Genomic DNA, 136,168 nt, shown 5'->3' on the forward strand with positions numbered 1-136,168 from the left:
AAAGTATTCCTGTCCTGTTTGCAGTCCTTGAGGACTACCTGCCACCCTACTTTACATTATTAATGAATCAGCGTCCACCACTTCAGTCAAAGATACATCAAGATTCCACCACTTTTACAAAGGTACCAAATGGCGGTGGAGACTGGTACTCTTGTATGTGTACTCTTAATTCATAGAATGTGGAGTTTTTCGGACAGTTCATATGGTCTTAGTGTTGCACATATGGCTTATGGCCCTCAGCATTGGCTGCCTTCAGTCTAGGCCATCCAATGAAATAAGACCCCTCTCATTAACATGGACAACACTATACCATGCTCTGAATACTTAGATATGATATTACTAACTAATTAACACTTGTATATTTGTGTTAGTGCTGCCTCATTGTTACAGCATCCTCACACTTTATTGATTCCTGTTGCTTAGTCTCAGATGTAACAAGCTTTAGTCGGATTTGCATTGTGTGGAAGAGCTTTCCCTTTAGGTAGCGTCAGATAGGGCTTCTGTTATTGCAACCTCACATCAACGGCACATTGTCTTACGGCTGCTACATAGACTCCACAGTATTGTATTGGTTTCCTTTGCAATTTCTGTTGCTTTTGCTTGTATTAAAGGTCATTGGGACTGATGGAGGAGAGTCATTCAGTTTTTCATATCACAATTCAAAAGAAAAAGACTATAAATTATAAAAAAAAAAGATATGATAAAAGCTACTGATTACAGTATACTGAAATTATATGATTATTGAACAAATGCTGTGATGAAAATGTATTTTCTAATTAGCTGGAACGGTTAATCGTGGATCCTTGATTCTGGATTTCATCAAGATCTTGGTTTTCGGAATGAGTAGACCACAAGAAGCAAATGGAAAAAAAGACTGATTAGATTAATAGAAGTTGTGGTTTGTGACATATTTGTCCTGATCTTGTAACCATCACCAATGGCAACATGTGCCATCTTTTTCCAGGCAATAATCATGGATGAGAAAGCTGGAAGTGGGGGTTCTCAGTAGTGTACTAACGTTTTGTGGTTCAGAGAGAATATGTGCTGGATGAGAAGACCAGGATACGCTCGGCTTAGCCAGGGCCATATTTACCCCACACCAGATAGATGCGCAAATAGATTGGCCAAAATGGTCATGGAATGAGACTCCATTCATCAAGAAGCAGATTTGTAGGGAAAGAGCATGGAGGAAAGATAAAGGTAGGTATGGAGTTAGGTAGCGTTGAGTAGGTGGAACACATTTGTGGCCTAAGCTGAGCTAGACTTACCATGCCATGTTTACAATTTTCACAATTTGTATGAGGAGACCAAAATACTCACGAGGAGGAGGTATTTTGGTCGTTTTGGCACGTGGCACACATCTATCCTTAAAAAAAGCAGAGTCAGGCATTGCCACCTTTAGAGTTAGCTGTTTGTTTACTGAGTTGGAAGCTAAGATGAGTTGAGTAAGTATAGATGTTCATGAGCTGAGGTCTCTAAAGGGGTGGCCTTTTTATTATATTATGTGTGTTAATGACTTTCTTCTCAACTCTGATTCTGTAACACAACTCTAGTTTTATCTTATCTTTCTTCATTTTGAGGAACATTTATTATTAAATCATATTTTATAGTCTTTCTCAACATTTTTCCTATTTGAAATGTTTTCCGAAACATTGTATAGATAATGTAACTGTAAAATGGATCAATACATTTTTCTTTACAAACAAGTCCAGAATGATAAACCTAAGGTCTTACTAAATCATGTAACTCCATTCTGGCATACATATGTAACATGTTTTTTGGTCTGTATTGACTGTACTTTGGGGCAATTCAATAGAGCATTCCAGTATGACATTGATTGGGCAATACTCTCTTTTTACACAGAATGGACCCGGCTATGTCTTGTTCCAGTTTTTTTCTTACATCCAATTTCTCAATTTGTACTTTATTTGATTAAAGGGGAGAGGCCACTAACGTTGCTGAAGATGCATTACACTAATAAGAATATTATGGCAAGAAAATATATAACTGAACCAAGCTTATGAATCTAAAAAAAGGCAGTCATTTCTAGATTACACTATATATATATACACTACCATTCCAAAGTTTTGGCTCAAATCCAGCACAGACGGGGTTAATGCTGTAAATGACTATTGTAGCTGGAAACAGATGATTTTTAATGGAATATCTTCAAAGGCGTACAGAGGTCCTTTATCATTCCCATCACTCCTGTGTTCCAATGGCCCTTTATCACTCCCATCACTCCTGTGTTCCAATGGCCCTTTATCACTCCCATCACTCCTGTGTTCCAATGGCCCTTTATCACTCCCATCACCCCTGTATTCCAATGGCCCTTTATCACTCCCATCACTCCTGTGTTCCAATGGCCCTTTATCACTCCCATGTTCCAATGGCCCTTTATCACTCCCATCACTCCTGTGTTCCAATGGCCCTTTATCACTCCCATCACTCCTGTGTTCCAATGGCACGTTGTGTTCGCAGATCCAAGTTTAAGTTTAAATAGCTAATTGGTTGTTAGAAAACCCTTTTGCAAATTGTTACAGCCAGAAATTTTCCTGTTTTCCATGAACAGCTCAGTGACCCCAAACTTTTGAACGGCAGTGCATCGAAGTGCATTATTTAAAAAGAACAGTCAGGTCCTTGGCTACATATTTATTCGCAATTTATCTTGTAGGCATCTCAGACGGGACACTGAATATTTTACGGCTCAATATGCATCCACACAACAATATGTATCTCGTCTAATCTCTTGTATAATAAAACCTTGGCATCTTGGGGAACGTCTTTGCATATTAGTTTGAATGAATCATAGCGCGTCCACAATAATCTCTCTTCAACCTGCGGTTTGAACTAGTGAATTAATAATTTCTTCCAAGTTCGAAAAGCCTAGCCTGGGACCTATGAATAATTAAACCTATGGATAAAAAGATATAAACTACAGATACAGTATGATCATGGAAGTGACGGATATGCGTCTAGAATCTGATACTTTGCTTTTATGGATATTTTCTGCCCTACATACCCTAGGGTAGATGATTTCAAATGTATGAGACCTTTCAACTAAAACAGCCCATTTAAAAAAACCTATTTTGGTTAAACACTGACAGTATCAACATAAACCGCAATAAAATAGTTGAAATAAAAGTTAAAATAAATCTATGTGAACTACAACCAACATATGCAAACCCGAGAAAGTAACCGAAAGGGACACGCCAGCCATCATTTACACTTTAACGCATGTGATAGCTGATTGGCTACGTCAAGCAGCCAATCCTTGGCAAGAACTGTTGGACCAAGAAGGAAGAAGGCAGATGCAGGGCTGCAGCTTCTACCTAAACATAAGTCTTTTTTGTTTTTGAAAAATGGATATCAAAGTACTCACAGAGTGTTAGGGTTATTCACACTTAATAATAAAAATAAAAATAATAATAATAATAATATATATATATTCTTTTTTTGTGGGGTTGTTAGCCTTATAAATATCTGTAGCAGTTTATGTGCAAAAAAAGAAAAGATAGTCCATAAGATAGTCCATTAATGTTTTTTTAATCATTTTTTTGCTCAGTTTTCATGATGATACTTAACTTATTGCTCAGGGGGTAAATTCTGAAACCCACTAGTTTAGTAATTACTGTAAATGAATGCATTTTAGAAAACAAGCATTAAAAATAAGAATACAATACAGCACTCATTAGAAGGCAGCTTAAAAAGTCCAACATTGATAACAATGGAATGTATTATTTTAAAAATAATATTAAAAAAACAGCAGCTCTAAAAAGAATACCGTATTTGCTCGATTATAAGACGACCCTGATTATAAGACGACCCCCCAAAATCTGAATATTAACTTAGGAAAAAAAGAAAAAGCCTGAATATAAGACGACCCTAAAGGAAAAAAGTTTTACCAGTAAATGTTAATTCATGTAAACTATTTTTTTTAATAAAAGCTATGATTGAGAAAAATATTTTTTTTGTTTTTATTTCTTGTATTTTCCAACCTGTCCCCCAGTTACGCACATCTGCCCCCAGGCTTGCCACTCCAATATGGCACTGTGGCCCATGATATGCCTTTTAACCCTCTATATGCCACTGTGCCCCATGGTATGCCTTTTGACCCCCTATGTGCCACTCTGCCTCCAGAAATGCCTTATACCCCTATATGCCACTCTGCCTCCAGAAATGCCTTATACCCCTATATCCCATTCTGGCATTTAGGGGGTTAAAATGCATATTATGGGGCAGAGTGGCATATAGGGAGGTATAAGGCATTTCAGGAGGCAGAGTGGCATTAAGGGAGTTAAAAGGCATTGTATAGAGCACTCTGCCTCCAGAAATGCCTTATACCCCTATATGCCACTCTGGCATTTAGGGGGTTAAAATGCATATTATGGGGCAGAGTGGCATATAGGTGTATAAGGCATTTCAGGAGGCAGAGTGCTCTATTAAATGCCCCCTTAACGCCACTCCAGAAATGCCCTATGCCCCCATTTAACACACACACACACACACACACACACCCTATACCCCCATTTAACTAACACACACACACACACACACTCTCCCCTCCCCTCCCCTCTCAGCCCTCTCTTACCGGTGCTTCCAGCCGGGGCAGCGGGTTGACGTCGCCTTCTGCTGCAGCCGGAAGGAGGTGGAGTTGGCAGCGGGGGTTTGTATCCGTCCGTCGCGTATACTTTCCCCGGCTGTCAGAGATCAGAGTTCCCCGCACCGGTGCGGGGAACTCTGATCTCTGACAGTCGGGGAAGGTTTGCGCGACGGACGCAGACAACCCCCGCTGCTAGCCACACCTCCTTCCGGCTGCAGCGGACGTTGTCTACGCGGATCGCGTAGACGTCAACCCGCTGCCCCGGCAATCAGTGGCGTCTCCAGCTTTCATATTTAGAGGGGGCACATGGGGGGCCAGGGACCAAAGTAGGGGGGCCAATTATAAAACGGTACATATACACTATATATATATATATATATATATATATATATATATATATATATATATATATATACACACACACGTTAGACGTGCATTTTTAACTACATAATATGCACTTATCTCTTTGAAGTTAGCCCCTGCTGCCGATATATAGAAATTAGACTTGGGCACCAGGGGGCTCTTCGTGTTCGTCTTCGTGCTCGTCTTCGGGGAAAAAAAAATCTTCGTATTCCGCGAATATTCGCCCGTTCCTGTCTTCTCTTCGGGCGAATATTCGCGGACATTCTTCGTGCTCGTTTAATCTTCGTTTTCCTCCTGGTTGCCTAGCAGGGGTTAATACGGGGTTAATAACACATCACAGCAGCAGCAGCTGCCGTGAAGGTACGTGTGTGCAGCTCTATTGGTCGTTTCGGCAGGGGGCTGGTCTGGCATCAACGAGTGAATTGCAGAACTGCAGAATGCACTTCATTCGTTGATGGCAGGCGAGCCCCCTGCCGAAACGACCAATAGAGTTGCACACACATACCGAGGTGTACTGTCCATAGATGTTTAATAAAAGAATAGGGAATATTTTACATTTTTAAATTGATTTTGGACCACTTTACATGCCTAACATTTGCTACCTATTTACAATGGCATACTTTGCAACAACCCAACTTACTTATTGGACAGGACTGGAAAATAGCAGGACTGTCCACCAAAATCTTGGGTGTGTTGGCAGGTATGCTGATGGAAAAATGTTGGACAAGAACTAAAAAATAGCTTAGGGTTAATGTACGGTTATGTTTAAGATTAGTAGCAGTGCACTGGTTTGGTTAAAGATGGATTATGTCTAAATAATAATAATTTAATTTTAATGGTTTTTTTTTAAAAAAAATAGGGGTTTATTTAAATGTATTTTAAAGTTAGATTTATTATTTAGTACTTGATTATATTTATTAAATGTTTATAGTAGCGTTACCTACCGAGCTATAACTACCTATGTGTATTTGCATTTTGCATACCTAGTTTAGCTAAATTAGATGGGACAGGACTGGAAAAAAGCAGGACTGTCCCTGAAAAAGTTGGGTCTGTTGGCAGGTATGTGGATGGAAAAATGTTATAGGGTGAAGTGTGAGTTATAGTGTTAATGTAATGCTATTAGTGAGTGAAGGCCAGGGCAAATAACAAGGAAAAGGTCCTTGTGTTTTGTGCATTGTAAGTGTGTGTGTATGTGTGTTATGTGTGATGTCACTGTGTGTTATATGTGTTATATGTGTTATTGTGTGTGTTATGTTTGGTTGGTTGTGTATCAGAAGGAAAATAATGAAATGGAAAAGGAAATGGGAAAGGCAAATGAGTGGGCAATTGGCGACCCGCTCACCTGTTTCACCCCAGGGCAAAGCACCCAAACACTGTCAGTCTTAGACGTTTGGCAGCAGACTTCCAGAGCTCAGACACAAGGCCCTAGCGTAAGCTGGCCACTCCGGCGGAGGTAGCAGGCGTTGCCGCACCGCAAACAGAGGCAGCCAGGGGGGAGAAACTGCCCTTACCATTAGGGACATTTTGGGCATGACTCTAGCCAGGAAGCGAACTGGCAGAGAAGAGATGCTGGCACCACCACCAGCAGCAGCATTGAAAAGGCGAATGAGTGGGCAATTGGCGACCCACTCACCTGTTTCACCCCAGGGCAAAGCACCCAAACACTGTCAGTCTTAGACGTTTGGCAGCAGACTTCCAGAGCTCAGACACAAGGCCCTAGCGTAAGCTGGCCACTCCGGCGGAGGTAGCAGGCGTTGCCACACCGCAGACAGAGGCAGCCAGGGGGGAGAAACTGCCCTTACAATTAGGGACATTTTGGGCATGACTCTAGCCAGGAAGCGAACTGGCAGAGAAGAGATGCTGGCACCACCACCACCACCACCACCACCAGCAGCATTGAAAAATTGGAAAGGCGAATGAGAGGGCAATTGGCGACCCGCTCACCTGTTTCACCCCAGGGCAAAGCACCCAAACACTGTCAGTCTTAGACGTTTGGCAGCAGACTTCCAGAGCTCAGACACAAGGCCCTAGCGTAAGCTGGCCACTCCGGCGGAGGTAGCAGGCGTTGCCACACCGCAGACAGAGGCAGCCAGGGGGGAGAAACTGCCCTTACAATTAGGGACATTTGAGGCATGACACTAGCCAGGAAGCGAACTGGCAGAGAAGAGATGCTGGCACCACCACCAGCAGCAGCATTGAAAAGGCGAATGAGTGGGCAATTGGCGACCCACTCACCTGTTTCACCCCAGGGCAAAGCACCCAAACACTGTCAGTCTTAGACGTTTGGCAGCAGACTTCCAGAGCTCAGACACAAGGCCCTAGCGTAAGCTGGCCACTCCGGCGGAGGTAGCAGGCGTTGCCACACCGCAAACAGAGGCAGCCAGGGGGGAGAAACTGCCCTTACCATTAGGGACATTTTGGGCATGACTCTAGCCAGGAAGCGAACTGGCAGAGAAGAGATGCTGGCACCACCACCACCACCAGCAGCAGCATTGAAAAATGGGAAAGGCGAATGAGTGGGCAATTGGCGACCCACTCACCTGTTTCACCCCAGGGCAAAGCACCCAAACACTGTCAGTCTTAGACGTTTGGCAGCAGACTTCCAGAGCTCAGACACAAGGCCCTAGCGTAAGCTGGCCACTCCGGCGGAGGTAGCAGGCGTTGCCACACCGCAGACAGAGGCAGCCAGGGGGGAGAAACTGCCCTTACCATTAGGGACATTTGATTCATGACACTAGCCAGGAAGCGAACTGGCATCGAAGAGACACTGGCACCACCACCAGCAGCAGCAGCAGCAGAATTGGGAAAGGCGAATGAGTGGGCAATTGGCGACCCACTCACCTGTTTCACCCCAGAGCAAAGCATCCAAACACTGTCAGTCCTTGGCGTTTGGGAGCAGACCTACAGAACTCAGACACAAGGCCCTAGCATAAGCTAGCTACACCGGCGGAGGTAGCAGGCGTTGCCACACCGCAGCAAGTGCAACCAGGGGGGAGAAACTACCCTTTCCATTAGGGACATCTGAGGCATGATTTCAGCCAGGAAGCGAACTGGCAAAAGATACTGGCACCACCACCAGCAGCAGCGTTGGAAACGGAAAAAGGTGAATGAGTGGGCAATTGACGACCCACTCACCTGTTTCACCCCAGGGCAAAGCATCCAAAGACTGTCAGTCCTAGGCGTTTGGGAGCGGACTTACAGAGCTCAGACACTAGGCCCTAGCGTAAATTGGCTACACCAGCGGAGGTAGCAGGCATTGCCACACCGCAGCAAGTGCAACCAGGGGGAGAAACTACCTTAAACATTAGAGAGAAAAAATTTAACTTTCCAAGCTAAGAGCTGGGTAACCCAATTTGGGCAGATTGAATTTAAGAAAGGCAATCTGCTCCATCAGATGAGGTGCCATGCGTGAGCGCTGTGGACTCAGTATGTTTCCAGTCATAGAAAACACGCGCTCACTTTGAACAGTGGTTGGCGGACATGATAGAAGCTGCTGCGCAACCCATGAGAGTGCAGGCCACACACTCTTCTTTTCATCCCAGTAGCTAAGAGGATCAACATTAGGAGCAGAAGGAACTTCACAGAGGTAAAGTTTGACCATTTCAGCAGCACTACTCTCCTTTCTGCTGCTAGCTCTGTCAGATGGTCCAACTATACTGCCAAGTGCCTCTTCCCAAAACGCAGCTGCTCCACTCAGCTGTGTTGTGCTGCTTGTGGCACTGCTGCTGATGCTGCTGCTAGGGGTAGCAGACCACATCATCTCTTCCTCCTCCTGCACCTCACCCTCCTCGGACAGCATTCCCATTTTACGCTGCCAGTCACGCACCTTGTTGACCAATTGCTCCCGGTAGCTACTGAGAACATTGAATTTCAAAGCTAGCTTTCCCTTAATTCTTGGATCACAAAGGCACGCTAGCATCATTTCGGGACTCTCTTCCATTCGCTTGCGAAGGTGTACTTTTAGCAGATCCTTCAGCTTCCTGACTATGGCTGCTACGTCAGGATGTAGAGTGCCACCTTGAACAGCCTCACGGTTTCCAAGGAACACATCCATCTTGCTGCCTAGATGGGAGAACACTGGGATTACCTGGGCCAGACTGGCAGTGTTTGAGCTTAAATTTTCTGTGGCATCCCTGAATGGTTTAAGGACTGCCACTAGCTGGGCGATCACTGTCCAATCCTCCCTATTCAATGGAGAGGTAATCCCAATATTGTGCTCTGAGGCAAGATTATGGATTGCCCTCTGCTGCTCCAAAATCCTCTCTAGCATGTCTAACGTGGAGTTCCACCGTGTACTGACATCCTGACGTAGGCAGTGTACGGGAAGACCTGACCTCTCTTGCTCTTCCCTCAAAAGTTGGCTAGCCTTAACACTATGGTGAAAGTGCCCAGCGATCTTTCTGCAGCGGGACAGAACTACTGCTGCCACATTAGTTCCTTCTGACATTGCTGCCTTCACTACAAGATGGATGATGTGGGCTGCACAGCGCACACCAACAATATGACCATCTCGCAGCGCTTTCACCATATTGGCACCTCCGTCAGTTACCACAAAACCAACTTCAACATTGGTGCCCGCCTCTGCTCCCACCCAAAGGCTAAACATTTTCCTAATCGCATGCAGAATATTTTGGGAAGTGTGCTTTTCATCCATCACTTCTGCATGGAGAAGGAATGATCGGTAGCCTGCTGCAGCAACTTCCTTAGACACACCGGGCTGCCACCAGTGTGCTGTCAAAGAAAGAAAGGCATGCTGGGCGCTAGGTGCACTCCACAAATCTGTAGTGAAATGAACACACTGACCAGCAGCCTTGGAAAGCTCCTCTTTCACTGCTGCAACACAGGACCGATACAGCGAGGGGACAATGTTCCTGCTGAAAGTGGAACGTGACGGAACTGTGTATTGTGGAGCCACAGCCGCCATCAATTGTTTGAAAGGCTCCCCTTCAATCATGGAGAAGGATGCCCCTCCAACAGCAATGAACTGACCAATAAGTCGCGTTACTTTATTGGCCTGCTGTTTGGGCATCGTTCTCTTGGAGTGGAATGCCCCAAATTCTTCCAGGGTGGGCTGGGCATGCAGTGCTCCAACCTGCCTTGGTCTCTGGCTGCCAGCACTAGTTGCTGCTGCTGCTGCTGCTGCTGCTGCTATTGGCTCAGAAGAAGAAGCTGTTGGGGTTTTTCCACGGCCACCAGCTATGCTGCCTGCACTAAGTTTTACCTCTGCATCTTTCCCCAATAGCACAGCGTTGTGTTGAGTGCTGAGGTGATGCTTCATGCTAGCACTGGTAAAATGGCCAGACACTTTCCCTCTGCTTATTAGCTTCCCACAATGTTTGCACTTTCCATAGCGCCCTTCTTCAACATTTTCAAAGTGCTCCCAAATTGGGGCGCGCATAGCCTTGGAGTGTGCCTTGGGTGCTGCTCTTACTGCTCGGGGTGGATGAACAGAGGCAGAACTAGTGGTGGTGGGACTGGTGGTAACAGTACTGGCCATAGTGGGACTGCTAATTGCTTTAGATTTGCTAGGTTTTGCTGCTGCTGCTGGTGGTGGTGATGGTGATGATTGTAGCGGAGAAGGTGGAGGCTCAGGGGAAAATTGTGCACTAGTCATTTGGACACTGCTCCCTGAGGAATCTGATTCCTGACCACTCATCTCCTCTACTTCCTCTGGCTCATAGTCTAGCTCTTCATTAGCCAGATCGAATGGAATTCCTGCTAGGCTGGAGCTAAGACTGATATCGTCGTGAGACTCGTGACTAGTAGTAGTGCGAGCAGGAAGAATAGACTCTGCACTTGGCCTCTCAGTCTCAGGCTCCTCTGCTACCTCGCTAGGTGGAGTTCCACTATGTGTAGCCCTCTCTCTAACTGTCTTTACAAAAATTTTGTAAGGACTTGGTGGCTTGCTAGAGGTACTAGGAGGACATGGCGTGGCGGTACCAGTGGGAACAGTAGGCGCAGCACTAGTGGTGGTAGAGGCGGGGGTGGTGGTGGTGGTGGTTTTCCCTACAAAGGAATGAGATCGCTTTGGTTTGGGACCCCTCTGAGTCTTGCTGCTAATTTGGCTCTGCTTGGTACCTTGCATGCTGCTGGTGGATGGGGAAGATGCTGCTTGGGGCAAAAGGCACTTCTTTTTAGTCACTGGGCTGGTACTACTTGTGCTACCCTTTAACTTTGAACGTGCTTCTGGTGCTTTAGGCTTTCCGTAAAAAACCATAGAGCTTGTGGGCCTAGCCGCACTACTACTGCCTGCTTTTGGTGCCTTTCCTTTACTTGATGATCCTTCAAGCAATGCTTCCCCAAATGATAAGCGAGAGCTTGGCCTACTTGGCCGACTAGACTGACGCAAAGGCTGCATCTTAGAGCTGGTGGTGGTGCTGGTGGTGGTGGTGGTGGTGGTAGATGGAGCTTGTCCCTCCTTAGTCCCAAAAGGAGGATCCATTTCAAATTTTGTGTTGTGTGTGTAGTGTAGTGTAGTGTAGTGTAGTGTAGTGTTTAAAAAACTATAAAAAAGACAAAAGACAAAAAAATTAGAGGAAGTTCTCTTCAGTGCTACTGCTTAAAAAGTAAAACTATGCACTACTGCACTGTGCTGTGTGCAATCTGCCAAAATCCTAAAGTTATTGAAATTATTAACTCAAGATTAACTATTTAATAACTAGCAGTATTTTATTTTTAATTTGAATTTACACGGGCCTAAGAGCTTAGCCTACCACTATGCTAGCCTAAAGCTATATTTCCTTACTATAAGTCTACCTCTAGGCAGACGCTCTCAAACCCACTAAGCTAAAGTGAGGTTAAATCAGATTCAGTATATGATTTATTAATTAATATTAAGTTATATAATATTAATAGATTAGAACTAATTTACTTATATATTATGTATTATAGATAGAAGAATATAGATTATGAATTAGAATTTAGAATTAGAATTACTTATATTATAGATTATGAATTAGAATATTATTATTTATAATATATTATAGATTAAGATTAAAGAAGATTAGAATTATTTTAGTACTACAGCTAGTAGCTTGAAGCTTTGCTTAGTACAGCTCGTCACAGTCAATTTTTCTTGAAAAGAATTAGAAATAAAATAAAATGTCACAGCAAAACAGTTATCTTCACTGCTTGCTGCACTCACTAGCCCAACAAGTTCACTTCACTGATGGACTGAGGTGAGCAAAACACTAAGGGTACTTTTAATAAAATTGAAATAAAATGTAAAATAAATGAGAAAATCTTTGCAAAACAGTTAACGTCACTGCTTGCTGATCAAAAAAAAACACAGCACTTATGCGGCTGCACTCACTAGCCCAACAAGTTCACTTCACTGATGGACTGAGGTGAGCAAAACAAATGAAATAAAATGAAAGATTAATTAAGAAAAATTGACTTGGTCTCTTACTGTTGCTAAAACAAAGCACAAACTATAGAGCTGCAGCACCAGTACTAATAAGATTAGCTGAACTATACGCTAGTAGTAATTAATTAATATTATTACTTTTATTTATAGCTAATTTAATTAACTATTAAGATAAGAAAGAATTAGAGAATTATTGATATTACTGATTTTAGATTAGACACTAGTAGATGTTCTGAATGTCTACAGTACACTCTACACTAGTATACTATTACTAACTATAACTGACAAATATATATATAATTTTATAATGAATTCAATTATTAATTATATTAATTAATATTACTGATTTTAAATTAGACACTAGTAGATGAATGTCTACAGTACACTCTACACTAGTATACTATAGTATATATATATATATGACTGACAAATATATATATATATATATAATATTATAATGAACTATTAAATTATAGATTCTATTAAATTGTAATTTATAAATTCTATTTAATTTATTTAAGCAGGACAGGCAATAGGCACTAGTGCCAGCCCAGGGCAAGGGCACCCCAGTGCCACTGAGGCACTGGGTGCACTGTCAACTCAACAGCACTTACACTAAAGTTGATGACAAATTAATTTTAAAAAAATTAAATTAATCAAATTATTATTATTAAATATATTAATTAAGTAGCACTGAAGTGAGGATGAAGTACACAGTGAGAAATGGCAGGCTAAGGCTTACCAGTCTCACACAGAACAGAACAATCTCTCTCTGTAACGCTCGGATGCAGCACAGCAGTGTTGCCAAAGCAGTCACAGCGAAAAATGAATGGATCTCTCAGGCAAGCTCTGGTCTTATAAAGGCGCCTTCAGAATTCAAAAAACAGCAGCACAGGCATTGGACGAGACCCTTAGCGTTACGTCACAAGAGTGAGCTGATTGGACAGACGAGGATCAGCTCACTCCTGTTTGAAATTTTGGCGGTTGCGCGGCAAAAACGAAGACGATCACGAAGAATCTTCGATTCTTCGTGATTGTGAGTCTTCGTCTTCGCCTACGGTTTGCCGGCACTGTATTCTGTTCTACGTTCCTTCGGAACGAACAAAAAAACGGCCTCTTCGTGCTCGTTTTCATGTTCGCCCGAAGACGAATGCACAAGTCTAATAGAAATATTACACCCTGCTTCTGATATATATTAATATTAACCCCTGCTGGGGATATATGTTGATATTAGCCCCTGCTGGGGATATATGTTGATATTAGCCCCTGCTGCGGATATATACTTATATTATACCCTGCTGCTGATATACAAAAAAATTATACCCTGCTGCTGATATATATATAAATATTTGACCTGCTACCAGTATATATTAATATTAGCCCCTACTGCCAATATATATTATTAGTCACTGCAGCCAATATATATAATTAGCCCCTGCAGCCAATATATATTAATATTAACCCCTGCTGCCGATATGAATATAAATACTAGACCCTGCTGCCAATATATGTTAATATTAGCTCCTGCTGCCAATATATGTTAATATTAGCTCCTGCTGCCAATATATATTAGCCCCTGCTGCCAATATATATATTAATATTAGCCCCTGCTGCTGGTATATATTAATATTGGACCCTGCTGCCGATATATATTAATATTAGACCCTGCTGCCGATATATATAGTATTGGTCCCTGCTTCCTATATATATTAATATTAGCCCCTGCAGCCAATATATATATATTAATATTAGACCCTGTTGCCAATATATAAATATTAGCCCCTGCTGCCAAAACATATATAAATATTTGCTCCTGCTGACAATATATTTTATAGTGAAAAAATATCCAAGCATTTCCTTGGGCCCCGCTCAACGCTTCCTTGCATGCAATCACTCCCTCCGCTACCACAACAAAAAAAAGAAATATTTCCCACACTGACTGCAGATCAGGGAAAGACCGTGAGAGTCAGTCCTGCACCGTGACATTGAGAGGTCCTCTCCCCTGTAATCATCCCCAGAGTCCCTTTATCCCCTCATTCACTAAACCATACCGCTCTTTTACTTACACCCTGTAGTTCAGGTATAGATCAAATAAACAACACATGGAAACAGCACATGCAACTAAATGAGATATAAAAAAAACAACTTGTATTTGCAGGTATACATAAATAATGTATGGAAACATAGCATTGCAGTTATAAACCAACAGAACACACAAACCCAGCATTGCAGGTATAGATCAACTGGAAATCACATGTACACTCAGCACTGAAGGTATAGATCAAATAAACAACACATGGAAACAGCACTCCAGGTATTGATCAACTGAATAAGACATACAAATCCTATATTTGCAGGTAAACATAAATAATGTATGGAAATATAGCCGATACAGATGAACAGAATGACACAAAACCCAGCTTTGCAGGTATATATCAATTGTAAATTACATATAAACTCTGCATTAAAGGTATAGATAAAACACCCTAAATTACAGGCATAGATCACTGGTCACACACCCCAAAGCCAGCCCTGGTGTCCACACTGCCCACATAAAACCCGACCAGCACCCAAATTACATATTGTGTCAACTTTGTCCCCAAACAGCTGAACGTACGCCAAGTTTGTCCCATAAACACCTCTCCCTCCTAATCTATCCTATCTACCCCCTCTCCCTCCCAATCTATCCTATCTACCCCCTCTTCCTCCCTATCTACCACCTCTGCCTCCCTATATACCTACTCTCCCTCCCAATCTATCCTATGTACCCCCTCTCCCTCCCAATCTATCCCATCTACCCCCTCTCCCTCCCAATCTATCCCATCTACCCCCTCTCCCTCCCTATCTATCTCATCTACCCCATCTCCCTCCCAATCTATCCCATCTACCCCCATCTCCCTCCCTATCTATCATATCTATCCCATCTACCCCCTCTCCCTCCCAATCTATCCTATCTATCCCCTCTCCCTCCCAATCTATACCTATCTACCTCTTCTGACTCTCTAACCCCCTCCTAACTTTCTACCCCCCTTTGAAGTTCACTTACCTTGGGCTTGTCCAGCGGTGAGATCGCGAGGTCTCTGTATCCCTGGTTCTGCAGTGTGCGCGGCTTCACTGCCGGGCGCCGGATATGACGACATATACCGGCGCCCGGCTTGAAATGCCGGCACTGCGACCAAGGCAGAGGCCTCGCGGTCGCGGAGAAGAGTGAGAGGCGCCGAACGGTTGCTGAGAACTTAATCCTCAGCAACCGCTCGGCGCCTCTCTTTCTCTCCTCCGGGTCTATTAAAAAAAAAAGCCGGCGTTTCAATTGGGGGGGCACACCGGGGGGCACAGCATGATGTTGGGGGGGCCATGGCCCCCTCTGGCCCCCCCCTGCCGACGCCACTGCCGGCAATACAGCAGGAAGCACCGGTAAGTGTGTGTATGATGGGGGGGGGGTGAGACAGGAGGATCCAGGTCCCCTGCAGCGGTGCGGGGGATCTGGATCTTAGTCTCCTAATCAGACTCTATTTGAGGTCTGATTAGAAGACGACCCCGATTAGAAGACGAGGGGTATTTTTCAGAGCATTTGCTCTGAAAAAAACCTCGTCTTATAATCGAGCAAATACGGTACTATAAAGAGAACAGCTGAACAGCAAGAAGTCACCAGAAAAGTTAGTGCGCGAATAACGGTGCAGGTGTTTTAAAAAAAGGTAATAAAAAATCAAATATTTCATTATCAGTATATTAAAAAGAAAACTGATCAGACATTTATCATTTTAAATGTTCAACGATATGCTGCAACAGGAGTCCATCGGCAAACACAGATACCGTATGTCTGTATAGGTCAAAGAAAAGACATATGTGGCCAACGCACATCAAAGTGACGGACCTGCCACGAGAGCGTCAACAGAGGTAAGAGACCTGTCCAAGATGTGTGGATCTGGTCGATATATATATATATATATACATACGTACACATATTTATATTAGCCCAACTTTCATTAGTGTAGAATTAAAAGGAATCTATGGAAGGGGCAACACATACATTTTAGATACATCAATGCAATATTGTATGTCTTCAGTGATATAATAAAGACAATCCAATCAGTGTCCTAAATTATATTGGTATTTGTTAGCTGTGTTAGGTGCACAATGTACAGATGTGTAAATTGGTAACTGAACTGAGATCGACTACACAGAGAAATGGTTTAAAGTTTAATTAGAACTTCCTGCAAACTCCCTTTAGCCGACAAAGGAATATTCTATTCTCTATTATTGAACGGGATGAAAGGAGCTCTGGAAGAAATAAACACCTTACATGTGATGTTTTCCGACTCAAATTGTATTCACAATGCGTTACCTTGACATGCATTGGCATTCATTACTGTGCGCGACACAGCCTCGGAAAGCTGTTTGTCAGAAATAAAACCTCATCTCATTTAACGTGTTTATGTAGGGGACAAAATGTTTAATATGAAAGCGGATGAAAGAACTAAATAAACTAGAAAATGAATATTGGATGATTTTACTCAGTTAAATAAAAATAATCTAAGTTCTCCTCCGGGGACTACAGAAACGCAATGCGATGACCACCGATGTTATAACCCCAGTTATGAAAAGAATGAGGCAATTTATTGTTTTGGATAATGTAACCCTCTCTTATTGGGATTCCATTGCTTGTCTTCCTTCTCACCCATCCAATAATACCACTCTTTGCCAGTCCTTAGATTTCTGCCATTATGTGTAAGGGCAAAATTTAATGTCAACTGGTCGGTCCAGATAAAGGTCAACTCGCCAGGACTCTCCAGGTTACACACTTTGTCTACTTGACTGTCTTTGCGGTTACATTTTTGAGCCTTGTAATCAAATACAAGCATTCATGACAGATTACTTTTATTTACATCAGCTGGTATGGGCGCCAGTGTTGAAGGATCATGGTTGCACGCCTCAGCAACTGGTTAAACCTGAACCCATGTAGTGAGCCAGAAAACTTGCACTCTCATGGGTTACCCCTAGTTGCCTCAGACTAAGGGTCTCAATCTCATGGTTTATTCACTAAAATATGGGCTGTTTGTAAGTACAAGCTACAATAAATTCTGTGAGTTGCAGGTGAGGTCATGCAACTCACAAAAATACATTAAAAAGGAAAATTAAAAAGGTTTAGTATTTTAAAAAGTAGTACTTTAAAAAAACATTAGTTGGCTAATGAGGGACTTCCACATCATCTCTGTTTCATTAGATTAGTTATTTTTTGTGTAAACCATTGCACAATACTGAGGAATCTGTTGGCGCTATGTAAACAAAACATAATAATGATGAGATACATAGTGCTAAAATAAAATTATATCAGGAAGCCTACTTCTCAATCCTAAAACAATATAAACTAAAAGACCGCATGGATTTGCATTGTCCTTGGGCAGGACTCATCCTTGGTTCTGCGTTAGATATAAGCCGGTACTATGTGCCAACATTTCTACAGATCTTGTTGGTTTACACTAATAGTCACACTGCTTCTTTTTGTTAAAAACTGTGATGATGTAATTCAACTTCCAGCTTAGTTTTTTTTTTTTGTATGTAAACCTATCATATATTTTTTTTTTTTTTATATTGTATACTGTAATAAGGTTTGACAAGCGGCCAGTTGGCTCTTGAAAGAGTGCCCAGTCTGATTTTATTCTTCAATATATTATGATTTTCCACTTGCCAAAACTGTTCACGGGGTGGGAAGCAGCTGTCAGCTGTATCTGTAATGAGCCTGCTCTAGAGACTGTTATCCATCTGCGAATGCCTCTGCGGCTGCCGGTACCAAGGTAGATGCGTTGCATCCAGTTACTAGAAGAATCTCTTTTTATTATGGAATTCCCCCGTTCACAGGTTGAGACTGTTGTTTTGTATAATTTGGACGCAGAACGTTAAATTGAAAACACGCGCGCAAGCAAAATGCTTGATTATTGCAATGTTGTAGGTGAACTCCGTTACTGGGGTGGGATTTTAATGTAATATCATATTACGTCTAGTTCTATGGTTGAGATCAAGCACGAGAATCATTTTCAATTTGTTTTGAACGCTCTCGTATTCGTATTACTGAAAAATCTTTTGTTTGTTTGTTATGTCCACATAAATGCTGCTTATATTCTTTATAGGAACATTAAATACTATTAACTATTTACCTGTCTGAGAAGTAAACACACATTCAGCCATAGAGCATGACTAGCAGTTTGTTTAAAGTGGATCTGTCTATTCCCAAATCCTACATTTTCCAAATCCTCCCAAATACTCCACTGGCGGATTCAGAGCCTCATCCCGGGAGGGGGACTTACACTGAGACACACACAGACACTCACACTTACCCAGACACTCACACTACCACACACACCTAAACACTCAGACTAACACACACCTAGACACTCACGCTAACACAACCAGACACTAACACTACCACACACACACCTAAACACTCAGGCTAACACATACCTAGACACTCACACTAACTCAACCAGACACTCACACTACCACGCACATCCGGTGTCACGAAACCAGGTCCATACGGATAACTGAAAGGACCCAGCGCATCCAAAGACCGTGTGCAGGAGTTACGGTGCAGAAGTGGAGTTGGACAGGGCCTGGTTGCAGGGCGACCGCACTCACCTGGGTGTTGAGCACCTAGGGTTGTGCAGCCACATACCAGCACCCTGACATAGCAGCAGATGTAGTCCAAAATGAAACGAAGTGATATCCTGCAGGCACCCTGGAGCAGGCATGAAACATATCACTAGAATCACGTACAGGATGCTGCAGGCTGGGAGTATGGAAGCTAAGCAAAGGATATAGCAGAAACATAACAAGCAAGGGACAGGGAGACCAGGCACGAAACATAACCAGACAATATATACATGTTACAGGGCACTACAGTGAACCAGACAAGGAATAAACATAACCAGACAAGATATACATAATACAAGGCACAACAGAGAACAAGACAGGACACCCCGCTGCCGGAGATACAGGACAGGACACCCCGCTGCCGGGGATACAGGACAGGACACCCCGCTGCCGGGAATACAGGACAGGACACCCCGCTGCCGGGGATACAGGTTACATCAGACTGACACACATAAATACAGGAACTAGCCTAGGACTATCTGATAACTATTGGAGATTCCGTCACATCTTACGGCCATAGTATGCGTAGCCCACCACTACGCCACAGTACTCCAATGACGTTGGGTCCTAACGCTAATCCCTGCTGACAGTGATACGAAACAAACCAAACAGGAAATCCAAACACATAACACTGAGACATACCTTAGACTGCAGACTGAGACAAACAGAACACACAGGTGGGGCACAATTTATAAAGGAAACAGAACTGAAGCAAAGAGCAGAACTAGAAGCCAGGAATGCAAGATCAGAACTGAGCATACGGAAATCCAGGAATGGATTAAAGCAAAACAGAAAAACTGAAGCCAGATAGATATGCAGCTCCGCAGCCTGGGTAGAACGTGACACCCGGACACACACTAACACACACTAAAACACACAACCAGACACATAGGTTAACACACAGACATTCACACGTGCCCAGACACTCACACTACCTCACAACCAGACACTCACACTACCACACACACCTGGACACACACTAACACACACCAAAACACACAAGCAGATACACATAGGTTAACACACATCCAGACACAAACTCACACACCCGGACACTTACACTAACACACACACACATAAGACACACTAACACACAGTTACGCCCTCAGACACTAATACACGCACCCAGACACCACACCAGATACACACAAAAAACATAGCCAGACACATGCACACAAAATAATACCCAAACACACTAACATACCCCCCCAGACACACATGCTACCTACTTACCCTCCAAAGCCCCATCCTGTCTTCAGTACTGTGCTACTGACCCCGCCGGACCCCTCCTCCACCTTGAAATTAGGGTCATATCCATGCATTGACCGCACGTACGTCATTAGGCAGCAACTGTACTTAAAGTGCGCTCATGATTGCTAGTCCAGCCCTGTTCACTGATGTTTTCCAACCACTTATTTAACCATTGCGTAAAATCATTTCCCTGTTGCGACCACTGGTGTTCCCTGCATGACAGCCCTCTTCATTACTGGATCCACCCAGGCACAAGCCCAAGAAGTGTCCTGCTGTTAGGCCAGTGCGCCATGGTTTGAACCACATTTCAAGATGGTTAACTCTTGCTTCATGCCAGCACAATAACCAACCGCAACTTTTATTAAAATGGGCAGGGGGGAGGGAGTTGCCTACTTATATGCCCCTTCTCTACCTCACCACCAGAGGTGTCTGTGACAGGACGACCTGTACCCCGACTGGGTATACCCGCCAAATCGTGCTTCCTGAGATCCGAGACTTTGTGGTTAAGCCCTTCAGTGCTGGAAGAGACTAGAGCTGGTGGGACGAAGTAGAACTGCAATTCAATGGAGCTGTGGTGTCATTGTTATAGCAGCCCACCCCAAGCATCAGACAGAACTAATGTTGAAAACAGGAGCTGAGTTTATTGGGAACAGCACGGATATTTATACACACGTCATAATTGGATCAGGGGTATAACCCCATCACTACCAGACAGCCTGGTGCCTCCATGCAGCTCTATGGCAAGGCAGTAAGTTTAGGAGCATCCGAGAGAAGTGGTCAGTGTCAGGAGGTGGCAGTTAGCAGAGGACAACGGTAGGTGGACTTGAACACAGGAGGACAAATGCGTAAAGCGATGGGAAGCAGCACGAGGAAGGTAAACTGGAAGGTTGACTTCTCAAACGTGGGAATATCGCTAAGAGGGTCGGGGCCAATCAGATTGCATCATATGTTCTTACTTTAAGCCCCTCCCAGAGTGACCAACATTTTGTAATCTTATAAAATGATTTTATAATCTAAAAGGAATTAAATGGATAATTGTGACAAAAAAATCCCTTTAAGTCTTTGACCAGCAGCAGTGTTAATGACAAGATAATTACGTATATATTTTTATCTGCCTGTTAAACTGACACTTAAAGCATAGATGAATCATCAAAGTATCTTTGAAATAGAAATGCACCTTTATGATGGAAAGACATCCTAATCGCTTCTTTTGTATAATTGAACGTATGGACATTTTAATGGGTTTTCGATGAATGCATATACCGAACATGAATGACTAAAAAGAGAGCGATACATTTTTTTATATCAGCGAAAGCGATAAAACACAATTTTATTTTGGTATCCATGGCGACACACTGTCTTTCTACAAGACTATTGATTTTTAATACACAAGTTTCTTTATTTTATAGAAATAATCATTTTTCCTCAAAAAAAAAAAAAAGGGCCAAGAAGCTGGATTTCTATCTATGCTGGTGTTTTAGGATCTGTGATTCCAAAAATGTATTAGGAGTTGCGTGTAATGTGTAAAGTCTTCCCATTAATTTCAATTGAAGTTCTTTAAATGCCGCTGATTGACAGCTTCAAGCAGCCAATCAGAAGCAAGAATCAGATCATGGAGTAAGAAAGAAGATTTTGTGTAAGTTAAGTGCTCATTATTGTTCATTTTGTTTTTCAAGGAATGCAAATTAAAGTCCTCAGAGAGGGTTAGGGTAACTCATAGAGTAATTTAATATGCATTCGTCTATAGTAGTAGAAAATAATTTTGCCTGACCACATTGACAGCGTGTTCTGTTGAGTTGAGTCTTTATGCTTTTTACAATGCATTGCATTTATAGAGTGTAAATTAACAATAACATTAAAAGCAACAATATCAAATTTGACGACAAGGCCCACACAGACATACTGGTACATACTGATCCTGCGAGTTTATCATCTATTAAAACTATTAGGGTCCAAAGAATGGGTGTGAATTCCTATTTTGGCTTTTTTTGGCTATTTGGGATCTGTGGTCTCACTTTAGTGAAAAATTCCAATACAGCTTCAATTAGCAAATTTCTACCCTATAGAGTCAAAAAAGGCCTATTTCACCCAAATTATGTGTGGTTCCCAATGATTTTTACATACCCATGGAAAATTCTCCAATAGAATTTAGATGTCAGTTAAGGTTTTTGTAAATGTTGGGGTGTTTTGCCCTCTATGGGACTGAGGAGAGTTGGGTCATTCAAGATGATGACTCTTTGGTCCGGTTAGAGTGACTGTAATTCAAACTTTTATTATGTTGTCCAAGAATTCCAACCATGCTTGGTGATTACAAATTCTAAAGAGATATGAATTATTTCCAGCTATCCAATTTTAACACAAAGACAGTTTGGAATTTAATTTTGCATACCTTATTACATCTGCTGGTTCCTAGAACACTAATAATTTAATGGCCTGTTGAGATTTAGTTGATAAATTAGTTATTTTCCGTATCTGATGTTCTGTAGTCATCTAGGCCTGCTAAATTATTGAAGTACAAAGTCGTAGATATTAGTCACGATACCCTTTCCTGTCAGGCAACTATTTTTGGCATTTGGAAGGAATATTTTAAGAATTAATTACATACAATGTCAGCTGGGGGAAACCGAGTTCTTATAAATCCAAAAGAACTAAATGGCACAGCGGAATGAACCAAATTAAATAGGAATTAACCCACAGGAGTGATTTAGTAAGCTGCGGCTCCCGAAAGAAGCACCCAACTTCAAAAACATTGTAGGAACGTGCCTCTAAAATTCAAAACCTAATTGAGTTATTGCTTGAAATAATATTTTTACCTAAAGCAATTAAGAGAATTTTACTTCACTTCAATTGATAACATCTCAAAGTAGAGTAATAAGTTCACAACCTTGGTGGGTCTTTCTTTAGTTCTGACTCACTGGATCTCATAAGCTCAGGCATTGCAGGTCGGGATATTTCATTTTTATAAATCGTTTTTCTTCTGGTTCCTCCACCAGTTCCACCTGTCTGCTTTCTTTCAACCTCCTTACTGTCTCCCCCTCTTTCAGTTCTCTTCTGGAGAAGATCTCCTCAAGAAAGTCTTTCGGAACAAGGTTTGTTTTTGCATACCCACCAACATTTCCTTCCTGGGTCCCATGGGTCCCATGGGTTAAAGGGGGGAAAGACGACACACTCTGAGTGACCCTGCACCATTGAGCACTAGGCTACCCAGTACAGATACTGGGTAGTTTGGAGCTCATCTACCAGCGTTTAGGCTGTGTGTGTCTTAGACATACACAGGTAAAACACAACCTTTGCAATGAGTCTTTTCTATCGCTGCGGAGGAATTTTGGCCGTTCTTCTTGGTAGAATTGTTTTAATTCAGACACTTTGGAGGGTTTTCGGGCATGAAAATCGGATTCAGGTCAGGACTTTGACTCGGCCTCCAAAACCTTAATTTTGTTTCTTTTGAGCCATTAAGGTGGACGTGCTTGTGGGCTTCTGATCATTGTTCTGCTGCATAACCCAACTGCGCTTGAGCTTTAGATCACAAACTGATGGCCGGACATTGTCCTTCATCAGGGAATCAATCACACTATATGGCCATATATTGAAAATCTTCATTTACCAAATAGCATTTTGTGTTTACTCGGATTATCTTTGTCTAATATCAAAATTTGTTTATGATCTGAAACATTTAAATGTGACAAATAAGCAATAGTCAAAATCTGGAAGGGGTAAATACTTTCTCACAGCATTGTAGGTGAAGGCGTATTTCGGCATAATCTTTCTTTAGATTAAGGTGAACATTTTATAGCTGTGTTCTAGAGGCTCAGTACATGCGGTGAACCTTTGATATGGTTAATAAGCAGAAAACAAGAACTGGAAGAGGATCGCAGAAACAGATAAGCAAGAACGTTCAAGTGGGAATTGTGTTTTGAGGCTGAAATAGTTTCAAAAGTGAACTTTGATCTGATATCCAGATTTGAAGCTAAAACTGTATCAAGGGGAACAAGCCATAAATCCAACCAGTTACAACCCCGCTTAATACTGATTGAAGGCGTTATGGTGAATTCTATCTCATGTTACATTTTAAATGAGTAACAGAGAATTAAGAATATCTCTGCTTCTATAATGGTGGATCAATTCTAAAATAAACCGAGTACAGAAGTAACATTATTTGTACTAGGAAAGACATGATACATCATGTGCTTAATATATGTACAATAAACAATAAACATACTAGTACTAACCCTCTGTATTAATGAGTATGGGTCAGGACAAGAAGAATATTATTATGTTTGAAGAAGCGACCTTGGAGGTGTCATCCTTTTCTATGTTGGCTCTATCTTACTATATCCGTACTATATCCATATTTACTATGTGTGTGACTTACCCAGAATTTTAGCATATTTTGTACCTGGAGTTACAGAGAGGCCGTAGATATATATATATATATATATATATATATATATAGATATACTGCATCTGCGAATGTGTTCTCAATTTTCCTTCAAAAACTTCTCAAGGGTCTTATTCCAACGGAGGAATCACAACAGTTGTTTTTTGGGGCAACACAGTCATTGGGGGGGGGGCAAGCCAATATATTAATATTTACTGAAAACCCCCCACTAAACTACCCCCCCATTCAGAAAATGTTGAGTCCCCTGGTTGTCTTTCTGTAGGCTGGGTAGAAGTCCCCTAAAACCAAGGAGCCCCGAGAATGCCGCATAGGTATTTGTTCTTGATAAACGTCGTAAGCGTTCGCTGGAATGGTGTATTTTATATTAGGGCTTATATATTACATAGGGCACACATTCAGAGAAGCACCGATTTTCCTGTTTGTGATTTATTTGTAACGTACAGGGGGGGGGGGGATCAAGAGGTTGACTGCTGGAAACTATTTCTGTAATTACTACGCATCCAGTATTTCGTTATACGCGGTATGTATATACACCTTCTCATATGGTACCCACAATGAGACTCATCATTAAATATTTAATTTAATTTTACAGAATGAATATACGACCTCAGTGTATTACGCAACAGCAAATATCTGCTTTCGATGTAGGTTTAAAGGGGACCTCTCAACGTTAGATTAACCTCTGATTGTAGGTCTCACAACTGTAGTCAAAATAGATCTGTATAGAATTTCGGCCGTTTCGGTAAATTGTGTTAGAAACTGGAACGTTTAAAGGCTTTGTCTCAGTACCTCTCAAACCATACAGATATCATTTATTCAAATCTTATATAAACTTCCGCAACGAACAAAGATGCAGACGGTTCGTTACAAGAATAAAACAAATCATTCTATATTAAAATGCATTCATTCATTCATTTTTAAAACTGTGCTTTAAAAAAACTAAAATATACCGTACTGATTGACAAATCATAAAATATATTTTCTCTACTTTTTTTTTTTACTTTGCACAATGGGTGACCAGTGTGAACGAGGCAGAACCATGCATGTATGTAATATACTTGCTGGATATATTACCCTGCTGGGTATATTACTGGAAATATGGGGCAGACCTCATTATCAACCTCTTTAATCTCTAACCAGTTTTATAATATAACGCGTCGGGGTGCACATGCTCCAGCCAGGCTAACACCCCAAACAAGCCTCAAATACCCACATGAAAGAATGGCTGCCTCGGAGACTCAACCTTTACCTTTTCTGCAGCATCTCCAGGGTGGCTGCGTTGGATAAGGGTTGACAACCCCCAACGCTGGCCCTAAGTACCCCCCTCATCCAGCCCTACACCTTCTTGTGCTGGTTCTTCATCCGTTTTTCCACACCTTCACTTGCTGTTGACGGTAGATCCTCTTCGGCCCACACTAGGTCACCCTTACTCCTAGGTGGCTCCTGGGCACCTCTAGATCTACATTTGCTTAAATTTTCCCATACGTTAATGGTTTGTGTTCCTTTAAAACGCCCCGGTATATTGCCTTAACTTTATTCTTATTTCTTTTTATGCAACAGAGTTTGGGAAAAAGCCGCAGCAATAACAAAGTTTGGAGAATAGATAGAGGTGAGGAGGCAAATTTGCTTTGAAAGGATGGATCGATAAATTATGTGAAGATAAAAGCCGCAATGATGCTGCGATACACTTCAAAGTTCCTATTTTCTGTGGATGTATAGGTACAAATGCGACTCGGCCGTCAAATTGTTTTCCAAGCTGGAATTCGGTTGCTAAAAATTTCAAATCAAAGAAAATCTTCAATTGCCTCTGAGCTTTATAAAGAAGCCGTTACATTTATAAAACATTTCAAAGTGTTTCTACTGTTCTATTACTCTTCCCAGACAATTCTTTTTAAAGTAGATACTTACAATCACTAGGTAACTTTAAAGAGTGTTATTATAATTATGATGTAATAGGCCAGGGGCGTCCAAGTTTTTTCTGCAGTGGGCCACTTCATTAGAATTGTATTGGTGCGCGGGCCGCACTCATTTTTCACTGTGAGAAAATATGGCCTTTAATAAGATATGCAGATTAAAATAAATTAAATTACACAAAACCTTTACTTTTCCTCTCACTGATTTCTGGGCCTAGAAAGTTTTGTGACTACAAATTCAGGATTCTGTATAAGTTAAAATTAAATAGTTCTATTTATTTTAGCGATGCACTAAAATGAAAATTCTGGACCAAAACCGAAAATTCAGGGTTCACTTAGCCGAAACTGAAAATGACCCCCCCACACACTTTTAATAAGAGTAAGTTACACACCAAAATTGTACAAAAAAATATATATATTATGATTGTTAACAGCAATCTCAGGCATACCCAGATTCCAGCATGTACTGGTTGGCTGTGCATTGTATTTTTTGTCCAATTTTAGTGTGTAACCACGCTTTTATTAAAAGTAACACACAATTGGACAAAAAAAAATCAACAATATGACTTGGCATGATAGGAGTGTGATTGCTAACAGCAAACACACTCTTTTTATACCCAGGCAACCAGTAAATGCTGGAACCTAGGCATGATGGGACTGTGATTGCTGTTAGCAGATTGCTGTTAGCAATCACACTCCTATCATCCCAAGTCAGCCAGTACATGCTGGTACAGGGTGGCTGTAAGTGCAGACTCCATACTGCTGGCAGCATCAATACACAAGGGGGACAGCTAACCAGGTTTCACCATGTACTGGCTGACTTGGCGTGATAGGAGTGTGATTGCTAACAGCAAACACACTCTTTTTATACCCAGCCAACCAGTAAATGCTGGAACCTAGGCATGATGGGACTGTGATTGCTGTTAGCAATCACACTCCTATCATCCCAAGTCAGCCAGTACATGCTGGTACAGGGTGGCTGTAAGTGCAGACCCCATACGGCTGGCAGCATCAATACACAAGGGGGCAGCTAGCCAGGTTTCAGCATGTACTGGCTGACTTGGCATGATAGGAGTGGGATTGTTAACAGCAATCACAGTCTCATCATGCCTAGGTTCCAGCACTTACACATCCATGCTATCACACACACATAAATTCATTCATTCACTGATTTATTCCCTCAATCAGGCATACTCATTCAAACACCCTCCCCCACCCCCTTACCTGCACTACAGCTCTCTCAATGCCGATCACAGACTTCAGCAGGGGGCGCGGCCTCCCTCGTTCTCCCCACAGAGGAGGCAGGACTGGAGCAGAGAATGGACCCTCCCACAAGTAAGCAGCAGGGCTCTTGTGATCCTGGCTGCCGATCTAACGCGGGCCGCACCTCGAGGTCCCGCGGGCCGCATTTGGCCCGCGGGCCGCATGTTGGACGCCCCTGTAATAGGCCGTGTTACCAAGCAGGGCCCTCTTCACCTAATGTATCGGTTTAGCAGACCCTTTGAATGTAGGGACTGTAAGAAGCGCTGCGGAAATGGTTGGCGGTAGACTTGCGCATTCGTCTTCGGGCGAACATGAAAACGAGCACGAAGAGGCTGTTTTTTTGTTTGTTCCGAAGGAACGTAGAACAGAATACAGTGCCGGCAAAACGTAGACGAAGACGAAGACTCACAACCACGAAGAATCGAAGATTCTTCATGATCGTCTTCGTTTTCGCCGCGCAGCCGCCAAAATTTCAAACAGGAGTGAGCTGATCCTCGTCTGTCCAATCAGCTCACTCTTGTGATGTCACGCTAAGGGTCTCGTCCAATGCCTGTGCTGCTGTTTTTTTAATTCTGAAGGCGCCTTTATAAGACCAGAGCTTGCCTGAGAGATCCAGGCAATCTCTCAGCATGGCTACACATAGTGGAACTCCAGCTAGCAAGGTAGCAGAAAAGTCTGAGACTGAGAGGCCAAGTGCAGAGTCTGTTCTTCCTGCTCGCACTACTACTAGTCACGATATCAGTCTTAGCTCCAGCCTAGCAAGAATTCCATTTGAGCTGGCTAATGAGGAACTAGACTATAAGCCAGAGGAAGTAGAGGGGATGAGTGGTCAGGAATCAGATTCCTCAGGGAGCAGTGTCCAAATGACGAGTGCACAATTTTCCCCTGAGCCTCCACCTTCTCCGCTGCGATCATCACCACCACCACCAGCAGCAGCAGCAGCAGCAGCAAAACCTAGCAAATCTAAAGCATTTAGCAGTCCCACTATGGCCAGTACTGGTAGTACCACCAGTGCCACCACCACTAGTTCTGCCGCTGTTCATCCACCCCGAGCAGTAGAAGCAGCACCCAAGGCACACCCCAAGGCTATGCGTGCCCCAATTTGGGAGCACTTTGAAAATGTTGAAGACAGGCGCTATGGAAAGTGCAAACATTGTGGGAAGCTAATAAGCAGAGGGAAAGTGTCTGGCCATTTTACCAGTGCTAGCATGAAGCATCACCTCAGCACTCAACACAACGCTGTGCTATTGGGGAAAGATGCAGAAGTAAAATGTAGTACAGGCAGCATAGCTGGTGGCCGTGGTACTACAACAACAGCTAGTACCATCTCCAGAGACAGTGGTAAAACCCCAACAGCTGCTTCTGAGCCAATAGCAGCAGCAGCAGCAGCTAGTGCTGGCAGCCAAAGACCAAGGCAGGTTGGAGCACTGCATGCCCAGCCCACCCTGTAAGAATTTGGGGCATTCCACTCCAAGAGAACAATGCCCAAACAGCAGGCCAATAAAGTAACGCGACTTATTGGTCAGTTCATTGCTGTTGGAGGGGCATCCTTCTCCATGATTGAAGGGGAGCCTTTCAAACAATTGATGGCGGCTGTGGCTCCACAATATACAGTTCCATCATGTTCCACTTTCAGTAGGAACATTGTCCCCTCATTGTATCGGTCCTGTGTTTCAGCAGTGAAAGCGGAGCTTTCCAAGGCTGCTGGTCAGTCTGTTCATTTTACAACAGATTTGTGGAGTGCACCTAGAGGCCAGCATGCCTTTCTTTCTTTGACAGCACACTGGTGGCAGCCCGGTGTGCCCAAGGAAGCTGCTGCAGCAGGCTACCGATCATTCCTTTTCCATGCAGAAGTGATGGATGAAAAGCACACTTCCTAAAATATTCTGCATGCAATGAGGAAAATGTTTAGCCTTTGGGTGGGAGCAGAGGCGGGCACCAATGTTGAAGTTGGTTTTGTGGTAACTGACGGAGGTGCCAATATGGTGAAAGCGCTGCGAGATGGTCATATTGTTGGTGTGCGCTGTGCAGCCCACATCATCCATCTTGTAGTGAAGGCAGCAATGTCAGAAGGAACTAATGTAGCAGCAGTAGTTCTGTCCCGCTGCAGAAAGATCGCTGGGCACTTTCACCATAGTGTTAAGGCTAGCCAACTTTTGAGGGAAGAGCAAGAGAGGGCAGGTCTTCCCGTACACTGCCTACGACAGGATGTCAGTACGCGGTGGAACTCCACTTTAGAGATGCTGGAGAGGAGCAGCAGAGGGCAATCCATAATCCTGCTTCAGAGCATAATATTGGGATTACATCTCCATTGAATAGGGAGGATTGGACAGTGATCGCCTAGCTAGTGGCAGTCCTTAAACCATTCAGGGATGCCACTGAAAATTTAAGCTCAAACACTGTCTGGCCCAGGTAATCCCATCTAGGCAGCAAGATGGATGTGTTCCTTGAAAACCGTGAGGCTGTTCAAGGTGGCACTCTACATCCTGACGTAGCAGCCGTAGTCAGGAAGCTGAAGGATCTGCTAAAAGTACGCCTTCGCAAACGTATGGAAGAAAGTCCCGAAATGATGCTAGCGTGCCTTTGCGATCCAAGGATTAAGGGAAAGCTAACAATGAAATTCAATGTTCTCAGTAGCTACCGGGAGCAATTGGTTAACAAGGTGCGTGACTGGCAGCGTAAAATGGGAATGCTTTCCGAGGAGGGAGAGGTGCAGGAGGAGGAAGAGATGATGTGGTCTGCTACTCCTAGCAGCAGCATCAGCAGCAGTGCCACAAGCAGCACAACACAGCTGAGTGGAGCAGCTGCGTTTTGGGAAGAGGCACTTGGGAGTATAGTTGGACCATCTGACAGAGCTAGCAGCAGAAAGGAGAGTAGTGCTGCTGAAATGGTCAAACTTTACCTCTGTGAAGTTTCTTCTGCGCCTAATGTTGATCCTCTTAGCTACTGGGATGAAAAGAAGAGTGTGTGGCCTGCACTCTCATGGGTTGCGCAGCAGCTACTATCATGTCCGCCAACCACTGTCCAAAGTGAGCGCGTGTTTTCTATGACTGGAAACATACTGAGTCCACAGCGCTCACGCATGGCACCTCATCTGATGGAGCAGATTGCCTTTCTTAAATTCAATCTGCCCAAGTTGGGTTACCCAGCTCTTAGCTTGGAAAGTTAATTTTCCCTAATGGAAAGGGTAGTTTCTCCCCCTGGTTGCACTTGCTGCGGTGCGGCAACGCCTGCTATCTCCGCCGGTGTAGCCAATTTACGCTAGGGCCTTGTGTCTGAGCTCTGGAAGTCCGCTCCCAAATGTCTAGGACTGACAGTCTTTGGATGCTTTGCCCTGGGGTGAAACAGGTGAGCGGGTCGTCAATTGCCCACTCATTCACCTATTTCCGTTTCCAACACTGCTGCTGTTGGTGGTGCCAGCATCTTTTGCCAGTTCGCTTCCTGGCTAAAATCATGCCTCAAATGTCCCTAATGGTAAGGGTAGTTTCTCTCCCTGGTTGCACTTGCTGCGGTGTGGCAACGCCTGCTACCTTCGCTGGTGTAGCCAATTTACGCTAGGGCCTAGTGTCTGAGCTCTGGAAGTCCGCTCCCAAACGTCATGGACTGACAGTCTTTGGATGCTTTGCCCTGGGGTGAAACTGGTGAGTCGGTTGCCAATTGCCCACTCATTCGCCTTTCCCAATGCTGCTGCTGCTGGTGGTGTTGCCAGCATCTTTTGCCAGTTCGCTTCCTGGCTAAAGTCATGCCACAAATGTCTAAAATGTTCAAGGTAGTTTCTCCCCCTGGTTGCACTTGCTGCGGTGTGGCAACGCCTGCTACCTCCGCTGGTGTAGCCAATTTACGCTAGGGCCTTGTGTCTGAGTTCTGTAAGTCCGCTCCCAAACGCCAAGGACTGACAGTGTTTGGATGCTTTGCTCTGGGGTGAAACAGGTGAGCGGGTCGCCAATTGCCCACTCATTCGCCTTTCCCAATGCTGCTGCTGGTGGTGGTGCCAGAGTCTCTTTTCTGCCAGTTCGCTTCCTGGCTAGTGTCATGCCTCAAATGTCCCTAATGGTAAGGGTAGTTTCTCCCCCCTGGCTGCCTCTGTTTGTGGTGTGGCAACGCCTGCTACCTCTGCCGGAGTATCCAGCTTACGCTAGAGCCTAGTGTCTGAGCTCTGGAAGTCTGCTGCCAAACGTCTAAGACTGACAGTGTTTGGGTGCTTTGCCCTGGGGTGAAACAGGTGAGTGGGCCGCCAATTGCCCACTCATTCACCTTTCTCAATGCTGCTGCTGCTGGTGGTGGTGCCAGCATCTCTTCTCTGCCAGTTCGCTTCCTGGCTAGAGTCATGCCCAAAATGTCCCTAATGGTAAGGGTAGTTTCTCCCCCCTGGTGCCTCTGTTTGTGGTGTGGCAACGCCTGCTACCTCTGCCGGAGTGGCCAGCTTACGCTAGGGCCTAGTGTCTGAGCTCTGGAAGTCTGCTGCCAAACGTCTAAGACTGACAGTGTTTGGGTGCTTTGCCCAGGTGAGTGGGTCGCCAATTGCCCACTCATTCGCCTTTCCCATTTTTCAGTGCTGACATCGGGACACACCACTGTTTAAGGGAGAAATAGGTGAGGAGTAGGGCGTATCACTACATCGCTCCTGGAGATTTCCGGTGGTGACCTGGAGAAGTGGTGCTTCTCCGGGACTCTCTGGGAGAAACCATGCTGATGTGGAGGTGGATCAACAAACCATGACTAAGGTTTGAGTAAAACCCTGAACCAGCTATAGAGCTGGCTTGCAGGCTGAGTCAACCAACATATTTATTCACTAAACTGGGAGTTTTAACTCACCAACTTCCTCAGGCACTATGAAAGTCCATATGAGGTTCTTCCTCAAGAAGAGCTTCTTTGCTTCTTCTTGAGATTTATTGAAAGTCACCTCAAGGATTGAGGAGTCCTTTTTTGGGGGGGGCAGCACACCCGTAAGTTCTTCGTCTTCAAAACAAATAATTTTATGGCAGATAAGACCTGTTTGGCCCATCGTTTGACCAAACGTCTTTGGTCCTTTGTCTTGTCATCGTAGGGTATGGCCTAATGTACGTTTAAGCTTCCTCGCTGTATTAAGCTCTACTACTTCTATTGGAACACAGAATCCGCCACATTCTCAATAAAGTAAATAAATATCCCTTATGTTAACCACATGAAAGTAATTGAAACTCACATTCCCACATTTACATTTAAATCGTCTCTCTTTTACAAAATCCTACAATTTACAGTTCTATTCACAAAATAAACCTCTATGATGATGGTTACAGATCAGAATCGACAATACGTATTAGAAAACCATACATCATATGAGTACATTATGGTAGCCGTCACCTTTACTTTGTGGGATCTAAATGATTATCCCTCCCCATTCAGTCTAATCGGCCCTGCAGTTAAATTGCTGATTTTTGAATATAAAATGGATGAAAAAAGGATGGATGAAATACATTTAAACACCAATCTCCGCTTCCTTGAGGTAAACTAAAATATCTAAAACATCTATAAAACATCTATAAATCAACTGACAAACAAAAGTGAAAAATTCAGTAAAGTTAATAAACCTTATATTTAAAAAAACACTACATCTGCTTATTAAAAAAACCACAACTTTTAGTGTATACAATAGCGTTATTATTATTATTCCTCCCTAGAAATGTTCTCCTCACCTCTGACAGGGACCAATTTGCTCTAAAAGTCTTAGAAGGAGTATGTTTTTGGCATTAGGGGGGCTGCAGAAGGCACGAGGCAGAAGCTGCGGGGGGGGGGGGGGTTAGTGCCCCCAGTATCCTGGCCCAAAAAAAGGCCAGCTCTCCCCGGACTGTGGGGGATAAAAAAAAAACTTTCTGGAATCTCCGGTGGAATGTTTTCTATCTCTCTTATACATCATTTTACTAAATAAATACTGGGGTATGTTCTGAAAGAACTAATTATATTTTAGGTTTGATTTCGTTTTAATCTGCGGGATTTAGTGTTTTAGAGACCAAAATGTTTTGTCTTCCCACAAATGAATGCCGACTGACTCATGTCTGGGCTCTCGGGTTCCTGATAAGATATATAAGAAGCTTGTGGTGAGCTCAAGGCCGACTACTTGTTTACTCGTTTTTTAATGCAATTTTCTCCTCGTTCCTAATGACAGGAAACAGACTTTTTTTGTTGTTTTTGGGGGGATTTCTGAATTTTAATGAGAGCCAATCCACGCCACGACAGGCCACCTAAACGAGAGGCCTAATGAATTAATTAAACTGGTTAAACTTTAATGCTCCTCGAGAGAAGCGTCAATGTCTCACCGCCGATTTCAACCAAAACTCTTTTCGTTTTGGCAATTTCTCCCAAAAAAATATGTTTTGGACAAAATTAAAATATTAATAACTTAATAAAAGCGCTTAGCTTTAAATGCTGCAAAGTATCAGATACACGTTAACCCTTTGTGTGTCGTGTACTAACACAAATCATGTGTATATATAATAATAGAAACCGTATTCTTACATATAACGCAAAATCGATATTTTGCACTGTAAAAGTTTGTGAAAATTTGAAAAAAACAAACCCCTTTTTTTTTTTTTTAAATGTGCTTTCGATTTCTTCCATGGAGTCAAACTAGCCCCCAATAAATTATTTTAGCACCCAGGTATAGTAGTAGCCTATTGTTTTTTTTGGGGGGGTGAAAATGCTCCCTTATCTACTAAACTGTTCGTTTTTGTTTTTTTTGTTTTGTTTTTTTAAGAGATTAGGAAAGAATGGCACATTTTATCTTTTTAGTGTGGGGGTTGTGGGTAAGAGGTTTTTACACTGTTTTGCACTGCTCTAACTGGAGAACAGTACAACATCATTTGTGATCTCTTTGGGACCTTAATGTTAATAATTTTTTTTTTTTTTTAATTTTTGCAACTTTTGAAATCGTATTTTTCCATTTTCTGGCGAGAGAGAGTAACTTTGTTTCTCTTTTTTTCTGTATATTTTGTCACTGTCACACATTGATCAGCCAGCACGGTACTGCGGCCCTGCAAACCTAATCACAGTTTGTGTGATCAGCTGGCAGGGGCAAGGACATATGTATGGGGGCAAAACAACAGGTGTAGCCCTGCGTATTCTTCTCTGATATAATGATACCTGAGCAACCCATGGGCGAAGCCTAAGAATTCTCGTGACAACGTTTAAGATCATGGCAGGTTAGGTACAAATCTAGCTTAACGAATAAAAAATCTGACCCCATTAAAATTATTTTGTTGTTTAAAACAAGAGGAAAAATCTGACAATAGATGGAAACTTGATAAAAATCCAGGAAAACGGGATGGTTGGGAAAAAAGTTGGCTTGTCAGTGGTTAGAAATAACAGTATATATGAATATATAGATATACGGTATATATATATATATATATATATTTTTTTTTTATTTCTAACCAATGACAAGCCAACCTGATGCCTTTTTAACAGAAAATGCAATTAACCGGTTTAATTAAAAGGCAGCGTCACAAACCCCGTGGCTCCGTTGTAACATTTAATATGTTCTATTTGGTAGTGATATTATTATTATATTATTATTCCGATATTATTATTATTATATTATATACTGAACAACTCAACTAAACTTTGAGATCTTTTATTAGGACCCAAATGATATACCTAAACCATTACTGGGACAAAGCATCTGGGAATTCTGCTTTGCCGTAGTGTGTTTCCCCAATCCGAACGTAACGAGGATCCTGACCAGAGGAAATCTTACCGGACCTGATATGGCTGAGAGATTCGGAAAGCTGTCACATCCGTTCACAATGACCTCAGTCATGCAGCAGGTTAAACATAGAAACACAGAATTTGCCGGCAGATAAGAACCAGCCGGCCCATCTAGTCTTCCTGTTTTATTCCTGCTTTAGAGACTTTACTGCATTAGCCCCTGCCACTTCTGCCGGGTGGCTGTTCCACTTAAATACACCATCTCAGTAAAGTAAATCTTCCTTACTTTACATCTAAGCCTCTGACCCTCTCGTTTCAGATTATGACTCTCTTAACATTTCTCCTCTGAAATAAACTTCGCTCCTGTACTTGGTTTAATCATTTTAGTATTTAATATATTTTTTTTTAAGGATCCCACGGACCGTGCAAAGTTCATCCTCCAATTTGAATGAAATAATTATTTTTTTTATACAGTTATTTATGCGGATAATTTAAGGGTATTTATTTGGGTTCAACTGGAGTCATCTTGAAGTTTAGTGACTAACTACTAGAGTAATTCACCGGCAAAACAGAACACAAAGTCCTTGATTCCCGCAACAAGGTTTTTAAGTTTAAGCCTCTCAAGCCAACTCTCCCAGTAGACTGATCGGCAGCGGATGATTCATGGAAGATGTTTTCATATTTGAGACGAGAATGTCTTAGCCTTGATTAGAAATAGAAACATCTGAGGGGGGAAACAACGTTCCAACAAGATATTTGGATTTGTGGAAGCATGCGAGAAATGTTAAATCATTATATACGTGCCAGATGGAGCTCTGAAGTTACCTTCACAACGTGCATGGGACTAAGGTGACCACATTGGCCACGTTTTCCAGGACAGCCCAGATAAAATGCTGCCCTGCAGTATGGAGGATGTATAATTCCCTTCCATGAGTCTATACATCCTCCATACTGCAGGGCGGCATTATAACTGGGCTGGTCAGCAATGTGAAAAACTTGTCCTGGAAAACATGGCCGATGTGGTCACCTTAGGAGACCCCAAAAGAATGCATATAAAAAGTACTTTGTGAGTAATTTAATATACATTGTGTAAAATGTTTAAAAAAGAAATAAAATACTTGCCTTAAGGAGAAGCTGCAGCAGAACGCCTTCTCCGAAGTCTGATGATCTGCGCCACTGACTGGCTGCTTGAAATAGCCAATCAGTGGCAGGAAAGCCTCCCATTGTTCGACTGGACCACCCTTTGGAATGCTCACCAAGCCAGTGCTAGAGCTGACCTGTTTGGGGAGGGGGCAAGAATGTAGATGTTGGGGGGGATTCTGCAGATAAGATCATATGATGGCTGGACTGTCCCTTTAAGGAGCATCCTACTTAACAAAAGAAATACTCTACATCATACTAAATAATATTTTAACATTTTCAAAATAGACAAAAACCTGTGCATCAAACCACAGGCGCTTTAGTGAGAACACGGAACAAAATTCACATCCCAACCAGCTGCTAAGACTCTCCCTTACTACAACAGACCCTGATCTCATTCATGTTCATAAAAGGCAAAGATAATGAATCCCATATGGTTCATGACTTCATTCAAAGATCCCAGGTCCGGTGTCACATGTCAACTACACACATTGCATGTATACGTTTTAAAAAAAAAAACTTTATTATAGATTACAAATGAGAAAAAATATAAATTAATATTTAGTAGTATGGATTATGTTAAAATTCAACCATACTGTCTAGTGATTTGGGTCCAAAGTGGAATTATGGTTAATAAAGTTTACAGGTCTTATGAAAACACCAGTGGATTTTATACAGTATGATAAGAAGGTTCTATTTACACATCTCTGGTTTGCCCTTACTTTGAATTGTATGTCACAGCTATCTGAAAGATTTTTTAGGCTTGAGCCAGAAGAGAAGAGCGAAGAACCAAAAGATATTTGGACGTGGGATCTCTTCTCCAATACCACCTTCTGAGCTCATATCGGTCGCAGTGCCCTGACTGCAGCTGCAACATCTCATCTGCTTCACACACCTTAACGCCCTTCCTGCAATCCTATATCTACATTAGCGCTATGTCTCAAATCGAAGTGGAAGTCCCATCAATGAGCATAAACCCCAGCTCTGTATACACTAAAAACCCCAGCGCTGTATACACTAATAACCCCCAGCACTGTATAATTGGAGTGACTTTCCCAGCTCAAACACCACACTGAGCTGATGCTTTATGGCACTGCTAATGAAGTCCATTCCTGCTTAGACATTTTTATTAGTCAGATCGGCTGGCAGTGTGATTAAGACCGAGCCATTCTATATTTTTCTACAGGCAGTATGATAAGGAGTCAGGTGCTCGTAAGTAGGTTGAGGCTCAGATAACAAAATGAGAACTCATACAAATGGCTGATATGCGGCTGCCTGAAAGCATATTGTGTAAAAACTTTAACTGTTTCTAAAAAAAGAAAATAGTTTTGGAACAATATTTTATTATCTTGTTTAATAACCTCTTCTTGTTTATTACAGGGGTACAAATGTATCGACAACAGCAGTTTCAGCTAGTTTAATCATAATATACAAGAAGATATTTACAAAAGAAACATCATCTCCAATCTCTTTAACCATTTCCCATTTTTTTGTAGGTAAAGGAGCCCAGAAAATGTCCATCTAAGCTTAGAAGGTGAAGAAGACGACATCCCCCTATAAAGACTTAATACCATATTAAAGTAACATAACTCAATAAATCACCATTAACATATTTTATGATCTTTATTGTGAAACAATTGCAGGGAGTTCCCCTTCAAGAAAAAAGAAATGTACTCCATTATAAAGAAGCTTTGGGAACGCCAACTGTTTTTACAATAAAGGGTTCATGATTCCCAACATACATCACAGTAGGTGAGCACCAAACAGTGACCCTCCGCCTGTCTCTGTCCTAAGGCTTTCTTAAGTCCCTAACTCAATATCGTGTCTGGACAGGAGGACATCCTGGTGCGGAAGCCACCTGATCAATCATTTTTAGGCTGGGGTAGTTCAACGATAGGGGCAGAACCTCTACTGAGGCATAGCGAGTGTGGAGGCAATCATAGGTACCATGGGTCTGGAGGATTCTTCCATGCACAGGAGCCCTTTAGAAGAGCAAATATTGTCCCGGTGGTCTCCTCACAATAAGTCAGTTGCAGAATTATCGTCTCACATCTTTGACCACAGCTAGTTTAACGTTGTTGCAGGGAATTGTGGTAATAAATGCCCACATTCCCAGGCTTAATTCTTTCATCATGTCAAATTTTATCTCATATTTAATTTTTGCAGGGACACTTAATTGTCATGTGGCACAAATGGAGTCACTGATAGGGTGTTGCCATGGTATCTGAAAAAAAAGCTTCTTCTTAAAAATGTCTTTGTTGGTTTTATATAATTCCAAGGAAAGAATAATGTTTATGGATCCCGCTTGGGTTTATTATTTTTTTTAGCATACCAGACATGCCATTCTAGCGTCACCTATAAGAACGGTGATACAAATTGCAACATTATTCTTTTTATTCCTAACTATCGAGCTTTCATTCAGTCATACATACAGTATGATCTATCTGGCATGATTCTATGAAGTTTAATGTCATCATAAACCAAGTATTGCAATATTATTTAATTAATTATTATTTAATTATTTATTTCATGAGATACACTTGTGTGGTTGGTGCGTCTCAAACACTGGGCCAGCATCTATAAATCCAAATTGTTATATTATGCACTACTTGTTATGTCCTGTTTACTTATTGTACAGCAACACAGACTATGATGGGGCTATAAAAGTCAATAAAAAATAAATAAATATTAACAGTAATAATAATAATAAATAAAGTAGCCGTAAAGGCAATATATTAGAATAATTAGCATTATTTGCGCTCAGAGTATGATTAAAAAGCCTTAAGTATCTTTCTTTAAAAAAAGGCAAATGTAACCACAATATAGTAATAATAATGATAATAATAATACAAATAATAATAAAGATAGTAATACAAATAATAATAATAATAATAATAATAATGGCAAAGATAATCATAATAATAATAATAATAATAATTATTATTATTATTATTAACAGCAAGGGGTATGCACCTCACCCAGGTCATTAATCACATAGGAAGCAGAAGGGTGAGCTAATAAAGGAAACACATTTGTCAAAGAATTCTTCACGCAGGGAGCACAGAGGGGTGAGTGCCATGAGATGTAATTAAATAGCCGGACCCTCCCAGCTTAGTCAGGAATTTATCTCCATTCTTCACCCATAATAATACGAGGCTAAGTGTGGCCGCAGCGAGCGAGTTCCTTCACGCGTTTCACCAACAATATCTAATGAACATTTCTAAGGAGCTTGTTAAAACAGCACCCATTGACTTCGGCAAAGTACAGATACCTGTCCTGCTGGCATTTTATGCCACTTTAGTTATTTAACCATTCTTTTATATTACATTTTAACATTTATTTTTTTTTTTTAAAAAGAGCAATTTCATGAAAAATTGTGTTTTCCATGAAATAGTAGTTCTTTAGAACTTTAAAAGTAGGTATGTGTGAAAGGTTGAACTTGATGGACTAAAGTCTTTTTTCAACCTACTATACTATATAGATATAATAAATAAATAAAAGATGCACTTCAGTATAAAAGAACCTGTTTGTTGTATCTAGCAGACCATAATGACATGAGTGTCGTATGTATGTGTAAATTAAGAATAAACAGCCCAAAATACATTATTTTTTAAACCTATGTTCTATTCGGTACTCAAATAATTTGTATAAAATTACTTATCACAAGAATGCTGCATTTTGTTAATTTAACAATGCATTTTTCTTTAATCAGCTGTTTTAGGGGAAACAATGCAAACACTTCCTCATAGAAATGTACCTCCAGGGCTACTGTAGACTGCAGACCCTCAGCCCCAACCCCTCCTCTTTGTTAAACAATATCTCACTTGAAAAGTTCTTCAAAGCCCTGAAACTGGAGACTAAGTGGCGTGTAGCAGTAGAGCTTCAGAATGATTATTTAGGGACCCTAATAAAAAAAATATGCACTTTGATACATTGGTTTATTTTGATGCTTTTTGTAGAAGCTGATACATTGTTGCTAATATGTTACTATTCCAAGTAAGGAAAACAAAGGGACAGCTCAGCTGACACATCCACCAAGGAGATCCTGGAGAAGGTTGGAGTTCTTAGTGAAGGGATCAGCTGGATCCCACCGCTGCCACCAAGTATCTCAAGGGTTCCTGTCCCAGCTCAATGAGCACAGAGATGCCTGGCAAGGGTGAGAAGATCAGACCAAGAATATAAAGCCATGAAGACCCCAGAGCAGAGGACAGGAAGCAGTTTAATGCCTGGGGTATAAAAAAAACTCACCATTCTGGAGCTCGCAACAGCTGGGAAACACCAGGATGGCTCTTCCCTGCAGCAGCTGGCTTTCTAATGAATGTTCAAAGCACCTCTTCCTGGTAGGATTTATCCATTTCCTGAGCTTAAAAGTGCTAAATTAATTTTTTATTTATTTATTTATTTATTTTATTTATTTTATTTTATTTTTTTATTTATTACTTATCTAAATAAATTTATTTAACTTTTTAAAAACTCACTATTTAGCTACATAGTGCTTTCTTTTGGACGCTCAAATAGTTAATACTACTAACCCATTCACACTAGACTCCTAGAATGGATGGTGTTCTAGAATTTCTACATTTTTACTTTTCTTGGAGTTTTGTGGGTAAAAGATATTTTATTTAAGTGCTCTGGTTTTTTTTTTTTTATAAATTCATTGAAAACATCAAATTTCATTGAAACAATTTCTCTGCTGTTTATTCCTTATTTAGATCTCAGAATTGCAGATCATGCCCAATTTTGTCCAATATAATGTAATTTTGATATATTATTGTTTTTTGGGTTTGTTTTTGTTCTCTTTTAGTTTTGCTGGCTAGCTCTCAACGCATGGCTGTTTTATAAAACTTTTGCCCAGTATTACAGAGGTCCGCAGTACTATTACTTACACAAGATGCTAGGGGTAAGTGTTCGAATGGTTAATTAACTGGGATTGTATCTGACACCAGGAATCCTTTCCGCTTATATATATATATATCGCCGGCAGATTCCGTAGCGCTCTTACAATAGGGGGACAGTGGAAATATTTAACAAAGACGATTTAAAACGACAATGACATCAGTCGAGATAAACCGGTACAGAAGGAAAGGAGGGTCCTGCACTTGGGAGCTTACAATCTATTCCAAAGCTTAAAACCGGGATATATTCATATAAAATACATTTTTTTTAATAACTTTTATGACTCCCTGGTATAAGGAAATTTAGGCTTTTAATTGTAGTTTATTCTTTTTGTATTGGTGGGCTATACATAGATTCTGCTTTATAATTATTATTATACGTTTATATAGCACCAACAGATTCTGTAGTGCTGTACAATAAGGTTGTACATAGAAATAACATATTTAAACAGATACAAAGGGAGTGGAGTGCCATCTTTGCTAGATTGAACAAGCATGTGGACATGGTAGACCCCCCGTTGACCCTTCTGGTGGGCACAAGGGGACTATCCCCCCTTATAAGATTAATTCAGGATCTGATGCCATGTGCGCATTATGAGATAAGGGGCAATATTTGGGTGTTTTGGGTCGTTCTCCAAGAATTGAGAGTTGGAGACACGTATTTGGACCGGGTACCGGAGCCCGTGGGGGGCGATCGATGCTCCCCGTGACCCTGGAAAAGCTGACATGCTGTGAACAATGGCTGCTGTTTGCTTAGTATCCGCTCCTGGCTGGGTTCGAATGAACTGACAGACCGCCGGATCTCACTAAAGCATTTTGCAGCGGGGGGTGCAATTAGCGTCGGCGCAGGTAGTAATAACCTACAGGCGGAACCCCAACCGGGTCAAAATTAAACCCATGGAAACAAAAAGGGGTCACAAAGATGCATTTTAATGGCGGATCTCTTTGTTACATACTATCAGAGTATCGTATTTTCATTTTAAAACATAATATTTATGAGAACACATCATACAAACTATATATATATAATATATATATATATATCTCCGTGTATCATAAATACATATTGCTGGCTTTAATGTGTAGAGCGCTAAAAGAATCTGTGTTGCTCCACGACAAGGTTGTTTTATTTTCTGAAATGGTGTGATTTGATGAATTAGCTGTATAATTATTTGGTGTATAAAGGGATCGCTGTGTAATATATTGAAGTTAAATACTGTATATAAATGATGTCATTTGCGTTTACATCATTAAGCCTGCGCATGCCCAAAGTGTAGAATAAATGTATGGTTTATACCAGAGGTGTCCAATGGACCTGGTACCTTACGTGGGTATTTATGCGGGGTGCTGCCTTAGGCTTGGTACAGGGCAGGACCCCCAGCTGCCACCCCAGACCTACCTTGAAGAAGCATTGGTCTTCCTCATGGTGCATGTCATCTACCGGGAGAGGGAGCCAGCTAGACACAGACCTCCATATTTTAACCGAGCAGAAACAACTGGCCCATTGAGGGATGTGATAGAAACATTTACTTTACTGAGAGAGTGGTAGAGAAGTGGAACAGCCTCCCAGCAGAGGTGGTAGAGGTTAACAGAGTGGAATTTAAACACGCATTGGGGACATACGGCTCCTGAATCTAAGACGAGACTAAGAACTGATTAAGGGCCGAACGGGTCCAATCTGCCGGCAAGCTCTATGTTTTTGTCTATGTTTCTATGGTTATTACTGAATGTTCGATTCTTCCCGGTTTCCGTTTGTATTCTATGACTTCATTCCGTCGTTAACAACTACAGAGTCAGGATGTGCGGCTGGCGGCTGGCCAGAGGAAGTGCACTGATTCATGATATTGTCTGCTTCCTTATAAATTCAAAACCAGATGTTGGGGAGGAAAACTTGAACTAACATGACTGCTTAAACCCAAACAAGTAGAACCAAATACCCCACCCAAACCCCAGAAATAAAGACACTAGACACCATTGAGTGGGATAGGGCATTTGGCCACAGCTTTATTAAACCATTCCCCAGGCCAGCGGAAACCAAACATTACAACCTGCCAGCTGCTGAGCGCTAGGCCCAACAGGCAGTTAAATTACCACCGATTGTACCAAGAGTCCCAGCCCTGCGGGTGCCATGAGCCGCCCGCAGGACACGCCTCCCCAAGCCCGCTATGGGCAAATGATCCAGGTTGCCTGAAATTACCGCGCTGGCCAGGGGACCCAGACCGCTGCTGTGACAATGAAGAGAACAAACAGGAAAGAAAAAACAAAACAATATACACAATGCAACAAAATTATACACGACCAAAAAAGGGGGCGGGCGGGAGGGGAACGTCTGGAAGCTGCTGTTGGTACAGGAAAAAGAGGTAAGAGTCACCTCTTCACCTTCCTATAAACCCTGATAGCTGCAACATTGTTGCAGCTACCCACCAATGAAAAGAAGCTTACTAACCACCATGCATGGGCCAGCAGCCATGATCCCCCTTTCCTATAGGTCCAGGGGGCCCCCTTTATGGGGGAGAACAGCATTTCCAAGAGGCAGTTAAGAAAGCCGGATAGCAGCACCTGGGGAGCGGCCATCTCCTCCAAGCAAAATGGCCTAATATTTATTATAATGCAACACACGGGAATGACTTATATAACCGACATATACACCACCATTCAAAAGTTTGGGGTCGTTTAGAAATTCCTTGTTTTTGGAAGAAAAGCAAATTTTGTCCATTAAAATAACATGAAATGGGTCAGAAATCCAGCGCAGACGGGGTTAAACAGCTTATTTTTTTAATGGAATATCTTCATAGGCGTACAGAGGCCTTTTATCACTCCCATCACTCCTGTGTTCCAATGGCCCTTTATCACTCCCATCACTCCTGTGTTCCAATGGCCCTTTATCACTCCCATCACTTCCGTGTTCCAATGGCCCGTTATCACTCCCATCACTCCTGTGTTCCAATGGCCCTTTATCACTCCCATCACTCCTGTGTTCCAATGGCACGTTGTGTTCGCTGATCCAAGTTTAAGTTCAAACGGCTAACTGATCGTTAGAAAACCCTTTTATAATTATGTTATAAAAGTTCAGTGACCCCAGACTTTTGAACGGTGGTGTAAGTAAGTAATAATGTGTGTTTACGCGCATTGCCTTAAAGGGACAGAAACAATTTGTAACAAACTTTGCAGATGGTATATGATCATATGATAATGTCAAACAATATCCGCTAGACTATTTTATCATAACTCCTAAAATGTTATATAAAGAATAATCTCACAGTTTATACCAAACACAACTTTCCATAATAAGAAAAAATGCAGCGTAAAAGATCATTTATTTGAATCTGAAAATATCTGTATTTATACAGAATCAATGATTTTAATATGATTTTTAATATGCATTCTTCCAAAAGAAAAAATGGAAGTGCTTGCTGCGCATGTACACAGGGGTCTGAACAGACCCCCGCCTGCAGTGTTTGCTGAGCCAGCGCTAGAGCTCACTGGCAGTGAGTAGATCACATGCATGTGCGGTGGAGGGGGAAGGGGCAAGTTCACATGGGAGGGGGATTATGCTGAATCCCCCCCCCCATACATTTGCAAAAGCAACACTGTGAAACTTTAAAGGGACCAAGCAACCCTATTATGCTTTATTATCATTTATTGTTTTCTATAGCGCCATCATATTCCGTAGCGCTGTACAAAGGGTAGACATAACAAGTAGTATGTAACATGACAATTTGATCTACAGAAACAACAGGTAAGGAGGGCCCTGATCAAAGGAGCTTACAATCTAGCAGTAGTGGCTGGAGTGGCCCTTTAAGGACAATAATAATAAATCTCATTTATGACTAATGATTGATTCAGCACGGAAGTGCAATGCATTTTTTGCCCAAAATAGACTTTTAAGCAATTTAAAGCCTTTTCTGGACAACATTAAATGCGCTGAATTCTTGCTTTGTTTTGTGTACTTATAGGTCATTATTATTCTAGTAGCAACCCCGGAATCTGAATTATGCTTTTTAGGTTGTGCGCTCCTCTATTTTTGTATATTTATACTGATAGCCTGTTACCATGGGAACAAAAAAAAAAGTTTCTGGTGTGAATAAAGCTCTAGAGGACATAATAAAGTGACATGTCTGCTAAGGTTTATTAATTGTTTTTAAGTGGCACTGCACCTTAAAATCATAAAAATGTGCAAATATATATATATTTTTTTTATTTTTTGGGGTTTTGCAAACTATTTATACATTTTACTGACCAATTGCAAGTGCTAAAAAAAGACGATCACTGATCAGTTGTTAGATATTCATGCATTAGAAGGATTTACGAGGCGCACCTCGTCTTTGATCTCCAGTAGCATTCATTTGACACAGGATGCCGTTTATTAGTTTAACAAAAAGAAACAGAAGTGATAAGTGTTCCTCAAACCTACTGTCTAGTGGATACCTCCCGACTGTCCCTTTATAAGACGCACAGTCCCTCTTTGTCCGCATAAAATGTTGGGAGCTGTGCTAGCAATTAATTGTCTTGGATATGTCCAAATTCTAACATTATCCAGCATAAACAGACCAAAGACGTAGTTCTCACTAATCTTATCTTCTCACAATCCTTTTTTTTTTATTATTTTACATTTCTTTTTATTATTTTAGAAAAAAAAAAAATATTATTAGCCATATTAAAGTAAATATTCAATCGCATATCATCACGGTATCTAACTATAGGGGCTGCAGCGCTTGGATTTATGTTTTTTAGCCTCTACGTGAAGAAAAAATAACGTCAAAATACACGTTCGTTGGCTACCATTGGCCAACATTAAAGTGCAGGAAGAGCCCGATGAGAACTAGGAAGGCTGGTTACATCAGATTCATGATGTCATGAAAAAAGTTCCACGAAAAATATCTCCATCAGCATAAAATACTGGTTTATCACAGCATTGAACTGGTTTATCTTCTTTATCTGCAGACCTGGAGGCCCCCATTGTTGTCCGTCATGTGATATTTTGGGCAACTCCCACCTCAGACACCACACTGAGACGATGCTTTATGGCAATGCTAATGAAGTCCTTTCCACCATAGACTTTTATTAATCAGAGTGTTCGGCTATGTGATTAAGACTAAGCCATTCTATTTAGGAGTCAGGGTATAGAATTGTCTTAAAAAAGTAAACAGCGCAATACATTTAAAGACTTGTTTTTCAGCGGATACCAGCAATAACACGATTCGGTGGCAGTTCCCGTTTAAGTCTACGCAGCTTAATACTCAATTTAATGTAGGATTTGGGATAAGTGATAGATCCACTAAACGGTCAGCGACCATATGCAGCTAAGTTACTCGAGTGATTTTGTAGAAGCAACAAAGGTTTCAAGTAATTGGTATGAAAGAGCTCGTGGGTACTTCATCTCTGTCCCTCTCCACCTGAATCAATATTAACCTATTTTCCCAATCTGTTTGTATGCGACCGCAACTAGAGAAGCTGAAAACTCATTGGAAATCACATTACTTCTGTTAGGAGGGCTGTAGCGGTAGCGTTTCCATAAAGTGCACCTTATGAATGCATGTTTCTCCATAAATTATTTAATATGTCTTTTTTTAACCAATTATAAAATGTAAAAGAGATTTTTAGTAAATGTTTATTTAGAGGAAAGGGTTAATGCGAGACGATGCTTATGTGTTTACAGATGACTACTGTCTGAGGTTTAAATGGACCCTCCGGTGTCCCAGGGAGCCCCTTGGACACTGAATGCATATGAAAGAACTTTGCATATTAGCTTGGAGAGAAGCTGCAGCTTCAGAGCTGCAGGAGAATACCGCATTAATGGTCCAATGTTTCGCACCATTGATGTCAGGAAAGTGTGCGGAGGAACTGCTCCTTTTGGACTAGACGGGACCACGTTTCATGGATGTACATGGTGCATCATTGGGCCCCCTGGAGTACCCGCTAAGCCAACGTTAGAGCTGGCGGTATGTATATTACGTGTCAGGAGAGGTGATCGGCCAAACATCTCTCCTGCAGGGCAAATAGCTGGGGGGGGTTAGGAAAAAGGGCATTTTCAGGGTGGGGGCACCATCATAATGTAAAGGGACCTCTCAACTATCATATGCATTAAAGTGTATAGGAGGGTTGGAGGATCCATTACATCTTTTAATTGCTTTTTAATTCTTGACATAAAAGGATAGGCTTGGTTTAACAATATTGGTAGAATAAACAAGGTAGAATGTAAAAAGAAAATGCATGAAAATAAATGATGACTGTTTTCTTGCTCAGTATAACCTTGAGTGGCGATAAAACAACTTAAATTCTAGGATACATAATGGGCAATCAGGAAACACTGGCTGTCAGTAGCGAGCCGTTTGAACTTCAACATGTCTTTTGCATTTCAAAAGACCTTTATCATTCAATGAGCTTAGGAGAAAGCTCCGTGAAAGCAGGGATGATAAAAAAATTATGTTTTGATTATAAATCAAGATAACGAAAGGCTTTGAAGCTGAATTATAGATATAAAGTTTGATGCCCCTGAGTGAAAAGGGGGACATAAAATGGGAAAAGTCCTTGATTCATTGGCAAGGCTGAGTTTGGATAAGATTATTTCCCCATTCCTTAACCAGTTGAACCCATTCAAAAAAACATGGTATCTTAGACAAGCCTAGCTTGCCTCATGGGAATTCCAGACCGGCAAACGCAAAAGACGTCATTTTAGGAGGAAAATGTTCACCCTGATAACCAGAGGACCATGGTGGAAAAAATATTCCTTCACTCAAGTGCGATTTATTAAAGACTGGTCTGTTTAATAGCTAGCATATTGTAGTTTGACCTGGTTTGTCCTAGAAGTGTTATGATTGAAGGATGACTCTTCTGGAGAAGTGAGCTTATCTCCATTTGACCCCAAATGTGTCCCTTCCAGCCCAGAAAGTTTCATAGAAAGAGGGTACTATGTACTACCCATCCACCGCTTTCTTCAGGTATTCTAACTAGATATTGAATCTTCCCAAGATTAGGACTGGGGCAAAAAAACAAGCATTCACTAAGCAAATATGCTATCCACCATGACTCTTCCATGCCTAGTCCATATTGACCCCAATGGTTCCCATTGAGAAGCTTAACTGATGCCTCCACAGCTCCATACAAGAACACTCTGATCCCAAACCCTGGTTATTTCCATGGATGTTTCATCAATAATGTAAGAAATAAAACAGTGAGGGCTGACAAAGATATTAAATCACAGCAGGTATGTCTGTTACAGAGTCTTCGTGAACTAATTCACCGCCATTATAGGTAACAGCACTTCCGTTGTTGCCTTCGTCATTACGCGTCTCTGAGGCTTTGTCCTCAAAAGATGTTACCTTGCAGGCGGTTCTGGCGGTTCCAGCGTTGCCGCGAGCAGGGGATCCGAGACGCAGCCCGCGCGTTCAGCCCCCTGCTCGTTCTGTTCGCGGGAAGACGCGTTGTGGTCCGTCCGGCCGTTAGACGCGAGCCCCCGTGTGGTGATCTGAGGTTAGAAGGGACGCGCGTCTCAGCAGCATGAGATACTGTTAAATAAAGCCCCAATATAGCGTTAAGTCAACCAGTGGTCAACCATGAACGATAGTGGTCAAAGACGGAGAAGGAATAACCATAGAATGATTGATTAGAAGAACCGGTATTGTCTGGAAATGTTATTTAAATGAATAAATGACCCGATTTCTGCTGAGTGCTAAAAGAACTGTATTTCAATTTAAAATGTAAGCTGTGTGGTGTCACAAATCAGAAGAACAGGGGAAATTGCAGACATATTGGTTCAGTTGGAAGTGGGAATCATCTTGATGAATGAGGAACACCTTTCATACAAATAGAGTCATTTACGTATTTGTCACATTGGTGGATTTATCAGTATCTGCGTATCGTCACATCCAGAATCCCATATGTTACATTTTTTTTTTTTAGAACTGACAAAATCCCTTCTTGATTGATGGTTCCATTTACAGTACGGGAACTTATTTGGATGCTAATGTATTTTACTGCATAACTCAGCATATATTCGAACAATGGCTGTTTTCAAAAAAGGGGGCTTAGATTAATATGGCTATAATGTATTAAGCAATCATCTTTCATTGTAAGATTTGTGCTTATCTTGTAAGCGAAAGAAACGCAACCTGATTTATCTATATGCCTGACAATCAATATGCACGGAGAGAGGCAATGCGATAGAAACATTTAAATACATAAAGGATGGGAAGTTTATTTCGAATGAGGACGCATGTTAGGACAAGAGATCATAATCTAACACTAGGAGGTCAGAGTCTTAGATGTAACGTAAGGAAGTTTCACTTTACTGAGAGGGTGGTAGGTAAGTGGAACAGCCTCCCATCAGAAGTGGTTGATGCTAATACATGCATGGGATAGGAATATGGCTCCAAGGACCGATTAAGGTTTGAGTCTTTACAGCATAAAAAATGGGCAGACTAGTCGGGCCGAATGGGACCGATCTGCCGCCGAAGGAACATTACAGGAATTGTAGTCAGGGGTGTCAACTAGTTTTTTATCTTAAAAACCATGCCAGCCTCAATTACCGTCTCTTATACACAAAGAGAAAATGTTGTTGTTTTTTTCAGGGGACTTCACCTTTAAATCAAAATCTCCATTAGTGTCAAATTTGTGAAAAAATAAATAAAATAAACACACTGAAGGTGTATTCTATCAGTAATGTTTGGACCCAAGCAGCTGATATGTTTGACCTCACTGTATAAGTAGGAATACTGTTCGGCTTCACTGATTGCTTCTTTTATAGAGAAGCGCCATTAGAACAGAGTATTTATTCCCGGTGATAAGTCCCAGCATGTCAGCTTTGACAAACCTACATTCCTTCGCTTAATTAAACTCAGCAGAGGAAAATGAACGTTCCGTAAAGGTTAAGAATTGCTTCTGAAATTCTACTTGACTGCAGAAACATTCATAAGCACTGGCCATCGTGTTCCAAATATCTCTGCCACATTCTAGACCAAGAATAAAAAAAGCAATTCTTATCTGTAGGTTACAAGATAAAGGATACAGTACTGTGTATTGTAATGTAGGTCAGCATTCAAGGAAATAGGTTTTATTTTAATTTTGTTCCAAGATACTTCCTTTATCTGCAGACCTGGAGGCCGCCATTGTTGGCAGTCATGTGATATTTTGGGTGACTTTCCCGGCTCAAACACCACACGGAGCTGATACTTTCCGGCATTGCTAATGAAATCCGTTCCTCCATAGACCTTGGAGGTCTGGATGATTAAGGTCTGAGCATCTTTATTATTTCCAACAGGCAGTATGATCAGGAGACAGGGTGTTTGTCTAGTAGATTGTCCAGAAGATTGGGATAAAATAAAAGAGCTAGAACACACACTTTTATTGTACTTTTCCCCCGGGAGACTCAAAGAAGCTTACAAATGTATAAACAGAAATACAAACGTAGAGTTCCTGATGGTCAGATGTGCGGACCAAATGCCTGATAAAAGGGTCTTAGACTTTTTTTTTTATAATGATGGTTCCTGTCTTATTGAGCGAAGGAAAGAGTTCCAGAATCTGAGGGCAGCATAGCTGAATGTCTGGAAACCTGAGTTTGTCTTTATTCTGTTACTGACAGGAGGGATCCATTGGCTGACCGAAGTTAGTGAGATGGACCAATGAGAATCAATAGTAATCTTTCAGGTACTGTGGGCCTTGATTGGCCTGTTGACCTTCAAAGCCCTAAGCAATTTTAAAATATGTTCGCCATTTAAGTGGAGAACAGGTGATATGTGACATGAACAAGTTTGACTGGTCAATGGTCTGGCTGTTGCATTGAGTTCTTTTTCTGGGAGGTCCAAGTAAAGTGCATTACCGTAACCTAGGTTTCTAAGTTTCTCAGATGAAAGGAGGAAAATGTTATTACTAATAAGCCTGTTGTTTAAATGACAGTCCAAAATCAATCAGCACTCTGAGATTTTGAACCTCTGTTGAACTAATGAGTTCAGAGCCTCCAAGTTCCAGGCCAGTTGGGTGATCATGAGATATTCTTGTTGGGATCCTCTCACCAAGAGTACCTCTGTTTCGGTTCACTTTTACATAACATCCACTCTATAAGATCTGCTAATCAACGGTTGAAGTATTTGGGGTCTTTAGTTGGGTCTGCGTAGCAATGATATTGTAGACCATGTCGCCTGATGGCGTCTCCCAGTGGTAGTGAGTCTGCTGTGATAGAGGCTCGGATGGAGGAAATCTTGTCTGTGAAGAAGATTGCAAATTCTTCACACTTAGCAATGCAGAAAGTTGGTGGGGATATTCAAAAACTAAAGAGATAAGGTGAATGCAGTAGGTGTTTATTGGGGGACCTTGGGATGTACACCAGACACTGGCTGTATATTGGGAATAAAATAATTTCAATGATTTTAATCTATTGTTTTTGAACCGTACCCTAACACTTGTTCTGTTTGTTCAGTTAGGATTGTGTCTTAGCAGAGCGTCGGCTTCTGTCCTTAACTTCAACAGCAGTTTGGTTCTTTTACCAATGTGCCGAATATTACTGGCCTTTCTACGTGGATCTAAAAAGGTAAACAATTTAAAAAGATTCTTTTTTTAAATTACCAATATTGCAATTTATAACACCCCCCCTAGTAACATAACATTTCTGTAAACTAATAAGTATCAAACAGACGTGCAAATGGGCCAAAAACCATTCCGACAAACATTTGGGTTAGTTTTTGGCCCATTTGTTTTCAGACAATGAATTCTGTTTCCTGCCCGTTCGTTTCCGACGAAAATCTGGGACCATTTAAAATTCGATAACAAAATTCTTGTCTGAAGCCCACAGTTACTCTTACTCACTCATTTTCGTTCACTCTTTCTCTCATGAACTCTGAATGTCTCCCTACCTTCTCTGCCTACTTCCGCATCTGGCATCTTCTCCTTTCTTCTATCTTCTCTTCTTTCTTCTCTCTGCTTTCTTCGACCGCACCTCCGCAGACATAACCTTTCGACACAAACTTGGAAGTTTGGGGTAGAGGACATCAGCAGAAGGGCCGCCATTTTGCCTTAAGATAACCCTGTGTCAACGGTGGATAAATGTAGGTAGTGTGGAGACACCAGCGGTCTTTGTATTTAGTTCTACCTGGGAATATATGAATCAGAATTCCAGTGGTCAGTGGAAATCTTGTTAAAAGTACAGTTCAAGAACTGAAACTACAAGCAATAATCATAACAAAATCATGTTAAAATCTGTATTGGTTTAATAAAATGTGCATAGTTTATTATTTTTTTTTTGTTTTTCATTTTTTTGTTTATAATTGCTAATTTTTTTAAGGTTGTGAAAAGGAAAACCAGAAGACTTTTGGACAAAAACAAAACTTTCCATGCAGCCTGTGGAATTGCAATTTGTGTTTTTTCAGGTAAATATCTCTAATAAATATGAATCTATCTCATCAAAAAGTATTGCGACAACAGCGTTCATTAAAATCCCATATTCCAACTAGAAATAAAATATGAACTTTTTCTCCCGCATTCCGTTATAAAATAAAGACAATTCCCGGGGTCCATGGGGACCGCGCAGAACCCTATTAGTTCTTACTGTTATATTATTCATAACTGCTAGATTGCGGTAATCATCTGCGATAAACAATTTCTAAAGACTAAGCATCAGCAAACTTCTTCTTCACTCGAAGCTCCTTTGGGGAAACCTCCGAATTTCATTACTTCCCTCAAACCTGGTATGCAAATTAAATCGCATGTATATAAGTAGAAAAAAATGCTAGTTTTACGGCGTGTAAAGCACAGGTTGCCATGATTGTGGGTTGTGTTTTAATGAATTTAATGAATTTTTTAAGGATAGATTGATAAATCTGATTTTCTCTGCCAGGTATACACATTACCCACAATGCTTACCCTCTTGTTCAAAGTAAAAACATAGAATAAGAAGCACTCGACCCATCTAGTCTGCCTATTTTTCCTAACGGAAACCTCAGATCAGTCGTTAGTGTCGTCTTAGATTCAGGAGCCATATGCCTATCCCATGCATGTTTAAATTCCCTCACTGTATAAGCATCTACCACTTCAGCTGGAAGGCTGTCCCACTGATCTACCACCTTCTCAGTAAAAGTAAAACTTTTGTGCATTCCATCTAAACTTCTGACCCTCTAGTTTTAGATTATGATCTCTTGTTCTAACATTTCTCCTCGTTTGAAATAAGCTTCCCTCCTTGAAATTTGGAATACCTCCTCCAAGAATTAGCAGAAAATATTTAATTTACTCAAACTGCCGTATCGTCTTATTTTTTCTATATTTTATATATTTTTCCCTAGATTTTCTTTTTATTCTGCTTCTGTATGTCTGCTATTTCACTCCCACGGCCGGCATTCTGAATCCATTCTTCCTGACATTTGAAATGGAAAAAGGGGACTCGTGTTTTAACCCTATATATCTCAATGCGAATCTTTGTCAGTTTGGCCTCCACATATTATCCGAGTATTAAACAAAGCGCTCTTTTAGGGTGAATTCTCATAAAATTTTTACATTGTGGACCTCACCGCATTTACGGCTCTGCTGATTCTTTTAGTCGGCAAACAAAGATGAGGGTGACAAGTGGAGGAAATTCAAAATAGAACATGCATTGTCATGGAAACAGCAAAAGTAAGATAATAGAACCAAATAAAGATTCTTTTTTTTGCTAGTGAATAGAAGGAAAAAATAGTGGGACATATTTTTTTATTGTAGTTCGGACGGAATGTGATTTAAATTTTGATACTAGAAGAACAGAGCGTTTCTTGGTTATTATATTATAAATATTGCGAGCGGTAATACCGTATTTCAGTTTATAAGATATTGCATATGTGCATATAGTAAATATAGTAGAGTATATAGATTATTTAAAATAAAAGTGTTTTATTCACCAAAGTAGGAGTCGCATGACAGTTGTGGTTTCAACATCTCAATATATATTAGGAACAAACCTTTGGAACTCTCTGCTTTTAAGCCGTTGGGTGAAGATAGCGGTATTTGCCCATGTCCACTTCCCACCCACTAAAGACCCCTCTTGGGTTAGCCCCACCATGACACATGGCTGCCCACTCCATCACATAGGGCTAGTCCTGCCCCTTCACAAAGCCACGCCGTCAGAAGAGCAAGCGCTCGGGGTAGCCTATCGTGGTCAGGACACACGTATTATTAAAGAGGTTCAACGTCTGTGGCCTTCTCCTGCAAGAAAAGCTTGGTCAACCCGGTATGCTCCTTAGTTCAATCAGATTTCCTGAAAGTCCCAGCACCCATTCAACTATGCATTGTGCAGGGCCAGCTGCTGCCTTCTTGCTAGAGCTGGTCCTTCAATAGATTCAGTAATTTAAAATCAGAACTCCTTCTTTAGAGCAAACCTACACTTACAAGTCCCAAGGTGAGAGCGAACCAGGAACCTGCTATGATTGTAGAAATGTATCCACATTTCCGTTACTTTGAGGCGTATTAGAATATGAAGCAATTTACTACGTTACAGAGACGGACTCCTATCCCTAGAGGATGGGGCATGGGTTTTCACTTGGCTGTGAGTTATTGTCTGCAAACATGATGAAAAATAAGGTTCTATGTATGTTTATTTTGTACAGTTCTGGAGACCCTCTCATCTTCAGAAGGATATTGACATTCTGGAGAGAGTTCAGAAGAGGGCTACCAAAATCGTACCAAAATAACCGGGATAGACTAAGAGAAACTCAATATGTCCGGCTTTGAGGAGAGAAGAGAGAGAATGTGACATTTGAATACAAGGGATTTAACAAAGTACAGGAGGGAAGTTTATTCCAAAGGAGGAAAAACGTTAGAACACGAGACCATAATCTAGCACTAGAGGGTCAGAATCTTTACATAGTTACATAGTAAAAAAGGTAAAAAAAAGGCCTAAGTCCATCAAGTTCAACCCTTCTACCTAACCTTCCTATTCTTGATCCAACAGTAGGCAAAAAACCCTAATTAAGCTACTTTGATGTAATGTAATAATGTTTTTTTACTGAGAGGGTACTAGGTACGTGGAGGCATATGGCTTCTTAATCTAAGACGAGACCAAGGACTGATTAAGGTCTTAGTCTTTACGGCAGAAACAACAGGCAGACTAGATGGGGCCGAATGGGTCTGATCTGCTGTCAAATTCAATGTTTCTAGGGCCACGAGAATTCCTCCTCGGGTCCATTTTAGACCAAATCAAGATCTTATTAATTCTCTTAAAACAGTCTTTCACAACGGCCTCAATTTTATACTACACACGTGTCGTTTAGCCGTTTGCCGGAATGATTAATAATGAATAGTTTTCTGTGTTTCTACCTAGCCATACACGTGGTGGCTCATGTCTTTAATGCCGTCAATTTTTCCGTGCACTATAACTCTAATTTTGATGACCTGAATGTAGCACGTTACAAATATGAGGTACGTGAAGATTTTTTCCCCCCCTGTAACTATATATTACAAATATATTCTAGCAAAAAAATCTTATTTTTCTCAGAATGTCACCTTTTTTTTTGCCAGTTCTGTTGTTAAATATCATCACTAATACATATTTGCAAATTCATTTGAAATGTATATTATACATGCTGTGTAGCAACAAGAGCACAACCTGAACAGTAAAAACTGTTAATTGGTTAAATTAAATTAAAAAAAATCATATTTAGAATTTATTAGAGAAGTAACTGAATAAGGGATTCATTTTTTTTATTTTTTTTTAGAAATTTGTACTTCTAGAATGCTTTGGGTCTTTATCATTTTATTTATGTATTTTCCTGTCTTTGTGATGTTTTAATTTCAGGATCCTAGAAAAATTATCTTCACGTCTGGTAAGTTGATTTTTTTTTTCTTTTTGTATGGGAAAAAAAACTTTGATATTTGAGGTGCTGTTCCGCTTAGACAAAACATTAATTGCATTCTCTAATATGTTTTACAAATACATCTTAAAAGATCCGTCACTTAGAAACGACACGGAAACCTTTAATAAGCTTTTTTCCGTTTCTATGCAACAATATATCAGCGAACGCTTTTGTGTCGAATGACAGCTGCTCCTGGCAAACAAAATATGAATGACACACAATGTTTACGGGATTAAAGAATTGCATATGTGAAGGATTCCGAGAGAGGGAGGGTGTCAGTATGTATGTATGTATGTTAGAGTGTATGTTAAGTGCGTGTGTCAGCATGGATGTGTATGTGTAAGCATGTGAGCATTAATGTGTATTTGTATGTGTGTTAAAGGGAGTGTGTGTTAGTATGTGAGTGTAAATGTGTGTTAGTATAAGTTTGTGTATTAGTGTGAGTGTGTAAGTTTGTATGTGTGTGTGTGTAAATGTGTGTCAGTGAGCATATGAGTTATGGGGAGGTAGAAGGCCCAAAAGGGCCACTTGGCTTTACCTGCCTTTGGGGTCACAAGGTGTCAGCCCTGCCCTGACAATAATATAAGTCTGATGCAGAAGGAGAAAAGGGCCCAGCTCTTTCCAGCTTAGAATATGTTAGCCATGTAAGCTTTGAAGACCCCAGAAGCCTCTTCACGTTTCATTGGAGGTTTTCAAGGTCTTAATAGTTATTTGACTTTATGTCCTACTCAATGAACACTCTTCTATTAATCGTAGACTATTTGGGAGTTGGGAAGCCAACTTTGTTCCTGAGAATTAAAGTAACAACCTTTGTCGTTTTGTCTGCACCTTTTAAGCTTACCTTTCCTTAAAAGAAACCATAACAGTTTAGAATATTCCTTTGATGCCCTATACCAGGGGTGTCCAAGTTTTTTCTGCAGTGAGCCACTTCATCAGAATTGTATACGTGCGAGAAAATATGGCCTTTAATAAAATATGCAGATTAAAATAAAGCAAATGACACAAAACCTTTACTTTTCCTCTCACTGATTTCTGGGATTTCTGGGCCTACAACTTCAGGATTTTGGATAAGTAAAAATAAAATAGTTCTATTCAGGGTTCACTTAGCCGAAACTGAAAGTGACCCCCCCCCCCACACACTTTTAATAAAAGTAAGTTACACACCAAAATTGTACCAAAAAAATTTATATTATGATTGTTAACAGCAATCTCAGGCATACCCAGATTCCAGCATGTACTGGTTGGCTGGGCATTGTATTTTTTGTCCAATTTTAGTGTGTAACCACACTTTTTTTAAAAGTAACACAACAATATGACTTGGCATGATATGAGTGTGATTGCTAACAGCAAACACACTCTTTTTATACCCAGGCAACCAGTGAATGCTGGAACCTAGGCATGATGGGGCTGTGATTGCTGTTAGCAGATTGCTGTTAGCAGATTGCTGTTAGCAATCACACTCCTATCATCCCAAATCAGCCAATACAGGCTGGTACAGGGTGGCTTTAAGTGCAGACCCCATACTGCTGGCAGCATCAATACACAAGGGGGGCAGCTAGTCAGGTTTCAGCATGTACTGGTTGACTTGGCATGATAGGAGTGTGATTGCTAACAGCAAACACACTTTTTTATACCCAGGCAACCAGTAAATGCTGGAACCTAGGCATGATGGGACTGTGATTGCTGTTAGCAGATTGCTGTTAGCAATCACACTCCTATCATCCCAAGTCAGCCAATACGTGCTGGTACAGGGTGGCTGTAAGTGCAGACCCCATACTGCTGGCAGCATCAATACACAAGGGGGGCAGCTAGCCAGATTTCAGCATGTACTGGCTGACTTGGCATGATAGGAGTGTGATTGCTAACAGCAATCACAGTCCCATCATGCCTAGGTTCCAGCACTTCCATGCTATCACACACACACAAACTCATTCATTCCCTTAATCAGACATACTCATTCACACAACCTTCCCCACCCCCTTACCTGCTCTACAGCTCTCGATGCCGCTCAGAGACTTCAGCAGGGGGCGCGGCCTCCCTCATTCTCCCCACAGAGGAAGCAGGACTGGAGCAGAGAATAGACCCTCCCACAAGTAAGCAGCAGGGCTCTTGTGATCCTGGCGGCTCATCTCACGCGGGCGGCACCTCGAGGTTCCGCGGGCCCGCATTTCGCCCGCGGGCCGCATGTTGGACGCCTCTGCCCTATACGCTAGGACATGCAAGCAAGCAATTAGGGAGTCCATGAAAAGTCCCCGAGATAACACACAGCAGGGTTTTATTTTCTCGGAAAACTTAAAAGCAAGTCAAGGTCTCGGTAATAATCTGTATAATAAATAATCTGTATTGGACAGTTGAATAAATTAAGACCAATACCATTTGCTTTGTCTATCACGCATATCAAGTAAAAGTAACATCAAGCTAGGCTAGAGTATTTATTAATACATCAATATCAAATAAGACAATCTGACAATCCTAAATTATGACATCATCACACTGGGTCTCCAAAGATATTTTTCCTACTCTTTCTTCATTTCTTATTTATACTGGGTGTATCTGTAAATGTATTTTTAGGGAGTCTTGTTTTAAGCACATAGGCATGTTATGAATTAGTATTTATGGAGAATGAATTGATATCAGTAAAAAATTAATTGGGATCTGTGATTTTGTATTGAATGAATCGTGATCTGTGATTTAGTATTAAATGAATCGTGATCTGTGATTTCGTATTAAATGATCTGGAATTTGTGATTTCGTATTGAATGAAGTAGGATCTGTGATTTCGTATTGAATGAAGTAGGATCTGTGATTTTGTATTGAGTGATTTTGTATTGAATGATCTGGGATCTGGGATTTCGTATTGAATGAAGTAGGATCTGTGATTTCGCATTGGGTGATTTGGGATCTGTGATTTCGTATTGAATGATTTGGGATCTGTGATTTAGTATTAAATGAATCGGGGTCTGTAATTTCGTATTGAATGAAGTAGGATCTGTTATTAAATTACTCCACATCTCTCTATTGTACAATCATTTTATCTTATGTTCTTTGCTTTGAATTACTGTTTGAGGGGTGGTCCGATCTTGCATCTCTGATAAAGCATATGATTATTAATAATTAATAAATTGTTATTTTTGCTTTTAAAATCCTCCTCTTCATTTGACCTTCTGTATATCTTGAGCGGATGCTTATTTATGAACAACAACATTGAGTGGAATACCACAAGCTGCTGTTCTCCAGAAACAGATATCCTATTGGATCCTATGATATTCCTATACAGACGCCCTATAGTTTGAGCAAACCTGTGATTTGTGATCTGAATCTAAGTATACCTGGGTTTATAAATTTTTTTTTCGTGTTTTTTTTTTTTTTATACACATTGGGTGTTATTTTGTAAGAATGGACATGTTCAGTTGTATATAATACAATACTGCATAACATTACTAATATAGAGTTATTACAAATGGAGCGCTGCACTTTATTTATCTTTTAATTGGTCCCTCGCAGACTCCATGGACACTCTGGTTAGTGATGTATTTATCAGGGGAGATGCCATAGCCCGAGCCAGAATAGCCCCCCCAGCTCCTGTCTACCTCGTCTTCTTACGGATACTGGTCAAGGCCAAGAACCAAAAACAGGTGGACCAAAACAGTTTTCTTTTCTTTGTGTACATGTATCCAGCAGACGGGTACATGCCACAGCAGTATATATGTCATCGATAGTTGGAAATCGCTATTTGGCACTGGCCCATCTGGCACTTGGCCTGTCTACCTGACAGCCAGTGTGGGCATGTTTACTGTCCCTCTTTGGAACACAATAATGTAATAATATATATTTATATATATTATTTTTTAATGGGTTGTATATAAAAAATACAGTATTCTTCTTCTAAATGTCTTACTGAGCTAATAAATCTCACTTACATAAAGACTGTTAAATGTTAAAACTTTGTTTCTAACCAGACCCCGGAAAAAAAAACAAAAAATGGCCAGGAGACACTGAGCTATAAATCTGTGCATCAGAATGTAATAAACCTCCAATACATTCATACATGAGCCGGTACAAAACGGCCAAGGAGATTTTAAAGCGATCTCTCTCAAGCAGTAGACGAAGGCTCTTGTACATGTTATTATTACCGAGACCTTGACTTGCTTTTAAGTTTTCCGAGAAAATAAAACCCTGCTGTGTGTTATCTCGGGGACTGTTGGAGTGAATGTGTCAAAGCTGCTTCTTATTAACAGGTTATTAGTGGCTTTCATGGCCTGTAGTTTCTATACATGAGCGCCATGAATACCAGAAACCAGCCATCTGCTACTCAGACCCATAGCAGAAATGATTTTATACGCGGGTAGTTCAGCTGTGAGCACACTGAACCTTCTAAATATACAGAAAAACATCTGTGACCGGAAGACATTTTATTCACTTTAAAGTGGATCTGTCACTTTTACTGAATCCTACATTTTACAGCGATACACTAAATTAACCCATGTAATGATGTTTACAAATGAAAATAGGTTATACAGGCACCTAGGGTGGCTTCAAGATGGGGCAGGACATATATGCATTCCTGGGTACTCTCCGTGTTTCGCCCAGAGACTACGGGAGAAGCAACGCTTCTCCAGGTCACCATCGGAGAAGCCTGGGTCCTTTCTGACATGCACCACCCCTTGCCTATTTCCCCCTCAGAACAGCAGTGTGTCCTGCGACATGAGCGAGACCACCCATTGACGTCAGCGGGACTCCATGCTTACATCCCGCAAGGAATGCATATATGAGGATGGAGCTAGCCACCTGAGAGGTGTGATAGGTAGACAGGCAGTGGGCAAGACTAGCCCTTGGCCAGGGTGAGACTAATCACAGATAAAATGAAGTGTTTAAGGAGTGGGAGGGGGTTGGGTAGAGTGTGAAAGTCGCTAAATGTCTCTCCCCTGCCCCAGAGAAAGAGAAGAGTGAGTGACTTGGAGACCAAGGGTAGCGGTGCCTCACCTGGAGAGTTTCTAGGTGTGTGTGTATATGTATGTGTGTATAGTTAGTCCACGAGCATTATGTCCCATATTCTGTTATCCTGATCTCCATACACCGTGGAGCTTCCACACTGTCCACTGCTTTTGTGGGCAGCAAGAATCATGGCTGGTTGAGAAGATCCTCCGATCTCCCTTGGCCGGTCAACTGAGCTGTGCAGTTGTTTGAGGACTGTGCAATTGCAGACCTCAACTACAGCTCCCATATGACCTTTTCTTGAAGCTGTTCATCAGGACATGATGTCATATTTGGCTTCAATATGTCAGAAGGGGTAAGGTAGGTGCCCTGGCCCTGTCTATAGCCCCATCCCACCCATAGCCCTCTCAGACCATAGACCTCCCGGACCATAGCTCCAGTCCTGTCTGCCTGCCGCCACGCATCCCAACGGAGGTGTCTCGGTTTGCACACTCAAAATGTTTGGGGTATCCATGTGAGCCCCTGTCTTAACCTCCTATTCGCAGGACCATACCCCATTCAGAGTTTCAACTAATTAGTATGCTAGTTTTGCCACATTTTAAAGTAAATTAACATTTTTAAATGAAATGTGTACAAAAGTTACACAAAGGGTAGTTTTAGAAAATGGCAAAGTTATCTTTGAATATGCTTATTACATTACAGCTTTTAAATATTTTTATTATGCTATTAACATATTGCAGGAAAGTTTCATGAAAATGAAAAATAGTCTTTAAAATATTAAATGAGGCTCCATTCTGTCTAATATTTTGCTCAAGTAAATACGGTAGCAATATGGTTGACAGTTAACTCCGAATGCCATTCAGCTTTGGTAGACATTAAAAACATTTTTTTTGAAAATGAAAAAAATCCAATTTTGTTGATAATTAAAATATATTACATTAAAAGATTTACTTTTATATTGTGGATTCAGAAAATGATATATGACTGTATCGATGATACCAGATGAAAGAATAAAAGAAGGAACAGAAGGCATTTATGTGATTTGAAATTTTGTATTTATGTACTATCTGGACAAAAGTATTGGGACACCTGGCCATTACACTGATCGGGGTTTGCTATAAGCCACCAAATATAATGGAAGCAGCAGAAGATCAATTATTAAAGCAAATAAACAAGGCAGCAAATCACAATGAGGTGGTTATTATGGGGGACTTTAACTATCCCGACATAAACTGGGAAACAGAGACCTGTGAATCTCATAAAGGAAACCGGTTTCTGACTATAAGTAAGGATAATTATCTGTCCCAAATGGTACAGGACCCGACCAGAGGGGGCGCCCTACTGGACTTAATATTAACCAACAGACCTGACAGAGTAACTAATGTGCAGGTCAGGGGACATCTAGGAAATAGTGATCACAATATGATGCATTATAACTTGTCCTTCAATAAGGGAACTCTTAGAGGAGCCACAAGAACTATGCACTTTAGGAGGGCAAAGTTTGATCAACTAAGAGAAGCCCTTAACACTGTAAATTGGGAAAATGTCCTCAAAAACAAGAGTACAGACGCTCAATGGGAGATTTTTAAGAATATCTTAAATTCTCACTGTGAAAGGTACATACCGTATGGGAATAAAAGAGTCAGGAACAAGAGAAAACCAATGTGGATAAATAAAAATGTAAAGGGGGCAATAAATGGCAAAAAAAAGGCATTTAAGCTACTAAAACAGGAAGGCAGTGAGGAAGCACTAAAAAGCTATCGGGAAAAAAATAAAATATGTAAAAATCAGATAAAAGCAGCAAAATTGGAGACAGAAAGACTCATTGCCAAAGAGAGTAAAACAAACCCCAAAATGTTCTTTAACTATATAAATAGTAAAAAGGTTAACAATGAAAGCGTTGGCCCCTTAAAAAGTAATGAGGGAGAAGTTATAGACGGGGATCAGGAAAAAGCTAATCTATTAAATATATTCTTCTCTGCTGTATTCACAGAGGAAAATGAAATGCCAGGTAATATACAGCAGGATGAGATAAATGCCCCAGTACATGTCGCCTGTCTAACCCAGGAAGAAGTGCAGTGCCGCCTAAAAAAAATCAAAATAGACAAATCACCAGGTCCAGATGGCATTCACCCCCGCGTTCTAAGGGAGTTAAGTAATGTAATAGACAGACCCCTATTTCTAATATTCAAGGACTCTATAGTGACAGGGTCTGTTCCCCAGGACTGGCGCATAGCAAATGTTGTGCCAATATTCAAAAAGGGGACAAAAAGTGACCCGGGGAATTATAGGCCTGTTAGTTTAACTTCTGTTGTGTGTAAACTGTTTGAGGGTTTCCTAAGAGATGCTATTTTGGAGTATCTCAATGAAAATAAGTGTATGACTCCATATCAGCATGGGTTTACAAGGGATCGGTCCTGTCAAACTAACCTGATCAGCTTTTATGAGGAGGTGAGCTCAAGACTGGATCGGGGTGAATCGCTGGATGTCGTATATCTTGATTTTTCCAAAGCATTTGATATGGTGCCACATAAAAGGCTCGTACATAAAATGAGAATGCTTGGGCTGGGGGAGAATGTGTGTATGTGGGTAAGTAACTGGCTCAGTGATAGGAAACAGAGGGTGGTTATTAATGGTACATACTCTGAGTGGGTGACTGTTGCTAGTGGGGTACCACAGGGGTCAGTTTTGGGTCCTATTCTTTTTAATATATTTATTAATGACCTTGTAGAGGGATTGCATAGTAAAGTATCAATCTTTGCAGACGATACTAAGCTCTGTAACGTGGTTAACACAATAGAGGACAGCGCACGATTACAAATGGATCTGCATAGGTTGGAGGCTTGGGCTGGGATGTGGCAGATGAGGTTCAACACAGATAAATGTAAGGTTATGCACATGGGGAAGAAAAATCCAGGCTGGGAATATGTATTAAATGGGAAAACACTGGGGACGACTGACATGGAAAAGGACTTAGGAGTTTTAGTTAACAGTAAATTTACCTGTAGCGACCAGTGTCAGGCAGCTGCTGCTAAGGCAAATAAAATCATGGGGTGCATCAAAAGGGGCATAGATGCCCACGACAAGGAAATAATTCTACCCCTGTACAAGTCACTAGTCAGACCACACATGGAATACTGTGTACAGTACTGGGCACCAGTGTACAAGAAAGATATAGTGGAGCTGGAGAGGGTTCAAAGACGGGCAACCAGAGTAATAAGGGGAATGGGAGGACTACAGTACCCAGAAAGATTATCAGAATTGGGGTTATTTAGTTTGGAAAAAAGACGGCTTAGGGGGGACTTAATAACTATGTATAAATATATAAGGGGACAGTACAGAGATCACTCCCAGGACCTATTTATACCCAGGACTGTATCTATAACAAGGGGACATCCTCTACGGCTGGAGGAAAGAAGGTTTCTACACCAGCACAGACGGGGGTTCTTTACAGTAAGAGCGGTGAGATTATGGAACTCTCTGCCAGAGGAAGTGGTGATGGTAAACTCAATAAAAGAGTTCAAAAGGAGCCTGGACGTGTTTCTTGAAAGCAATAATATTACAAGTTATGGATATTAGATTAATAGGGACAGAACGTTGATCCAGGGATTTATTCTGATTGCCATATTTGGAGTCGGGAAGGAATTTTCCCCCTGGTATGGGGCAATTGGCATCTGCTTCATAAGGGTTTTTTGCCTTCCTCTGGATCAACACAGTAGGGACACAATATGTATATAGGTTGAACTTGATGGACTTTGGTCTTTTTTCAACCTTATGAACTATGTTACTATGTTACACCAACAGGTACTTTGATGACATCACATTCTAAATACATAGACATCACTATGAAGTTGCCCCTCCCCCTTTGCAGCTATAACAGCTTTCACTCTTCTGGGTAGGCTCTCCACAAAATTTTGGGAGTTTCTGTGGGAATTTTTGTCCATTCATCCAGCAGAGCGTTTGTGAGGTCAGCCACTGATGTTGGTCGAGATGCCCGGCTCTCAATCTCCGTTCCAGTTCATCCCAAAGGTGTTCGATGGGGTTGAGGTCAGGGCTCTTTAGGGCCGGTCAAGTTCTTCCACCCCATAACTCATCCAACCGTGTCTTTATGGACCTTGCTTTGTGTTCTGTGTCTTCAGCAGCCACTTGATGTCCCCCCTCCCATAAGCGACAGCTGTCACAGAGAGAGAGGGCATCCAAGATAAAGAAAAAAACACACACAAATTATGAATAGAAACACATATTTATTATTTTTTTAATATACAATTGTTGGAACCTAATGGATTATTAGCGATGCTTTAGGTCACTGATTATTGATCCGTCTCACTGAACGCTTTTCTCTTCATCCAGATGCTTTTTTTTATCCATCCAATGGGTTGTCCTTAAACCCATTAATGGCAATGCATGTACCTGTACGGGCTTTGTCGTGAAGGGGTTAAAATCTGGACCTGAAAAACGTGGAGTCTTTTCGAAGTCGAAGTGAAATCGGAACGCGGCGGGACCATAATCGCGCTGCTCATTGAGTTTGGGTTACCCAGGTCTGCAGGCTAATTTCACAGAGTGGGATTATCGGATTCCTAAGATTTAGGGCATGATAGGCAACCAACGGAAGCGGTTTTTTTAAAGCCGTATTTAGATGAAAATCATCGACGGGGTTAAAGCGTCTCCATTTCAACTTTCGAAGGCTTTGATCTGCTTGATCCTCAAGTAAAAAATGCATCCCTTGATTCAAATCTCCGTTCATTTTAATTACATTACATTTAATCCAGTAGCAGCAATACACATGGACGCCATGCTCAGCAAATCCACAAGTTCCGAGTGGCTGGGGCAGAAGAACTTTTGTTTTTTTTGGGGAAAAAAATATTTTTTTGTTAATATACCTCCAATTAGCAGGACAGTCAAGATTTTCAGGCACTATTGCAATATTTTAAAACAACCAGAGTTCACTGGTATGCTCCCTGGCTACTGCATAGTAATATTTAGCATTTATTGTAATTAACCCTTTAGATATACTAAGAAAAAGTACATTGAAAGCATACAACAATAAAACAACGTGATCTCTGGAATGCCACTTATTACATACATTTTTGGAGTAGGTCTCAAAGTCGTTCTTTGATGTTAAGGAGATCTGGCTGGGATACTAGAACGTCTCTTAACCCCTTAAGGACAATGGACGGTCCCTAAACCCATTGAAAACAATGCATTTTAAGCCGGTATATGAACAAGCTTTGTCATTAAGGGGTTAAAGTTCTTTTTTACTTTTTCTTTTTCAGTTCCTGGATTAACTGGAATTCTAATGGTGGTGATTTTGTTTCTGATGTACACAGCCTCCACGGCTACAATCAGGTAATGACTGGCTATCATTTTCTATGTGTAGTATAGTCCTAGGAAATATTTCACCAAGGCATACCAAGACTTTTTACTGGGCTTTATTACCCTTATCATGTCTTGGTTGTTAAGTGCGGGGTTAAAATTAGGAGAAGCAAGGGGAACAATTTCACGGTAACACTGGCAGTATATATATATATATATATATATATATATATATATAGTTCTATTCTCACTGCTGTGTGACAGCTGAAAATTTCAGCTTAAATACAGGTGACTTTATTCGGAATGTTTTTATCTCCTGACAAGTCATGGTTTAGATTAGAACCTTAATTAGAATTATTTGGTTCCCTCATTAGTAAATCCAGGCCTGGACTAACCATGTGCATACCTGGGAATTTCTGGGCTCCGGCTACCCGGAGCCTTCCCTTGCGGGACGCGGCCAGGACTGCCCACTGATGTTACCGGGCCGTCCTGCGATGCCGGTGTGAGTTCCCGCTGACGTCGGTGGGCATTCTCGCTGACGGCAGCGGGAAACACTCCCATTTCAATGGAAAATGGGCGGGGGCGGGGCGTGTCAAGCTCCCGCGACCTGGAGGATTCTGGTCTTGACCCAGAGAACCGGAGAAGCTGCGCTCATCCGACAATCTCCGGGTGAAACCTGGGGAGTTCCGAGGTATGGCCATGTAGCACTCCGGGCAAATGCCTGGTGGGCTGCTGGTTGATAGTGCCCGATTCTCACTGCATCAGATCAAGTGTTGGGGTCGCCCACTGGATATGTCCTTGGCACAATGCGCCAGCATAAGCACGTAAGGCACAATCCCGCTGTCGCTTACGTCATCATTTAATTCCCTCACCATATTAGCCTCTACCACCTCTAATGGGGGACAGTTCCACGAATCTACCACCCTCCCGGTAAAGTAAAACTTCCTGACCTTCCAATTCCATGCCACTCCAAGACTCAGGATTTTCTGGATATACCTTTAACAATAAGCGAACGCTGACTTTAATAAATGACTCCCTTTAAATACATTGTATTGTTGGAGTCCACGGTGAAAGCCTTTCCTGCATGTATATGTAGCTGAGCAGATTAATAGCATGCTCTGTGTATCACAATGCATTAAGTGTGTATGGTAATTATTAAACTGTCATTGCAGAGCTTCAAATTATGACATCTTCTTGCACACCCACAACCTGTTCTTTGTCTTCTATGTTCTTCTGCTGATTCATGCTTCCGGGTAAGTCTCCAAAACTCCAGTTATAACTTTTCCTAGAGAAGTAAAAAGTTTGGAATTTGGACAATTTGTGGTATACAGACTTATTTTTGCCGTTCTTATCTCTTTGGCTTTTGTGCGGATGGTGTACATTTTTTACTAGGGAGGCGGTATGGGCTACCAGTCTTATATTATTATTATAATAATAATTATTGTTTTATATAGAACCATCATATTCCATATATTAAAGGAACAGTTACAGCGTTTTATGTCTTAATGTTAAGTCTACATGTTTCCTTATTCTCAAGAGTTTTTTTGGTTAATGATAAGATCCATAGGAATCTAGTCTACCCATATTTCCTCATGTAAGGAGGAACTTCTCAGTTATGTATATCAAGTTCTACCTTTACAAGATGTTTCTGGCTGTACTGACACATATTGAGCACGTCTCCATATTCTTACTATCTATTCTATACTATATATTGCTTTCCTTTCTCATCTCTTACGTTACTAGCTACAGTATCCCTCCCTTGTCTTACAATCTATTCCCTTTTTCCACTATCTATCTCCTCATCTCTTACCTTTTCGCTCTCTCTATCCTTTTCTGTCTTCTCAGGTCCTGTGGTGGTAGCACAAAGTCTGGTCCTACAGACCTCTGCTTCGGTGCTCCATCGCAGCGTACGCAGCTTCAGTGCAATGCGTTGGGTTAAAACATCAGCCCTCTAGGATGTCGTGTCGCAAACCCCTAAAGCTGGTCCTGCCTCAGCTTGCCTTCCATTCAGCTCAATGCCAATCTACTCCCTTGGGGTCATGTAACACAACCTTACGTGACCCTATCTTGCCTTCTTAAAACTAGAGGGATAAAGAGGTACTTGTGAAGCATTCGACCAGCTTTCTTGGGGGAGGGGGCAATTGTCCTTTTGCCTCCGTTTCCACCCATGGTTCCATGGTAGCTGCCATCTTAACCTCCTGTTCTCAGAATCTACATATTGATTTGAATGCTTGTTAAGGTGCTGATTGTCATTGATTGGAGCAGCATTTATATGGGTTGGGTAGGGTGTAGATCTTGAAGGGCAAAACATTGAATAGATGTAAAAGATTCTAACACATTTAACATCTCTTTTAACCCTAGTAATATGAAATGGACCATATATAATTATTGGTATAGGCAATAGTCTAAGATATGTAATCATTGTTCATAAATAAATGATTATTAAGATATATTAATATGTTTCAATGATAGGCTTCAAGGTTTCCTTGACCTTAAAATATGGAATGAAGGATTTGCTGAACAGGCATTCTATAGATAGGATAGAAGCTTGCTAATGCATGGTATAGTTCTTACTCTAAAAGGGCATTACAGTATGCGTACAGCCACCACCTAAAATAGGGTTTCGACGTGTAAAGATCTTAGTGAGCATGTTTACCCAATTAGGTGAAGACCAATAGACTAAAAAGACTGACATCATTATTCAAACCGTGTATATAAGTTAAGGCCTTGGAGAAGCATAGGAGGGGAGGTAGAGGGGAGATGTACTTGCCATCCACGGACTCTTCTCGTCCCAACAATCCCTCCCTCCATCCTCAGGAATGCATAGGACAGATGTCATTAACTAAATTCCTCTCCAAGGTTTTGTAAGACTTGTTTTATATTATTTTTGTTATCTACTTTTTATATTCTTCTTCTATTTTTTGTTCGTATTAAATGTTTTACCTTTGTTTGCATCTAAGTGACTCTGCCTATTTTTGACGCACATACATTTATATGTGATCCAATTATTTGAAGTTTGTATTGGCCTTATACATTTTATTACAATAGATAATGCTGGTTCTGCCACAGACTGCTCATGTTAACAGCTTCCAGAAGGTTAAACTTAAACCATGTGGACTTATAATTTTATATTTTCTTTTATAAACCCAGAGACAGCTGCTACTAGATAACTCTACTAAACCACAGAAGTGATTATGTAGCGCTCAGTGATGAGCGCCATATTTGCCCAACAGAATGGTACCATGTACAGCATACAGATTTGGCACTCTAAAGCACCTCCAAAACATTTACAGCGATTTAAACAATATACGGAAGGTATAGTTTCAATAAATGAATTTGTCAGAGCTGAAAAATAGAGGACAACCTAAAATTGAACATTTAATAAGAGTAATAATAACAATACAAGCGATGGAGGATTCAGTCACAATGCTGGATTCGGTTATGTCTCAGATGTCTCAGATGTGACAGTAACTCCTCTGTTATTTTACTGTCAGTACGGAGCCTCGGCTAAACAAAAGAAGACGTATAGATATGAGCTGCTTCAAAATCACCGGCAGGCTTATTTATCTGAATATTTACCCAAGGACAACAGCGCAGTGTCCTGAAAAGAAGCGTAACATTTTCATAGCAATCTCCCAGTAAGCACTTTATATATCAAGGTAAAAATAAATGGCTTCATAAATCCCTAAAGGACTCATAAAAGAAACCAAAAATGGTCACTCCAAAGATGAGTGACATTAGTAACAAGAAGAGGGAGGAGGTTCAGCCACTTGATAGATCTCCGTTGAGACCTCACCTAGAGGGTTATGTACGGTTCTGGAGAGAAGGATATGGACAGTCTAGAGAGAGTTCGGAGGAGGGCTTGGAGGAAAGAAGAGAGAGGAGATGTGATAGAAACATTTGCAAGCATGAAGGGAGAATCTAGAACAAGACTATTATGGCTAAAAAAAATAGAAAACTCTTCCTTTGATGGGACAGAATATGAAGGACTCAGCTCCAGACTGTGAAACCCTTCAGAATCTGCCCATCCGCCCTCACGCCCTGGGATTGGGGTAGGTACCTTGTCAGAGCCACTGAGAGGTAGGGGTATGGGATATATTTTTGGGTGGGTCATGTGCATTCAGGTAGGGCTCTCACTAGTAAAGAAGCGCTTATTAAGTTTGGATATCTTAAATTCAATATGGGATGAGGCTATGGAGTCAGCCTCATCCCTTGTGACCCTGAGAACTGACTCCATCTACCCAGAGGAAGTTAAAAAACCTGGTAAACCTGCTTTCTATATTTTTTCCTATATTTTTTTCGAGGTGAGAACATCCTTTGAAGCATTAAAGGGAAACGTAATAAAAAAAATCCATTCATTTATTAAAACTACCACATTGTACGCGCTTTCTGTTTAAAGTGATGCAAATTTGCGGAGATATTTGGTTTCAATGTTCACCTCATGAAATCTGAGGTTGTTGGCCGGGCCAGCATAATGTACTTTCTTCTCGTTAATGTTCTGTCACTTCTCCTCACCAAAACCCTACAAAGGCTGCATGAACCAATCAGCAACAATCGGAAATGTTGCTATAGGGAAGGAATAATCACACCGATCCTGGAAGAAGAAGCTTCTATGTTCTCCATAGTATATGAATAAAGGGACTGTTTAATATGCTTACTTTAACCTGTAAACCTTACATGGACATAATGGAGACACTTTGCACGGTTTAGTACACATGTGCCTATGTTTTTATAACCCCGTTCCAAATTCAGTAGAGATCCAGACATTTATTAATGTTCATTTAATTGTGCCAGTGGACATAATCCATACGCATGAGATCCATGAGTCCTCTTAGCATCTGCGTGCGATATACCAATTAGAAGATACTTAATTACAATATCATTTTTTTTCCGATGCTGAAGTGGACCATCAACTTCAGTTCCTAAGTACTTGGTGAACTTTGTTGTGAGACACTCCAACCCCAAGAATATGTTCTTTAATCACCCAGTTCAAGTTCTCTCAAATTCGTGCTAATTAGCACTTCAGCTCGCACTTATCCCATTTCATTTATTTTCTAGAGGTGTGCTAAAATATCAGAGTAATTTAGAAGAGCATCCTCCTGGCTGCCTCTATCTAAACAGAACCATCAATGATTACATTCCATTGAGTGCTGTGGATGGAGGAGAATCTCCGGAGTCCATCGAGAGGAGCTTTTCTTCACAAGAGGAACCGCCAATTAGGAATACGTCGGGAACGTTATGCACCAAGCAACCAAAATTCCAGCCGCATTTCCCAATGGTATTTTCATTTTGTTCTTTAATGTAATAAATATATGCTTCATGTGAGGTTACTGGAAAGTCTTAAGAACCAATTGTAGAAATTATTATTCTGTAGGGAATTAGTGATTTTCTTTCTTTTAATGGGGAAAAAAATAAAATTTGTGGGCCACCTAATTGTGTTGCAGAAGCACGTATAGGTTGGAATGATACATTATATCAGATTGTTGCCAACCTTTAATAGTATATTTTTAAATATATTTTTAAATATAATAGAATATTCTGCTGAATTATACAATTTCAAAAATAAAGCGGCATTAAAATGTCCCGGCGGCTCCGAGAATTAATTTTTTTTAACTCAATTGTGCCTATTCTAGATTTTTAGCTGGGAAGGCTTATTTGTCATGGGACACAAACGCCAGCACTGGTTGGCTGTTACCATAGAAACCGAAAAAGCTTGTATTGTGTTTTGCAATGAAACCTTCAGAAAAAAAAACTATCGAATGAGAGCCGTAAGAGTTATTTGCTTGACAGGCTAGAGAGTTCAATTCGTTATTGTTTAGGTGACGCAACACTTAAGGAACAAATTAAAAGGGATGAGGAGACATGGCGCCACTAGCCGCCGGGGATGATTTTCTGATCGGAAAGGTCACCCCAGTACAGACCTTCACGGGCTGCCCTTTCTTGTTTCCCTTTTGCCCTCTCATATTCTTTGAGCGGTACCATTAACCCTTTTATGTATGTCTGTGAAAGGGACACAGTTGTCAGCCCTCCATCGCTAAACTCTTATGATCTAATAACCAAGCCCAGATTAAGTAGCTTTGGGCCCTGGAGCAATTACATGGGTAGGGCCCCCTTCTCTGAATTTCCTGATTTTGCAACCTCTTTTTTCCTCTTTTTCTCTACTTTCTACATCTTGGGGTCTTTTTTCTGTCTGTGCCATTTTTCCTCCCTCTTTGGCAATCTCTTTTTTTTCTGCTTCACTTCATACTTCTTACATCTTTTCCTCCCCTTTTTCCACCATCTTTCCCTTTTTTCTTCTATCTTGTCTGCCTTTTTACATTTTTCATCCTCTTTCTAACTATTCTGCCCCAACCCACACATACATACATATACATATATATATATATATATATATATATACTGTGTATATATATATATATATATATATATATATATATATATTCTGTATGTTCTGTTCTTAATCCATCCAACAATTTGGAATCCATCAATTTATTCACACATAGTAAATGACTGGATTCTAATTAGACCGCTACATACCAGTCTCTTGCATCCGAGCTCAATTTACCATTATGATTCTTTAAGGCTGATGGCGTTAACCTTGGATTATGTGGGTGTTTCTCTGTGCAAGTTATTATACATTTGTTACTGTATGCTATAAACAAAATGGACTAATCAGCCTATTCTAGCCAGTTTGGGGGATTCTACGAAAACGCAGCAGAGCTGCGATTCTCAAATGATATTCTACAAATCAACAAAATGAGACAGTCAAAAATAGTCTCTGCTGATTTCTAAACAACATATTTTGTTTATATGGAATCACTCAAAATAATTAGCTTTGAAAGCTCCAATCTGGATGTAACTTGCAGAATTGTGACTTTATTTATTAACACTCTGGGTGCCAGAATGTGGTTATTGGAAATTTGCAGGATTTGGCCAGATGATCAGGATATGGCAGGTGATCACCTGGTCTTCGGTGTAGTCATATGATCTCAAGGTGGGGTTTAATTGTTTTAAGCTCCACCCACTCCCATCCTCTATTGCTAGCCTCCTCATAACTAGCCTCACCTCCCATAGATTGGCCCTAAAGTTCTCAGGTACCAGAGATAAGGGAAGACCTCGAGGACAGCATATCTGAGACATATGGTAAATTATAAGCCTGTATAGAGATATATAACACCAGCATAATCTTACCTGAGAACATTCAAAGGATGTGGTCCTCAAGCCCTTAAATCCTGCTCCTCCTGGGTGGAGTAAGCCATGTTTGGAAGGCGGAGCTTGTTGTGCACAGAGTCAGGACTAGTCCTTTATATGTAAGAAAAGTGAGAGGCGTAAACAGGATTCGGCAGGGAGCCAAACACCACCCCTCTCCAAACAGAGGCTGCCCCAAGGACATAATCAAAGCATGCCCAAGTTTGAGAAAATATATTAATTAAAAACCTTTTCTGTATTTTTCTAGACTTGGATCTGGATCACTGGACCTTTGTGCCTCTACTGTATGGAGAGATTGTATAGATACATTAGAAGCACTAAACCTGTTACTATCACCTCTGTAATACGTCATCCTTGTGATGTCATCGAAATCCGCATGATAAAAGAAAACTTTAGTGCCAGTCCCGGCCAAGTGAGTAATTCAGCTGTCCTGATGGCATTGTTTGAAATGGTATATTAGTTATTTGAGAAGAACTTGTATCTTTTTTTGCAAACATACTTGACCTTTTTTCCTTTCAGTACATAATTCTGCAGTGTCCCAGAGTGTCTTCATTGGAAAATCATCCATTTACCCTGACAATGGTAAGAACACATTTTTCTTTTTTAATTATCTCTTCTTGCCTGTGCTAAGCAAACTGTTTTATACTTTTTAATACTTTTATTAATATATAACATCTTCATGATGTTGATGAAATATTGAAAACAAGTAAACACGATACGGTTATTTTCTTGACTTCTTGGAAATAGTTCACTTTTGCAGAAACACAAATTAACGTGAAACGGTTTGTGAACTGAAATACTGTTAAATTAAATGAAATTTACTTTTTTTTTTCAAAATACCGGGTTTGTGAAGTTTGCAGGTAAATATGGATTATGTGTACTTAATTAAATTTGATGACATCCTTACATGAATTTGATTACATCCTTACATGAACAAATAAAACGGTGAACGGTATCAAAGAAAAACAAAGCTGGCAGATTTATAAAATGTGAATATTTACATTAATAGCACCCAAGTTGAAAATATTCTCTATTCTATAGATAATTGCTTCTCATTTTCCAAAGGTTACAAGAATGGCTGTACTTTTCTAGAAATTAGGAAAAACGCCATGAAAACCTTTGCTGGAATATTTATTTTGATCACCAGTTTTACCCAAGTCTGTATAAGTTTGGCGCTCTGGATCCATGCTGCGCCGCTGCCAATTGGTTCAGTTACAAGGGTGATCGCCATTGTGTGTTGTACCCAATCATGTGGATAGTCTTGATGAGGCAGAGCTCCTGGGTATGACATCATCTCCTCATGCCTGGGAACTTTCTTAATGAGCTGAACCTGAGATGCTTGAAATATTAACCCTTTTAATAGCCTACCGTGAAGATTCTATGTAGTGACTCGCCAAGCGTGTTGCCCAAATGGCCTTAATACCAGTCGTTATGGAAACCTTGACTTGTCATCAACAAACTGGTAGCAAAAGCACCGGTTGGCATATGATCATAGTGCTGAAGAATAGGAAGGGGTCAGTTCTAGACTTTGAGAATCTGCCCCTTCACACGGATACCCTGAGCCTGGGGCAATAGCTCCCCTGAGCTTTCCCACCCAGATATGCATATCCTGGGGCTCAGTAGAAAGGATGGTGGCTCCCGAGGAAGGTCCTCCGAGCGGCTGAGGTTCTCTCCTAATGCAGTGCCCAACATGAATACTTGGCCAACACGATCTAAAGTTCTTTATATTATTTGAAGCACAATGATACTTTTTGAGCTACGTCATAGAATTCCACACAATTATTCATCCGAGTGGTAAAAATAGATGGGTTCAGTTATAGCACTTAATCTAATGAAACAGAAGTGAGCAGTCAGTGCGTTATGACATAATTAGGACTACTGCGAATTTGTGACCGTCCATTTTGGAAAGCATTCTATTAGCAGGTGTGTTTATGTAGGTCACAGCTTTGCCGTTGGCCTCAATACAAGTCTTTTTGGTGTTGTACAGTTCAGAAGATGCATTTCTTAAATGTGTGCCACTTATCTCCTCTTACTCAGACATTAATAACTACTGACTCTGTATAAATCAGGAGGGTTACATCAAATTAGAATAATTACATTTGATGACACTAACGGATATTGGAAATTACTTTTTTTTTCGCCTCAATGTCACCCCCTTTTTTTTAAAGCCCAGCAAACTGTTTAATGATGGCATGGAATGTAAGTTTTGGTGAAATTAAATATTTTATAGATTTTTTTTTTAACCCAAAATATTGCGATGATGCAAAATAAAGGGGATTCTGTGATTATTTTCAAGCATCTTATAATAATAAAAATTACAACCATTGCCCTCTCCAGATATTAAAATCGTAGATGCACGGGAGGAAATGAAAGAAAAAATAAAAAAAATAGTTCAAATATAATATAGAGCTTGAGTGGCACCTGGAAAAAATACAGCAAAGAGATCTTTTTTGAAAAATGTAGTTATGGGTTTATTGCTTTAGTCTTGTTAGCTAAAGTTTTTATTTCCCATGATGCTCTGTATCTTATGTTTCTGATTGTTTGTTTGCTTTTTTAAAATAACCTTTGTAAGCTGAATTCTAACTGATCGCAGAGAAAGGGGACAAACGGGTGCCCAGAATGTCCTCTGAGAATTGGTTTGTATGCTCGGTAGGCTGAAATGTACCTCTAAGTGTGTGTTGGAAACAGATTAAGCCTCGCACGACAAAACAGAAGAGGTATTTATGCAATGGCCGTTAACTTAGATTGTCGTAATGTTTTGGTAACTGTGAAGGCGTGAATTATATCTACCTTTAAACTACATTTTTTATGTAATTCTGAGCTGTGTTCCAGGACAGAATTTGCTAATCTGGAAATTATTGTTAATTAGTTTACTCCTCACCTGTGATCCGGTGACAACTGGAGAAAACTCAAATCTATCACTCCCGGGACCAGCTGTTTAAATTCCTTTACTGTATTAGCCTCTACCGCTTCTACTAGCAGGCTGTTCCACTTATCTACCATCATCTCAGTGAAGAGAAACTTCATTATGTTATGATCTCTTGTAACATTTTTTTCGTCTTTTGGAATAAACTTCCCCTCCTTAAATTCCCATTATGCATTTAAATGTTTCTATCACATCTCCCCTCTTTCTTCTTGCATTCAACCCGGACATATTGAGATCCCTCCGTCTTTTTCTGATTATTTTTATCCTGCAAGCTTTTCGCTCTCTTCTCAACTCTCTTTAGAATCTCAATATTTTTATGGAGATGAGGCCTTCAGAACTGAGGATCACAAAAGCTATACAATTAAAGCATATTTACACACACTATAGATGCCAATTAAAGCAAAATTGGTGGGGCAGCATGGACAACCAGGCTTATGTTCTAGCTGTCCCAGGACAAGTCCTGTTTTTGTGGAATGCTGACAATTGTACTTGTGCATTCGGATTCGAATTAATTGCATATTTACAGAATGTTGGTAAATTCAGTGATTTGTACAAAGGCATGAAAACGAGGCCAGATCCCCCTCCCCAAACAAAGCAAAAAGCTCTAAATTTTAATCCAAAATATATGGACTCACATTCATTCACACGCTCTCACAGCCTCATTCTCTCTCTCACGCTCTCTAAATGTTTCTCTACCGTCTCTGCCGACCACTTCCGATGCTGCCGACCAATTCTGCTTCCGCATCTTTTCTTTATCTTCTGTCTTTTATCTTCTCCCTTCTATTCAGTCTGCTATCTTCTATCTTTGTACGCATCTCCGCAGACATAACCCGGCAGGAATTTCCACCAAAATGTCGGAGCCTGCAGTGCGGACGAAGATAGAAGATTGAAGAAAGAAGATAAAACTAATAGGCCAAAAATGAACAAAAAAAATGTCTGAATTGTTTTTGGCCCATTTGCACATGTATATTTGCAATGCACTGTGGCTTGTCAGGAGGTAAAGATATTCACAACAATGAAACCTGTATTCAAGCAGGGTTTTCAGCTGTAATATGGCAGTAATATAGGCATAAATTAAGACATTTAGATCTCATTAAATCAGAGTAAAATATGAAGGCATCAGCTTTTCTTAACCCCAAGAAGCTGAACATTCATCATGAGACACTGAGATTGGGGTAAAAGCCTATACTTAAGGGCAAAGCATAGGTGTTCCCAAACGTGAATAGAGACAGTGTGCTGCGTGGCACATCCCAGATTATCATCATTACAACAGATTTCATCTACTGTGCTTATCCAGCTGGCTACTGTCCAGCTGGCGGCCACTGGCCTTAAAGCGGCAGGGCCACATAGTCATCCCCAGTCTGGCCTTACTGTCAGATCTTAAGTATTTTCTGTTCTTGGTCGCCTATAAGTAATGAAACCGCAAGATTTTATATGTGGCCTTAAGTACTTTAATATTATTCATAATCACAGGTTGCAGACAGCGACTCCTTAAATTAAACATGAATTTGCTGAAAGACTTCATCTTATCTCAGAATGCAAACAGCTATCTGAAGGTGTGTGATTTAGAACTCCAGAGGCTTGATGTTGTATTTTTTTTTCATTCTGGGGAAAGAAAAAAAATGTCTCTATAGATACATATATGTTACAATTATACTATGCATGAAAAAAAACATATTTTTCAGCCCAGTTCTCTATTCAAGCAGCAACTGAATATAAAAAGTGTCATAAATACGATTTGCAACCACTAACAGCTGCCGTTAGAGGCTTTTCCATTTGCATACTCTAACACGCGCTAATTGCAAGAGACCTTGATGGAAAAGCTATTTCTTGTTCATTATGAGCCTTAATTCATTTTAGAAGGAAATTAAGTTAAAATAAAGAAATAAATACAAAATTATTGTGAGAATAAATAATGTACATTGCGTGGGGTACTCTATATGGTTACCTTCACATAACATAAAGTCAAAACCACCAATTCAGAAATGCAACGTATAGGGACATCAGGAGACATGGAGGACAAACAACTCAACCATATGTGAGTAAGTAAGGGAGATCAGTGCTATCAGAGGGCAAATATTTCTGCCCTCCAGACATCTGCGGAAATGTAGGTTTTCAGCTGCCCATGAAACATAGAGGTTTGAGGGTTTGTGGATTATGAAGCTAGGTAAGGTTCTTCTGCCAGGCTCCCCACGTTAACTGACCATTATACAGGACCGGGTAAACCCTTCTGGAAGGAGAAGCTCACTGGGATCGAGTCATTGGGATGAAATGTTTAACCCTCCTGCAAACGCCCGGTTAAGCGAATAAACCCTGTAGTCCTGGAATAGCTGGAGAGCTACCTTTTTCTTTTGGCCAGCCTTGAGTTAGGCAAGAAGGACCATGATGGACTGGGAACCCATCACATGGTTATACTGAAAAGTTATATATAATATAATATATAAAATAGAATTTCCATTGTATTTAAAAGTTCCAGTTTTATAAAACTCAAATATGAAATATTTGTACTATTTTTTGCCAAATCCTAATTGTATTATATGTTCATTTCAGTGCCCATCAGAAACAAAAGCAACATTTGCAATTCACATGAAAGTGGTGGGGGATTGGACAGGTACGTACAGAAACATTTCAGAATCTTTTCGTGTCCACTACTGTATGTGTTCGCTGTTAGCTTTAGGAAATTCTTTTTACATCAACTGAACTAACTGTCATCCCCATTCTTGCTCCCAGCAACGCTGGCAGTTATGATGCAATACAGTTTCAAAAGTCGGAAAACTCCTATTACATAATCAACACAATAGTATGGTCATCACATTTTTAAAACACACATATTTGATGGCCCAAGTAATTTTACGTGCGCTGTTGCTCTTAACTATGTGTCTATAAGGAATAAAAAAAAACGACATACATCGTGATAGAAACATTTAAATACGTAATTAGATTTAAAAATACAGGAGGGAAGTTTATTTGAAAGGAGGAGAACAAGAGGGAGGTCAAATGTTTCCTCTGAAGGTTTAATCCCCCCCCCCCCAAAATGAATTTGAACAATTTTTAGAAAATATTTTCAGCGTCTATGGTCACAAGCTATCAATGCCTGCTTTTGTGTCACATGAAAATCAAGCGCTCCTGGTGAAAATCATGAATGAGGCAAAATTCGACATGAATAAATACTTATGGAAAGGTTTCAAGCATTAATGAATAATAGGAATGATGTTTCTCAAAAGCATTGTTAAAAAAAGCGTTACATTCAGTAAAATAGGTGGAACAGCAGCTAAATAAAGTTAAACTGTTAATTCAAAATTATTATTTTTTTTTTAAACTAGACAATTTTTGTGCATTTTCTGAAATACTTTTGAGGGCTAATCATTAAACGTATTGTGCATTAGAAGACATACCTTCCTGGGGCAAATTGCTCCAGTCTTTTATTGTAAGAGTCAGTAATTAATGATTGTTATTCGATCTACTAAATCGGTCTCAGGGTTATTTAATCATTCTTACAAGATAATGAGTTAGAAAATAATAAATGCGAAAGATAATGTTAATTTTAATTAAGTTAACCCCAACTCTAATCAACACCTAAATTAAATTATGTCAGGGCAATGAGATATTCTCCTTTTTTGAGGGGGTAAATAAAATTTGGCATTAATTGTATACATTCGATTCTAAGTAATAAATCACTGTTCTGCTACATTGGCTTAATCTCGTTTAACCGGAAGAAGGAATTGTTATTAATTTATTTAGAGATGTGGTAACTAAAGAAAGAAAAAAAGAAAACTGTCAAAATTTTGTTTTGATGATTTTATCGATCATACATGTTTAAAATTCATTGAAAAACAATCATACCGGGTAACTATGCAGGTTTGACCTGGAGTCTCGGGGTAAAGTCCTGCTTCTCCGGGTCTCTGGGTCAGTTTCTTCTTTCTCCAGGCAGGGGAGTGGTGTTTGGCCACACCCATTCCCTGCCCATGCTCCACCTACTCCCACCCACTTCACCCCTGCTTCCAACTCAGTTCCCTCCCACTAAAGGATGTCTAGGTCTATCCCCTGAAGACGGAGCCCTCCCTCTTACCATACCCTATTCCAACTTATGATAATCATACAAGACAATTGGGGAAATTACACTGTAAATCTTTTATATGGTTTTCATCTGTAATGTAACAGCCATGGCTGGGGGTAGAAATGTTAGCCCTCACATTGCTGCATGTATATGTTTGTGAAGCAGATCTATTACTTCTTTAAATTTGGCAACAATCAAATAATAATTAAGAATCAAGTATCATGGCAAGTATCCTCCGGACTAGGGAGGAAAATTGTCCCTGGCACTTTAAGGCCAGTAGCTGCAAAACGATGTACCTATGGCCGCTGGCTGGATGCACACACCACACACTATGCTGTTCCACTCACACAAAGTGCGGGAACGTCCGTCCAGCATGGGTAATGGTAAGTGTGCAGCTCCATTGGCCAAAGGGCATTTGCCACGTGGGTCAGTTAGGGCCTATATAGATCTGTAAAATGTAAGAATGCAGGAAAAGCTTTGAGTGCTCACTAGATCCCAATAAACCCCTCACCCAACAATCTGGTTGAGGAATGCAGCCTAATTGCAGCTGATCTTGACTTCCGACGTCCGCTCGAATCCCAATCAAACAATTTAAGCTTTAACAATTTCTGATTGATGAGGAAGCAAGGCACACATTTCATATGTTGTCGGCTCTAAAGACGCAGACGCTGTGATCAATATTATGAAAGTGGACCTTTCAGCAAAAAAAAAAAAGAAGAAAATTCCGCAGAGAATAAAAACCGTCTATACGTGTTTACATTCCGTAAAGAACCATATGGCAGCTGTACAGTTACATGTAATGAAGGTTTACATTTCCATTTCTTGTTGCCTCTGGTTAGGTGATGCATCCCATCATGCACCTGATTCTCCATTCCTGATTGGCTGTTCATTAGACAGTTTTTAGAAAGAAAGAAAAAAAAAAACACTTGGAACTTTATTAACTGGTCAAGACTGGGACCAAAAGGAAGAGTAAAATTTAAATCATAGGATGTTTTAAAAAGGCATATCATTGGTCTTAATATATTGGTAGTCACTGATTAAGATGTAGCTTCAAATTCCTTCTTCAAATGTAATGGCAAATTGGGGAACGAGGGGGCTTTAAGTAGAACTCACACTGGTTTTTTTTTTATTCATTTTTTGGTATAGCTATGTTTGCTTCATTTGAAACTTCGCCCCAGGCGGCACTATGTCTTGAGCCGGCCCTGGTTGCACACAACTCTACGTGTGACATCATTGTTACATTGTTCGGACTTCCAGTATTAACAAAAATAAGTGAAATAACTAATTTTAAAGACTTAAAATAAACCGTATCACTTAAAAGTTTGGACAGGGTGCGAAAGGTTCCCGAACAAGGAAATATGCTGTATAATGCCCCCAGGAAGGGTTATTTTTATCATCCAGAACTGTAACAATGTAACGTGCCCAGTTTAATATGAATGATTAGCTACTATTCAGCTTAATTCCATGGGATTCCCTGGGATACATTTCCAAGGTGACTAATATTGTGACAAGGCAGACGTGCACTTGGGTGTTATTTTATTGAGTTAAATTAATGAAATCTAGACACTTTTGAAACCTTAGTCACCATCCTTAAAGTTCCCGTCACAGCTTTTACCGTAATTCAATTAATAATAACTTTTTTGTTTGTCAATCAGCGTAATTGTTTGGGGAATATCTCTTTTAAAAGTTCACCTCAGCTAAACTGAGGTCCGTGACAGTGGTGGCAGAGCCATCATTATCTCATTAATGTCCTTTCTGGAAGTCATCAAAGGCTGCCTTAACCAATCAAAAACAATCAGCAAGCTGCCACCAAGGGAGAGATAAGAATGGGGATTTTAATATATGGCCGCCGTGCCCCTACGTATCCAGCAGACGGTGACACTGACATCGTATAATTGGTCAATAAACCCTTAACATACAATATTCAAACCCACTTAAATCAATTGTCCTGGACATTAACCATTGAATTCCCACTATATGTAGACTTGGGTGTTCTGATTCGTAGTAATTGCAAATTTACCAGATTTTGGTAAATTCTGAGATTCATACGAAGCCCTGAAAATGAAGCAAAGCTTCCTCACCCTGCTCACAATTCATAGTTCCCAAATGCAATGTCCTCCTATTATACCCGCGCCACAGCGCCATTCTCGCCCCCCATGCCCCGGGGGCACCAATCCAAAGAGAGTAGGAAGGGGGGTAGGTTCAGAGCCTTCTCCTTCAGTTGTGGGAGCCCTTCCTTTTTTTTCGAGAAAAAAAACCATTTAGAGTTAACAGTTTTTTCCATGCTACGTCTTGCCGGTTAATGAAAATGATCCCTTGAGATGCCACCATTGTGCCGTTTTGAGAATGTTCTAAGATTTCTTTTGCAATTTGCTCTTGTGATGAATATTTTGGTTTCTAGTGACGTAAAGCATAGTTTTTAGCACTGGTCGCACCCTTTCCATGTCTATTAGAGCAAAGATTTGACTTGATGCAGGGTTGTGTGTATCACAGCTCCGGGCTACATTGTGATATTAAACATAAGGTGTTGGAAAGATCGCTCATGCGTTTGAGGCTAACATCTAAGACCAAAAAACCCCTCAAGAGCGGCTTTTTGTTTATCGCCATTCTTTCTTTTATCATAGTTTGTATATAATGGATGAGATGCTCGGAGTAAAGCTCTTATTTAAAAAAAATTTGCTTATGGGAACTGTCTCCCACATAGCTTTCATCATGATTAAATTAATTAATTAAAGTACACAATGGTAACTTGATGGTCTAATTAAGGGCAAATTGAGATCTATGGCAAAATGTGACAAAATAGCTTACTAATATATTTCCAGTTTCAATGTTAATTTCCTTTTTTCCTATTCCGATCCAAGACTTTATATGACCGTATATTAACTAAATACAGTTCAAGGAGAAAATATAGAATTAATCTTTCAGTGAATATTTGAAAATTATGTTAGAATAGAATTAAAATTAAATGAGATTGAATTGATATCGAAAATAGAACCCCCCTTGAGAAAATAAAAACACTGTAAATAAAAACAACAAAAATTGGGGATAATTAACTCAGCGTATTTCATTTAAAAATCGATCAAGGGAAAGACAACTCAAGATTGACTGTTTTGCGTGAGACTGCGAAATTAAAGAAATTTGCTACTTTTGCGAAATCCTGCAAACTGCTGGTTTCTGCCCGTTGATGTCACGCTTCATGATACGCATCCTAACATGTTGCGATTGGTTGTGATGTCATTGTGATGTCACTATTACGTGACATATACATATACATGGGAATTTCTCAGGATAGGCTACCCAGAGCGCTCCCGATTTACGGGGAGTGCGTTTGTGCACAGAGCGGGATTATTTGGTTCAGGATTCTATTTTCCGTGGCTTTGAAGACGATAAACCTGACTTTATCAAGCTTGTCTTAAAATGTAAATGTGAGACCAACAAAAAAAATATATTGCTACATACTGCAACACTTACCACTGGACTAGGACCGCCAACGACGTAAATTATATATACATATTCCTGTTCCTAGAATTCCATCTCCATCATATTTCCTTTTTATTATTATTATATGATTGTCAAATTGTATTTTCCATACTAGTAAATTATGTATTGCTGATAATAACTCTTGTATGAATTTTAACGCGAAGAAGTAGTTTTTCTAGAGGCCGTGCTACTGACAATACCGAATATATTTACTGGAGTGATGGAATACATGAGGTTCTCTTGGGATAACTGCGCCTGTCAACTCTACAGAATTATACCAAGAGATAAGGGAAGAGGCCGTGAACCAAAGCTATCTTTATGGTTCCAGAAATCATTTCTGTATATTCTCGGATACATTTGTTAAAGATTGAATTCAGACTTTCATATCTTTCCATCACGTGGAGTAAAAGAAAAGGTAACCTCATAGTATGAAAACTAGAACCGAATTTTCAGGTTTTTGTCAGTGATCTTAAAGCCACACCAAGTACCAAAATACCGTAGACCTTTGTTCAATGGCAAACAATTAGCCTACCATCCCGTTATGAATTAGGAGGACCTAATGTTCTGTGATGAAATGGACAGGTGTTGTAAGGTCAACCTGGACCACTTACAGCCATCACTTTTCAAGCCCAGGAGGTTTGCTTTTCTAAAGGTTGAGTTATCCATTCACCCTAAGGGTCTACTAAACTTTTAGTGAGTCAACGTTCACAGAGTAAGGCGATACATGACTTCAGAAGGCACTTCTTCAATCGTAAGGGGAAATTAGAGTAACTTGATGGATTTCCAGTACCTGCCATCTCTCCCTTACTCGCTTCTCTATAATTTGATGCAATTTAACCTGGACTGGGTAGTTGAACTCAAATTAAACTCAATATGTATAACTTGCTCCTTTAATCGGGTGAAAGAATAAGATAGTTGGTGACACTTGCAATGGTTTTCTTTAGTAATAAGGGTCTATAATTGTGGGTATAAAAGTATTTATTATTAGAGGGACCTCTGGCTCATAACAGCATGTAAGTAGATAAGTAGGACTTCATTAGCATTGCCATAAAGAATAAGCGCAGTGTGGTAAAGTTTATTGGAGCGAAATTATATAAAACCCACTTTTCTTTGATGCTGAACTTCTTTACTGTATTTAGTATAAAGACTAAAAGTGTTGCTTACTAAAATATGTATTTTTTTTCCAAATATAGGATGGATTAGGGTTTCACTCTCACATATGAAAATTAAAAGTTTATTCTAAGAACAATATTTAACAATTTAGAAACGTGCGGTGATATTGATTTCTAGAGTCTCCGCAAACTCTCGGCAGTAATGAAATCGATTATGTTTATTTTGGTTAGAGAGTTTAAAGCAAATATGTGCAGGTAAAACAAAGCACTCTAGAAGGGGCAAGCAAACCGAAGGGGGGAACACAAAAACAATTCGATTTATCCAGATTGTACGTGGGAAGGGGTAGAGAAATAAAGATGATGAATTAATTTAAAATAAATCGATGATGATAAAAAATGCTCACTGATTGTATAAATATCTTTAATAAAGATATTTATTAATAAATCTTTCTTTTATTCCTGAGCTGATAACAATGAAAATGGTTGCAGGATTGGTAATCATGATACAACTTTGATTGAATTGCATTTCTATGCAAGCTTCGAAGATCTTCTTCTTGAGTTGAAAAGGCTCGGTTGCCATAGCAGCAGTATATTTTTAGATATATATGAGAAGTTTCTTGTGGCAGGGCGCTGATTCTCCACGTGACGTAATACATTAGACCGGCCACCTTCTTCCATCGCTCCGTGGTCCAGTTCTTATGCTCAAGTGCCCATTGTAGGCACTTTCGGACAGGGGTCAGCATGGGCTCCCTGACTGGTCTGCGGCTACACAGCCCCATACACAACAAACTGCGATGCTCTTTGTGTTATGACACCTTTCTGTCAGAACCAGCAGGAACTTTTTCTGCAATTAGAGCTACATTGACTCGTCTGTTGGATTTGACCACACGGGCCACCACCCCCCTCATTCATCGATGAGCCTTGGCCACCTTGGTCGCCGGTTCATCACATTTCCTTGATTTTCATTCTGCAAACTATTCACCATTACGTTGCCCTCTCCTGAACTATTTCCAACATGTCAATATCCATCTGGATCCAGAACTATATCCAATACTGAGATCTTACTAGATCTGTTAAGTGTCCGAACCACTTCCCTCTGTCCATCATTTCTAATTAATTTGTTCATTTCTATCTCCGAAACACAAAAATAAAATAATTATTGCTGTAATATATAAATATTGGATACGTTTTATAGAACAGAAGGGGATGACCCACTAATCATCACAGAGAAGTTGCCTAATGGGAACATTTATGTAAATTAAATATTATAATGAAATAACGTTATAACTTTGTCTCATGCAGTAAGAACATTGACTGCGTCAAGAAATCTGCTTCAAAAAGAATTAAAAACAATGTGTTCTTCAAAGCATTTCATAAGCTTCTTAATGATAGTCTTTCTGGTTGAACTTCAACAAAGAGCCCTTATATTATTAAGTATGGATTAAATATAAAAACATTTCACAAAAAGTATTATTTCTCTCATTTTACCAGATTGGGGGCTTTTAAGGTACAGTTGTGTACCTATTACTGTACTGGTTGTAAACTAGGTTTTACTGTAGGGTTTTAAAATATGTAAGTGGGTCTTCAAGATAAAAAATGCATACTAAAGTATTTTAATAGATATTCCTCATTAGGATCATCTATGTTTAAGCTCCATTGTTGGGTGCGAAACGCGTAAGGCGTTCACCTAGTGGGTGTTGATTCCTTGCTGAGGTTAGTCGAATTAGGTAAATACATTGACATACTGAAACATATTACCTTGCTTGAAAGGTATTTCTTCTGGACTTGCCAACCCAAATCCTGTTGCTTGATTTGTGAAGCATGGTTGATGGTGGAAGCGCCGAGAGGTCGTACATCGTGGAAGTATCGGGCTATATGTGTTATGAACCAACGAGAGATGCTTCTAGTTCCAAATTCATCATCAGTAAGACCATCCCTTCAAGATAGTTTGTCAAAATGATACTTAGGTGTGAAAATAAAATGCAAGCTTTTATTTGCTTGCATTTTATTATTACCCTCTAAGACTTAGTGTTGTAGAGGGTTAGGTGATATGTGTGAAAGGCTATGGCCTGGTACAATAAGAAGAATCCGCTTCTAGATAAAGTAAGCAACAGAAACGTGAATAAGGAATATGGACAGTGTTATAAGAAACACCAAATACGCACACTGAACACTAACCTATGGGCATTCATCTAAATATTAAAGGGATTTTAACTATGTGTTAATTTATTGGAGTAAGAAAACAAAACAATCTATAGTGAATAATGACTTTAGTTACAATATAATCTTAGGATCTAACTAAATAATGCGCCACATGGCCAATATTATTATGTCTTTTATTTCCCTACCGCGATCAGTAATGAGGCAGCGAAGATGCAGAATTTATAGCATGATGCTGCCCGGTTCAGACCCCCAAATAGGCATCTATCCCCCGGGGATGGGAATTTCCAATACAACATATTAATGAAGTAGTCAGTCTTGGCCACCCAGGGAAGCTCTAACATATTAGTATTATTGTTATTCTGATCAATAACCATTTTGCCAGAATTAGGAATGTTTGACGTAAGTGTTGCTCAGTGATTATCAGGCCAAGCCTAGAAAACAGAGACAGAATTCTAAGTTCTAGAATAATATTTTGAGTTACGTTGCCTTGAATAAGTGATAGGGGGGAAAAAAAAAAACAACCATCGTATTTTTAGAACGTTCATCATTTGAATGCAAAATCATTGTCAAGCAACATAAATATGCATAAAGGATGTATATATGATATAGGATCAAATGTGTTAGTAGAAACAATAGAGTTCTGTCTCTGATAGGATAGATTAAATTAATCCAGTTAAAGAGTCTCGATACCACACATGTTTTAAATACGTAAAGACATAAAGACGTCACAAGTTCTCTCTCGATGATTGTGACATACCACGAAGGTGATTATAATCAACCACACCATGCCCAGTGGTATTAATGACATCATATGGTAGTTTTCGGGTTTTTCTAGCTTGTCATCTAAAAACCGCTCGTCATTCATAGGGTCAAGTACATCATCAATAGCCAAATTATTATTGTGAATGGTCATTTGAACTGTATGATTTGGCTTATGTTCCAAAAGATACTCCAAATCACAATGAATGGGGATCTATAGAAAGCATCTATAATCTCTACTTCACCTTCTACAGCTCTATGAGCAATATGAGTGTGAGTGAGTATGAGTATGAGTGTGAGTTGCCCAACCATGATAACGGTGTTCTTGGGAACTTTTATAAGTGACACCGGATATGGGATTGGTAGAACTTGATTACTCAGATAAGTAGTGTAATGAAGACTCAAAGTAGATAGATGTGTGCTAACAAGCCAAGGGTCTCAAAAGATGTTTAGTAATTAATCGGGATTAATTGTCCGTACCGAGAATAGAGATCAATTATGTTAAAAAACACACATTAGTTCAAAACATTTACAAACAAAATATAGAAATAACAGTTATATAGTTTTAAACTTTACAAAAAGGGCATAATTTGAAAAGTTCTCTTCTCCACCATTCTTAATCTTGATTGCGGATGGCGTGACTTGGTTTATGTGCACCCACTTGTCGATCGTTTTTCCAGCCTGGGAAACCTGAACCTTTTAAGCCATGGGTTAAACCCCATCTGTGACCGTGTACGGTCCCTTCCGAGATGGAAGGAGCGTCTTCTCTATAACCTGACTTTTTTGAAAGTTATAAGATTATCTCTAATCTCATATTCTATCTTGATTGTCATGTTGAGTGTTGGCATTTACTGCTGGTTTGGGGAAGGTATGTTGTAGATGTTTTCTTATATCTCCTACATATTGATGGGTAGTAATAGCATTAATTCCATTTTGTTCAGAAGATTTATGTAACAGATGTTGTGGTAACACCATTCTTCTTCCAGTTCCAAGAGAGACACATTGGTAACAGTACTGGGTGTAGCTCCATTAGCCATTACAACAAATAGAAGTTTCATGGCCCAATCTTTACCTTCACAAACTCCTTATGGATTGAGGATCGATTGATTATGACGTTCAGAGCCTCCGCTTAAAGCATATGTGCAATTTTCTTTTTACCAAAACCGTCTGATTTTATCCATCACTTCACTTGTAATAATAATCACATTCAATTTTTTGGGGAGGTGCACAAGTTGAGCAGTTGGAGGCTCATCAATCCATTTGGTGAACATGCATGTCACCTTCAACACGCATTGTTTCCAATGAAATCATTTTTAATATCTGACCACAGGAAAGTCATTCCTCTGCCTAAAGGCACCAATCAGTACAAAATACCTACACATTTTAGAAACATTTCCATTTTTTGATGAAATGGGCTGGATTACAACTCCAGGAAAACCCCCAGCCAGTGTGATGGCCCACAGAAGTGGGTGCAAACGAAAAGCAAAAGGCCAGCATGCTTCTGAAAACGTATCCTTGTTTATCTAAACTGTGGATTTTGCCACTTAACCCATTCTTTTCTGTGTACCTGCTCTGTGTTGTTACACAATGATATGAGTGTGTCATGTAGTTTTCACACATAGAATAACCTACACTTTTGGGGTATTTGTGTAATCTGGAGATGCAGCTGGATACGTTTTGGTGGGTGCAGTTACAGGTAATCTGTGCAAACAATCCTAAAAAACTGTTCATCATCATTATTATCACCCTATTAGATTTGAGTTACATGTTTTGTTAAATAATTTTCAGATGATGCCTGTTTATCTTCCTTACAGGACGCATCTGGTATAAGACCACCCTGGGTAGAATTATCATTATATTTCTCTTTATTACACACTCGCTGTCTATAAGAGGAATCTTTAGTGATAAATTGTTTATTCAGTATACCCCTTAAAATAATACAACCTGCCTCTGTGGAATAAGAAACATTTTTTGTGTAAAGACTATTAGAACACAATGTATTATTGTTCCATTTGAAACATTGTTCCCTATATTTTGTTCAGAGGTTTCGACCTTCATTGACCATTTTCTGGAATCCGCATGGTAGATTGGGTCTCAGTAACATTTAATTGTCACATAAGCCCAGAAAGCATTTGAAATATTTTTTTATCTGTTTTTACAGACTTGGAACTCTATTTCCATAAGATTTTAACTCATTCTAGAAGATATTTTTAGCTGGAGCAGTATTTTGAGGAAGTACATTTTTTTTCTGCTTTAGGTGATTTAGGAGTCCATCTGTATCCATTGATAGGGTTCCAACTCTTTATCGACTGCTGGTCTGCCAGCAACTCTTCTCTGTTATATTCAGATCACCTAGGTCTCAATAAAAAAACCACCTTTGGCTACATATTTTCCCATGGAGGTTGGCACTGTTGAGTTTCAGTAGGATCAAGTTGAGAACCTGCTTACTTCTATTGACAACATGGCAAGTGTTAGAGTGCTTGCCCCTTATTATGCCAATTATTGCAAGTGGGGCACCGTTAAGTTATGACATCATATCCTGGCAAAAAAAAAAGGTGGTTCGAGATTTGCATAATTTTGGTCTTCAGAAACAAGGTTAAGTGTCCTAACATCACTGCACAGACAATAAACCCTTTGTCTAAGAGTTTAGTTGGTTTGGTAGGAGGTGAAGGCAGGGGAGATTTGTAGCCTGTACTGACATATGACATCATCAACCAATTGGTTGAAGCCAGAGGAGGTCCCTGTAGGCGACCAATAGGCTCATTCGCACTGCCCTGTAACCCCTGACGGCGAACCTGCAGATTTCCGCTTCCGTGAACTGCCGCAATGCCGCGAACATAAGGTAAGTTAGAAGGGGAAGGGACCGGGGACATGTTCGCCCGAAGACAAATGCACAAGTCTACTTTACAATCCTATTACACAACAAACTGAAGAAGACTAATTCCTTTGAGAAGAGTAATCCAGCATTGGAGTTGCCATATTTAGAAAAAAAATATTCTAGAGAAACAGGTGCCTTCTACAAAAGAAAGGAAGTGCCCTATAAATAAGTTTTACTATTAGATGAAATAGGAATCCAAAAAAAAAACTATTTACAGATTTTTCCTTTAAAAATATTAGAATGTTGGATATTTTCTTTAAGCGTCTGCTAGTGTCTGGGCTAAACCTTAAAAAACACGTAAACAAGTTAAATCTGGGAATTGCTGTCAACTGTATCAAACTTCTGACACATAATACCGTTTCTTCTTCAAAAAGGACATTCTTGGGAACTGTCAGAGAAAGCCTGGAAACACAATTTCCATCCTTTGAATATAAATCGCCATAAAGTTCAGAATTTTTATTCTTCAAGCTAAATAAATGTGGATTCAGTGTTACATATATATATATTTTCTTTAAAAAAAATTAAAAAAAGTAAAATAGATTTTTTGCTAAACCTGGATATGTGTTGAGTGATATCACGTGTCTAATGACCCCTTAATTTTAGACTATGACCTCTAGGTTTCTTAGACTGTGCCAGGGCTTGGATAATATAGGAAATTATTTCTGCCCTTAATGGGTGGTAGATTAGTGGAACAGCCTTCCATCAGAAGTAGTAGACTTCAATACAGAGAGAGAGAATTTAAGTATGCATCGGACAGATAGAAGATATTTTTGAAGACAATTCCAAAGAACAGTTAAGCCTGAGGTCTTACATTAAAAATGTAGTAAAAATTGGCTGATAGATCCGATGCTTTTATATTTTGTGCTATATTTGTAGAACAATTCTTTATAACACCTAACTGGTTGCTTTTCCATGTTCTTTGCACAGAAAGGTTTTGCGGTTTACTGGAATCAGATTGCAACCAAACAGAAGTCCTCCCAATTCTTCAGCAGAGAAAAAGTCCAAAGTAAGTCCACCGCTTATGAAGATGCCAACGTGGTATCTGATGCCCTAATTCCATTCTGTTGTTAACACGATGATATACTCAAACCTTTTTCAATGAGGGGGGGGTGTATTTATCCAGCTAACATGCAAGCCTCCTGGTTTTGTGGAACGACAACCCCCATGATGCTCTCATGATGTTTAGTAAGAGGAAGACTAGATGAACATCCTCAGAGTAGTAGTTCTAAGAGATCTACAGTATCCAACTAGTCATGATTTAAAGTTAAAGTATCAGATGCACAACAGAATTATATATAAATATATAATGGTACATAATTATACCACAAGACATTAGCTTGTCAAGTGCTTGTGGTCCCCTTATAAATCACCCGTATAATGTCACATATGACACTTTGATCTATAGAGCTTCCATCAGTGAGTGAAAGAGGGAGTCCTATGGGTGTTCCATAAAGGGTATCAAAATGTTACAAGAACAGGAATATAACTATTATCATTCTGGTATATCTATCACTTAAAACCTCATAGTATCTTTAATTATTTGCTTTGTAAAGTCGCAACTCCTAAGGCAACCAGATATGTGAAGTAGCTCAAGGAAAGTACTTAAACAGTCAGTAAGTACTGTGTTTGCATTTTATAGTTTATGAAATAATAGTTGTGAGTGTTTTTTCATTTATAATACCAAATAAAACAGAACGCTAAGAGGCTTTCCTGTGATGTGTCATCCGTCAGCTGTGCAATTTGTAGCTTCCATTATTAAAGTTTGGAGAAAATTAGCATTTTCGGAAATACAAGAGTATCAGTTAGTAAGTGCAACAGGGAATCGGCATGTGGAATATGCAGATAGGAGTAATGGCAGCAATAAACATTAGTAATAATCTAATATTGTAACATTGCGTCTATATGATGGGCCTTAATTTAAATTTCTGGGAAATCTCCGCGGAAAAGAAACAATTTGAATACTCACATTATCTTTTATAGCTGCTAGTTAATTATCTCTCAGCCTGCGAATAGTATTGAAGACACACAGGGTTCTAATCTGTAGTGGAATTAAGTATTGGGGATTTCTGTTCTCCATTGTTTTTGAGCACCCATTGTTACCCCGCTCCCTCATTCCCATCTTCAGTTTGTTGCGCAATGGGTTTGCAAAGTCATTACCATGGACCTCTGGTGGTCTATAAGGATCAATCAATAAGACTTCTGTACCTCTGATGACCTGGGGATCGGGTGAGCACAATATACTTCTATTCAGCTCCCCCCAACCTTTCAAAGCTGACCCATGTATGGGGTTAAGCAATTCTGATTTTTGGCTAAAGCCACAAACATAGTGAATATAGTGTAGTGTTGAACAGTAATTGGCTATCCACATTCTTAGGGGTAAATTAAATAAAAGTAAAGTTTTAATATATCAGTAACCCCCCCCCAATTTTTTTATTTTTTTTTAAATTTAGGATTCAAATCCCAAGCAAGGATTTGTATTTTTGAATCTGTCTAGAATGGCAGGTCGGATAGGGGGTATCTAGGTACATGGGAGATCTCTGATCTCCCCAACCAGCCCAGGAGGACTAGGCTCACGTGGCCCACCTTTAAGAGGTGAATGTTGAGATATGATGTCATATCCCGGTGCTCAGAAATAACGGCGATGGTGGTTGATGGGGCACCTATGGGCACTAAATCAGGCCTAGGGCAGCACCCCATTAAGAATACTTCAGTAGGGTGACTTGCTTGACACTATTAAATAACGCGTGCCCTTTAAATGTCTTGCATAAAGACCTAATATTATGCACATAATCGCTAAATAAGATCTGGAATTTACGCTACTATAAGAATTGTGGATTTTAATGCAGAATTATATATATATATATATAGCGTCGGGAAAAACATACTATAGCTTTTTAGGGAAAAGAAACGGAAGCCAATCATTTACTTGTCTTGTAGTCAATCAGGAAGTCAGTCTGTAACCTTTTTTAAATTCTAAAAAACAGTTGCAGCTGCCTTTACAGAAAAAAAAGAAGAAGAAAAGGCAATGCCCGACAACAGCTGTGCTTATATCAAGAAAACAATCCCCCGTTAGAAATGTATTATTATAAACCAGATTGGGTTTAAATTAAATACAGCTGCATATGTTTTAAATATTACGTCTGCTATATGTCCGTTTTACATGGGATTTACAGTAAACATTAAAAAAAGGGAATGAAAATACAAGAAAAGATAGAAATCGGAATGATTTTTGGCAGTCTCATTGATAGAATTTTTTTTTTATAATTAGTAAGTACTAATTTAAGATTTATGAGAAGTATTCTATCTAATTCACATTATTTTATATTAAATATTGCAAGTGGTAGGCAGAGGTGGAAGTGGTTGGCAGAGAAGGTAGGGAAATATTTAGAGAGCGTAAGAGAGAGTGAATGAGAATGAGATGAGAGTATGAGAGAGTGTGAGTTAATGTGGCCCCATGAATTTCTGGCGAAAATGTTGCGCTTTTTGCTTTGTTTTTCTTTTTCGGGTCTTTGTACAAATCGACAACTTTACCAAAATTCTGTAAATTTGCAATTTCGAAGGAATCCAAATAAATTTACATGGGACGTTTCCTACAAATTGATACAATTACGTTAGAATTTCTATATGATCAAAATCAATGTCTGGAATGGTTTACCATCCTAGAAAGATAAAACTAAAATAAAATAATAAGGGGAATAGGGAATAATTCCACTAAAATCTGAGTCTCTCCCAAGCAAAGGCTGTCACTGTAGGGCACGCTTTTTAAAGTGCCAATAAGTTAATTCACCGGAGTAAATGATTAACAAACCTTACTTATAATAAAAGTAACACTTGCACAATTGTTATAGTAATAGATTAAGTGAGTAGGCTGGAGTATCCCTTTAAATTTGGTGGTTTTTTTTATTATTTTGGAGGTATTTATTGTAAATTAACATCATTAAAGTAAGGTAACGGCTCCATCGTAGACAATTATTTCCCAATTATTTCGTAAAGGTATTGTAATTAAACTTGGTGGCTGCTTTTAACTTCTCATTTACTCGTTCACTCATGCAGTGTTGCGCAATTTAACGAGGCAACGAGCTAATGAGTTTCTAGACACATAAAGGGTGTTTGAATAAATATTGCCCTATCCCATTTGCCCTGTCCCTATTTTTTGGTAATTTACTCGACCATTGAAAGAGAAATTTCCACATTTCTCAACTTTTTCCCCCTAAAATTATCATGGAATTCCTTTTATCCTTAAGGGATCAAACAAAAATAAACCATTTCTTTGTTGCTTAATCTGGGAGATGCCATCTGGCTGCCACGTCACGCGTTTTTACTTTCTACTCCACCCCCCATATGTAATGAATCTAGTTTTAATGAACATCCAGGAGAATTTTATCGAGGGGGCTCATGCACTAAAACGACTCAGTAGACTACAGGAAGTGCGCTACGACTTCCTGCTTGGACCGCCAGCAGGATTCTGTAGCAGTCTTCACCCGGTATTTTCCTTACCGTTTTATTTTTGTTTTTAACTTTTCTACAATGGCACAAATTTCCAGACATAGATAATCTAGAAACGTATATCCCATATACATTTCTTTTTTCTTTTTGAGTGTAAACCCCAGTTGCTGTTTAAAAAAAGTTTAAAAAACAAAACAAAAAAAACACCTGGTTTTATCTCATTTTGTTCCTTTAAGCTTTTGCAGACCTGCCAGCTGCCACCGTTGCCACTCGTGATATTTTGGGTGATTTTCCCTGTAATAGACGAAAAATGCTATGACTTCCTGCTTGGACTGACAGCGGGATTCTGTAGCATTCTTCGCTGGGGTATCATGGGAAATAACAAAAAATCTGCATGGGATATTAACCCGTTAGCCGGGGCAGATACGATGTCAGAGCTGGAAAATATGAATTACAGAACATAATGCTGCATAAAAACAATAACCCAGTGCTGAATTCAATTATGTTTTAACAGATAAGCAACCCTGTTATGTTTTTATTAGTTCAGTCATCTGTTGTACGGTGTCTGCTTCTGATTCAATAACCCTATTATGTAATTTAATGAAGATCAAATTTAGTAATATGATTGCAATTTTTAGTAATTTGAAACTTATCAGTGTAATTCTGTTATCTAGTAGACCTGCTGAGCTTTATTTGAGGAAGGCTGTTTTTTTATCTTTTTTTTCCTTTGATATCAGTCTTCTTTTAGTTACATTTTATGATAGTGAGACAGATGCACTAAGCACTTCACACGGGGCATGGGCGCCCCCAGCAGGATGTCTAGGGGGCTAAATGTCCTCCCCGCCTTCACAAATTAGGTTTTCCATAACAATCAACTAGCGATGTTGCTGCACAACATCATGAGCGTTACAGTCAAAAAAAGTTAATGTTGTGCAGTGTAGCAAACATTCCAAGGTATTACAAAAAAAGGGTAGTTTGAGGAGAGTAAAAATGAAGTGCCATTATTGCACTTCTCATGATGTTCATCTAAGAAACTTGAAATGTGCATTCCACAGCACCTGCAGTAGCAGTAATCCATAATTACAGCTAACTTTTGGCACTTCAGTTGTTGAGTACTCACTTTCCCAAGATGTTTAACATACTGGACTGGCTGAGAGTCTTAGTAAATGTCTCAATAGCTGGAGTATCAACTAACCCAAGTTGCAATATATGTTTGAAAAAAAACGACCCTGTGTCTGCAGCATACAAACTGTAACTCTGCCCAGGTGGTGACTCTGTGCCTGTGAACGAGCAGCTTCCAGAGTGAAGTGGAGAAGACCAGCTAGAGGGAGTGGAAGTCAGCAGACCAACACTATACCTGGAAGTGTACATAAGTGTACATAATTAAATAAAAGCTTTTTTCGGTGACTACCAGGTGCTTTTTCTGCTCTTTATGTTTAATTAACCTACTCTAATCAGCCTACTGTTTCTTCCTCCCCTGCTGCTGCTCCAGTGGGCCTATTTGAATTTCCAGGGGGCACCTATGACGGAGGTCTGAACAGCAGCATTTGCCACGCTGTTCCGGCCAAAAACATCTCGTCAATGGAAAATACCTTTAATAAATTAAACTGTATATGATGGCTGAACGTTCTCTTAAAATGTTTTTATTGTCCCCTAGTGTAACATCTCTAAGGAATATGCTGGCACTATACGAATAAATGTAATGTCATTTAGCATCCCTGCCTTGTAGTGGTTACAGTCTGCAAAAGAGAGTGAGATCGGGGCATTATGAAGAACATTCCTCCAACTTTTATTACCCACAACAACCATAACTTATAGATTGGTTATCAAAATGCTTCTGTTATCTTATATAATTTTCTTTTGTGCTAACAGAAAGTGTAGGAACTTTACACAGTTTTCAGCCCACAGCATTCAAACTGTGATTGAATGGAACGCTTAATGTTTATTTTAAATTATGTTCTCTGCTTTTTTGGCTTGTCTCTAGACCAATGGTATTCTCCTCTGGTATTTAATTACGGGGGTGGAGATAATTATACATGGGCTTTTTTTCAGTTGTGAGACGTTTATGTCAAGTGCATTTTAAGAATGTGAGTCAAGTGCTATTATTACATAAAATTAGGGGATCTTTTATGCAGTTTTCTTGGTAAGTTTACAAGTCCAGAAAAGCTTTAATTTGTTATGTTGAGTGGGTAAACTGCAGCTAAATAGTTAGTCAACATGAAATAGCATTGAGCAAGGAAGCAGTGCTATATTGCAGGTAGGGTTGCTTCCCGTTCTGGTTTCACCCGGTTAGTCCTAGACTTGCAGTGGTAAGCGCAAGATACAACTGAGGAACTTACATACGGTGTCAGAGATTCACTGCAACACTAATAATAAAATGTCATTAAAGGGCACCATAGGGGGTATGCAGACTGGGGTTGTCTATTTGTTAGGGGTGAGTGAGGTATCACAAGTAAACCCAACTAGATCCAAGTCAGAGCCTGGCTCAACTGGTGGAGGTGTCTGAGCAAAGCCTAGTTCCCCTCGGCAGACCGAGGGCCTTGTATGTGACCAGAGGGCACTGTGAGGACCATATGCTGGAAGGAATTGACATTACTGGTTCCTGCCTAATTCTGGTTCTTGCTCCTTTGCTGACTCAAGCTGGTGGTTTGGCTTCAGAATAACTAAAGCCCATGCCAGTTTGTCTTACTTTGGAAAACTAGCAGCCATCAATTTCTGCCATCCATTCGGGATGAAGTTCATCGGCGGCACAGAAACAGGGTAACGTATGGTATGGGGATGCTTACTAAACATAGAATGATGGCAATATTACAAACTCCTTTTTGTTTTATGTTTGCAGAATCTATATTGACGGTCCATTTGGAAGCGCGTCTGAAGAAGCCCTTAATTATGAGGTCAGCCTCTGTGTTGCCGGAGGCATTGGAGTAACTCCATTTGCATCGATACTCAACCAACTGCTGTATGTAAACCAACATGTTTTCTTAAAATAGTAACAGAACTCCATGTCCAGTTTCTTACAACCTCCGCAACATCAGGTGCCTTATAGCAGCTGGACAACTTAAGACACTTTATAATGGTCCTTTCTACTTTGTTTAGTATGATTCACATAAGGTTTTGTTTTCTTTTGTTGCTGCTATTTATTGAAGTCACCTTAAGTAAATATCCCCCCAGGACAGGTTTTAAAAAAAAAATTCTAAAATAAATATGCTGGTCTGGACAATTATAGTTGCGCTATGCAGAGTTAGATAATTGTTTTTTCCTATGAATGTCAGGGTTAGTAATAACCCTCATAAGAAACATCTAGCACTTACGAAGACTAGAAAATCTGATGCAGATGCTGTATGTTACCAAGAAATGCATTTCTCTAAGTTAAATCCCCCAAGGTTTATTCCATACACACACTACCCGGTGGATTTTACTGCTTTGAGTAACTCTTAAACTAAGGGAGTCTCATAGGGATTGGCTCCATTCTTATTCATAGGGATTGGCATAGGGATTGGCTCTTTGAATTGGAAGATGAGGTTGGTTGACCCAAATGAAAGATAAATTGAATAACTAGCTTATTACCATTGGAAGCTTTTATACCCTTAATAAGCACCAATGCCAATCCACCAGCAAAAGAGACACTAGATAGAACTCAACAATTGAGAAGTATGGTATGGGGAGATTTGAATCTTAAACATCTATGCCTCGCATTGGTCATTTTCACATTTAATTTCTCAGTTCGTATCAGGATCCACTATATTTTCATTGACAACATGACTGAGCTGAGAACACAATTGATAATAGACTTGGGCACCAGGGGGCTCTTCGTGTTCGTCTTCGGCAAAAAACCCCCCAATGCTGCAACTTGCCCTGCAGATGCCACTGGTCTTTAACTAATTGAACAGGGAGGGAGACCAGTGGCATCTGCAGGGTAAGTTGCAGCATTGGGGTTTTAAAACCCCAATGCTGCAACTTACCCGGCACATCCCACTGGTCTCCCTCCCTGTTTAATTAATTAAATGTCCGTACGAGCGAACAATAAAGTCGCTCGTACGGACATTTAACTAATTGAACAGGGAAGGAGACCAGTGGCATCGGCAGGGTAAGTTGCAGCATTGGGGTTTTAAAACCCCAATGCTGCAACTTACCCTGCCGATGCCACTGGTCTCCCTCCCTGTTCAATTAGTTAGTATGTGCTGGGTTAAATGTCCGTACGAGCGACCAATAAAGTCGCTCGTACGGACATTTAACTAATTGAACAGGGAGGGAGATCAGTGGCATCGGCAGGGTAAGTTGCAGCATTGGGGTTTTAAAACCTCAATGCTGCAACTTACCCGGCAGATCCCACTGGTCTCCCTCCCTGTTCAATTAGTTAGGGGTTAACTTAGTTTTTTAAAGGGTTAAGGGGCCGTGCAAGTGAGCCTATTGGTTGCTTGCACGGCCCTTTAACCTATGGATTTCTGCTCCCGTTAACTCCTTTGATGCTGTGTTAGATAATGCAGCATCGAAGGGGTTAACGGGAGCGGAAATCCATAGGTTCGCTGTCAGGGGTTACAAAGACCGTGTGAGTGAGCCTATTGGTCACCTGCAGGGTCTTCCTCTGGCATCAACCAATTGGTTGATGCCAGAGGAGGTCCCTGTAGGCGACCAATAAGCTCACTCACACTGCCCTGTAACCCGTGACGGCGAACCTGTGGATTTCCACTTCCGGGAACCGGCCCGAAGCCGCGAAGACAAGGTAAGTTAGAAGAGGGGGGGAGAATGGTAGACGAAGACAATCACGAAGATCTTCGTGGTGTGTGTCTTCGTCTTCGCCTACGTTTTACCGCCGCCGTCTTCTCTTCGGCGTGTCTTCGGAACGAAAACGAAAACGCACTCTTCGTGTTCGTTTCCATGTTCGCCCGAAGACGAATGCACAAGTCTAATTGATAATAGGCCATATTACATGGTCATAATGGTTCATTGTTCGTTATTCTAATAGAATCTGAGAACCCAGTTAGATGCAACAAGCCCCTCTTTGTAGATTCTGTTAAAGAAAAGTAAGGAATATTTTCTAACCAACTCCTCCCCAACTACACAATTTGGCACACTCATAAAACGGTAATTCGAGGAGTGTTGAGACACCAGGGAGCTTACATGAACATGGCACTCTCAAAACCATTTTCAGCTTCTAGATGCTCTTTCTTCAGTAAAGAAGAGTCGTAAGGAAATGCCTTTGTCACACCTCAAGAAGTGGCAAAGTGTTAAAAAGCTCTTGCAGGAAAGAACAGCATCTAGACTTAGACAGCTTTATCATGGAAATAGAAACAAGTCTGATACCTTACTGGCTCGAATACACAGTTAATTTTTCTAACATCTCAAAAGAAAAGCAGCTGATTTAGTTATATTTTACACCAATGCTCTAGCGGGGACATAATCGCATATCTAGACAACATTCCAAAATTCCCATTTCTGAGGTCAAGCTACCTAGGGCCTTCAAGGCCCCCCAAATAATCAAGATGGTCTTCCAAATCTATATCATACAACGTTTAAGGACTATTTAATACATTGCCTTCTCATGGGCCACATGGGATTCCCATGGGCCACAGTTTGAGTACCACGGCTCCGAACTATATGTTAATTTTACAAACCACTGTCATGTTTTTGATTTATCATGGGTTTTTTTCCTCCATTCTTCCATTCTTCCATTTTTCTCTAAATTCTCTTCTTTCATTTTTTTTATGGTATACAAAATGAAAACAATTCCTTGCACAAGGATGAGAGCGCTCCCATTATCTTAATCTGTGTGATCTCACTTTGCCTCTAATGTGGTTCATCAGTTTGTCGGCAGTTTACAGGAGAATTTCAATTAAACCTCTTTAGGTGCTAATTTAGGCAGGTGAAACAGAAACCATGGCAACTAAACTATACCGCTGCACACGTTGGATTGATCTCAACGTATCGAGAATGATGCATGACTCATGTCACTTAAGACACATTATTCATACGACAGCAGCCTGGCTCTTGCCAGTTATAAATAATCGGACGTGTGAATGTAGAACACAGACTTTTGAGGTTCTGAACATGTTTTTTTTTTCTTTTATTAAAAGGGAATGAAAAGATATCTTTGATCATTAAATTCTGAAAGGTAGCATCAGAGAACCAAAGAGAAGATGTCTAAAAACGTTATGATCCACCAAAATAAAATAATATTTTTCTGCAAATAATACTTCTACATTTTTTTCCAGTATAATCTAGACCACACCGCTTGTAGTTGTGGTATAGTAGGGAGCTTCCAAACATCGGTAGCTGATTGTTTTACAACAGAGCACATTTTTAATACCTTATCTTTAAAGTCTTACACCTAGACCCTAGTGAAGATCAGACATGGTTCTTAGTGATTTAATTCCATAAGAGATTTAAATCCAGACTTCCATTCAGAGCTGTAATTAAGGATTTTGGTGCCTGGGTATGATCAGAAGTTGCTCCCATCTGCTTTCAGAAACCCAGGGGAGCAGAAGGAGGCACAAGCACCTTGGTCAACTGCCTGTCTTGCCCTATGGATGTTACTGCCCTGCTTCCATTGTTTAGAATAAGAACAGATGGAGTGATAGAATATATAATATACACAAAGGTTTGAAAACAACTCAACCGAGAACGGAGATCCACTTAATAGCTTGACTTAAGGTGTGTCTCCGCTCGGGAGCCTCGTAAGTCTTTGCTCACTTGTGCCATTACAGAGAAGAATTCTCCATCGTCATACATTATAGGAGAAATGTATTGGGACACCTGAGCATTAGACCAATGGGGACTTTTATGACTTTGCATTTTAAATACAAAGGCATTAATATGAAGTTGCCCCTCCTCCCCCTTTGCAGCTATAGTAACTCTCTTGCAAGCTTCGAGCTTAGTGAATAGACCCCAGAGAGCTGGGACTACATAGCGAGGTTCTATCCACTTTGACCTCAATAATTATTAAGTACCCAATTACTATAAAATAGTTAATGAATCTTATTGACCGAAGATCAATATCCATTATAGTTGTCTTTTCATAACCCCAGATTGTAATACATTTAAAATAATTCTTGCAGTTGGCAATTTTGTAGCGCAAATCACTTTCATTTGGTTTTATTTTTCATTTTCATTTGGTTTGAGCTTCTTTTTGTAAATCAATTGATGTATTAGTTTTACATTTTTAAATTGAGCTCCCCTGTCAATTGAGTCCCCTTTTGCTGTTTTTAACAGGGATAACTGGAAACAACACAAGCTACAGAGGCTCTATTTTGTGTGGATATGTAGAGACATCGAGTCCTTCCTCTGGTTTGCGGATCTGTTATGTATGCTTCACAACAAGGTAATGATTACATTTCCAAGTATAACGCTCCAGTGACCTTTTCCATTATATTTGTGTTTGTATAGACACAAATGGCAGTTTACCACGTTGGTCCCCCTTCTCTTTCCTTCTAACCGCGTAACATTCTTTTGTTTAGAATCCTTCACATGTTACCCATTGATGTCCTGACCTGTTTTGTTTGCCACACAATATCCAGAGCTCTTTGAGATTCCATTAATGCTTTCACGGCACAAAAGACCTCTCTAGATGAGCCGAGGAGTTATCACATATATTTAGAACTAACAAGAAAACTAACTACCGTGTTCTCGCCAGCAACTTCGTCCCAGAATACTATCCGGCACTTAATTTAATAGTAGAAATGACAAATCTACCCATTCTATATAAATTACAACATTTATCTTTTTCTGATACATCTATCAGACATAATTGAAGACCAATACTTGTCTAGATTCATTAACTGAGATAGTTTATCACTGTTTTTTTTGTTTAATTTAATTACCTATATTTTTTTCCATTGCAATCTATTGGATGATTGCTATTAAATGAATTCTGATGGACTTATCTTAAACATTACATCCAACACAATTACTCCACCCGTAGTTTTTAAGGGTACTCTAGTATGTCTGATGTACGGTCATTTCTATTAAAAAAACAACAACAAAACAGTCCACTTTCCTTAATGACACATTTTGGGGGGCATTTAACTAGAAATGAAGCCTTTAAGTATGCATTTTAGCTTCTGGTTATTAAAGACAGCACACAATGGGTGAACGCGCCTCTTGACGAGAGGACACAATGGAAAAGAATATTAAACGGTTCCTGGATTTTGTTTAGATTGAAAACGTTCCTTGACATTCTCAATGCCATTATAGTATTATGCTGCAGTATGCTAGGATCATCAGGAATGAAAGAATATAAGGGCCCTTAAAATTCTAAAGGTAGTATAAAGAGCATTGTGGGGCAAAAAAGGGCAGCTTCCCTGGGTCCTTAGGAGTTCATGGCAGGTGTCTCTTGGCCCCATTAAGAGCGACCATAGCATGAAGGTGTAAGCATGAACATGTAACCACCAGCACATGCCAGGGAATGACATCATACCTCATCCTCCAGTAGTGAATGAATGAGAATTTGTGGAGAGGTCTGTGTCAGCCCTGACTATGGGGCAGAAACATTTCATGAGAAAGTATACCTTATGTAGGGATTTAGAAGGTTCTTTACTTTGTTGTTGTGGAAGAATGTTGTTGGAGAATAAATTGTGTTAATTATGCTATAATTTTTTTTTTAATTTGGAATTTATTTTGTTATTTAATACCATTTTTTTTTTTTTGGAGTATGTGTTTAAGATTTATTGTTTCTTACTTCTTCCTACAAATCAATGATCGTGATTTCCTATCACAATACAATAAAGGTAACACAGCAGGGAGGACATTCAGAACAGATAAGTAGCGAGGTAAAACTGATCAAGAATGGGCTAAACGTACAGAACAAAGGCGGTAAAACATACTTTATTATAATGAGATGCCCAAATATTGTTCTTTTCTAATTGATAAAAAAAATAAAAAATTACAGTAATTTTTCTTGATCATTAGCTAATCCATTCTGAGGACAAATACATTTTTAGTGCAGGATCTTTTTTGAAAACAGGTTTTTAGGTGATGATAATGTTTTCTCCAAAAAAATAATAAATTTTTTTCCGTGTTGATTCTATTCTGCTAGCTTTGGCAAGAAAACCGGCCGGACTATTTAAACATCCAGCTGTACCTCAGCCAGACAGATGGAATAAAGGTATAGTGGAATATATTGTAACTGCTCTAGATTAGCTTCTGTATTGTGAATGAGTACAAAACACACAACAAAATGTGTCCACGTTCCTCAGTGAAGATACAGTTTCATTTATAGCCATGTAATGTAAATTTCTTGAGATAAAGTTATTCCTTGAGTTCCTTGGCATCGCTTTTTAATAAGGTGTCTTGAATCGTTTCATAGGGGAACGCCTATAAGATCTGACACCAGCTTGTGGTGAACTTGTCTACCAGGTACCACTGTGATAAAAAAGATTTTTTTAATAAAGAAAAAGCACAAAAACTGGAGATTCATTGGGTTCGGTAGTGCGCCTCGTTTATTTAATGCTTCTGAGCTGTTTCAGAGCAGACGTTTTGGGGATAAACCCAGTTATCAATGCTCGTCTTTAATGGTGGCCTCCATTTTTGCCGATATAGGAATTTATTGCGTAATAAGAAATAAAACCCTATTACTGTATCAGAATTATCATTGAGACCATATTATTATTTAACTAGTTATCTTATCTGTCTATTATAAAATTGTGTTTTAAAGATTATTACGTGACTGCCTGTTTTAAAGTTATTACTTATCACATATAGGATTGAGGTTTGTCTTGATCACTAGTTAATTGAACATTATAGGACTGGAAACACCACAAGAGAAGCCACTGATATTGATAAAGCAAATGGAAGTATTGTGTTAGAGAGCCCTAACCTTACCGGTTTGGCTAAGCTGGGAGCCTGAAGAGTCACTCTGATTACTCTGGTCAAGTATATTCAATGTCAGGAGGAAAGCGCAGGAGGAGATCTGGGTCTAGAAGCTTTACATTCTGATTGTGAACCATGCATGGAAATGAAAATGCCTACTTGGGATCTTTCATAGATGTTTTAAAGCAAATCTGTATTCCTGTAATTTCGTAACGCAAGGAGATTCTCACAGCTGGAATCTGAAAACAAAGTGGGAGAATAAGAGGCTGTGATACAGAGTCTCCAGGGAAATCCGTAGTTTGCTGTAGGCTTAAAGCATTGACACAACAAATTACTATTAGTAACATTAAAGGGACCAAAGTAACCAAAGCCCCCAGGTATAAAAATTCACTAAGCAACATGTCCCACAGTGTCACCTTTCCCCAAAACAGCTTGTGAGTACCTCTATCGCCCTCAAACAGCTTTTGAGTTCCACCTTTGTCCCCAAGCAGCTTATCAGTGCCCCCAAACAGCTTGCCTGTGCCATCTGTGCTCCAGTTTGTTAGTGCCCCAAACAGATTATCTGTGCCATCCTTGACCCCAAACAGTTTGTCTGTTCATTCTTTGTCCCCCCCCCCTCCAACATACACTCTGGCACACATATGTAAACATGCTTACATAAGTTTACACATGCCACCGCTCACACTTACTCATACTCACTAACGCACTCATTCTAACACACACATCTATGCTCACACACACTTGGATATCCCTTTAAAAGCAGCTTTATTTCACACAGATCTCAGATTTACAGGTTAGTTAGAAATTAGGCATTTTGTGAACCACATGCGCAACACTGGAACAAATTATCTGTAATGTATTTTCAATGTCATTTGCCACTGGGTGGCATTTTTGATGGATTCGTTTCCGTAAGAAAGATTATGAAACATGGAATATACCATTTTTTTCAGTAAAACTGTTTATAGTTTGATTTTCCTTTCTTATCATTTTAATGATGAAAACATTCATTCTGAATAAATATAGGAATTGCCATTGTTGGAGCTTCGTACCGTTTCTAATCCCACAGATCACAAATCTTATGAAACCAACTGTGCCTTTTCTTGCAGAAAATAATCGGGGAGAAATATCGGGCTTTGAACTCCCGGCTCATTTTTGGACGTCCACGCTGGAAAGTTTTGTTTGATGAAATAGCCAAATCTAACAGACAGTAAGTACCAATCTTAGGTATTCTACTATGATAAGGAGGGATGGGAACTGCTTAGCGGGTGAGCCAGTCTAGTGTCGATTTTTGATGCCAGGATTTATCTAATAAGCCAGAAGCTTCAGTCTCTGTTGTCAGATGTAATTCTCTCTCTAATGTTTTCCGGCTGGTAGGAGGACAAAGAAGTCACAAAATCCTTTTTTGTTTTTATTTTTTCAATTTGCGCAGCTGAAGGGGGTATTTTTTTTTAAAAAAAAGAACTAAATGGTGGAATCAAGTAAATTCTTGAACCAAATAAAATACCAAAAATTTATATATATATATATATATATATATATATATACATATAGTTTTTTATTTTATACTACATTTGGAGAAAAAACAATTGGTTAATTGCCAATGTTTAAAAGTAATATATTTACACATAGACATGCAGGGATATTCTTGCACATAATTTATATTACATTGGTTATATTATTATTGGTTAATGGCTGGTCAATTCTGAAAGGCAATTTAAATACATCTGCTACCTTGTAAAAGGCCCCGTGGTGTTTTTTTTGGTGATGATCAACCAGACGTAAATGCACATTTTATTGGTATTTTTGGATAACAAAAGCTGTGTAGCTGACAGTTCCCACTCGACGCTGCTCCACATCTACTATTTTATACATTAACAAGGAAAAGTAGCAAAATATTTCACATTTCGACCGAGCAGTCGTGATGTGCAACATAAGCCAGTAATATGTGGTAGGACTGGAAGTGTTGGTGCCTGCTCATGGCAAAAGGTTGGTCTTTCTTCAAATGCTTTGAGTAGCCCAGGCTAACAACATATCTTCTATAGTTTAAATCTGAATATTTGTAGACAGAGCTTTACATTCAATTGTAACAGACAATTGTGGCAACGTGGGGGCCTTTTTACCCATGACATACCAGGTACGACACTGGTCCTTTAGGGACATTTTCTGATGACGTGCCTGGTACATCTTCCATCGAGAAGGGGTTAAATATTAGCCCTCTAATGGTCAATCATCATGGTCAAACCCTGAGAGGTCATGGCCACTTTAAAAAATATAATTTAATGGGGAATATACCCACATTTAAGTAAAAAAAAAAAAAGTTATATAAAAGCTCAAGACTGGTAATCCTCTTCTTTTGTTGCTATTTTGGGGTCTTTCGGAAGAATTTAGCCATAATTTTTTGTGAACATTATTTGTTTGCTACTTTTAATTTCATGATCTTTTGAGAGTCTTTGTAGAATTGATGTTAATAACTCTAATGTGTGTATAATCTTTTTGTCTTTTTTTGTTAGGAAAACTGTAGGAGTTTTCTGTTGTGGACCAAAGGGAATCTCCAGGGACCTCCATAAACTCTGCAACAATCCTAATTCATATGGGACTACATTTGAGTACAATAAGGAATCATTCAGTTAACTGGAATAAAACATTCAAGGGACATTTGTGCAATTTAATATTTACAAAAGCACAATCAAACGCGCATAATGTATATGTCATCATCAAGTTAATTTTTGGTTTCCCAATTACCGTTTCTTCCACAAAGCTGACCTTTGTAGGTCAAACCAGGTAGTCAACCAAATTTCCAAAACAACCATGGCGTTTCTGTTACATTACGAGCTATAATTTATGGCAGCTACAAAAAAAGGAACTTCTATACTTAAATTTTAGCCGAGAAAACAATTTAGATGTTTATATTGCAGCTCATGTAAATCCAGACAGAAGTAAGCTGGGTAGGTTATCAGTTCAATGTCCCGACTAGGCATTGGACATGATCCATTCTGTTCTTGTTTCTGTTCCTTATTACTTGAGCTTTGCTTTTTTGGCTGATAATGTTTGCGTTACGACGGCCAGAGTCGTCATGTGCTTGATGATGCCAAAGGCTCTTGCTTAACCAGGAAAGTTTGCACAGCGTCCATCAGATGCCCGATATCTACGTTCTTCAAAGAGCCTTATCTCATTTGGTGGACATGAAAGACCCAACAGAACTCCAGTTTAAGGGTTAGAAAACTCACAGATGAGCCTAATTTATGACCTCATTGTTGAAAATTCTAGAACAGTTGTTATTACAGACTAACCAGAGACTTCCCAAGGTACTAAGGTACTTTGGGAAGTCACTCAACATTACATGGGCTCAGGCTCCCTGTTTGATAGCTCATGTTAACCAAGGTTTCATATATGGAGAACCTAGGAACTAAGGTTTGAATCTAAGGAACCCAGTTTTCAACCCATTGGTAATTTGATGAAAATCTGCACTGAGGTTGCTATAACCACTGATTATTTGTAAGTGACAGGGAGCTCTTCGGTTTTATGTTCTCAGACCCTAAAGATTTATAACAATTACATTTCAGACTTTTATATTTTGATATCAGACACACAAGGGAGACAGAAATCAAGTTTATACATGACTCAATTTACAAATGGATATGGGTATGATTTAAACAAATAATCCAAACATCATTAGTGGTAGATGATTTATTAACATCTACTGCTAATGAAAAAAGATATAGAGTCACATCAATTTTTGGGGGCCTCAGAGATGTCGTTTTCAGGTCTGGATTTACCAGCGCATGTTAAAATATTAAACCATCAATTACACATTTGTTCTTGTAAATAGACAGACATGCCATTATTTTTATTTTTTATAGAACCACTCCAAGTATTGGGCCATTTATTTTATAAACCCAATAACATGTTATTTATATAGTAGATCACATTTGGCAGATTTTCTAAATCTTGACAGACACAATCTGATAATATATTTTTACATAGAAGGAAAAGGGGGAAACGTCTATATAGAAGCCATACCCATACTTGGGAACTTCTGAGCTCCGGCTACCCGGAGCCTTCCCTTGCGGGACGCGGCCAGGACTGCCCGCTGATGTAGTGGGTGGTCCCACTGACGTCGGTGGGCGGTCCTGCTGATGTTGGCGGGCGGTCTCGCCACTGCTGGGGGGCGCTCCCGCTCATGTTGGTGGGCATTCTCGCTGACATTGCGGGAAACACCCCCATTTAAAGGGAAGAGTTCCCAGGTATGCTCATAATGTTCAATCGCTATAATATATATTTTTTCGGTTGAAGAAAAACGTAATAATAAATAACTACGCCATTGAGCACGTTTTCATGTGATTAATAAACTAAAAAGTAATTTTATAACACAAACACTACAGAAATCTTTAAAAAAAGCATTTAAGAGGAAACGCCAGTTTGTTTAAACAAAGTAAACATAATGCAGCAATTCTTTGAATGAAAAGCATGGTAAATAATTAATGTCATTGTGGGTTTTACACAACCACTGGACTCATTTATCAAATATATTGTTTCACTTGCACGGTATAGCATGTAAAGCAAATAAACCACGGCAGATCAGGAATAAATAACAATGGCTGTTAATAACTAATAGCGATTTATAATAATAAAATATAACTGTTTTGATTGGGAAATGAAATGAGATTTTCCTTCAAAATATCAAACTGGGGGTGGCTGCGCTTAGACCTGCTGCTGGGGCAGGTAATAGAATACCGCAGGTCTTCAGGCTGTTGATGGGGCTATTGGGGCAATAAAAGGCGGAACACATGATGAAGTAGTGGAAAATTAATCTTTTTACCTTCCAATGCAACATATTAGAAACTTATTTTTCCAGACACAGAGCATTCAAGAATTTTGTGAAGAACAGGAGGAACTAAAAGTCAATGCTAGATGATATTTCGAATCAGGCAGAAATTCAGCAATCAGGACACATTCAGCCCATTCAGCGACGGCAGAAAGTACAAGTAGCTGTAGGACCTGCAGCTGTCAGAGGCCAACGTCAAGCAGGTTCCTCCTCATCATCAAACAGGGACTGATGAAACTTTCAAAGTGATTCGGAAGACTTCTTGAAACGTATTCAGCTCTGAGACCTTTTATTCATAAATAGAAAAACACACTTGAGAAAAGTCGAGAACGTCTTACAAAGAAAGTATTAAAATAGAGATGGGAAAAACATGCGGTCTTAGAAACAGAGACGTGCTTTTGCTTTTTGTCAATCGTTTTAAATGGTTTAGGGATACTTATTTTAAATGTTCACCATTCTTAACTAATTAATTATCTTCATCCTGAAGTTCTTCCCCTACTTCTAACCCAACTCAAATGGCTTTCTGAACCAATCAATTATGAGTTTAAAAAAAAAATCAAAAAAATAAATAAAATAAATAAATAAGTTACGCTAATTCTCCCCCCTGGCCACACTTTTGGTGAGTTTATAATATTTATAATTTGCCTATTTTAACAAAATTACTTGAATGTATTTAGTATTTGGGAAATGTGTCAGGTCCGCTTTAAATAATTGTTTTATGATTGGTTCAAAAACCACCTATTTCAGGCATAAATATTGGGGATTCCATCACACTATACAGTCATGTATTACTTATGCCACCACTACGTCAACGTGAAGGAATCTGCAATATTTATGCCTTAGGTAGGTGTTTTTTTAATTCTGGACATTCTTGCTATGTTTTGTGTAGTTATTGGTCATTATTATTATAATAATACAGCCCATCCTGTCACACAGGAGAATCATTAGTGGTGTCCAGAGACGGATTTTAACCAGGTTGAAGGTCTCTTATGGGTTCAAATGCAAAGCAGTCCTACTGATTCCGCTCTTTGGGAAACAATATAGCCATAAAACATTAGATAGGACTCATCAAACTTGGGGTACTTAGTAGTGGGATATGGCCATATAATTTGAGGGATGACCAATATTTATGTCTTAGATAGTTTTTGTTTATGGTATTCATTGTGCGAATTCTGGATATGATTGGATGAGTTTGATGTGGAAGAACTTGACCGGCCGCCCAGAGCCCTGACTTCAACCCCATCAAACATCTTTGGGACGAACTGGAACAGAGATTGTGAGCCAGACCTTCTCACCCAACGTCAATGCCTAATCTCACAAACGCTCTACTGGATGAATGGGCAAAAAAAGAAACCACAAATCTTGTGGAAAGCCTTCCCAGAAGAGTTGAAGCTGTTATAGCTCCAAGGGGGGGGGGCCAACTTCATATTAATGTCTATGTATTTAGAATGGGATGCCATTGAAGTTACTTTTGGTGTAATGGTCAGGCGTCCCAATACTTTTGTCCACATATTGTATATATCCAGAACTAATGCCACAAGACGAGTTATTGTAGCATTTATGAACAGATAGAATTCCATAGCATGGTCTATTGGCATTTCTATATTATTGATCACACATCTTTTGCCTAATTACCACTAATCAACCAGTTCTAAAATCCAGTAGTAGTCGATTGACTTTTTTAGTTGCATTATAAACCTTGTTTTGTTTTCCACAAGCTGCAGGGTAAGCACTTTTTAAAATCACCCCTTTTCATGAGTAAACTCCACGTCCGCTACACAATTCACAATAAAATCTCGGGAGAATTCATTTAGTCGACACAACTTATTGATCTGTATAACTTATATTTAGAACAGGTTTCTCCGCTTAAACATCTAAAAGACAAATAGAGTATTCCAGGGGTTTAGATATCAAAAGGTCTACGAACAAAATCTAATCTCATGTATTTTATAGATAGCATAACTATACAGAGGTGAAGTAACCAAAATGTTCCTGATAATAAACATTGTATAGTTTCCATGGTTAGCTCTGTGCACAAAAGTGAAATATAAATTAAATGAACATAGCTGAGCCGGAGAAACACAATTACTATTCAATTTATGTTATACGTATATATTTTTTTTATAGTAATCTATAGTGTATTAATAAAAACAATGGGTTTCTTTTGTAGTTTTCTATGGTTTCTGACCTTGACTATGCCCTATGGTGATCCAATCAGCCAATGGTAACGCATGTACAGTGCTTCCCCCTACAGTGTTTACAATGTATTGCGGCGCAACTGAGTCACTCCCTTTTATGGTTTCCATGTTGAGTCTTTACAGCAGGAAACACAGGCATTATCACAATGATAATATATTGATACAATTGTAAAATAAATATAAAGGATTATAAATTAAATTTGAAATAGTTCCATGCTACGATTTCTATGTTTTATGTTCTTGCCCAAACAGTGAGAGATTTACCTTCAAAACTGGTCAAGCTTGAACTAAGCCCACTGGGTGATCCAGGCTCAGATAGCTTTTTTGTAAAAGATGAACTTTTCATTAATTGTTCATCTGTTATTTAATGCAATTTAATCGCAGTTACAAAGGATTAGGTAATATACTCTACAGAACGTTAAAACATCAGGAAGATGTGGGTCGTAATTCATCGGAAAAGATAGAAAATAAATGAGCTTGGGTCAAATAGCCTTGAAGAATGAAAGACCAAAGACACCTCATAATATATTCGATGGTGGGTGAATCTGACATCACTGTTCTACGTGATAAAGGCCAAGCATGTACAAAATTGTGACAAGCAGAACTACGTTTAGTAGAAGACAGAAAGACCGTGTAAAAATACTTGACTGGTTTAGAATCAGAAGGTCAACATTTTAATAACTCATTTAAAAAGAATACAATTACCCTTTTTTTTACTAGAGGTGATGATTTTGGAGAATAAAAAAAAGGGTGACATTTAATACTTTGGATTAAAAGAAAAAAAATTCTATTGCGTTGTATCAAAGAATGGCTCAGAATATAAATATTGAACATAAGGTAGTGAAAGGAGCTGATTGGAATAACACTTTTGGTGGAAAAAGTATCTAATTGAATAATGCATCTCGTTCTATTACCTTATTGACTAGAGGAGGAAAGGGAAACGCATCTAATTCCCTAAGATAAAAAAGAAGTTGCCATCAATTATTAGAATTTTTCTTTTTACATTCAAGTCATTTCATTTGTAGAATTCCCTAGCAAGACATAAAACAGTAAATCTATAATTAATAACCCACCAGCTATTCATGTTTTGAGCAGATCCCTAGTTGCTCCTTGGAGAACTCATTTTGCAGTTCTATAGGTTTTTTTAAGGCTGATTAGGCTGCCCGCTATAATAGTCGGTGACCAAGATTTGTGTCAATTGGTTTCGGTGTTCATGTGCTCTGCAGTGTTATTTGTAGCATATTTCTAAATATGTATCACTCCCTTTCTTAAATATGAAGTCAATATGGAGCCACCGGGCAGAGCTTCGGAGATATTCCCTCCTCGTTCCTCCAATCGGGGGAGAGAGTATGGGTATAGGCTCAGACCTTTTGTAGATGTGCTCCTGGGGCCCTGGTTAACGAAGATGATAAAGAGGAGTATGCCCCTCCACAGGATTTTGTCCAAGGGGGGGGTAATATTTATACATTTTTATATTTATATAAAAACTAACCTGGCACTACAGTAGTTGAGTACTCACTTTACCATGATACTTAATATACCAGACTGAGAGTCATGGGAAATGTAGTCTCAACAGCTGGAGTATTAACTAACCCTAGCTGTAATACATGTTTGAAATAAACTACCTTGTGTCTGCAGCATGCAAACTGTGTCTGCCCAGGCGGGGACTCTGTGCTTGTAAAGGAACAGCTGGCAGAGTGAAATGGAGGAGACCAGCTAGAGGGAGACGAAGAGAGCAGACCAAACCACTCTGATCGAAGGGGGTTACAGAATTAAAGTTTTTTTTTGCTGCACTCCCCTGACTACCAAGTGTTTTTTTTCTGCTTTATATGCCTAGTTAACATACTCTAAACAACCTACTCGATCCCCTGCTGCCGTTGCAGTGGGCCTCCTTGAATTTCCAGGGTGGGGCAAGTGCTTTACTTTTGCCCCCCCCATCCAGATGCCTACGCCATGGAATAGAGGATGAAAAATAAGGACAGAAGAAAGAAAAGAGAAAAACAAGAAGAGGCAAGATAAGTAGCAGAGCTGCGGAAAAGGAAACAGGGACATGGAAGAGGTCAGTGGAGAAGGTAGGAAGACATTGAGAGAGAGCACGAGACAGCGAGACTGTAAAAGCGTGATACAGCCTGAAATAGCGTAAAAGCTTCTTCATTTTTAGACATTTGTGAGAAATAATGAAATTGGCTAATTTTGTTAAATTAAAATTTGTATGAATCACAAAAGTCTAGTGTGAGGTCTTGTGATGAAATAATTTTGAGTAGCACCATAAACTTCCCAGACTGAGAAAGGTAGTGTGGTAACTTGTCTTCTCCCCATAAACAAATGGGAATAGGTTAAGGTGGGCGTTCTTAGAATCCTTCCCTCCCACAGTTCACTAAAGGAAGTGATGAAACAGGACGTGATGTCAAATGAAGGGTATATAATATAATACCACACATGGACTCCTTCAGTTCTTTTTCCTTTTCCTCCATGGTGGATGTGGTGAGAGTCAGCTCCCAGCAGTGAGCTATTATCGGATCTGGAGGTTTAACATTGGGTGAGATCAAATTGTGTTAAAGGGAATTGTTATATATGTAGAGAGAGAGAGATAAAAGGGGGTTGTTGTCCTGTGGGGTTTGGCTATGCGTGTGTATAAGAGATAAATGTGTTTGCTGTGTTGTTACCTTATAATAAATACCTTTTAATGTAGACGAACCTTTGTGAGATATATTTTTATATTTGGTTTAAACACCACAGGTAGGACCACCAGCAAAAGCTCACTGGTCGCACCCTTCATGATACTTACCAGTTGATGAATTGTAGATACCCAATTCATCTGAAACTCCCAGATTACAGAATAATTACCCCTAGTCCGTTTTATGGATTACCCAATGTCGGCTTTATGTACAATGTTTCAAGTCTTAACCTTTTCACGTGGCATTTAAAGCCTTTTAACACAAAAGTGGTCATTTCACAGATCGAATTAATTGTGATTGTGATTGTGATTTAGCTTGTGTGTCTTCCAAAAACAATGTACGGAACGAGCCATAATTTATCATTGTACTTCCTGGTATATTAAGTCCTTACATAACAGCTTTTATTCTTTTATAAAATGTTATACACAAACCACATATAATTTTGTTCTTTAGAAGCAAGTTCTGTCGATGACAGCGCAGACAAGTATAAGAAGGATAATACATGGGAGGCTTTAACAATCAAATGAAGTATCATTAGCGCGATCTGTGATTTCACCTGTAGGAGAAAAGTTTTGGGTTGCCTTTGTTTAAATTACTTTTCTCTGAACTGAAGATATAAAGCCCTTGTTTCAAAACTAAAGTAGATGGAGGAAAAACTAAGACAATGGCATTCATTTGATTCCCACAGATGTAGATACAACTTTGTATAAAGATATATAATTATGGGAATTTTTTTTAAAACACTTTTTTTAATAGCGCTACAGAATCCGCAGAAGTGCTACAAACAAGACTAGGATGGAATGAAGATGAAAAGCAGCCCTTTGAGGCAATGAGCCGCTAAATTACACGTTGGCGGCCACCAGCTGGCTATGCAGGTTCCATTTTTATACTCGGCCAGCAGCCACACGCTGGACCTTATCTGCCACTGGATCAGCATTACCGGTAAACATGGGGCGCTGTTGGCTACTCAACAGGTATTTGCCAGATGGCCAGTTCAGGCCTGAAACATGTTGTAATATAATTATCTACTCTATTTTGACTGTGTTGTCCATGTTATAGAGATATTGAGGCCCTTGAGTGGAATACCCCAGGTTTAAACCTTGCTCACCGAGTTGTCTCCTGCAAAAAGAGCTAGGCAAGATATGCATGCCGTATAATTAAGTCAGTGAGGTCACTTTCGAGAAATCTTCTTGCATATAATTAAATACAAAATTGCGAAATAGTTAAAATATTTCAATTATTTGACCCACATTAATTCCTGCTGGCTCCAGGAGAAAAAAATACTAAAAATATTCATTGTGTCAGTTAATATAGATTTTGTGTATTTTGTCCCCCCCCCCCAGTGTCTTCGCATAAGGGGGGTCACCTTCTGGAATTATTTATTCTAGACAGGGCCGGCCCAAGACACAGTGCCGCCTGGGGTGAAGTTTGAAATGCCGCCCCCTGCTCATTATCTACCCTATCTCCCCCCACTTTGTACGTCACTTACCTTCCAGCAGCCCTGAGGCGAGAGTCTCCCTGCTCTGCCACGGTGCGTGCTGCTTCACTGCTGAGCGCTGGAAATTACGTCATATTCTGGCACTCAGCATTACAAGCCGGCACTGAGACCGAGCTAGAGGGGAGAGAGAGGGGCGCCAAGTACTGAAAACTTGATAAAGAAAACCACTCGGTGCCCCTCTCTCCTCTGCAAAAAAAAAAAAAAAAAAAAAAAAAGCCCTTGGGGTGGCAAAGTGCCGCCTGGGGCAATTGCCCCACTCTGCTCCATGGCAGGGCCTGATTCTAGACACTATGAAACAATTTTTTAGGTTAATGTTGTAAATGACTATTGTACATGCTCAGGTGGGATGCCTCTGCCTGCATGACAGGGTGAACGTATAGATGCTATTTCTGGCCTTCTAGTCATGCTTCTTCCACTCCCAGGAGACCAGTTATCCATACAGACATCTTTCCTCCGACCGGATGACAGGCTGACAGGCTATTCGCATTTATCCCACAGGCCGGCTTCCAGTGCTTGTAGAGGGGGCTTCCTCATCAGGGAAGCCACTGTTTGGTCCAGTAAGTTCCTGAGACCGAACTCATGTGGAGAACCGTCATCCACATGTTTTCCACTCCAATCCTGTTGCCACAAAGCCTACCAGGGCATGAAGATACGAGGAACAGCCCTGGTGGTCGTGTGACAACCCAACTGCAGCCGGGGGCTGTAATATATGATATAAGTTCCCAGCCCCACTTGTAATTTTTTTATATATAGGCAGAGCATCTGTGGGGGTGGGTGGTTCAGGACCAATGTGTATGTGTGGGGGTAATTCAAGTATACTATGGGCAGATAGGAAGACATTCTCATTTGAGCCACTTAGTTCTGCTCATCTATTATACCCATTGGTCACTTTATTGATCCAGTAATGGAGACAAAAGCATCAAACAAACCAATACTTCTTCCCAAATTAAAAAAGGGGTTTACTTGTAGATCACAGCCATTGTTAAACACAGTATATACATTACTGGTCATTTCATATATTTTGTAATATATTGATAAAAAGTACATTATAATTAACCCCTTCAACTTGAATAACCTCCCTGACATTTTAGCACCCACAAGTTAATACTGGTTCTCAGCATAATTTACTAAACGGAGATTTAAATTCTATAAAACAATATCCTGCATGACATACTATATACCCCCTTTGTTGGACATAAATATGTACCCTATAGTACACAATCAAATTCATATTAAAAGGGGTGGATTTATATGTAAACTCAGCCGATATTGGTTTTATAGATTTGATTGGTAGGTGCTTTGATAATCTTCTGCTTCCATAAGAAGAGGTTGCGTTTCTTCAGACATCCCTTTCTTCTTTCTCCGACACGCCAAGCCAACTATCGTGGCAATTACAGCAGTAATTAAACCACCGACTACTGCAGCTCCCACAAGCCACTGCCAAATCCTCTGTGCTTGCTCAAGGTACGGCATCAGGAAGTCTTCAATGGATCCTGGAGGGGGGAAAAAAATAATATATGTGCAATGAGTACAGTTATACATGTACAGTAGTTGGTATGTAATAGGCTGTGACATAGTCTGGTTTAGGCCTATGGCTCCCAGCTTTACTAAAACTCGTTGGGTTGGTTGGTTAATAGGGAAGTCACTGAACTCGCCAATTGGCCCATAACACTATGGAAGGGTGTACAGAGTTGGCATAGCCCACCATGATTATATAGGATAGATATATATATTTATATTTTTTTTTTATTTTTTTATTTTTTTTAAACGAATCAGATATTCTGAATAATTGAACCTCGCTGTAATACCTGGCAAGATCATTATTTGTATTAAAGCCTCAGTTTTCTATTGTGCTCAAGCTTCATAAAAAAATAAAAAATAAAAAAATAATTTAACTCATGCATTGGCAATTATTGAAACATTTTACCTACAAGACATCTAACCCATGCAGTCATTGGCTCCAAAATACATTTATAGTGATAAAAAATCCTGTGTTAAGTTTGTTAGCTAGGGTACTTTTTTTTTTTTTAATATCAATGCTCATTTGGTCAAGATTTTTGGGAAAGAAAAAAAAAATATTGTAACCAATTTAAGCAAAAAGTGTGTAGCACTGAATTTGCCATGGTGTAAGGTTACCAAATGCGTTATTTATGTTCCCAGTGTTGATGAAGTTCACAACGAGATGCACTTGTGTGGTGTGTCCACCTCAGATATTTCCAACTCTTGTGTAACATACCCCCGGCTCCTTTAATCTTGTTGGAACAGAGCATTCCTTACCTTTTGTCTCTGTAAATCCACATCGTCGTGATCAGTTATGTCCCGTCTACCCATTGTGGAATATGACCGCACTATGTAACATTTGTTACATGCATACCAACCACATAATAGATACTTTACCGGATTCTGATAGGTAGTCATACTCGTATCCATAATCTCTTGATGGGCCAAAGAATTCTCCATTTGTATATAATGGAAGAAATGGAACCATGTAATATCCTTGATTGTGTCCAATTGGTGCATTGGATTCTGGGTAAATCGTTAACGAAGGCTGGTGTCTTCTAAGCCATTGTTCAAATATGCTGTTTATATATACAAAAAAAAACAACAAAAAAACAATTATCAAATCCACAAGTATAATGGAATTCTAAGTACCGTATTGGCTCGAATATAGGCCGCACTCCCCCCCCCCCACTTTAAGTCTTTAAAGTGGGGGTGTGGCCTATATTCGGGGTCTAGCGCCCGACGGCCGGGACATGCAGTCCCGGGCGCCGGGCAGGCAGCGGGGTTAGGATACAGATCCCCCGCAGCGGTGCAGGGAACCTGCATCCTACTCTCGGATACGCTCAGACAGCCTCCCCTGCCAGCCCTTCCCACGGGGGGAGTGCCGGCACGGGAGATTGTCCAAGCGCATCGCACATACGTTTACCGGCAGCGGCGAGGAGCATGAACGACCTCCGCTGCCGGCACATCTGCTCGATGTGCTTTAACAATCTTCCTTGCCGGAAATTCCCACGGGGGAGTCCCGGCAAGGGAGATTTTTAAAGCACATTTCTGCTCGTTTCTGCTCGCATCGCCGCTGCCGGTGAACGTCTGCGTGAACAATCTTCCTTGCCGGTACTTCTCACGGCGGAAGTGCCGGCACCGGAAGTTGAAGTGTTGTGTAGACGTCGCCCGCCAGCCCTGCAAGACCCCGTAGAGTCTGCACCGGTAAGTCTGGTTGGTGGGTGGGTGGTGACAGAGTGGCAGCATATCTTGGGGGTGGGGGTGCAGAAACCTTTTTCATTAAAAAAAAAAAAAATAACCTAACTTTTAGGGTGCGGCCTATATGCGGGTGCGCCTATATCCGAGCCAATACGGTATAAGTAAAACTACATACACAAATAAGTCTTCTGATTTATTTGGACTAAAGTAATTACATTTTGCATGTTGAGGCATCATTGCAGTGATTTAGCTTTCAGTGGAAGCTATTTTAAACTTAATCTGTGAATTACAGCGACACATTGTAAATATATTAGTAGCGTCATGTATAGTAATTTCCTAAGAAGTCCTAACGCTACAAGAGAAAATCAATTTCAGAAATTTAGAAAAGAACTCTAAGCTTTTCTTCTACCGGCAGTCTTCTTGAGCAGAGCTTCTGGGTAAATTAATATTTATAAATATTAATATCATTTTTGTTTAAATTACATATTGTGTTAAAATGCAAGCCCATTAAAGATTCAGATTTCCATTAATGCGGGGGGGGGGGGGGGGTGAACATGAATCCAAAGACTTATTGCCAAGCATGCACTCACAAACTCCCTCATTCCAAAAGTAAATCCTGGCCATTTTTAACAAGTTTCTACTTTCAATGTAAATAAAAAAACACGCTTAGGTTTTGCAATAAACTGGTTATGAAGTGACTGCAAAAACTTCACACAGAATTTAATCTTTAAACTTTCTTCTGATCTGAAAGGTTGTCAGCTGTCATTACACAGGTCTACCGAGGACATCTAGATAGTGGGAATACAAAATGATTGGGGGGGGGTATGCATAATCTAAAACCCCGAGTAGATCTTCTTGCTCTGAATACCAATTTTCGCTTTGAGTTGGTTTGAAAATCTCATCATGCAAGTCAGTCTCGCAGCCTTGTGTTTATGCCAGTCAAGTACCTTTGGATCATATTTGTGAATGGCATAGATAAAATATCCAGCATACAGCGGGGAAAAGATTTGTATCTCATCACCTTACTGCCCTTCACGCTATCACCAACCAGGATATCAACATGGCGTAAATTAGTAGGGCAAATTGTATTGTGTATGAGCTGCATGCAATTTGGTTGCCTGTCCTACATAGCCCAAAAATGTATTCACAACATTATTTTGGAGACCAAAATGAAGTAGCTGCAGAAGTTTTTGACCTAGTCACCAAAAGCAATGAGAAGAGATAGTCTTGATGTGAACAACAATATAAACATATGAAAATAATTCATTTGAAGAAGAGACCTCCAAAGTCATGAAAATGTATTCAACTTTGTTGACCCAATAAAAGCTATGGCTCTCACTATTCCTTACTTGAGTAAACCCTTAATCAGTTTTTAATTTTGGGCTGTCCCTAGTTTCATTTTCTTATCAGGGAAGCTGCCATTAAGTCCCCCAAGAAGAATCCTCCTGAACAAAGTCTTAGCTACTGGATCCAGAAAATAAATATGGATGTTGATGTATTGCTCCAAGAGAAGAGTGCCCAATAGGTTTGCGATACCTTTGGGTGAACCTAATGTTCTAAGAGTCATGTAGGATGATATGTCTCGAGGACATGGTCATCAGATTGAAGTATAATAAACCTTTTTATATTGCTAAAGCACGTCTTAATAAATGGACAATTCTCACCTATCCACAAATGCATGATGAAGGAGAAAAATAGGGTCATTAGCGGATCCCTGAACCTGAGACATGGAGCCGTTTAGAAAAACATGCAATGAATTGTGCAGAGTGCTCTGCGACCGATCCGAGACTCCGGTCAATGGATCAGCAAAACCTAACAAAAAACAAAACAAAAACCAAACACAAACAATTATAGGACAACATGCTAACCGATACGTTTTTGGGTTACATCGTGACTGTATGATAGCCGATTATGCACATAATTTAGATTAAAGCATTTCATTTGAATACATTTAGCTATCGTCATCACACCACCAAGGCTGCCCAAACAATTTTTACTGCAGGTGAGGAATAACTTAATAGCAGGAGATTCTTTGGTAATCTGGCTCAAAGTGGCTGTCTAGGACCACAAAGCCCCATCCTGTCTGGATTCAACATGCCTGTCAGGATATCGCTAGGGATCTGCCACGGGGCACTTGGCATGACCAGGAGGCTGGCCCTTCCCACAACAATGAAGAGGTAGGTCTGCGCTGCCTATCTCTTGCTATAATTTAGCTCACAAGAAATGCTCGGATATGATAACATATCCCAGCTACCATGTTGGAACTATTGTTTCGGTCTTAGAAACCCACAGACAAGTAATTGTGTCAGATCTCCCAATGAATACAATGGAAGCACAATCAATTAAGTACCAAATTTAATACGGGTTAACCAGGTGCTCAGTTTGTAGAGTATCTTCTTGGTAGAATTCATTAATCCAACGGGGGACAGTATTATTGCATCATCCACCAACCCGCTTTCCTGGCTGAGGTCATTTATCAATCATGGCACCAGGAGACAGCAAAAGACAGCACTGAGCTCAAAGAGTTGATCACTCTGTCAGGAGGAAGCGCAAGCTGGAACTGGGGCGACTACCATACCCTCTGACTTTTTGGGGGTTCTTGCTTCCCACAGGATACTAAATAGAACCTTTTATGAATGGAAAATCCAGTTTGGCTCATGCACAAGCTAGGCTGAGGTTTGGTTTAGATTAGGGTTAGCTCTGTCTTGTCACGGTGGATGTGTTCCTCTAAGTGAAAAATAATTCTAATTTACCATTAATGGCGCAGAAAAGGTTTGCGTATTGTTCATATGGTTTGTAAAATGGAGTCATCTGATTATTTATCACGCAGGGATACTTTTCTAGCATCTGGAAGAAGCCACATAACCACATACCTTCCAAAGTGTTCCGGAAGCTAAAGTTGGCAGATCTATCCATGGGTCCAGTTTCGTAGTCCGTCAGTGCCAGGCATGCCTCGACCTCAGCGGATGTAGGCAGCCTAGGGGTCCTGGTTCTGTCATGTCCCCCAGGATTTCGAATTATGGGCCCTTCATCGGTACCGTTGCACAATGTCCTAAGACTATTGTATTCCTCAGATTGGCTGCACACAACCTGTTAAACATTTTTTTTTTGTGAAGTTAGCGGCATTTAAAGCCAAAATCCTGAGAGGTTATTTTGTTAAGCCAGGATTCCCCTTTTCCATATTTGATAAACCCACACAAAATTATACAGTTTTGTTCAAGTCAAGTAGGGCTCACATACATACATACATACCATAGTTAGTGATGTGTAAAAAACAAAAAAACAAAACAAAAAAAACCAAAACTCTAATATACGCTGTAGGTGACACAGCTGAACAATGACCCAGTTTATGTTAGTCAACATCCTATGATTATTGTAATACTTTATATAAAAATGTATGGTAGGGCAACAGCGTGTTGCACGTAAATAAATTTAAATAATTTGCAGTAGTGTTGTGTGTGTCTTATTTCAACATAAACATATGAGGGAAAAACGCAAGAAACAAATGCATAGCTCTGCCTTCGGTCCTTAAAAAAAAAAAAAAAAAAAAAAAAAAAAAAAATATATCCCTTGTGACCCGCTTCTTTAAGGGCGCCTCCGAATTTACGCCTAAAATGCCCTTCCTGCCATAATCCTTTAGCTCACCTTTCCTAGTCCCTCTCCTGCAGGAATTACACTAGCGTGGCTGCTCCATCCCTAACAATGGCACTTTTACCTATTGTGTAATAAACCCCAGCTCCCTCTAGATTGCAAGCTCATATGCACGTCACCTGTTTCTGTATGTCATATTGTTACGCCCGGTCTACCCTTTGTACAGCGCTGCAGACTCACTGGGCTCTCCTTAAAATGTTACCATTTTATTTAATATAAAATATTTTCTAAAAATATGTTTGAAACTTTCTCCCGCTCCTTCCCCTGATGTGTTGGTGCTGATCACACTGATCAGCAAGCAGGACGCCATAGCCCTGCATTGCTGATCGCAATATGTGCGATCAGTCAATCCTTAAGTGAACTTCTGGTAGGTGTCAGCAGTGACACCTACCGGAAGGGAATGTAGAATTAGGCATTCCTTACATAAAGGTGTACCGGCACTCGCGCCAAGCGCCCTTACACATGATTGGTCAGCAGGAAGCCAGCATCAACTGGGAAGAGTCCAGGCTTTCAATACACAGCATGATCTATTGTGTAGCGGCTGCAACTAAGTCAGGACATATGGTACATCCTAAGGGGCAAGAACGAGTTAAGGCCCCTACACTTTAACCTTTGTGGCTGCCCTAGGCCCGATGTAGGGCAGTGCCCCCAGACACCCCACAAAAGAGTGGTTTAAATCCTATATTTTAATCCTCTGAGGTTGGATAAACATAATTCCTTTAGAATGAGGAGTATTATGCCATTTTTTCCCCCACACTGGATAAAACAAAACCCAAATACCTTGGGCAATTTGAGAGACTTTTCATTGCAGCCAAAGGAGGAAATATTAATTCAGGCAAGGTCATTGCAAAACACAACTAACAACAATACATAGGTGGAAAAGTGCTAGAAAGAAAAATTGCATTTAAATCTACTTTAATTATATAAAAATGACCCTCAAGAGGATAAGCCTGTGTTGCACTATCCATTTCTGTATTTGAGCCAGTATACCAGAATAAGCTACAGCTAAGCAAAAGAACAAGAATTATAACGTTACATAACATGGGCGCAAGAAAAGGGTGTAAACTAGCATTAAAAGTCAACATTATACTTAATGGACAATAGCAATGAGAAACCTACCTTGATGTGAATAATTTCATCTCGGCCGCATGATACCGTTTAGAAAATAAGCCCCACTAAATTGCAGAGCTGTAGGGGAGCCTCTCATATCTTCTTAGAACAAGGATTTCTTACTAATTAACTAGTTACTAGTCTTGTTAAGGCAGAAGGTTAAACAGGTACTTCTTAATAAGCCACTTGTTTAGAACCTTAAAGCCTCAATGATTAGCCCATTTACTTTAACGGTCAATCTCTAGCATACTGATCATCAGACATGTTCCTATCCCCCAAAAATAATCATCAGGAGCATATAATTTATAACACACCACACCTATTAAAAAGCATTAAACACACAGCTCCCTAGGAATTCATTGCAGCCAGTTTTACTAGCCACAGATAATGTATGAAGCATAATGTCACACACTCTGTTATGGTGGGACCACTCTATGACAGGATTACAAGGAAACCCAATTTGAAAGGATATTAATCTGGTTGGCTGTGTCCTTTAAAATTTACATTTCCATACAAGTTACAAAACAGAAAATATAAGCTTCATAAATAATAGAACACACACACACACACACCAAAAGTGGTAGAAATACAGTAGGTAGTCAACACATGACCCTGAAATGTATACTTAACTTACCTGCCAAGATGAGAAGAAGGATGCAGGGCTGAGAATGCCAGGGGTGGTGGGATGGTTGCCCCCCATAAGATCATCTGTACAAATATCACACTGCTCTGCATCTCTCCAGTCCCAGTAGGGGATGGTGAAGTTCTCATCCCCAGTAGCCTTCTGAATCTCATGCTCCCAATGGAGCAAGAAAAACCTGTGCCATGGGACAAAGGCTGGGGCTTCATGGGCAAAGTCTATGTCCCTCCAAACCGTGCCCTCTCCTAGGAAGGCATCTCTGGAAGCATAGTAGTGCAACCAGACAAACAGATCATACACGTTTATATCTGCAAACATGGGACTGGATCCATTGTTCATCTGAGAGTAGGTACCCGTGGCTATCACATAATCAGGGCTGATGGTGTGCTTGGCCAAGTTAAGGTAAGCAATGAACTTGTTCCTCTCAGCAGTGGTCATCTTGAAGATCTCCTTCCTGATCATCAACCTCCTTTGAGTGCAGTTTGGACCAATAAAGCCAAATTTGCACTCACCACAGTTGGCTCCCATAAAATTACCTTGACATTGACAAGTCCTGTTGTAGAATACAATAGGCCAGTTTTCTCTGTCATCAATCCCACTAAAGGGAAACTGGGAACCAGAAGTGGAATTAGACAGCAGGACATCTTGACAGGTCCCCCTACCAGACAGCTCTCCACACGGGGAACCATCTCCAGACCAAACTGGACAACACTCCTTGCTTAAGAGGACTTCAGGTGAAGTGCAGGCTCTGGGGAACTGTCCATGCCCCAAATGGACACGCAGAAACAGACTTCCAAGGAACAGAAGAAACATGTTTCACTTTCTCCTGCAAGACCTCCTGTGATCTTTCCACCAGCTTAAGCAAGTCTTACCCTTTCCCTCCCCTTATTAATTGAGATGGACACGTGTTATGGCTTATAGTATTTTTTCAGCCTCTACAAGTGATGAAGATCTATGACCCCACCCTCACTTAAAACTCCAGGATCCAACTCATGGTTAATAGGAATGTGACTTCAGTATCATGAATGGCATATATCATATTTACAAAGAAACCATTCAGTCCATCTGAATGTATCAATTAAACATTCCCACTTCCTGATGACAAATTAAGGGCCATACTTAAATCTCACTGCCAAACAATATGTTAAAAACGATTTATTTTTGATCTCTAATTAGCCAAACAAATATTATTGGAGACAAATTAAATCAGGACCTTGAAAGAAGTGTAGCTAATGAATGTGAAATGCTTTGGTGGCATGTGACAATAACCCAAACCCTTTAAAAGTAGGAAAAACATTTTATAAAAAGTTATAGGAAGTGTGGCATTAACTTTTCATCATCAATGGACATTTAACTCTTTGTGGAATTGTTTTTTTTTTTTTATTGCTCTTACATGTACTACAAAACCAGCTTACAATAAAGCATTCTGATTTGCAGAGTTCTCGGTCAGAGGCAAAACTATCCTTTAGTCTATTGATCAGTATTAATTGTTTATTGATGGTTTCTGTTGTCAACGAATTTGATTTAACCCTTTTTACACGCCAAAGATCAGTAACTGAAAAGGTTTTCTATTTAAAAAACCTTGATTGTCACTTATCCCATCATTTAAAATGATCAATGAAAGGGTGTACAGAATATCCTCATAGCATTTGTAAGAATGTTGCAGGGGTGAGAATTATGCTGGTGGTAAGAATGTTGCAGGTGTGAGAATGAATGTGATAAATGTCACTGATTTGACTATACATTATAAGGGGCTAGGCAAACTTTCCACAGTAGAACCACACTGGAGTTTGATCTTTATAATGAATAGTGCAGCCAAAGAGTTAGAACACAACTATCCTGCAAACTCTCCTTTTAGTGAATAAATCACATAAAATTTGATGCCAGATATAAACCATACCTGTTTGATCCTGATGTAAAGACTCAGAGCCTAATTAGTGCTAAGTCTAGTCTTAGATTCAGGCTAGACAAATACCTAGCCTATCCATGTTCAAACTCTTTTTTGCTGTGCTAACATCTACCATTTCTGCTGGGAGGCCGTTCCATTCATCCACCACCATCTCAGTAAAGTAAATCTTCCTTATGTTACATCTAATCCTCTGACCCGCTAGTTTTAGATTAACGAGCCCCCTGTTCTAAGTTAGAAGCCTCTGGACATGAAAGGCGACCCGTGCTCTCCGCTCGCTGCCTTTCCTTCATCAGGAGCTCAGCACATGACGAACACGAGGTTCACAAATCCTTTCTGCTCCTAGCCCTGGGAATCACCTTTAGAACATCACAGATAAAATAAGCCGACGGCTAAAAAATGCAACATTCATTACATAGTTTGCGGGAAACTAGAAAAATATTTTTAAATTAAAATTCGACTCAAACTTATATAAAGTACGCGTTTGTCGATTTAAAGGGACATTACAGAAATTTTGATCTATAAAACATATGATTATTATTTTCTGCCCAACAGCTCAAATATCATTTCTTGTGTAATTGTATTAAACTAAAATAGAAATAAAGGAATTCATTATATCCCCAACTACATTAATGTGCCTAGTGATGTCATATGTCATGTCATTAGTGGCCGCACTGATTGAAGAGCGAAGTACATTTTGATTTGTAGAGTTCTCAGAGGCAAAACCATCCACTGGACTATTAATCGGTAATAATTGTTGATTGATGGTTTATGTTCTCCAACAATTTGACAATTCAGCTCTGCTTCTGTTTAAGGATCCGTAATACTATTTAAATGCCTGTAAATAGGATTGCCAGTTATCCCATAATTTGAAATGAAAAGGTGTACAGATTATCCTCGTAGCATTGGTACGAATGTTGAAGGTGAGTGAAACATGAGGGTCTATTCACTAAAAGGAGATACAGTAAGCGTAAGGGTGTCCCCAACTCTAAAGTCACTCACATTTCTAGTTGTCCTGAAATGCACATTTATAATTATTAAATGTGAAAAATCCCAGAACGCCAGTAGGATCTGAGAATAACTCTGCTGTTCTAAACCTTTTTAACCAGTCGCATGCTTAATTTTTTACGTCTAGAAGGGAAAAGTGTATGAAATCGTGCTTCACTATAGAAAATGTGTAAACTGGAGCCATCTACCATCACCATACCTGGGAACTTGCTAAAAGAGGCTCTTGAAATATTAACCCTTTAATAGCCGGCTGTGAAGATTCTATGTAGTGAATTAAAAAAAAACAAAAAAACAGTATAGGAAAGGCTCCAAATTAAACCAAATTAGTTGCAGGATTCTCCAAGGTAAATCCAACCCAAGTATTAACTACACCCATACAACAGAATGGACACTGGATTTCAGTTCTCTTGTATGGGTGTATGTAGTGAATTGCCAAGAAGCGCCTTAAAGAACCAGGGCCAAATGTTTAATCATTACCATGATCCATAATTCACAGATAAATCGTTGTGGTGGCTTTCCTGGATTAACTAAGGCTTCATGCAACCAAGTTTTTCTCGCAGGAGAAGCTCACTGGTGAGTTGAAAGTACAAGTCTCCTTCATTATCACGCTTTAGTGAATAGACCTCCATGAGTACTGAAACAGGGTTCTAAACAGGGCTCCTCAAAGGAGGAGGACATTCCTATGTGCGCCATATTTTTTAAGATGCCGTGGAAGACAATGAGGGAATGGATTAAGATGCACATTGATGCACGTGGGGGGGGCAAAATCTGGCCCGTGTGGTCAAATCCAACAGACGAGCTGCTGTAGCTGAAATTGCTGATAAAGGCTTGGTTCAGATACCACAGTACAGCTTCAGAGGAGTCCATGCCTCGATGGGTCAGGGACCTACACAATATTAGGCAGGTGGTCGTAATGTTATGGCTGATTGGTTTATATTCTAGGTGCGTGTGTTATAGCGGCACCAGTAATCTAGATCTGGTCCTGGACACCTATGATTTTACTAGGCGCCGGCTGTTCCGTGTAATGTGTAATACAATATATCCAATGAATCCATGTCATTTTTGGAGTATATGAATAAGTAGGGTATGTAATATTTATAGGTGTCATGTTTTAAATGTTCGATATAGTAATACTAGTATTCATGATATTGGCAGGACTGAAGTGTATTTTAATCATTTGTCTTGCTTATTTTTTCAGCTTTAAAGACTCAAACTTTAATCAGTCCTTGGTCTCCTCTTAGATTCAAGAGAGCCATATTTAAATTCCTTTAGTATATTAGCCTATACCACGTCTGCTGGAAGGCTGTTTCACTTATTTTCCACTCCCTCCTAGGTAGGACATTCATTTGGACAGCTTTGGCTTCTTATTTTAAGGTTTCAAAATATTAAAATTTTAGTAGTGGATACATGTCTTAGTTTTTTGGGGTTTTTTTTGCGTATACAAAGTTATTATTTCTAGAACTAATAAATTCCTTGTGTTTCTTTGCAAAGGGCAACCTTTAGAACCTGTTGCGCAGAATTAACCTGGGATAAATACAGAGTAACAGAGTCAACCCTGAAATAAATACATTTACTAGCTTTGGATGAATGAGAAATCACTCGCTCGAAGTGCAGGCGTTCTGCGCCCATCTCTCTGCTATAGATGGCAGATTAATGACAAAGCCATGCATTGTTTTCAATGGGTTTAGGGGCCGCCCATTGTCCTTAAGGGGTTAAAACCACATACGTTAGGAACGGTGAGGGAATGTAAACATGCATGGGATAAGCATATGTCTCCTTGACGAGACCAACGACTGATTAAGGTCGGAGTCTCTGAAACAGGCGGACTGGATGGGGGGGAATTGTCCTTATCTGCCATCAGACCTGCGCTTCTGATTCTTACTTCATCTTGATGCTCCTTGCTGTGTAGAACACGGTGGGTGATTGTGAAATAACCAGTTACCTTGAAACTAGCAAGAATTTTTATCTTAATACCCTAAACATTCAGAAGATAGACATATATTTACCTGCCAAATGTATATCATACGGTAAACTGAAGTTCAACGAAAACAAGAAAATCCAAGAACATTCTACCTAATAATAAGCGTATTCTATGCTATTTGTGTAATGCACTCTTAAAGAGGCAGGGATTATATTAACCCCTTCCAGCAGAGGGCTGGCACCTTCCGGCCTAGGGGGGTAAGTAAAGCCAAGTGGCTCCTTCAGCCCCTTGACCACCAACATATGCACCGGCACACATATACGTACACACACTTACACAAACGTACACACGCTAACAGACATACACATGTTTACTCACACTTACACTAACATACACTTATGTGTGTAACATGCACACTCCCTCTCACATCATGTACACATATACATTTATACTTACACACTCATGTTAACACACACTCCCTCTCCCACCACTTAATCAAACACATCCATGTTAACATATCAAACATGCTAACACCTGGACTTGGACCGGACCAGTCTGTCCCTGACACCTTCATGGTGTGCGTGTCCGTGCAAGACCATCACTTACCTCCCCTGCATCGGAAGTCTTGCGCAATCACGCGTAAACGCAAAATTTCATACATGTAAAAAAAAATAAAATACCGTCACCCTTAGCCATCTGATGATGAGGGTGATGGGAGTTGTAGTCCCTTTTCACCCTTGTGAAAATGTGTCTATTTTTAAAATCTAAACTGTGTCTAAACTGTATATTATAGCATTTAACTCTTTATTTTCTGAAACAGCAATGTATACCATCCTATAATTGCCACAAAGCTATAGGAATTCTATGCATATAGGTTATTTCAAAACTCAAGACACTTATATTAATATATTTTGAGGTATTTTGGTCAACCCAAGCGACAATTATCAATGGAAAATCATTAACAAATGAAATTCAGAAAGTATTTTTTAAATATTTTATCCATACTAAAATTTTTGACTATACATCTAACAGCGGCATAAAAAAAGCCTGATCTGTCCTTGAAAAAACAATGTACCGTTTGTGTGGGTACAGTAAAAATAAGAACGAGGAATCATAGCTAAACATATAGTAAAAACATGAAAAAAAACATTTGGATATGTAAACCCCCCAGTAAAGAAGGGGTTAACATAATTAAACTTAACCCTTACACACAAGCAATAGCATTTTGTTATATATTTTTACCCCCCCTGTTGAATCATTTCTATTATCACTTGAAGAAGTCATGAACTTTTCCTTACTGACATTCAGAAATTCTGGAACTAGGTTATTTTCAAAGGCTCATTGTTCAGCTCAGTCAAAAGACCCGTACCATAAAATCTCAGAATAATGTGATCATTTTCCACTTAAAGGAGCACTACAGCCCAGTTTTGCTGTTAGATACGTATTATCAGGGCCCATTTTTGTGCATGCACATTGGTGCAGGCCTTTTGTGGTTATTGGAGTTCTTCTCTCTCATTTAGCTCCTCCCCCTGGCTGCCTCTACTGGAAGCAGGTAGCATACTGTGGTATGCTTCCTGCACATGCTATATATAAAAAAACTGAAATAAATAGGCGCTGCAGCCTCCAATCACGTGCATGTATCTGGGCACTGATTCTTTTTCTGGCATACATGTGATTGGCTGCTGACTTTGATGGGAGTTCTACTGAGCAAATGGGTAGCGGCGGAAAGAATGTAGGTGATTTGTGGATGCAGCCTGCAGGGCAGCGGAAGCCTCTTCCTGAGCATTAAAAATGTCATCTAAATCGGATTAAAGAGGCGCTGCTCACCCTCCAATAAAACAAGTATTGCCTTGGGCACTTAAACACATTAACCCCTTGTGCCATTTACTTTTTCAGATTTGGATTTTGTAGTTCCAACGTCTACAAATTATACAGACGGGGCATGTTATGAATTTGGAATTTGGACAATAAAATGTAGAGTCTGGAAAGCTGGCCGATTATACGGCACACGCTTAACCCAGGGCCGGTCCTAGACCAAGTGGCACCCCAGGCAAGAATATTCTCATTCTTTTACATAGATAGCAATATTGAGCAGGACAGCACAGGCACGAAGCTGTACAGAGCGCGTGGCAGGGGGATGCTGAGTCCACTGGGAGGCAAGAAATAATCGCTCTACCACCCACCCTACTCTGTACAGCTTCTTCACTGTGCTATCCTCTGCTTCCCTGCATGTCATTTTGCAAACCACCTTCCTGACTCACACACTCTAATACCATATTCTAACACCAGTCTAACACCATTCACTAACACATTCATTGTACACTAGCACACTCTCTAACACCATACACACAGACACTCATTCTAACACTGTAAACTATCACCCCCACACATATTTCACAAGGGTTTATAATCTGTTTTAATAGTTAATATACTGACCATACATGGTTTTTGTTATAAATAAATAATTAAAAAAAAAAATATATATATTGATACTAAAAGCTTAATGGTTGCTAAATTCATACAACATATATTGATTATTATAATATTTAAAAATTAATAAAAATATTTTATTAGAAAATTGAATATGTTTATTACAAATGGCCAACCTGTCTTATTTGAAGGCACAGACTAACATCTTGATTGATGACCCAGTAGGGATGTTCATTCATGAATAAAATGTATGACTTTCTAATATAGCTCTAGCCCAGATGGTATTCCATTAAAAATCAGAACAGCTCAATCATTGCCATAAATCAAACAGGTTGGCTTATTGAAAAATAATTATGAGTTTATTTATTTCTCAATCGTTAATCTCTTCTGTGTAAATAATATTGATTATCTATTATAGAATGCCCATGTTCTACTTAGTATGGTTGTGTTTTTAAAGCTCACGACAATGTATTAATAGTATTCTAATAATAACTATTAGTGCCTTCTATGCAACAGATTTTTTTTTAAAAAATAAACATTTTTTGAATGTAAATTAAAAAAAATATTTATTTTGCTATTACAAATATATATATTATTATTTATTGTTTTATATAGCGCCATCAAATTCCGTAGCGCTGTGTATGTGTGTGTGTATATATATATATATATATATATAATTACTATTAATGCTTTCTATGCGACAGATTTTTTTTTAAACATTTTTGAAAATCAGTTAAAAATATTTATTTTGCAATTGCAAATATAAACTATGATTATATAAATAATAATTACTATTAGTGCCTTCTTTGCAACCGTTTTTTTTTTACAATTTGTTTTTTTTTACAATATAAACTATGATTATAATTACTAATTAATACTATATATTAGTGCCTTCTATGCAACAGATTAAAAATAAATCTAGAAAATCAATAAAAAAATGTTTATTTTGCAAATATAAGCATTTCCCTGAAACAATGGATTCTGGCATTTGTTCCCAAGAAACATACCGGGTATTTGTGTTCAACAAATAAAAGTATACGACGTAACAGCCCAAAGCACTTCCATAATGACAGACGTCCGCCTGGTTTCTACCTGAGCTACAGGCTGGTGCTGACAAAAATAATAGCAGCCTGATAGCTAACCGGCTCTGCCAAAGTGAAATGATTAAAACGCCAGTCACCAGGCTGATGTTTATGTTTTGCAGAAGTGAAATTGCCTGTATAAACCTGACATTCCATTTTTTTGTTACCCAGACCATAATTTGGCACTTTTACTAATTTTCAGGAATATGAATGGGGTGGTCTGTCTTCTGCGCTGTATGCAGGAGTAGTAGGTGTGATGGTGGTGTGTGATGAGCGTGTGTGATGAGCAAGAACTTTAATTCCTGGGCTACATTATGGACAGGGCTTACAATAAATAATAAAATAATAATAAACACAGAAATGTAGAAACATCTAGTCTGCTGTAAAGACTCAGACCTTATTTAGTCCTTCGTCTAGTCTTGATTCAGGCTAGCCATATGCCTATCCTAACCTTTTCTTTTGAAGCTAACGTGAGTTAGAGAAACGCGCGTCAGGATATATTTTCAATCACCGGGGTCCATTAACCCCCTCCTGATCTCTCAATACTGATACCCATGTATGGAGTCCAAGCATCTTTCGTTTTTAGCTCAGATCACAGATGTAATGATTTCAGACGCTTAGGTCTGTTTGCCTGGTAGATGAACTTGGTCTGTATTTCGAGCTACTAAGCAAGTCGTATAGAATAGGAGTCAGCTATCCACATTCTTAGGGGTTAATTACAATAAAAGTTACGTTTTAATATATTAGTAAATCTTTACTTTTCTTCATCTTTCTTTGATCTTTATTGATTTATCTCCCGGATTGAATTTTCAAACAAGTGGTCTTTTTTGTAAAGACACAGACCTTAATCAGTCGTTGGTCTCGTCTTAGATTCAGGAGCCATATGTCTATCCCATGCATGTTTTATACCCTCCCTGTATTACCCTCTACCACTTCTGCTGGGAGGCTGTTCCATCTCAGTAAAGTAAAACTTCCTTACTTTTAATTACATATACATAATGATAAACAAGGTGAGACACTTAGCCAGTAGAGGGCGCTGCTGTGAAGTTCTTTGTCAATAATACCTGCAGGAAGGGTCTCCGGGGGCATAGCTTACCTAATGTGGTAGAAATCCCTAGGGTCATCCCTGATTATGGAGAATATGTGCATGCACAGTCCTTGGGCTTCTACTCCAGTCTCGGGGTAAATGGGCAGATTCTCAGGATCACATATCCTTATCATAGACACATAGAATTTTACAGCAGATAACCAATTTGTCCATCTAGTCTGGCTAGAATCGGTCGTTGGTCTCGTCTTGGATTCAGGATAGATTTATACCTGTCCCATGCATATTTAAATACCCTCACTGTATTAGCCTCTACCACTTCTGATGGGAGGCTGCTCCATTTATCTACTCTCAGTAAAGTAAAACTTCCTTACATTCCATCTAAGCCTCAGACCCTCTAGTTTAGATTTAGATGACCTCTTGTTGTAACATTTCTTGTCCTTTGAAACAAACTTCACTGTCATACTTTGTTAAACCAGTTTAAATATTTACTTCTTTATTGTATATCTGAGTGTTGCAGTTGGGACTCACTGCTTATATCACATCTGAAATCCATGCTTGAATACGGGTGACTTCCTTCATATCTTAATGGCTTTCATAATGGCCCTTATTAGAAACATTTGACAGTGGGAGATGATGTAGACAAATGGGACACATTCTGCAGACGATTTATCCGACGACGTAGGTGTGGAGTTAAAAACGTAATGAGATTCTTTCTTTCCAGGCCTTTTATCTGAAGTTTACCTAAATGATGCTATGATTTGGACATTCTGTGCCTGGTTTCTAGAAGAGCGGCAGATGTGGGGTTCTTCTGGGTCACCCCTGTGTCTCTCTTAACCATACGCATCCCATGATGGAGCAGGTAAGAGAGCGATCTTTGTAGAATACAAAGACAAAGAAGTTTCTAAATCACGAACACAATAAAAAGAACAGAAGAGAAAACCTCCCAAAAATAAAATTTATAAATAACATATAACTTTTAATCAGACCTTATAAAGATCTGATAATTTACAGGCCCGCCATATGCAGTGAAATAATAATGACAGAGCACTAAGATATGACATCATATCCTGGTGCTGCAGGCCTTAAAGGCAAGGCGCACCTGTTAAAGCAAGGAAGATGCCAACCACGGATGGGGCGGCTGGGGGTGCTGCCCTAGGTCAGGTCAAGGACAGCATGAAAAGTAAATCTCTGCCTCCATTCCTGCTGATACTCTGTGGTAGATATTTGCAGGGCTGCTCCAAGACTAAATGACAATCCTGCCAAGAACCCCCCCCCCCCAACCCGATTGCGGGTTTTTTTACAAAGAATTTAGAAAGTATTATGGTTATGATCATTAACTTTATCGTTTTATTTATAAAAAAACTTTTAAACTTTTAAACTTGTGGCTTTTAAGGCTGTAGAACCCCGCGATACCCTCATACCCAGCAAACATTCCGAGCTCTTAGAAAAGAGGGGTATCCGTGGGAAAGAGGGGCCAATAAGACTAACACAGGGACAGCTGGTCACTTTAAGCAGCCGCCTCATGACGTAGGTGCAGCCATCACCCAATCTGCCGCTCG

General features: G+C 39.9%; 2 protein-coding genes across 4 annotated transcripts; one reads left to right on the forward strand and one right to left on the reverse strand.

Annotated features, from left to right (window-relative positions):
• The first annotated feature begins 40,912 nt into the window (after nt 1–40,912).
• On the forward strand, nt 40,913–108,044 carry LOC149280613 (NADPH oxidase 4-like). 2 transcript variants are annotated; one of them, XM_089500304.1, is made up of 18 exons: nt 40,913–40,969; nt 41,434–41,529; nt 51,939–52,049; nt 52,800–52,884; nt 55,800–55,897; nt 56,274–56,301; nt 66,540–66,612; nt 67,752–67,832; nt 71,638–71,857; nt 74,036–74,200; nt 74,308–74,370; nt 79,265–79,325; nt 92,091–92,169; nt 98,449–98,568; nt 102,819–102,927; nt 104,641–104,709; nt 106,520–106,620; nt 107,924–108,044. In XM_089500304.1, the coding sequence occupies exons 1-18, from the start codon at nt 40,913–40,915 to the stop codon at nt 108,042–108,044; spliced, it is 1,737 nt and encodes a 578-aa protein (XP_089356430.1). The 2 variants fall into 2 exon arrangements, with proteins under 2 accessions (XP_089356430.1, XP_089356431.1); XM_089500305.1 differs by lacking the exon at nt 98,449–98,568.
• A 9,843-nt stretch (nt 108,045–117,887) lies between these two features.
• On the reverse strand, nt 117,888–126,027 carry LOC149280614 (tyrosinase-like). 2 transcript variants are annotated; one of them, XM_089500306.1, is made up of 5 exons: nt 125,209–126,027; nt 122,687–122,903; nt 121,478–121,625; nt 119,015–119,191; nt 117,888–118,113 (listed from the first exon to the last, which is right to left on the reverse strand). In XM_089500306.1, the coding sequence occupies exons 1-5, from the start codon at nt 126,025–126,027 to the stop codon at nt 117,888–117,890; spliced, it is 1,587 nt and encodes a 528-aa protein (XP_089356432.1). The 2 variants fall into 2 exon arrangements, with proteins under 2 accessions (XP_089356432.1, XP_089356433.1); XM_089500307.1 differs by having other exon boundaries at nt 117,888–118,105; nt 119,010–119,191.
• Nucleotides 126,028–136,168: the final 10,141 nt, after the last annotated feature.

Source organism: Sceloporus occidentalis, unplaced genomic scaffold (assembly GCF_023333645.1).
Source record: "Sceloporus occidentalis isolate IW3139 unplaced genomic scaffold, rSceOcc1.0.p SCAF_151, whole genome shotgun sequence".
In the NCBI taxonomy this organism is placed as follows: Eukaryota; Metazoa; Chordata; class Lepidosauria; order Squamata; family Phrynosomatidae; genus Sceloporus; species Sceloporus occidentalis.

What these genes read in the sequence shown, in the direction of transcription:
- LOC149280614 (XM_089500306.1), bottom strand. Translation starts at nt 126,027, where the DNA reads ATGTTTCTTCTGTTCCTTGGAAGTCTGTTTCTGCGTGTCCATTTGGGG. An exon ending in CTTCCGGAACACTTTGGAAG is followed by an intron (nt 121,626 to 122,686) that starts GTATGTGGTTAT and finishes GTTTTTTGTTAG; the next exon opens with GTTTTGCTGATCCATTGACC. An exon ending in GAGTATGACTACCTATCAGA is followed by an intron (nt 118,114 to 119,014) that starts ATCCGGTAAAGT and finishes TATTTTTTTCCC; the next exon opens with CCCTCCAGGATCCATTGAAG.
- LOC149280613 (XM_089500304.1), top strand. Translation starts at nt 40,913, where the DNA reads ATGGCTCTTCCCTGCAGCAGCTGGCTTTCTAATGAATGTTCAAAGCAC. An exon ending in TTCTACGTGGATCTAAAAAG is followed by an intron (nt 52,050 to 52,799) that starts GTAAACAATTTA and finishes AATTTTTTTAAG; the next exon opens with GTTGTGAAAAGGAAAACCAG. An exon ending in ATAGCCAAATCTAACAGACA is followed by an intron (nt 106,621 to 107,923) that starts GTAAGTACCAAT and finishes TTTTTTTGTTAG; the next exon opens with GAAAACTGTAGGAGTTTTCT.